The following is a 139,444-nucleotide window of genomic DNA, read 5'->3' as shown; positions in this document are numbered from 1 at the left end:
GGCGGCGGTAGACCTGCACCACCTTGCCCTCTCGGCCCTTGTAGGTGCCGCGCACCACCTGCACCTCGTCGTCCTTGCGGATCGGGACGGAGCGCACGTTGTACTTGTGGCGGAGCTCCGTCGAGAGCGCCGCGGACATGAGCACGCGGCGGACGGAGGAGGGAGCCGTGAAGTGCGCCTTGCGGCACTTCCGGCGGGAGCTCGTGACGCGGGGGTTGCGCTTCATGGCGGCGGCGGCGGGGGAGGACGCTCCTGCTTACCTGAGATGCCGCGGCGGCGGCGGCTAGGGTTTTGGTGGGTGGGGGGAGCTGGTGGAGGCGGCGGGAGGGCAGTGGTGGGATGGATTATATAGGTGGTGTGGTGCTAGGGTTTGTGGGCGCGCCGTTGCGTGGCGGCGTGGTGGCGTCCGATTTCTAGTGGACGGCATAGATCTCTTTGACGGAATGGATTAGTTGGACTGGGCTACTGGGCCAAAGCCTTTTTTTCTTGTAGCTGGGCTAGTTTGTGGCCTCTACGGCTGGGCTACTGGGCCGAGGCTCTTTTTTGTCAAGTAATTGTACTTCTGTGGGCTATAAGGCAAAGGTAACCGCGCCCATAAATCGGTCCATTTCGCCTTCTCCGTTCTCCTACACTCGCTCGTTCCAGCGAAGCGAAGGCGAAGCAACGTTGATGGCGTCCATGAAAACAGCAGTTTGGACTTCAGAGATTAGCTCGGATGGAAACCAAAAGTTGGCGGCAAGAGGCAAGAGCACACTACGAAGGGACAACACTGCGAGCTTTGTAGCCTGCACTCAGTCGTTCACAGGCCAACCGGCCAAGCATCAAGCAAGACATGATACAGCTTAGCTATCTAGTATCTGCGATGCGAGCTAATGATTCCATTGTCCATTGTTGGTCAGTAAACACATTGTCAGATTTTCTTTATACAGAAACGAATACTCCATGCACTATTAATCCCCACCTCACAACGCTACAATCTGTCCCAGTTCTGGGGAATCCTGATGGCTTTTACATGATTCACTTTTGTCCACATGCCTAATCTAAACTATCAGGAGGCTCTTCCAGCAGAGAGTTAGCATCCACAAAAAGAATTGCTGAGCTACAAAAGCTACAATGACGGGCTCATATTACACATGCACATATGTTACATTTCGATTTTCGAATAGCCAAACAGTGAGTGTAATGTAACTGCCATGGAGGCAGCTGACGGAGGCTGTAAGGACGCCACGATGGTGACACATGCAAAACTGATTCAGAACCGAGATCCCTGCTTCACGCCAGCAACCGCCATGAGTGTTTCCTCATTAAATACGGCGATCGGTGAGTGAGACCATTTCCAGCGCATGTCATTCAGCGTGGGCTCCCGCCGTTTGTGTAGAAACCATCCGGACTATGTGCCTCCATCTCAGCAAGCATCACCGACTTTGCCCTCTGGTACCTATTCCTTTTCGCTGAGATTGCCGATATCGCTGCACTCAAAAAATAGTAAATTTCAGAAACTGCCTCCAAGTGATTGTTTAGTGCAGAAACATAAAAAAAAATCCACAAGAGCTCTACGGACCAACCTAGACTAAAATGATTTGTTTCCTTACAGCGCGAGAAGTTGCTATAAAGCAAATACTTCCTCCGTTTCAAATTATAGGTCGTTTTAGCTTTTCTAGATGCATGATTTTTGCTATGCACCTAGATATATATTATGCTTAGATACATAGCACAATATATGTATCTAGAAAAGACAAAACGACCAACAATTTGAAACAGAGGGAGTAGGAAGCAAGATAAAGATTAGCAACAGCAAGTTTATGGAAGGCCAGATTCTTTGAACAGCACTGCCTTATTGTGGCACAAGATGGAATTTAAGCAAGTTAAGTCACATATGATGCTTCTCGGATATACAGATGGAGAGAAGTTAATTAAAAGTGTATACTTACAAGTCAAATCTTGAGGGAACTCAAAGTCATAATCATATGGCCCCCTTCTGATGCACAGAATGTAGACCACTATAAGTATGACAAGAAGAACAAATCCGAACGATGCTCCAAGTGCAATTTTGCCAGTTTTGTTCAGCCCTCCTTTCTCCCAGAATACTGCACAAGCAGGTAACGTAGGCACACCACAGAGGCCTTTATTACCAGAGAGACTGCCAGAAGAATGCACATTTGTGAGAGGCCAAAAGGATATGCAAACAAACATACCACGACTCATCTATCTTGCATCCAGTAGCATGGTACATTATCTATCTAATCACTGCTCACCCTTTGCACTCAAACTGATCTAGTTTGGAAACAACAGGTAGACAATAATAAAGGGATAAATTCAGATCAAAGTAGCACACAGTGTGGTTTGTCACTAGATCCCACATAACTAATCAGAGCTCCTGCATCTTCTTCCCAGCAATAGCTTATTTTCATTAGCCAATCCGTTTTTTTTTATCAGGATTGCAGAGATCAGAGACCTCTGTCTTCTAGACCACATAATTTTGAAAATCTGGTCTAGTTACCTCTGATATTTATATTCAACATAATACAACCTAAACCCTGAAGTCTTGGAACTCATTCAGGAGCCTGGAACTAAATAGAGACTATCAGACTAATCATGGTTCAGAGCATGAGCATAGTAACTCTTCTGAAGATAACCACTGGATATATCTGGCATTACAGGTGCAAAGTTGAAGTTTCATTCCCAGCATAGTAAAAGATATCTTACTCTATAATGCCTCCATGCACACCAATCGAGTAAAGTCTTTCTGGAACTTGCCCATCGAGTTGATTGTTGTTTAGTAAACTGCATAAGAAGTACTAACAAGTAAGTCTTTATACACATACATATACATAGGTTGCTACAGGCTGCAGCAACAGGTCATAAATAACTGCAAATTGTAGTTTAAAAGTATACTTACGCGGTCTGTAACTTTGATGAACCTATGGTGCCAGGAATGCTTCCAGTAAACTCATTTGATGACAGATCCCTAAGAACCCAACAAAACACGCATAATGAGAACACTCATATAAACCAAGCTTATGATTTATAAGAGAACCAAGTCTTGTAGAACAACAGATTCACAGGATTTCTGGATAATTATTGTTTAGGGATTGCAAATGTGAACTGAAATAGTAAACAAAAAATGACTAATCAGATGAAAAAGAAAAATACATGCAATTTAAGCAAATTTACTTAATTCAATATTGTTTTTGTGCTATGTAGGTCAATTGTACCAAATTATGATCTTATAAATCTTAGGTTGAAAAGACAATGTTAGGTTGTCTCAGCATCATGTATGCTATTATCTACCATCAACATGTTGCAGAAGAATGATAGCTGCAATGACAGCACACCATGTTTTCATCTTTTCAGCATCCAGTATTACTATTTTGGATCTCATGAACAAGAAGAAACCATGAACTTACAGTGACACAAGTGAAGGTTGGCCTAAACCAGGTGGTAAGCTTCCTGTCAGTGAATTATAGCTCAAGTTCCTGACCAAGCAGAAGATATAACATTAGCTACCAAGGTTGGATCACATACTGTTAACTGTAGAAATAACCCAAAAAGGCATTTACATAAGCTAGAAGAAAGAATTCTCAGGAAAGGTACAAGCACATATAAAAAACTTGGCAATGGTAAACAATATAAACTTCTTAATTCAGACAATGATTGGTCTAAAACATAACCAATTATTAAGCAGGTCCGGACAAGCAAGAAGGTAATTAAGACGAATTCTCAAAACAACTTATATTTGCCATCCTTTAGTATTTGTGCTCATCATTTGTATAGATGAATATATATCATTCCAAAGCAAAGAATGTAAAAAAAACATGTGTATATATGATTTGGAAACCATTTCGACCATTCATAGAGCAATTAATAGTACTAGTAGATGCAGTTTACCCAAACAGAGAAAATTAACAAGTCAATCAATTGATTCTCAGGTATTATTTGAATGAACTTTATCAATTTATATGTGATTAATCAAGTGAGAGGGACAAGGATCTGAGTCCAATGGAAACTTTTAGAGGTGGAGAGAAAATATGAACCTACACCCATATGTACCAACAGTAATCAATAACAGGATAATATAAGCTTCTAAGGTATTCAATTTTGTACCCAAGGCCTACTGCCAGACATTCACCTGCCTCAACAATGAGCAGGCTTTAGATCCAATAACATCACTCTATACATTTCCTTTTGCTATTGCTGGCTCCCTTCTTGTTGGTGGCTCAACTTGGGTTTCAGCTCTAGCCTACCCCATAAAAAGGCTTTGCTCCTGGTGCTACCCTACTGCCAGACATTCCTGGTACCTATGAAATAGCCTGCTGTTTCTGTTCCAAAACCTCTTCATTTTTGGCATAGTGGCAGCCTAGCACAGATGCAAGGCTATAAAACCATAATTAAGCTCACGCCAGGTACACTATCATGTATCATGCCTGTTCATGTCAAATATTGCTATTCATTGTGCCTGAGTAAAGACTACAACTTCTTGATATCCTTTCATGTTGTATCCATGTGCACCTGGTCATATCTAACTTAATTTGTCAAATTTCTTTCATTTCCAGGTGATCCTCTGCACTGCTATTCTTGCTCAGCATTGTCATGACAAGCATTTTTCTTTACTACTGATCAACAAAATGTTATACTGATAGGACAGTTTATTTATATGAGTTTCTCTTATTCTAAAAATATTCCAAACAGAGCTCAGCTAGGCTACATACACTTTCAATCTGCATGTTGTTGTGTTATGTGATCCTGGTAAGATAAGTTGTCAACAGAAAGACAAAAATACACATATGCAAACTAATCTAGATTTAAAATGAGGCTCTGGATCAAATTGGTTTCAACTGGTGTGCGAAAAGATACTTACAAGCTTACCAAGTCTTTGAGATGACTTATTTCATCAGTGATGAAACCTTTTAGTCCTTGACTTGCCAAATCCCTGTAGAGGGCAATAGTAACAACATACAAATTATAACAACAAACATGTCAATCTTTCACCCAGATTTAGTAGTTAAACTCTTTTAGGAGAATAGTCCACTGACTTCCATCGAAAATCATTATTCAACCTCTGATGTACATAATTACTATGTTACAGGACAAGCAGGGGCGGACCCAGGAATCAGTTTGGACCCGGGCTGAACCACACTGAACCCTCTACTATCTGTCTATCCTACGCAAAAAAATTGAGGAACAAAGTAGCCAATAGCAGCATTGATATTTTCCTTGCGCAGGTCTCTTGTAGATGTGGACGCTCTCTGCTGGACCCTTTTTTTCCTAAGCTAACCATACATATGGAGACATGGGGTACTAGGAGCTACATGGGCTGGACCCGGACTGCAGCCCCCCAGCCCAGGTCCTAGATCCGCCGCTAAGGACAAGACCTTGGTAACTATTAGCGCTCAAATTAAACAATTGAAAGGTCGGTAACTCAAGCAACCAAACTTGAACTATGCAGTTAGCATTTCTAGTGCAATTCACATTTATTAACTGTTTCAGCTAAAATTTAATTAGACAGGTTTGTTGGTCAATCTACTCGTGTTTAACATCTTTTCACTCCAGTTGATCACAAACACCATAATATTTTCTACGAAAAATGCTCACATCGTCACCGAAGTGCAATTCTGTGATAAGAATGAACGGCCCAGTAACCTCTTGATGGCATGCAGAAATAAACCAATGAAACACATCCAGATAAAAACAGCAGCATTCCTAGAAGATTGGCATATACTTACAGTTGGGTGATCACAAGTCCTTTGTCACCACGATGGCAAGTGACTCCCTCCCATGCATCCCACGCCCTCGGAGCACATGGGTCACCATTCCAGCCCATCCTTGCAGGAATTTTCAGCGACTCCTTCAACGCCTTCATTGCAGCCACTGCCAAAACCAACCCAAGAAGCTTATTAGAGGGCAAGCAGGGGGCAATTTTGCTTGTGTCCTAACATTTCACCAATCCAGCCCAAAATCTTCAAAGGATGATCACCTTGGCTCGGCACCGTCCTCATCTCAAGTGGCACCATCGCATAATTCTCGAGCCCGCACAGAATCGGCCGTCCCACCACCGGCACAAGCTTGACGCTCAACGTGGAGCTCGTCAGATTCTCCACAATGTAGGTCCACTTGAAGGCCGTGAACCCACCGACCTGCTTGAAGATGTCGATCCTCGTGACATTCTCCCCCGCCAGCATTACGTCGAACACCCTCTGGCCAGCTGCCCCAATCCCCGCGTCGATCTCCGCGAAATGCAGCCAGACCATGTACGACAGCCTCGTGTCCACGGGCATGAGGTACTCGATCTCATTGGTGGCGTCGCCACCCGTGGTGACCGCCGACTCGTACAGCTTTGTTGGGAAGTAGTTGGGCGGCTGGTTGCTGCCGAAGATCTTCCTCCCGCCGGCCGTAATGGCGTCGTAGCTGAGGTCGTTGTTCCGGAAATCGACGTCCGCCTGCCAGACCCGCGAGAACGCGTCGGGGTCCCTGGTGAATCCCGGTCCGAAGAGGCTGTTCCCGCAGGTGACGCGCCCGTAGTTGACGAGGACGAGGTCCGCGCCAGTGGTGGCGCCGTCGTAGGCGAGCGGGTGCACCGGCGCGACCTCGATGGACGCGACGACGGGCGCGTCGGTGGAGAGCGAGTAGAAGCAGACGTCGGAGGACGGCTGGGTGGCGGAGGGGAAGATGAGGTCGGAGTACGCCCCGTACCGCGCGGCGGGCTCGGGCCACGGCGAGCGGAAGGAGAGCACGAGCGTGGCGGCGGCGGAGACGTCGTAGGACGGGGTCCGGACCTTGGAGTCGTAGTTGTCGTAGACGGAGAAGATGCGGAGGTAGTAGCGGCCGGGCGGGAGGGGCAGGGAGTAGCAGGAGGACTTGCCGGCGGAGGAAGGCGGGAAGAAGCGGAGCGTCCGCTCCTGCGGCTGCGGGAAGCGGTGCGGCTCCGCGACCATCCCCGCGGCCCCGCCGGGGGAGAAGAACTGGTCGGCCAGCCAGCGGCGGCCGAAGGAGGAGGTGAAGTCCGCCGCGCCGCCGCAGTCGATGTTGTAGCTGTGGTTCGCCGCTGCGCGCGGGGGGAGAGGGGGAGAGACGGAGGAGGAGGAGGCACCGCGTCAGCATTTGAGTAGCTTGCGGGATAATTTGAGGAGGTTGGGGTGCCGAGCGAGAGCTTACCGCCGGAGAGGAAGGGGTCGTCGGAGGCTGCGCGGGCGGCGGCGCCGGCGAGGAGGAGCAGGAGGAGCGGGAGCAGCCGCATTGGGGTGCGGGGGATCCCCTTCCTGCTTGTACTGACGAAGAGGAATTTCAGAGAGGGTTTGGGAGGATTTCTCCTCGCCGCGTCGGAGCTTGGGGGCGCAGCTGGAGGTGGAGGTGGTGGAGGAATAGTGCTGGAGAAGGAAGGGGACAAGGTGAAGCAGTGGAGCAGGGGAAGGGAGGTGCTGGATCTGGTAGCGTACGCCGTACGATGATCCGTGATCGGACGGCCGTGCGTGAGGCGAGGCCCCCCACGGGGCGAAGCCGAAGCGCACGCGGCAGCGGCGAACTCGGCCGCGCCGGGGTGGCAGGGGAAGCCAGCAAGGGAATCAGGGAGGCGATGCCGTTGAGAACGGGGGCGCGAATCTGAGGCGGCTTTTTTGACGAGATAATGAGGCGCTTTCCCTTTCGATCCTCCTCCTGTCGCTGGATCAGGCTAGCTTTTGCATGGCTTGGCACGTGAGTGCAGTAAAAAATGGCAAGCCGACGTAGCGGCCGTGGCACCAAATACCATGCTACCAGCAAACCCGCCCGATGCCATTAGCAGCGCCATGGTTTGATAATTGCGAGGAGGAGCAGAGACCATAGAGTCCGGATCTTGGGGACCTGGCTAACACTAGCGGTGAACGAGCAGATGCGATCAAGTTTGTGGCCCTGGGCGGCGGCAAGAGGGATTACTCCGAAATAATTGAAGCGATGGACCCTCCCTGAAAACGAATGACCCCGCGCAACTGGAGTAGTAGATCTCTCTGTGTCTTGGCAGTGCCACCGCAACCACCACCACCCCAGGCTCCCGGCGGCCGGCGCTAGCTGTGTCAAGGGGTGTTTGGATCTTTAGGACCTCCTAAAATTTATGTCACATCAAATATTCGGAGGCTAATTAGGAGGACTAAATATGAGCTAATTATAAAACTAATTACACAGATGGAGGCTAATTCACGATACGAATCTATTAAGCCTAATTAATCTATCATTAGCGCATGTTTACTGTAGCATCATATTGTCAAATCATGAACTAATTAGGCTTAATAGATTCGTCTCGCAAATTAGTCTTCATCTGTGCAATTGATTTTGTAATTAGTCTATATTTAATACTTCTAATTAGTATCTAAACATTCGATGTGATAGAAATTTTAGGAGGGACTAAAGAAACAAACACCCCCTCAGTCTCATTGCTCCGCGCGTGGTTGCCAGCCAGAAACCACCAGCTGACCAGCAGCTGAGCAGTGAGCGCGTCCAAAGTAAACAGCCCGCGGTGCGGCCAGGCCGCCGCGACGTGCGCGGTGATGCGTGCCATGTCCGTGCAGACCGCCAGACCCGGCCCCGTCAACCAACTAGCCAACTACCAACCCCACCGGCAGCGGTCTTTCTCCCAGGTTTGACTTCGCCCCTTCTTCTCCGGGGGTACAGTATGTACGAGCTCGGGGGGGGGGGGGGGGGGGGGGGGGGGGGGGGGAAGAGGGGAACAGCCTTCCCACGTCGTTCACCCGGAGCGACGAGCGTGAATCGGATACAGCGCAACTGCATGCGGACTTTGCACGATCGCTAGCGAGTCCTACGTCGTACCGGGCATCTGCTAGATTCGGGAAGGCCACTCCTAATCTCATATTCCTCTACGTTACTACGTACATACAGGTGTACGTGGCACCGTACCGATCAGCAGCCAAGGACTTCCAGCTCGGAATTCTGGATCCAGCTGATTCCTGAATGCAGGATATACAGTGCCTGGTGCTTGCCCTAATAATCACGCACTGCGCGGTCGTGTGGATGAGCACGCAACGTAACCAGCAGCACCAGTCAGGCTTCGTGAATAGAAATAGGGATGGAGCGGAGAATGTAAAGATGACAGCGGAGCGATGCAGACATGGACAAGGATTTTGCAACCACACGTCCACACCCTACATATACTTCTTTGGATTCGTTTGTCCTACGTGCCATCGCCTTTGGATTCAGAAAATTCAGACTAGCCGCGGCAAGACCAAGACCCATGCATTCCTCACGGAATATAGAAAACGAATCTCATGTCATGACCTAAAATAGAGGACGGGTGATCTACTCTAGCTAGCAAGGATCGGCACGCCGTACAGTCACGGGCGCGCGCACCGGTTGCCGGTAATTAAGCGGCGGCGGGGAAGACGCCAAAAGTGGTTGCCGCCTCGCCATGACCTGCGGGGCACGTAGTGCTCTTGCTCGTGTACAGTGACTCCGCCATTATCTTTAGCGTTTAGCTGGACAGTTTGCTGCGTGCGGAGATGAGATGAGCAGCAACACTGCACGCTGTCCTTCGATCTTGTGCTTGCCCTTTCAGTTTCATGGCAGGCTGCGCGTTGAGCAGGGGGCGGATGCCATGTGGTGTTGTACCCTGCTCGGCTAGTGGGTCCTCTTTCTTGGGTGTTTCGGAGGAGGGGGCTCAACTTTAATCCTGTTACATCGGATGTTCGGATACTCATTAGGAGGACTAAACATAAGCTAATTACAAAACTAATTGCAGAACCCCTAGGCTAAATCGCGAGACGAATCTATTAAGCTTAATTAATCCATCATTAGTGAATGGTTACTGTAGCATCACATTGTCAAATCATGGACTAATTAGGCTTAATAGATTCATCTCGCGATTTAGCCTAGGGGTTGTGTAATTAGTTTTATAATTAGTATAGGTTTAATACTCTTAGTGTCAAACATTCGATGTGACGGGAGCTAAAATTTAACCCCCTCCTTCCAAACATCCCCGTACCGTGCTATTCTCTTCATGTCCATCTCAGGACGTAGGCTGCCAGTTTGACACGACCAGGACGGCCTTCTTCACACGTGTGCAACTGTAACTTCCGAAATCTTTTGAGCGCAGTTGTTCGAGCTGAAAAGGAGGTGCCTAAATCGAAGGAAAAGGTAACCGAACTAAATTCTTCAGCACGATTGATTTGGTCGCACGCGAGCCATTAGCCCACTGCGACGGCCTGGGAATATGGGCCTCCTCTTCGGGCATGTCCGTTCTCGGCCCGCTAATTGCCTCCCCACCGTCGTCGAGCCCAGCAAAAGTAAAAGCCCATAAAGTGCTGTGACTTCTGGCAGGCTGGCCCATCTTCGCGACAACAACATCAGCACAACATGGAATTGCTGGCCCGACAACACATGGGCCAGAAAGCCTAGTCCGGTGGGGCCTGCCTAACCAAAGCCCTCAAGCAAGCCTGGAGATTCGTTCGAGAAGCGCCCAGCCAGCTCCTCCCACCCAGCAGGATCAGTCAGCAAGGAGGGTGAGACCAGGCGACCTCTTTTCTTCGCCGCGCCGCGCCTCCGGCCGGGACTTGGGGGCCTCGGGGTTCGTGCCGGCTTCCCTGGGCAGTGGTCTCACAGCCTCGAAGAACAGGGTAGAGAAAGGTGAAAGGAGAGGGCAGGAAAAGGAGGAGCAAAGCTAGCCCCGTTCCCGGCGGACGGCGGGGCTCCAGGGCACGTGGTGGGGTAGAACGGACCTTCGATTCGGATCGGGGAGGAGACCGGGCCGGTGGGGTGGTGGGGACGCATGCTCACGCACACATCCTCAACCTCAAGGTCGGGACGATGCATGCGGCACCGAGACCAGCACACTCCGCAGTCCGCACACAGCCACACAGGTGATGTGTACTCGTTAGCAACGACGTCAGCGTCACCGTAGCCATTCTGCACGTCGTCGTATCTCTCCTGCACCCCGGTTTAGCTGCACAAGCTGGCGCTACTTAATTCGAATGCCGGTGGTTGCATTTGGTTAATATTACTGAAACCCTTTTATGTTCAGAGTAACCGCATGCGTGTCCCAACTAGCGACCCCGACCTACTTCCCATCCAAACAAAAAAAGGGTGGGAAGCGTCGCAACAGCAGGTGCCCGAGACGAGGCCAAGGATAGATTTTTTAAAAAAGAGTTGGATTTTACTGATACAAGGCTACCGGAGCACCCACTACACGTCGTCACTGCCGACCATCGTTGCCGCAGTCCGGTCCTCCTCCACCTCCCACAATGAAGAAGGAAACCTCTCGCAATGAAGAAGGAAAAGTATAATGAAGTTCACAATCGATACCAATTCAACCAAGAAACTTCAAATTTCAAGCCCATGAGTCACATTGGGAGCGTGCTTCTTGTCCGTCGAACATCCCGAACATCCCGAGTAATCCCAGTGTACACCGGAATCTGACACCGGTCGCTTCACCGACCAACTCCAGTCAACAAGCAGCAAATCCGCAAGGGAACAAAAAACCACCAGCCCGTACACATGAGCAGACGGTAAGCTAACCTCACAAGGCAGCCGCAGACTACGGAACCACCTTGGAGGGACTTAGCAATCCTACAGCCTACAGCGACCATGGGCTTGTTCGCTTGAGCTGGCTATTGCTGCAGCTTATGAGCCAGCCATTCAGCTGCTACAGTTGCTGCAGCCAGTTATTCAATTGCTACAGTAGCTGATCAGCGATGCCGGGGAGCCACTGGCACCAGTGGATCCAGGCGCGAGTTCCAGTCCTTGCGCCGGCAGCAACGTGGGTGGGCGGGCGACGACAGCGGGGCGGAGGGCGGCATCCGCAGGCTGGCTGGCGGCGGGGGAGGGGCCGGCCGGAGGCGGGGTGGGCAGTGGCGGATCGGGTGAACGATGACGGCGGAGCTGGGTGGGGCGGAGGGCGGCGACGGCGGGCTGGCTGGCAGCGGGGGAGGGGCCGGGCGAAGGCGCGGTGGGCGGCGGCGGATCCGTGGGCGGGCGATGCCGGTGGGGCGGATGGCGGCAGATCCGTGGCAGGCGATGTCGGCGGGGGAAGGCCGGGCGAAGGCGGGATGGGCGGCGGCGGATCCGTGGGTGGGCGACGACGGCGGAGTTGAGTGGGACGGCGACGGCGGCGGAGCTGGTGGCGGCGGCGGGCGAGGGGCCGGGCGGAGGCGAGGTGGGCGGCGGTGCCAAGCGGAGTCCGGGGCGTCGGTGGGAGGCGACGGGAGACGCGGTGCGAGTGCGGCCTGAGAAAAATAAGCACAGCGGTTCGACGGGCTGCTGGGCTATTGCTGTTTGGGCTGCAGCCAAACGGCTGGGCTGTACAGCAACAGCGAACAGACCCCATGTCTTTCGTAGCGAAGAACCTCGTTCCAATCTGAAGAAAAAAAAGATACTGACGGAAGCTTCATGCGAAGTTTGCGGCCTGGAGGAAACCTGCGATCATATCATCTTCCACTGCCCCTTCGTGGCCAACACCTGGAGCTCCCTGGGGGTGGACACTAGCGCCTCCTCTGTCGCCAGCCTATGGACAGTACCCCATCCGACAATAGCGCCCGGAGAACACTCCTCCACTTTTCTTATTCTCCTTTGCTGGAGCCTGTGGAAACACCGAAATGATGTGGTCTTCCAGCGAGCTCCTGCCTCGTCACAACGATTCTGGACAACCTGCTGCGAAGAAGCCCGGCTATGGAGGGAGCGCTTCAAGCCCAGCGACCAAGTGATAGCTGATGCATGGTGCTCTGTCTTTAGATCAATGTAATACACCCTGTAATGTTTTTACTGCCACTCCCCCCCCATAGTTTTTATGCTGAACCTCACATGTATGATGTTTGGCCTCCAAATGGCCGGAAATTAATGAATTCAGGTGGGGCACTCCCCCCCGTTGATCGTCAAAAAAAAAAAACAGAAAAAACCTCGTTGATGTTGAATCCTTCGCATAAAACGTCGGCCTCATGCTCCGCACACCTCTCGAGCACCACCAGGCTCCGTTTACCGCCGATATCACCGCCACCCAAAGAGCTTTGGAGGAAATAAAAAGCTCCCGACAAAACACTCACTAGAAGGGAATCCAACCCTAAACCTAACCTATTAGTAGAGGATATAGAGAACCTCCACCGGATCCACGCCTCCCCAGCTCACCATCGACATAGAGGCTGGTAGAGGCTGAGGAAAGACGATGGATCCAGCAGGGGAAGGAAGGTCACCTGAAAATCGCCCGCTCGCTACTATTGGGAAGAGTCGAGAGAGAGCGAGAGAGTCACACACCGAGGCCAAGGATAGATGAAAAACAGAACCCAATGCAAGTGGGGCGACCCTACCAGGCCCCCAAATTTTATGGGCCTCCAACGCTGGGCTTCAACGTTGTATATCGCGACGTTGTATATCGCGAATAGCTTCAACTGCTGTGATCGCCGATCGGCCGAATTCGATCAGTCGTCCACTCGTCCGCCCGCGTTCTGAATACGATCCGGTTCTCCTAGTCTAGTCCTTTGTCGGCCTGACACCATGCCGCCAAGGACACCCGATGCCGCAACGGCAACGCCGAAGGGCCCCGGCGCTCAGCAGAAGCACGCAACAGCGCACTAGTGTAGGACTGCAGCAGGTACGTGGCTATGGTTGAGTGTCTCCCTGTCGTTGATTTATTTACACTTTGTCAAATCGTCAATGTCTTTGATTGATTTTGCATAACCTGAATGGCTCATGGCTGAAACATCTTCTGTGGTATCTGTGCTACGCGTTTGTCTTGTGGGCTGCTGATCAGAGGGTTAGGACTGGAAATCTAGACTAAGGGGGTGTTTGGATACGAGCTACTCAACTTTAGGAGGTTATATCGGATGTTCGGAAGCTAATTAGGAGGACTAAATATGAGGTAATTATAAAACTAACTGCAGAACCCCTATACTAATTCATGAGACGAATCTATTAAGCCTAATTAATTCATCATTAGCAAATATTTACTGTAGCACCACATTATCAAATCATGGACTAATTAGACTTAATAGATTCGTCTCGTGAATTAGACTCCACCTGTGCAATTAGTTTTGTAATTAGACTATATTTAATACTCCTAATTAGTATTCAAACATCTAATGTGATAGGTACTAAAGTTTAGGAGTGTGTTCCCAAACACCCTTGTTTGGGTTTCAATTCTAATTCTAGTAACTCCGCATAATCGCATCATGATTTTATCACTGTTAATTTTTTAGTCACCGATATCATTCTAATTTAGTTTGTCACTTTTAATTTGGTGAAACATGGGGGTCTCTTTATATCTCGTGTTCTACGATTAGAAAATATAATTCCAGTAATAAAAAGAACAAGAAGAAAAAAAGACTTAAACTGTTCGCTCAAAGTCAGAAGAGCGCTCTTGATAGATTTGTTGTTAAATAATATCAAACTAGCACACAAGAAGATCAGACTCCTTAGGTAGATAATTGAAGCGTCCCCACATAAGTAGAGACTAAATGTGATCCAAATTATCAGTCCCAGGAGGCTGATAACACATTTATTCAACAGATAGTTCAGAAACCGTACAGCTCCCGAAGGAGCGGGCGGGCAAGCCACACCCAAAGCAAGACTAAAGCGATAACAACACAAATCCAAGTTGCAGTCCAGTCGGACTCCGGGCTGCAATCGGAGCTAAGCGTCAGCGGAAGCATCCTGCAAAAGGGCCAACACCACAGGCAGCGTTGGGTGCAGACGCAACCTCCTACTCGAAGTCCTCGGCGACGAAGTCCGGATCCTCCTCTGGAGTAACAACACAAGGGTGAGTACAAAGGTACTCAGCAAGTCCAACCCCATCCACGGAGGGGGATACAACAGAGTATGCACAAGAATAAACAAGGAATAGGCTATGGTTTATTTGCAGTAAAGCTAAATTTTAGACACATGCAGGGTTCCATTTCAAAGAAGTTTGATGAAAACATTTTAATAAACAATATATCAAGTGGGGTTGATCCTACACAAAGGATCCAAGTTTTATCGCTACCGGACTCCCCGTCCGCCGTAGCGCACGGCACATCTGCCGGACACTTCCAAAATTCCACGCACCCACACACGCAGTACAAAACCAGTCATCCTCAAAAGCTAGTTGTGTGACCGAGCCGTAACTCGTCCAATGCCGTGGACACGGCTACCCGGATAGGTTTTAACTCTGCAGAGGTTGTACACTTTTCCCACAAGTAGGGTACCGTATCGCGATCACCTTAGTGTCGGTACGGATCCTAACAAAGCCATTACCCACCTTAGCCAACACTAACTAGTCCGCACAAGAGCGCTCAAGGGGTTAGCAACCCATCCACGGGGCCGTAACCGGGATCCAAGTCACCAAGAGCTTAGTCCTTTTCCAAGGCCTCTCGTTGCTCGCCAGCACACCTGAAGCCTAGCAGTTTAGCTAGTGGGGTTTATGCTAAGCCGTTGCCCATACAACGGTCGAGTGGTTGTACGATGAGGGAATTAGGCAGGATGACACATCAACTCGGTCCTTAGTCATGACAAGATGGATATCTCCCACACTGCTCAACCACTGAGGTACGAGCCTGTCAATCCGGAGTTCCACACAAGAAACACCCATCCATCTCATCCACCACCTCTCTTAACACCCAAAAACCCAACTCCTCGGTTAAACATACTCACACATTTATTTCCGAGTAAACAGGTGTAGTCATGTTTGAATTTGGATAATGAGTTCCTAAGCATTCTAGCAGTATTTACCATCTAAACAGAGCAACTCATATTTAGAGATAAGTATGGGACAACAAGGAATAGTCATGACAATCAAGGGGTGGCTATCCAACCATGTCTTGCGATAAAACAACATGCATTTTATAAAACAGGCCAATAGGTTGTGTCTGAAAAATTGGGTATTAAATATGCATCAAAGGGTGAGATTGGACTTGCCGTTCTCAAAGCCTTCCGGGAGCTCCTGCTCGCGGTACTGGTCCTCGGGCTCGGGCTCGCGGTCGAACTCCTCCTCGCGCTCCTCCTCGGGTACTCCGCGATCTACGGCACACACAAACGAGCACACGATAAATAAAAAGGAAAAAGGGTTTTACCCGATGAGCTCCGAACAGGAAACATGAACGGAAAATAGGTAGGAAGGGTATTTTCGTGGGATTTCGATATGACTCGGCGGAAATATATGAGAGGAGGCCGTGGTCGAGTTTGGGGTTAATCGGAGGAGGTTTGGCGCATGAAATGACGGGTTAAAGGAGTATTAGAGGCTTTAAAACAAGGTTTAGGACTGAACCGCGAGAGTAGGGGCCTATCTGTAATTATTTTTGGAATGGTGGAAGGACTGGTTCGCGAATCAGGGAAATTTGTGGGTTGGGTCGCGAGGAGAGGGATTTACCCCTTCTTCTTCCTGGAGACAATCAGGAGCTTGAGAGGAAAATGGTCGTCGGCGTTCTGGTGGTGGGAGTGGAGGAAGGCAAGGTGCTCGTGGTGAGGGTGTGGAGGTGAAGGCTCGGCTCCCTCCTTTTATAGGCGGCGCGCGGGCGGGCGAGGGCCGAGGTAATGATGGCGGCCGGACTTTTGACCGGTGGCGTGCCGGAGTGGAGGAGCTCGTGGATGGCGTGGCGGCGTGGTCGACGAGGCCACAGGGCGGCGACTGGTGACCGGCGACGCGACGCGACGCACCGAGCCAAGCGCTAGATGCCAAGGCGCGGCGGGCGACGCAGCGGCGCGGCGCGGGCGGCAGCGGCGCGGCGCGGCGCGCGGCCCGACGCGGCGCGCGGCCTGGCGCCTCGGCGCCCGTGCTAGGCAGGGTGGGGGGGGCCGGTGCAAGTGGGTGGGGTGCCAGGAGGTAAAAGAAGAGAGAGAAGAAAGGAAAAAGAAAGGGGAGGAAGAAGGAGAAGGAAAAAGGAGAAGGAAAAGAAGGAGGAAGAAAAAGAAAGAAGGAAGAGAAAGAGAGGGAAGGGAGGGGAAAAAGATGGCGAAATTTTCGGGATTCGTCTGCGCGCGGTGACGGATTGACGGGCACGCGGCGAAAATTACGGGGAGTGGAAAAATGGAGAATTGACGGGCCGGGGCCAGGACGGCGGGTCCGACGGAAGGGAAAAGATTTGACGGAGCTCGGCGGTCGGAAAAATTTTGGAAAGTGTTTTTAACGGGTGATTTAACCGGGTGTATTTTACGGGCGTTACAATAATGATGGGAATCATTATGATAACACAAACAACATTGAGGGTCACATTTTAGAAATTTAAATAAGAAATTCATTAATATAAGCCTCATTTTAAATTTCGCACCAGGGCCTCCCAAATTTAGGTACGGGCCTGCCACTTAGTACTTACCGGAAAAGAGATTAATAAAAAAAGAATCTTGAGCTGTGCCACCGTCTTCTGATCACACCGGTGGACGTCAAGAATTCAAGATGCGCGCATGCATGGACGTTACTCAATTTTGTTTTCTTCTCTACTCTCGGTGTCACTTTCTTTTGCACGGACAGTTGGGATGCGAGTGTGACCGCTAACTGTGCAGCAACAGATTGTTAGTGACGCATCACCTACCCTTGGCACTACAATTTTCTTGTGAGCAATGCGCGGCAATATAATAACACAAGCGTGTCGATTCTCGTGTGTTCGAGATCAAAATTAGCGTCATAAGAGTATAAGAGTTTGCTGTCGAATCTGGCAAATCAGTCTACAAACCGATCCGACCGGTTTTATAAACATTGTCAAATTTCTGATTGGACTTCATCATTGCTAGATCTCGTCGAGGCGATCGAAATGTATATGTAAAAAGTCCAATATGGAGTACGGATGAGAGAGTTATTGCGCTGACAAGATTCAGCTCTGTGCAGACCGGTCAGACCGGTTTGGATGGTCGGTCTGACCGGTTTGACCAGCCTAATCCGAGTTAGAACTTATATTTTGACACGGTATAACCTTCGACTCCTACTGGAGCAATACCTTCCCACCCTATAAATATAAAGGGCTACGATCGATTAAGGGCATCCCAATCGAATCAATCGCTATGCATTTACCTTTTATCTTCTAAACTCCTTTTCCAACCTCCATGATGTTCGTCTACTGATCTCCACGACCAGGGATGGTGTCCTAGGCTTGCTGGTCGACCTAGGGCACGCCGGCGACAGCCACGCCCTGACAGGGTCCCTCCCAGGCGAGAGCATCGACGACCTTTGCTAGATTGCTTGTAAACTAGTCGTTCTTTGCTATGTAAGTATGCTGATTATCCCTTACTGGTTTGCTCGTAAACCTAGCTGTCTTCCATCACGTAAACGTAAGTGTGATTATCCCCTCGAACGATCGATCTAGGCAAAATTCTAGGAAATCAGTCCAACCGTGTTGATAGACCGGTCTAATCGGTCTGAGCAGTATCACTGCCGTTCGGTCTGTTTGTGACCCGCACGATCCGGTGCTTTCGTAGGTTGGATCCGAATTTGCGCCAACAATGTGTTCTCCCCCTTTCTTTTCCAGTCTCAGGTACAATTTGATTAGAGAAATGGACCGGCTGTGCCTTCTTTGTTTGCACACGAGTGCAATTATACTTTTTAATTCGGTGAAATCGCAGTTGATTCGTGATTAGTAGTCTCGACCGATTTGTGTTGTGAACGGGGCAGGCTTGCATACACACGGTGCTTTTCGTTAAAAAGAAAACGCAATGTGCCCGAATCTACTGACTAGTGTCAACAAACCAGGCGATTTTGGCCAACGTCGGCACGTCCCCCTTTTCCATGCGTCGTGCGCCATCCCTATCCAAAGGCGCGTGACGGCGTGAGCTTGACTGATCGCCGTGTGGCGGCGGGGGCCGGAGGCCACCCCATCTGTCCTTGAGGAGCCTTGAGGTTGAAGGCAAATGCATGGCCTGACGGCCACGGGATGGCACGGTGGGGACGACGGCTCTCTGGAGCAATTGCATCTCGGGAGCAATTGCATTTGCATCAGGGACGCCGAGGGGGCTCACCTCACAAGAAGCAGGTGCATTGAAGATGGTCTGGCCCCAACAGTAACGGTCACCAACCGCCTTCAATGAGAGAGGAAACAGAGGGCCTCTGGCTCAGGGCGGGACACCGGACGCTGCGCTGCCGCAGGCTCTCTTCCCCCACCCTCACCGGCTCACCGCTTTGATCTCATCCGCTTTCTCCCCGCTCCCACCCCGTAGTCCCCACACATTCACTGCCATGATAACTGGTCCCACCCACAAACAAACCTCTTCCATACGGGAGCAAGTATGTAACCGATTTTCTTTCGTTAAAGCCGTTGTGATTTTTTACACCAAGAGGAATCAGTCGCAGTCGCAAGTACTTATCTTGTTAGTTCAATGGGTTAACATCCCAGCAAGTAGTAACAAAAGCATGTGCATTAGGGCGAAGTTACGTCGCATAAAGCCGCGCCAAACAGCAGCATGATCTTTACGTCCTCCAGCAAGATAGAGAGGGTTAAGCAAACGCAGCGTGACGCATGTGACCCGATCGCGGCCGGTCGCCACCAGGCACCAAAGTTGATCAGGGGCCCATGACACCAAATATCATCGACAACGCCCTGCTACCATCAAGATCAACCAACCTCTCACAAAAACCAGCTGAGCACACCCGCACAATCAAACATTTGGAGATTAAAGTCACTTGTAAGTGTGTTTCCGAGGGATGGAAACTTCCATTTTTCTGGACATGAAATGAAATTTAAATAGACACAGGAGCACCCCATGGCATGAGGTAGTTGGTCATGCCACGGCTCCACGCACGCACATCCATGCACACCCACCCCACCCCCAGCCCCGACGACACGCGAGCACGTACCCCATCCATACTCAAAGACCGAGAAAAAAACACAGGACCCCACCGCACAGGCTGGCGCGGCATCAGCTGTCCTCGCCTTCGCCTTTCGCGTCTCCCCAGACCGGCAGCTGCTGCAGGGCCAGGGTAGACCCCAGGTGGGTCCTCCTCCTCCCGACCCCACAACCGACCCGCTTAACCTTAATTACCTCCTCTAATTACTCGCCTCCCTGCTAATTAACAACTCTTCCACTAGTCATTAACAACAACGCCGGCGATTAGCCGGATAATTAAGCCCGCCCTGCCATCAGTGCCAGGCTAGCACTTGTTGGGGGTGAAGCCGACGGCGCCCTTGGCGGTGTCGAAGCTGACGCGGGTGCCCTGCTGCTGCACGTTCCCGATGATGGACACGGCGGCGTTCGTCGGCGCGAACGCCAGGCAGTAGGTGCCCGCGCCGTCCACTGGGATCAGGTAGTTCTTCGCCGGCAGCCGCAGCGACCCGCCGCCCTCGAACCGCAGCGACACCGCGGGCACCTCCACGCTCGTCCGGCCCGACAGGTCGTAGCACGTGTCGAACAGCGACACCCCGGAGGACCTGGGCAGCGACGGCGTGCCCCGGACGAAGGCGTCGCGGAGCGCCGCGTAGGCCGCGGACTGGAGCCGGGTGACGGCGGTGCCGGAGTCGACGATGACGCCGCCGGACCCCGAGGTGGCGTCCATGGCGAAGGCGGAGGTCGGGATGGAGAGCGCCTGCCCGCCCACGGAGATCCCCGTCATGGCGACGTAGTAGAAGGTGCTCGTGCGCGGGCTGCGGAGGAGCGGGGCCGTGACGGTGTCGGCCTCGGCGGCGCCGTCACCGAACTGGAGCGTGGACGCGGCGGGGGAGTCGCGGTCCACGAGGCAGTAGGAGAAGGTGGTGGCGGAGATCTGGGAGGGGAACGAGAGTGGCCCGCCGCCGAGGGCGAGCAGGCCCGCGGCGCCGACGAAGAGGCCCTCGTTGTCGTGGCCGCACCCGATGGCGACGTTGCTGACGGGCTGGGAGTCGCCAAGCGTCAGCGTCTCGGTGGCGAAGTCGCCGACGGTGTAGGAGCCGTCGCCGTAGGCCACCTCGTAGAGGCACGCGCCCGTGGCGTTGCGGCAGGCGGCGGTGTCGAGGTCCCGGCAGCGCGGAGAGTCGCAGGAGACGGCGGCGTAGGAGGCGGAGAGGGAAGGGTCGAAGACGGGGTCCGACTGCTGGTAGCAGTCGGCGCAGGGCTGGCACTGCACCCAGGTGACGTCGCTGCCGGTGTCGAGCACCATGTAGAGCTGCCGCGCGGGGCTCCCGATCCCGACGCGGGAGAAGTACTCGCCGCTGCCCTGCCCCACGCCGGACACCACGGGGCCCTGGATCGCCGCCGCGGAGGCCGCGAACACCGCCGACGCGTTGGCGGGGCGCAGGTCGAGCCGGGTCACGCCGTCCGCCGCCAGCGCCGCGCGGGCCGACACCGCCGCGGCGCGGGACGAGTCGCGGCGGAGGCGGGAGAGCACCAGGGAGCGGTAGCTCTCGTGACGGCCCTGCTCACCCGGGAGGAAGTCCCGGGAGTGGAGCCGCAGCGTCAGGGAGGACCAGGAGGCGCCGGCGCCCTTCTGCGACCGCGGGGAGCGCTTCGGCTTCGGCTTGGCGGCGGCGGCGGACTGGTGCAGCGAGGCGGCGGCGGCGGCGTCGGTGGAGAGCGCGGCGCGGGCGCGGGAGAGGGAGGCGGAGACGTCGAGCGTCTCCGTGACCGCGGGGCGGTGGTGGCGGGAGGCGGCGGGCGTCGGGGTGGCGGCGAGGAGGAGGAGGAGGAGGAGGGAGGCGGCGACGAGCGGGAGGAGGGTGGTAGGCGGCTGCATTGTGCCGGCGCAACCGTACCGGTCGGTGGCGCGTTGGAGTAGACTGTGGAGTGGGGACTGGGGAGTGTCGGGCGGAGGAATGAGTGATGCAGGGAGGGAGAGGAAGGTGGTGGGATTTTTCAAGGCCGGCAGCGGCAGGTGCAGTGATGAGGGTGGACGGAATGGAACGGGGGGATCACGTCATTTCGGTGCTGGATTAATCCGCTTCGCCCCGCGGCGGCGAGCGGAGCCGAGGAGAGGTTTGGTGACGCCGTGACGGTGGTGGTGGGGGACAGAGGGGGCACGCTCTTGGCCGGGTGAGGCGGGGCGAGTAATCATTTCGTTCGTATAGGATTTAGGAAGGGCGCCACAAAATAATCGTCCACAAATCTCCGTGCAGGATCACTGTCGTGTGCTACGGCCGTGGCTGTAAACTCCCACCGCAGTCTGCACGGCAGCGTCCATAAGCGTAGCATGTGAAATGTGCCGGTATCCATCGTCCCCGTGACATGATTAGTGCCGGCACCGTAAGTCCGTAACGCGGGGTGATCCTATCAGCGATTTTATTCAGGGCTGTTTTTTTTTAAAGAGGGGATTAAGGCTGAGATCGCAGGTAACTTTGCGTCAGTGTGAGGATGTGAATTGTGATCATCCTGCATTTGAATATTTGTTGGCGCCATGTGTGCTCCCAAACTAACGAAAGGATCGGACCTTCGCCTCTCTGTGGCGGAGAGCATTTGTTAGCTACTAGGAAAAGACAAATGCCACCTACGTCTGTGGCAGTATCGATTCAAGGATCGCACTGTCGTCTTGCGCCCTACCTGCGCCGTTTACCTACCTGTCTTTGCAATCCTGCAGACCAGGCCAACCACACCATCATCCGCGATGGGCACATATATGACTAGGAAAAGGCGAAAAGCAAAGCAAAACGGGGGAGCGATTGGTTTTGTAAAGAACAAAGGGACGCGGCCAAATCTGAATCTGGAGGTGGTGCTCCGGTCAAGCTGCTCCTGGCGGTGGCTGTCTCACACTCACCCGGGCTGCCGTATCCGTGGAGCCTGCAGTTTCTCTCTACGCACATTCCTTGGATCACGTCACGTTCTCCCTCCGACGGCTCTGCCAAATCTGCGTGATCCACTGATCCAGCGAGCCCATGCATGACCCAAACAACGTGATGTGTATGGGAACGTTTGGATGGGTGCCCCTACCAGCCAAGCCAAATATTGGCCGTCAACGGCTGAACGGATGGTTGTTTGAACACTAGCCCCGATTTGGCAGGCCCCAATTTCTACAGTTTATTTTTGCGCATGTGGCCGGCCAAACCAGGGCGGACGCATCGTCCGCCAAATTTTGGCCGCGGCCGGCGCTTTGGCAGGGCTGGTGTGGGCAAGAATCCAAGCATGCCCATTCCACTGCGCTGATACAAAATGACGCTCGTTTTATATAGTACTTGGAGACGAACAGAAGCTTATGGCAATGGCGAGCGGTTCATCTTGGAAAAACTTGTGAAGCAGCAGAACTCCATAAAACCATTGCATAAAATCAACTTCTTGTCGCCTCAACGATCACTCCACGTACCAACAGAGTTTAGCACCACACATCCTTAAGGTTTGTTTGGATGGCTTTTTCACACGTCGCCATGCCGTCAGCACGACTAGTTGTGCCAAACTTCCGACGGATGACACATTGGCTACACTTTTTTTACTAGCGCGGCTGCTGCAAACAGGTACAGAGATATATAAGGACCGGTTTGGCCGGGCTTCAAGGGCTCCGGCTCCTCCTACTGACACGGTAATGTAGTGTCAGAGGAGCCGAGCCGGAGCCGGAGGAGCCACAATTTGTGGCTCAACCGGCTCCTTCTTTGGCTGTGAGAGGGAGGGAGAGGAGAGGAGAGAGAAGATCGGCTCCAATAAACAGCGACACTACAGTATTTTGTCAGGAGGAGCCGGAGTCGGCAAAAGCTCTACCAAATTGGCCCTAAGAAATCGCAGCACTCGTCGTAGATGCAGTCACGAAACGAAGCAGCAGTGTAAGCAAGCGCATCGCCGCCTAACTTTACGAGGTAACAAGGGTTTAGTTTCAGTCCGGCGCGACGAGCAAGCACAACGAAGAGCTTTTAAGCACTGACGACGTGGAGCAGGGCGGGCTCTTGCCCCGGATATATGGGGCGATTCTACCAGCCGTAGTAGGCCTGCCACTAGGCATTCATACCCTCTCCCCAAATCCACACCCACTTCAAATGGGGAGGGTATGGGTAGAAAATTATATACCCATTAGAAACAAAGAGGATACAATTAATCAATTGGATATGTATATATATGTAGCACAAAGTTAATTATTCATTGGATATGGGTGGGATTGGGGAGGGTAAGGAGTGGATAATAATTATTTAGATTTAGGTGTGAACAAGAGTGCGTTTGCCCGTACCCTCCCTAGTTGCAGGCCCGTTGGATTTGGAGCGCGCCTTTATCATTCGCAAAATCTTCGTGCAGGATCACTGCAGACCGTAGGATTTGGAGTGCGCCTTCACCGTTCGCAAAAACTTCGTGCAGGAGCACTGTCGCGTGCTACGGCCGTCGTGGTCATAATAGCCCACGTCGTACCCTGCCAAGACCGTGGCATGTGTTGCATCCTGCCCTGGCACGTTCGGTGTTGGCGTCCCAACGTAGCGACCTCCTAGTCATGAGTTTGGACCTGTTTGGAATGGAGGAATGGAAAACACAGGAAAGGAAAAAAATATAGGAATAGGAATGAGATGTAGTGGTAAAATAGAGGAATGGAAAGCGTAGGAATTTCAAAGGAACCAGTGTTTGGAACGCAGGAATGAAGGGTAGGAAAATTTGGAATTGAGTAATTACCTAATTTTCTTAGAACCTATGTGATTTTAAAAAAAATTCAAGTCATAACTAATGAGTAGACTCACTTAATTCTTTTTGAGGAGACGACTTACAACTAGCTACTCCATACTCTACTTATTTTATCACTTTCACATTGCATGTTATCTTTCCACCCTCAGGCAATCTTATCTTTTCCGCGAGCTCTGTCCATACCCCCAGGCTCTAGCTTTATAGCCTCTCGCTCATCTCACGCGCGTGAAGCGTAGCCCTTGCATCTGACTCCCAAGCACCTAGAGCAGGCCCTCAAGGCCTCAACGTTTTCCCATCAGGAAGCTCGACGCCCGCTCTTGAGCAGGCACTTGGTTGGTGCAGAGGTGAGAAGAAGGGAGCTCGACGGTGAGCTGTAGCTCTGCAGATCGATTCGGCACCGTCGGCGGCCGGCCAGTGAGATCCAATCACTTCTGGTCTTTCTTGCCTCCATTTTTCCGCGCACTCTTTTTCACTTGCACACGTGTGCATCTCGAGCATCCGCGAAAACTTTGAGTTTGAGTGGATGTTCCGGTTCCTACGTTTTGCGAAGAAAGGTGAGTCTTTCCGGAGGAACGGCGATGTCCATTGATCCATTCCAAACAGCATGTGATGTCAGCGAATTGCATTCCTTTAGAATTTCTTTGAAATTCCTTCGATCCAGACGGGACCTTATAGAGGGGACTCGGGGCTCTGTTTAGTAATGTGTTGGCGCCTTGCTCGCTCCCAAAATAACGAACGGGATGGATCAACTGACACTGCTACCACAATGGCAGTGCACATTGGTAGCGAAACGACAAAGGCCACCTACATTTGTAGCGCTATTGATCCGAGTTGTTGCCAGCAAAATTCAAGGACCGCGTCCTGTCGGCTTGCGCCCTGCTCATACACCGTTCACCCTTCCGTCTTGCACCCTGCAGGATCGCAGATCAGGCCAGCCAAAACCATGGTCCCACGAAATGCATGCACAAATAGATTCTCCGAATGAATTTCACGAGATGGGTTGTTGTCAATTCCATTCCATTCCGTCGTTGTTTCAGGCGTAGCACCAGCAGAGATCGACCCGCGATCTACAAAAAGAGCATTTCGCGTCCGATTTACCCCCTTGTCTCTCTGCACGGGAAAATGTCGCCACTCGACAGCGAACACATGGCTGTTCACTGCTCTGCTCGACAACGGGAAAAGAAGGAAAAAGGATGGAGGGCGGCGCGGCGGAACCTGAGCCTGCATTTGCCTCTGTATCCACAGAAAATGATGGCGAGATCAAAACTCAAACACTAGATCTGGAGATGGAGGTCGACAGGTAGGGGGTAGTGCACCGGTCAACGCGGGGCGAACTCCTCCGGTCCTGGCGGTGGCTCTCTCTGTGCACATTCCTAGATCACGTCATGTTCTCTCCACCACGGCCGTTGTTTGCAGGTTTCGCGCACCCATGTGGTGTGGTGCTCGCTTGGTCGTTGCTGCTGGTGGTGTATACTAAGCAAAAGAATTATCTGAAGCCGAGCAGAAGAAAGCGTTTACAGAATTGCAGGTCCCTGTCCGGCAGTCCCATTGCTGATCACCGATCGCCCCTGTCAAGCTGCAATCAGAACCTCCATGTAACCAACTCCTCGCTTTACTACTACTACGAAAATAAGAGCCCCGCGCAGTGTATACTGCTTCAGTGCCGCCGGTGTACTCCACTACGGCCTACGGTGTAGTGTAGCTGGAGTAGTATCAGAGCACCACAGATACAGTACGGTAATGGTAGGCCCCCATCGCGGTACAGTAGGTCAATGCAGGACACAGAAATAATTGCCGAAAAAAAATGCACGACAGAAAATTTACTGCGAGCATTTGGTTCGAAGTAAGTGCCGAGTAGATCGACCTTTGGGACAGCAATCAATAAATCGGAGCTGCTCCGGTCAGGTCGTCCTCGCCGCGGATCGTATTCATGGTCTCTCACGGATGGATGGAGCCCGTGCTCGCTTGAGTTTTTTTTCTCTTCCTGATTAAAAATCGCTGGTTGCCTGTTTATACACAAAGAGCCAGAGGGCGTAATTGCGGCGTAAGAGCAGCAGCGGGCGCGCAGAAGAGAGTGGAGGGGAGGACCATCGCGCGCTGTCCAGACCAATGCAGCAGGAGCACATGAATGGGGCACCTGCTCCGGCGAGGTGCCGGCCGGCCTTGTCCTGCGTGTGTGTTACTCCGTATGCGCGTGTATGCATTTGGCAGAGTTCTCAGAGTTGATTCTCTGCTGATTCCAGCAGAAGCTTTGCCAAATACTTTTTAGAAGTGATTCTCTGTTGATTTTATGAAGTGATTATCTGAAATGAATTAAGAGGCTGTGAGCTGAAAAAAATAACTTCTGTGAAGTGATTTTTCATCCTGATTTTAAGAGTTTATGTTAGAGAATCAATGAGAATTAATTTCAGTCACAGAATCACTTTTGTCAGAGAATCAGCTCCTATGGAGAATCAGAATCCAACACAAAACCCTAATTCAGGCGAGGCCGAGTGCGGTGGTGCCCTGTTACTGTGGGTGCGCTTGCGTCACACTGACGGTGAAGGTTCTTTTCCCTACGCCGCCGCCGGTTGCCGTGCTGCTGCCCGGGCCGGCCCGGCCTTTGTTCGACACCGGCCATATATAGCTGGCTTTTTTCTTTAGTACTTGTAAGGCCCGTTTGTAAGGCTCTGTTTGGTTTCCGTTACTTATTTTTTTAGCACCTGTCACATCGGATGTTTAGATACTAATTAGGAATATTAAATAAAAACTATGTACAAAACTCATTACACGATGGAGGCTAAACGGCGAGACGAATCTATCAAGCCTAATTAGTCTATGATTTGACAATGTGCTGCTACAGTAAACATTTGCTAACGATGGATTAATTAGGATTAATAGATTCGTCTCGCCATTTAGACTCCATTTGTGCAATTAGTTTTATAATTAACTCATATTTAGTCCTCCTAATTAGCCTCCGAATATTCGATGTGACACGGACTAAACTTTAGCTCGAGGAACCAAACATCCCCTAAATAACGTCATTACAAACTAGGACTCAGACGTGATCGGGGACACTAACAGATGGAATCGACCTAATAAGAGCTAAATGCACGAGTTTGTTTTGTGTTCTCCCGAGTCCCGACCTGACACTCCTAATCATGCAGCTCTTTCCTTTCCTCCAGCGCTTCACGGATGATCCGCCAACGACGACGAGCTCTTTCTTTCGCTTGAGCAATGTGAACCGGGGATTAGGATTTCGTTTCCAAATTTCGTGAATCCACGCCACCTCTAATCGGTATGTATCCATGAGCATATCATGCAGACACAAAAAACTAGATACGGCAATGTATAAGGTTCCCCACTGGGCCTCTGATCTCTTTACGGACTTGGTGTGATTTTAATCAGATATCCTGATCAAAGTCGGTTTTAATTATATTTGTGTACGTACTACTCAATCTAGCAGCACGACCTCTCGGTGGTTATCCCAGCACTAGCATCTCACTGCAATCATATACACATACTCAAACTAGTTGCCAGTCACTGTCGATTCCATGTTTTCAAATGCTTTTTCTAACAAAGGGTATTACTTTGTGCGTATCATTCCTAATAAAAGCATAAAAACATCATGCTTATGTTTATTTTCGTATCTCCTGCAGAGCTTCCTTTTGGTAATATTAAAAGATATTCTTTGGGACAGTACCCGCCTGAGGATATCAATTCTGAAAACGACTATGTAAAGAGCATATCAATAACCAATACAAGAAACCATCCTCTGTTCCTTTTCTCTGGAATCTGAATATTACTGTTTTTTAAAAAATCTACCTGAAGTACTTCCTCCAATTCTACCCCCACTGAATATGCAAAAAAGGAATTTTCTATCCCAAATGTTCCCAACGGTTCGTTGGTGATCTTTCCATGAGATCTCGTTAAATCCATGATGCTATTCCAGATTTCCAGCACTAAGACCTGCCATAGTTAACGCAAAAGAGAATAGGATTAACTAATTCAATAATCACGTACTATCTTTTTTAGCAGTATTGCAAACCTTTCTCTCAGTTTGCAAGCCTGCGCAACCTGTACGCGGCTTAAAGCTCCACAAACGCAGCTCGCACAGGATCTTCGGGAAGAATTCTCAACGTATTCTGACAGTTCCAACGGTTCAAGCTCCACAATTTGTTGAAGGAGTCATACACCGGATGAACACTAATCAGTGGTGACAAGGACTGATGAAAGAGCATCCAGAACAGTTAAAACTTTCGGCGGATAATCACCTCCACGGATCGGGCAGGGGTCCCATTTCGGTGCGCATCCTTCCTCGCTGGCCCTCGTGGATTCGTCCCCTATCCAAGTGTTCGTGTTCATCCTTTCTGGCTCCAGGAATGTACTCTGCTTTTAGCTTAGTGTCTTCTTGCTTAAGCATGTCTGCTGGCTTGTGCAGGAATAAAGCCACCAGGCAGCAACATTTGCCAATGGCCATGCTCCTGGTGATTACCCATTTGCTATTGTTTCTCCTTTTTTTTTCTGGCGTGGATACAAACATTTGGATACGCCCTCGTGCCAAACAGTGCGATCTGCTTGTTTTTTCCTGCCTGGTGGACGAATCGATCTGTAATTTTGGCGTCATTTGTGTTACTGTTTTTGGCGTTTGATGACGCCGTGTTTGTTTTTTTTTTAAATTTTAATCCTGGCTATGGTTGGACAGGGATTTCGGAATGGAAGAGGGAAAGGTAAAAGCTGAATAGCGCTAGGCACTACAGACACACGAATCTGTGCTACTGTAGACATTATTTTTTTCTTTGCGAAGTAGACATTATTATTGGATAGCGGGCATTATTATTGGATAGCAGGACGGTCAAACGGTCCAGGTGTAGGCGTTTGACAATTTCTGTCTGACGATGACTCCGGTTGGGAAAAGGTACGGGAACATATTCTCTCCCTCCGTGAGACACGAGCGGAGATGAATTTGTGGCTGGAACGTTCTCTGCCGATCAGTATCTCGGCGGTGCATATGCTAGTGTGATGGATTAAGAAGCTGATGAGCCTCGGAATCTGCCGTCCGAAAGACCGAGGCCGCAGCAAATCCACCTGGGGAATGCGACCCAAGGAGAGGAGACGCGGACGTGACAGCGGCACAGCACCACCGGCCGGCCGCCCGCCGAGAACCCTCCATGGCATCACGCAACGTCGCCGGCCGGCTTGCCGCGCGCGACGAACCCGTCACGCTACCGCAGCGACTCCGCACCGCCCCCGGCGAAGGCTGACCACCGGGGTACCAGATCCGAGAGGCGAGAGACGCCACACCTGCCTTTTGCCACCCTGCCTCATCATCAGAGACCGCAGTTTCACCGTTCACGTTATCACTTGTTCACGTTCAAGCTGCTTGCGCATCGGCACCGGCAGCAGCGGGGCTCCTCTGTGTATATGTATATATATAAACACCAGGAGTCCAGGACACCACGCCACTCTCGAGTCGGGGCACCCACACACACCTCAAGCAGTCAGCAAGCATGTGCTTCAGGTTCGCCTCATGCATCGGCGTGCACGTCCGCGATGACGACGACCTCTACGGCCCCACGCCGCCGCGCCGCGCCGCCGACGCCACCAAGACGCCGGCGCCGGCGCCCCGCTACGACGACAGCAACGCCGACGAGGCCGGCCGCAGGACACGGCCATCACCGGCGTCCCCTACCCCTGCTCCTGCTGTCGCGGCGCTGGCAGGCGGCCACGGCTACGCTGCCGGCGCGCGGGAGCAGCAGGTGCACGCGTGCACGGTAAGCGCGGACGAGGTGTTGAAGCCCCCTGCGGCTGCGAGGAACAACAAGGTCGCCGCCCATGGAGCTGGCGATGGTGCTCGTCAGTACCGCTGCTACGAGCACGAGCAACCTGCCCGCGAAGAGGGCAACAAGGATTGCTACACAACCGCCACGGCTGCTAGTGATCACGAAAGGTGCTAGGATTTAGGACCAGTCATCATCATCCATGCTCGACTGCACACAAATAGGCAGTTCGGCTCCGGTCAGCCATGATAACACAGTTCACCGTAAGCGGTGACGAAGGAGGTGACCAGAGATCTTTTGTTATCTGAGGCTTTCAATCATCAGTTTGGTTGTGTAGTCGTGTCCCTGTACCGCTTCTTTTCTCGAAACTTCTATCGTACCCGCGCCTCCTATACTTGAAGCAAGTGAAATCTGGCGCCATGTGTGCGAACAAGTGTCAAGAGGAAGTCATCGGTGATCTCCGACGGTCAACGGTGAAATTGGAGGACAGAGTTAGGGGAAAAGGGTTTCGCGGTTTTCTGAAGACCTCTGACCTCGGAGGAAGGGCCCGGGAGACGGCAAAGAAGGCAGTGAACAATAGCCAGCACTAAAATGGGCGGGGTTTGTGGTGGGAACCAGGCCGCGAGGATGGCAAGAAGTAGGGGAGCAGATAGGCATGGAGAAAAAGAACACAATTCGGTCGGGGGAAGAAGAAAGTGGCAAGGCCGTTGAAGCCCAGATGGACAGCTGAGAATATCACCTAATGAATACCTAAACATAAGACGCCTGCAGGGTTCAAAATTTACCAAAATTTTACAAAGTTTGCTGTTCGGGGAACAAAATCATACAAACCGAAATCGGTTGTCACCTTAATCTTTTTTCCTTTGTTGTAAATATGCTATTTTCGTTGTAGTGGGTCTTGTAACTTCTTATATATTCATTGCATGATATGTATAGGAAAAATCTAACAAAGGACCTGTCGCGCGTGAGCCATATCGTGCGACCCACGTGGACCCAGCTACGACCTGTGCTACGTGTTCTGGGTTGGCCCAATTTCGTAAGAAAGCACGTGGGCGGCAATGCAGTGCATGATCTGAGTATTGTATGCATGTAGAACAGTGTGTTTACTTTATCTACCAATCAGTTCATGCACTTACATTTTTATTAGGAACATATTTTAAACTAATAAGAAGAGGATTAAATTATCATAACTCCTATATACGATATCCATTTTTAATTCTGTTAGCACCACCACGTTTCTTGGATGACATATATAAAATGAGACCCATGATCTATATGTTTTAGAAGAGGTTTTATGTACTAGCAACTTATATTTAATGAGAAGTAGCTATTTATAAATTACTTGTAAAGCAATTTATGTGTAAGTCTACCAACAAATCATTTGTATAAATCGCTACAATAATATTTGTTAACTGATATGAAGTATCTACATAGGTTGCCACATTGTCTCTACACAAATTGTTACCACACATATTATGAACTATATAAATTGCTATACTGCATGTGCACAAGTTGGTACACGATCTTTTATATAAGTTGATACATTTGTATTCTCTATATAAATTTGCTAGAAACATATAATGTAAGTTGCTACACCAAAGGTTAACACATTTTCTCTTTATAAAGTTATTACATTATGCCTAAAGAAGTGTGTTCATATGTATTGATACATAATTTGTTATATACTTATATATAACTTACTACTATACATGCAACATAAATTGCTAGTTATATAAAATGGCTTCAAAACATATGCAATATGGGTCTTGTTTTGTAGATCTTGTCACAAGGATTACAATAGTGCAATCGGATTTGAAAATGGATGATTTATGAGAGAGTAATGACCGATTAAAGAAAATAGGCTCATTTTTCTCAATGATGTCAGCAATTGCATCATCGTGAAAGCGATGTCTCTATCTAATTTATGGTAACAACAGTTTCTACCCCACCTCTATAGGCCATGCGATGAGTGTGATGTCTGCAATAATTATGCCACCATAGGATAGTGAGGGAGTCGCGTGGCATTGTGTTAGCACGGGATAGGGGTCGCGCGATCTGTGTCTGTGCGACTGGTCACGCGATAACACGGTCCATATGCATAGCCATGTTAACCGCTTATCAAGAGTCAAAATACTCAAAAGTTAGTACATCGTAGACACCTCTATTTAAATTTTACTGAAATTATTTGAATTTCGGTGTTTTTACCTATAACCTGAAATAAAACCTCTATCAGAATATTAAACCTTGGGTAGCGTCTGCTTTTCCTTTTCTTTTTCGCGCGTCCTAATTCTAACGTGACTGTAATGTTGTTTGATCTCACCTGATGGAGGCAAGAACTGTGGCTGTGGCGAGCTTGTGTTCACAACACTTACTAATAAATATTCCACTTCATTCTTAAATAAATGACATTCAGGACAAACTGATTAGTTGTGTAGTGTTAAACGCCATATATTTAAGAACACAGGTAATCTCTTATTATCATATATTCGCTTTGAGGGATAAGGGTACTCACGGGTCCTCATTGACCAGGAAATTGATTAGTCTTGACAGGTGGGCTCGCCCCGACCATGCCGTACAAGCTAAGGCATGAAGATACGTGGAGCACAAGTCCGAAGGTCGGGCGACTGGATTCTACCTGGATATCACGGGATACTTGTTGTAAACTGACTCAGATTACTTTCCATGTAATAACCGACTAGAATTAGATCCTATCCAATTGTAACCCTAAATCGTCAGCCTATATAAGGCGTCCAGGGACACCCTCGGGGACATCAGCACGTTAACTCTTCGCACCTGCAATCAGCAATACAATCCACCAGAACATAGGACGTAGGGTATTACTTTCCGGAGGCCCAAACCTGTCTAAACCTTGAGCCCATATATTACCATTCGCGCTCTTGGTCTTGCGATCTTCCCCGCCTACAAATCTACTACCTGGGTAACCTCCTGGTGGATTGCTGGTCACTAAATCCGACAGTTGGCACGCCAGGTAGGGGCGATCGTGAGATCCTCCCGAGAGCTCGATGGCATCTCATCCCGACGTCATCTTCCTCGAGAGCATGAAGGACTTCCTCGCCAATCCAATCCAACTCCGCTTCGAGAGCATGTCGGTAGACTCCAACTCCACCACCTCCGTCGCCGACTCGACGCCCACCGCCAGCTCGGCATCCGTCGGATCTGCATCGACGGCGCAAGGTCTCCACCTGAGAATCATCACGTCGCTCGCCCAGCAGGTCCAGTTCCTTAACTATGCCCTCTGCGGCTGGTTGATATTGCTCGGCCAGCTCTGGGAGGTTACCAGCATCAAAGTCCTCAGGAACGCCCGTTCCGACGCACTCCACGGCCAGCCGGGGGAAGTGCGTCTTCAGAAGCGCCATGACATTCTTAGCGCACTCCACGGCGGTCTCCTTCATCAAGGTCTTCAGCCGACTTGGCGCATTCTTTGACTTGGCCACGAACCAAGCTAAGTCATATATTCAATTAAATATTTTATGGCTTTCGTATATCTCCACACGCCTATGTCTTCATGACTTTCACCAATCACCCTGGTCACACCTCCTACTGCTTATATAGTTTGGTCCATCCACTACACGGGCAGTTGGGGGTTGCGCCCTATGAGTGCCCAGTGCATGCTCTTTGCTTTTCCACACAGATCCGACTGCTTTGCAGCTTGTCCGTCTCTCTCAATGGTTGCTAAAGTACTTAGGTAGCACATGCCTTAATCCGTGAAGCCTGGCCCTCATGTCTTGCTTCCTGCTAAGCACGCTCGAGCCCGCTCCCAGCAACACCTCGGCAGGATCAGGTGTTTAAACGTAACATGCTAACTAGTTAGGGAATTACATGACCTACAAGAGAGGATGCGCATGAATTTACTTCTACGCCTAATAAAACTCCAAGTTATTCAATTATTAAATGATCTACATCATGCTACATAATCTTTGTATTGTCCTTTTACAGCTCCGAAACTACTCAGCATGCATCCCGCTACTCGGCCGACCTAGGCTGGGCAGGGGGTGACTTGGCGTGCTCCCAGGCTCGGGGGCTAGGCACTATAGACGATTTGGCATGCCTCCCACTGTTCAGCTGACTTAGGTTGGGCGGGGAGCGACTCAGCGTGCTTCCGTGGCTTGGCCGGCTCCCATGCTTAGGGGCCGAGCGCCACGAATGACTCGGCGTGCCACCCGTTGCCCGGCCAACCTCTCTGGCTCGGGGTGGGAGGCGACTCAACGTGCTTCCGTGGCTCGGCCGGCTCCCAGGCTTAGGGGTTGGGTGCCACAGATGACTCGGCGTGCCACCCGTTGCCGGCCGACCTCTCTCGCTTGGGGCGAGAGGCGACTCGGCGTGCTTCCGCAGCTCGTCCGGCTCCTAGGTTCAGGGGCTAAGCGCCATAGACAACTAGGCGTGCCTCCTATCACCTGGCGGAACTCCCAGGCTGGGGGGCTAGGTGCGGGAAGTGACTTGGTGTGCTTCCGCGGCTCGTCCGGCTCCCATGCTCGGGGGCTGGGCACCGTATTTCAGAATGGCGTGCCTCCGTGGCTCCGCGGCTCCACCAGTCCTCATGCTCAGGGGCTGGGCGCCCTCCGGTTGCGCGCCTATTTTAGGTCGGTGTGCTTCTGCGGCTCCGCCAGTCCTCGTGCTCGGGGCTGGGCACCTACTTCAGGTCGGCGTGCCTCTGCGGCTCCGCCAGTCCTCGCGCTCAGGGGCTGAGCGCTATATTTGGATCCTTTTACGACGGAAACAATACATCGGATTCTTGACCATTGGACCGATTACTTTAATCACTTCAATGCTCGGGGGCTACTCCATATGGAGTGCGTCTTGCGACGCCCTCCATGTGCTTCCCTTCAATCCACAAGATGCCAGACATCCCAGATCTCGGCAGTCGCATAGTCGTGCGCATTTGGTCATACGCCTGTGGAAGCTTCAATTTTTCTTCCTTTTTTGAGCATTGCGCAGCCTCTCCATCACTATGACGATACCACAACTTTAGCCGAGTGCATTACAAGCTTTGTTGCGCATCCGTTAGGCTATTGTTTGACTACACATTGCTCGGGGCTTGAGGGATAAGGGTACCCACAGGTCCCCACCAACCAGTATATTGGTTGTCCTGACAGGTGGGCCCGCCCGACCACGTCATGCGGCCAAGGTATGAAGATACATGGAGCATAAGTCAAGAGGTCGGGCGAACAGATTCTGCTCGGATATCTCGGGATACTTGTTGTAAACCAACTGAGATTACTTTTCATGTAACAACCAACCAGGATTAGATCCTTGTAACCCTAGGTCATCAGCCTATATAAGGCGGCCGAGGACGCCCCCCGGGGGCATCGGCACGTTAACTCTTCACACTTGTGATCAGCAATACAATCCACCAGAACACAGGACGTAGGGTATTTCTCTTCGGAGGCCTGAACTTGTCTAAACCTAGAGCCCCTGTGTTACCATTCGAGTTCTTGATCTTGCGATCTCCCCTGCCTACAAATCCACCACTTGGGTAACCCTCTGGTGGACTGCCGATCACTAAATCCGACACCCTTCGTCCCAAATTACTATTCATTTTAACTTTTCTAAATACATAGCTTTTGCTACGTATCTAGACATACATATATCTAGATCCGTAATAAAAACTATGTATCTAAAAAATCCAAAATGAATAGTAATTTAGGACGGAGTGAGTACATACACTGGTGATTGTCCCTGCCCAAATGGTAAATCCATGTGTTCAAAGTTTTTCTTTTAAAAAGGAGTACAATTTTGTGCGTATCATTCCTAAAAAGAAAACCACCATGCTTTTAGTGACTGTCGTATCAAACAATTATTCTTTTATTGCGGCATAGGAAGAGATTCTTTCAGAGTATTCCAGCGTGCTATTAAGAGTTATGAAAACGACTCTACGTAGAACTCATTATCGATAAATAATGAAAGAAACCATCCTCTGTACTTTTCTTCACAATATGATTATTACATTCTTTTTCTTAATCTGACCCATGAGATTTATTCATCTCTATGCCAAGTTTCATCCAATCTAATTCGCACTGAATATGCACAAGAAAAAAGAAAGATTTTTTTTATCCAAATGATCCTAGTGGTTAGTTGGTGATCTTTCTATGAGGATCTTGTTTAACCCAATATGATAATAATAGTTTTGTGTCATGGTTAACTCAAAAGAGATTTAACAGTCTCCTTTCTTCGTTTGATCCCACGCAATCTTCACGCTGTTTAAATTATTAAGCTCCACCAACGTGGCTTGCACTACGTTGATCAAGTCGTTTCTAGTCCTCGTATTGTTAGCACTCATTATTGTTGCAGGATGCACCTGTGGTTGTGATCACAGCATGAAAACAATCATATGCTCACACTTAAATCCATGCCAAACTAATGATTCCAGGTTAACGTGGCGCATATCAATATATCATCCCTATAACAAAAAGAAAAAAAACAATACATATGTTCTTGGTGATCTTCGCATCCGGTATAGACCTTTATTGCAGTACTGAAGTGCTACTCCTACGTTCTTTCAGAGAGCACCAACCGGGTATAATTAAGACTACAGGAAAAACAACTCTAGGAATAAAGGAATAATAACATTGATAAACAGACATCATATGCACTTCTTATTTGGATCATGAATATTACAGCTTTTTCTTAATCTGGCCCCAGGAATTCTCTGTTCATCTCTACACGAAGTCCCGTCCAATCTCCACCACTCCCATTGAATATGCAAGAAAGAAAGAATTTTCCTTTGCAGATGATCCCGGTGGTTCGCTGGTGATCGATCTTTCTATGAGACCTTGTTAAACCAAGATGCTATCCTAACAAACAATCTCAAACTCTTTCCTAGTTACTAAAACTCAAAAGAGGTGCAGGAGTATAAACTATTCCAACAAGAACGGCGCTCACTTCCCCGGAATATTACAGCCCTTTTTCACATTCTTAATCCCGCGCAATCTACACGCTAACACACGGTGTAAATAATTAACATTAAAAGTTCCACCAACGCGGCTCGCACTAAACCTGCAAATAAAGGGAAGGAACTCTTCTAATCCCCAGTCCCAACCCTCCAGCTCATCTGATTTCCATAGCATTAAGTACGGTGCCATGTAGGTAAAAAGATGAGGTGCAAGAGAGTTAATAAGGAGAGATGTAAAAATATGGAGAAACCGGATCTCATGCGAGACATGGTGTTGACACAATTTCTAACGAAGAATAAGAGAGGGGAGAGAGGAGAGAAAATTTATTACGTCAAGAAATTATGGGTTGGAGGTGTAATTTCTAGAGCTGATATCTTAATGATTTGGCAAGCATTCGTGGATTGTGACCGGCCTAACAATTACAGGGGCTCAAACTAACCTTCTCATCATCACTAAGCAGTGAGACAACGAATGCTAACGGGAGGAGCATCTACAATAATGCGACCTTTCGGTGGACAATCACCTCCATGGATCCGGCCTGGGATCCCCCCGTCCGCGCCGGCAAAGCTTCGACACGTCCGCGCGCAATCATCCGAGCGTTCTTCTTTCTTTCTTTCGTCCCGTCCGGCGTCATGGACAAACTCCAATCTCTTCTTGCTGAAGCGCATCGTATATGCGCCCGCCCCCGATTTTCGTATACGACCAACGGACCAAGCGAGGAGCAGATTATTCTTCCCCCTGCCCGCTGGCTTGTTGAGGAATAAAGGCAGCAACGGATGCCATGCTCCTGGTGATTATCCGTTTGTTTTTGCTCTGGGTTAGGCCCTCGTGCCAAATTATGCTCTCTCTCTTTTTTTTAACTGCCCAGTGGCTCTAGCCTCTGGCTAGGACAATTTCGGCGTCATTTGTGTCATTGTTTTTGGAGGCCGATGACGTCATTTTTCCCTGAGCAAGTTTGGGGCCCGGATGAAAGCTGGAACTCAATTAAACACAGAGGGTGGTAGACGCGTTCCAGACCGAAGCTGGCTGGAAGAACTGATAATTCAACGGTCAGACGGTCCAAGTCTGTTCCGGTCTTATGACTACTTGTTGTGAATATCATGAGGCTACAGTGGGGAAGGGAACATATTCTGCCGTGATGCACGAAGATGAACGTTGCTGAATTCCTGAATTGGTGCGGGAGCTCATGGCACGGAACGGAAGCAATCCTCGCGGCGCTAAGGTCATGTTTAGTTACCTCCCAACTCCCAACTTTGACACTATGTAAAAAGAAGATTCCCCATCACATCAAAGTTACGGTACATGCATAAAGTACTAGATGTAGACGAAATTAAAAACTAATTGTACAGTTTTGTTGTACTTTGCGAGACGAATCTTTTGAGCCTAATTAGTCAATATTTGGACAATAATTCACAAATACAAACGAAATGCTACAGTGTGCTACAGTGCTGGTACAGTAATTTTGCATCTCCCAATTTGACCAACTAAACAAAGGTGTAAGCCTGATTGAACTGACTCTCGCGAACCGGAACCGGCAGCAGGGCCCGTGTGTTGTTGGCTTGCCGCCATCCGAAGCGCAGCAAGCGATTTTGGGGATCGGATTACGACAGGGGACGACGACGCGGACGGGACGGAGAGTGGGCGGCAACCCCCACCGCCCGGCCTCCCGGGTATCGCCGCGCAGGACCTTCCCGGCATCTCGCCACGCCGCTGGCCGGCTGCCTCGAACCAGCCGGCCCGGCACGCGCGACGGGGACGCGCACCACCCGTCACAGTCGCAGAGCTCTCCACTGCGCGCGGCGAACCCTGCGGTGATCAGACTGCTAGGGGTGTGAACGGAGGCTCGAACACCCGAAGCAGAGACCTGACCGGGAAGTCTGGGTCTGGGGCTCTGGGCAGTGAGTGGAGTCACCGGGTCTTGCTGCCTAACTGCCTACTTGGCCCCATAGTATACACACGGCTTTCGACTTGGCTTGGCCCCTCCTTCACGGCTTCGCGTACACGTTGCGCCCCGCGGCCCCGGGCTCTCCTCTCGGCTCTCACAGTATATATGCCCCCAGTGCGCCACGCCACTGTCGTATCAGGCCACCAAGAACCACCTGGTTGTCACCAAGCAAGCAGCTCTGCTCTGATCAACACACCTCTCCCCTCTCTCCTGCTCGACAACCAGTAAGCGAGCAAGCGACGAGAAGCGAGGCCCCCGCCAGGAAGAGGCCAAACCAGCTGATCGCCAGCCACCGTCGCCCCCAACCCCCAAAGCAAGAATGTGCCTCTGGTTCGCCTGCTTCGGCCTGCACAAGCACGACGACGACTGCTACGCCCCGCCGAGCACCGGCGGCCCGACGAAGCCGCCTCACGACCGGCCGCCGCAGGCACCGCACAGCAACGGCTACAACCACGGCCACCAGGGCGCCCACTACGGAAACGGCGTCTACAGGGCCTCCCCGAACCAGACGACGGCCGCCGCCGCCGCCGCCGCCGAGGCGGGCCACAAGGCGTCCAACGACGCGAGGAGAGGCCCCACCGCCGCCGGGGCGTTGAAGCAGCAGCCGGCGTGGAACGGCAAGGCCGACCACTACTACTACTACGAGCGTGAGCCCGTCCACAGGGAGGCCGCCGCAATGGATCACCGCTACTCCACCGCTACCGCCACCGCCGATCACGAGAGGTATTGAGCGCAGATAAGCGAGCGAGTGTTTTTGACAAAGCATGGCAGCCCATCAATCCCCTCCTCCGCAGTGCCTTTGCTTGTTTTCCTTGTACTAGTGTTTCGTTGCGTCTCCTTTTTGGTCAAGTCCGTTAATCTGATGAGGCAGGAAGGCATCTGGAGTGTGTGAAGGGTAGATTGTGATCAGAGCCACCGTGCCGTTCTGTCGATGGCCGCGTAGAAGAGCTAAGGTCCAGGGCTCAACTCTTTAGTTAGCAGAGGCTCTTGTCAGTTGGCTTGTGTAGTCGTTTTGTACTTGTGATCCTGTCACATAAATAATGCAAGTGGGTCTTCGAAGTTAGAATTTCACTTCTGGTTCTGGTGGTTGTTTTCTGCGCCATGGATGTTGTTTCTGCGTGTTCCTCTGCAGTCTCACTGTCCGGACCGGAACAATTTCACAAGTTCTAGATGCGAATGCAGTCAGCTCAGGCCTCAGGGTAAGTTTCAAAGCCGATGGAGCACTGGTGCACCAGATACTTGAAGGCATCCTGAATTCTAAAACCTGGTCTAAAACTCTAAATGCGAATGCAGACAACATTCTGGGTTCTGCTCCAACTAAAATGCATCCTGAAATCCTTTTGGATCTTCCACACCAAACACAGTAAAATCTTCCCTCACTGAAAGAGCGAAGGGGACTGTTTGCCCTGGCAAGCTTAAATGTCAGGATGAACAAGTTCATAAAAAAATGACTGGATGAACACAAGCATTTACCTCAGCCAACATATTCACCAAACATATAACACTGCTAGGGAAAGAGCCTTCAGTACCGGTTTCTAACCTCCTTTAGTACCGGTTGTGCAATTGGTATTGCTACTTCGGTACTAAGGGGGATTTTTAGTACCGAGTCAAATAACCGGTACTAAAGTGAGAGCCTCAATTGGTTGCCACATCGCGCGTGGCCGCCAATTTAGTACCAGTTGGTAGGTCTTTTTTATTTTTTGTTTCTTTTCTTATTTTCTTTTCTATTTCTTTATTCTATATTAGTAGTTTTCATGGTGAAAAAAAATTAATAGCTCTTTGCATGCCATCCTGTTATGCACCCAACAAGCACTTATACGAATACAAACAAAACAAACAAAATAGATGACCTCTTGCACACGCAATTAGATCGATCATGCATTTCATACATATAGCAGTCAATACTTAAAATTGGTAGCAGCAAGACTCAAACTAGACTCAAACCGGTAGCACGACTCAAACTGATAGCAGACCGTCTAGATAACAAAGTAGTAGTAGGTCTCAAACTGGTAGTCTTTCACGACAGTAATTCATCAAAATAAAAGAACAATAAGTAATAGAAAATAGGGCCAATGTCATGCACTCCAAAGCTTTGGATCTCTTAGCCTTTGCTTCTTCACTAAGATCACTTGTGGGAGCACACAGTAAATCTCTATAATGGTCTAGCATTTTACTACTAGTGTCGATTTCACATGTATCCTAAAAGTACAACACTGCAAGTCCACTTGAATGTTTCAGACATACTTCTACCATCAAATAATCTAACAAGCAAGCCAAATAAATTACATCCCTCGACCCCGCATCCCGCCAGCCGCGTCCGGCTGCCCCTCCCCCGCGACCCGCCAGCCACCCCTTCTTCCCGGCCAGCCGCCTCTCCTACTCGCCGGATCTCCGGCCGGTCGGGAAGAACGGTGGCTGGCAGGTCGCGGGGGAGCGGGGGAGGGGTGGCTGGGCGCAGCGGCGGGATGCGACCGGGAGAGGGGCAGGTCCAGCAAGGGGAGAGAGAGGGGGAAGCGCACCGGATCTCGTCGTCGCCGCCACCGGATCCCGCCGCCACCGCTCCATCCGCGCTGCTATATCCTATCATGCCAAGCCCGCTAGCTGTCGTCGCTCCGTGCCCCGGTGGCCGCCGCCGCTGCGCCTCGCCCCGCCGCCGCTCCTTGCCTTATGCACAAGGTGAGGAGCGAGTGGATTGTATAGGAGAGGGAGGCCAGGGAGGGAGGGAGGGAGAGGGTCGGTGATGGTGGAGGGAGGGAGGGGGTCGGCAGCGGAGGGAGTGAGGGGGCTAGAGCGGAGGGAGTGAGGAGAGAAGTGGGACTAGGGGAGAGAAAGGGAGAAGTGGCGAAGGGAGAGAGAGGGAGCGCGAATGTCAAGCGCACTTAACTAGATTTGAGAAAGATTTCGGATCCGATCAGCCCATTAGCATCGGGTGGAGCCTCCACCCGGTACTATTGACCCTCAGGCACACTCCACCCGGTACTAATGGTGACCTTTAGTACCAGTTGGAGCTTTCAACCGGTACTAAGGGAGTCAGGGGAGCTTCTGGGAACTAGCCGTTAGACCCGGTACTTAGACCCGGTACTAATACTACCGGGTCAAAAACCAACCAGTACTGAGAGCTAGGATCGATGCTCAGTTCTCCAGTTAAGCATGCATCAGTTTCCATCTCAAGTTGTAAAACAAAGTTATACAGACAGATTTCTTTCTTTCTCTCTCTCTCTTTCTTTTGCCAGGAAAGATAAAAAGCTGGCAGGACGCTCACTGTACAATGTGTAACATGTAACTAGATGCTTCAAAAGAAAATGGACACACACCTTCCGCACCTTGTTTCCATTCTCTAGTTTGCTATATTATAAGAGTTCTCATCCTGCAGACAAGTGCAAATTTGTCCGTTGATTTCGTAAACCATTTTCGCTGCATAGTTGCCCGATGCATATACTCACGCCGTAAGTTCTGAAAGGCGGCCATCTTTTCAACTTATTCTTCAATTAAATTCTGAAGACTTGGTCATCCTTTTCCTTCTTAAGTCATTCGGCAATTATGCTCATGCGTCGTGTTTAACCTTTACTGCAGAGGTTTATGCGTCGTGTTTAACCTTTACTGCAGATAAACCTCTGTGTGCCATGATTTATCTTGCTCGTACCCATCAGCCTGGGGAAAAATGCAAAACAGAAAAAGAAAAGGTCTCACTTTCCTGCTTTCTTTCGAGTTTGTGGAAACGTGAACTGAAACAGGTGGCTTTCATATCTTTGTTTCTTTTACTAGAGCTATACATGTTAAGAATGATAAATTAAGTGGCAATAATGCTTTGTGGCTAAACACGTCAAATGGAAAATCATGTATGATTCCGCCGAAAAGGCAGACTTCGACGACTAAAATGATACACCAAGACGCAAAACAATTTTTGTGCGCAGGGTAAAGAGTATAAAAATTCTTCCACCGATAACATACTAACATATCAAAGACTGAGGAGCAGCTATCACCGTGTAAAGAAGAGAATTCAGTGCTAGTGCTTTTGGCTCGAACTTGACAACTAAGATCTCAATCCGTGTTGATCTGTTCTGCCCAGCTCTGAATAAGACCGAATCCATTTGGTCATCCAAAGAGGGAGACAAAACAAATGTATCTGCACCTTGGTCTACGAACTGATGGAACCTTGGAATACTACACCGTTGGACGGTGCAACCTCGTCGAGAATGTTTAGGGACTATGTGCATGTCATTTTCAACTCTACTTTCTGTTTATTTTGTATCATTGGAATAAGTTCCTAATCAGTGCTTCCACTAGCAATTCATACAGCTAATTTGGCCACAGGTAGGCCTGGAACATGTAGGTTAGGCCTTACTAGCTTGTGATTTCACACAAGATTAACCACCTTAACATGCATGAGGTGAAAAACTAAGATCCCTAGTTCGAGATTCCAATACATCTACTACATGCATAGAAGGTTTAGTTGTGCTTACTGTACAACATGGCTGCTGCTTCGGTTAAGTGCAGGAGGCAGGCTACACACTTCCAGATTCCAAATCGTTTATTGACTTCCTGTCATGTTCCTGCCTGGATAGGGCAATGTGTTGCCCACCTGTAGCTGCAGATTGTTGGTTTTGTGCATTGCTTGAATGGGCAGCTTGAAGTTCCTCCAACATTTGGAAGTATGCATATGGTCCCCAACCTAAAGGTGAAAAGGGAAAGACCATCATATTCACACAGGGAGAATCAAAATTTATTTTCCAAGAAGAGCATATCAGCGCAAATCCTTAAGCCACTACACTGAAAGGAATTGGTCTAGTGAGAAAGATTAACAACCTTGATCATGATACGGAGGAGGAAAGAAATGCAAGTAACACAGCACTGCCATAATAGATCCTGTAATTAATATATCAATTCAGATCGGTTGCTGATGGCATCAAAGCTTTTCATACATTTGGAAGTGAGAGAGAGAGAGAAAGAGGTCAAGTACAAACCAATAAGGCCACCAACAAACACGTCCTCCCAGTGGTGTCGGTAGTCATCTACTCTGGAAATCCCAACAAGTGAAGCAAGAAGAAGAGGAAGGATCACAATGCAAAGTTTGGCCACATGTCCTTGGCGATCAAAAGCCTTAATTTTGCCAGACAAGTAAAGTGACAAAAATCCAAGACCAGCAAAAGACCCTGGCAGTGTAAAATACTGTGAGGGATACTGACCAATCATGCAGAAACACTGTGGCTATACAAGTTGTTACACCATTCAGAGTTTTCTGTGCTAGTGACAATCACTTGGTATGAACTCGGGATAAGAAAAATCATGCAAGATAAATGATAAAGAACAAACTATGAGGATAAAAACTATTTGGTCAAGGTTGAAGCATACAGGCATACAGCACTACCAAGTCTACAAAGCAATAAACTACTTAAATCTGCACTGCTACTGCTAACGAATCAGCATTTGTTGACCGTGTACAGTAACTAATTGCTACCTCAACCTAGTGGCTTTACACATGGAAGAACAATCTTATCTATCTAAATGCTAGTGTCGATGTGCACTCATGGGTGCGAGCTTACACGAAGTGTGGCCACTAGGAAAGCTCTTGCGCCCATCAGTTAAGAAGCTTTTCTCACCATGGCAAATCACATCACCAGTCACCTGATCATATAACTGCGTTCAAACAGACCACAGTAGTGCCATGTCAATTTCAGCTAAATATATGCATCTGTAACACAGAACCATCTACACGCAAGGGTGTAAGAAAATGTACCTGCTTTCCATCAGGAAAGCATCGCCAAAAGAAGTCTGGCCTAGGTCTCCCTACTGCAACCTTGATCACATCAGTGAAAACCGCAGTTATGAGCACGGCGAAGAGAAGACCTGCAGAATTCATATGCGAACAGTTATCCAGCAAACTCTACAACTCAGCGTGCTGAAGAATTTTAACGACTGATAACAGGGACATCTTAAATCACCTAGTGTTGCATGATGCAGATCATAAACGTCTCTCCTGGCAAAGTATATGCATATGAAGATGACCCAAGGACACAGCATAGATATTATCTGGAAACAGGTCCGATGCCCCCACATCAGAGTTGAATGGAGTTTGTTCTTGCATCAGAGAACAGAATTGCATGCAAAATGTTCAGAAACATACTGGAACAGCCCATCCTGGCACAGTGCTTGGTTTCACTGGGTACCTAATACCAGTCATCATATCCTCCCCAACGAATCGCTTGAACGGGGGAGCATAATGCAGCCCAATCACAAGTGCAGCTAGAAGAATCAGAACCACCCAGTCGTGTGTGTGCTTTCTGACCAATCTCACTCCATGAGTCTGAATCGTGTGGGAGCCTAGCTGAGTGTGAGCCCCCTGCATCCTGTCCTGTTTGCAAATAAACTGAATATCATCAGTTATGAAGAATCTCAACATACAGAAAACCGCCCGCATCAATGGGCTCGCAACGCATCAGCCTGATGTAAATTGCACCAGGAACTAGATTCATCTGAAATTCTGAACAGGTTGTTAAGGTTTCCTAGGCTTACTTCAATTCTTGGAGCAGACCTCTCATATCATAATTTCAAGTGGGGGACATATTGCAGCAGAAAAAAAAACCATGACCTTTTCTAAGAAATGAACTAAATAAGCCAAGAATTTTTTTAAAAAAAAACACGCGGAGGCGCCGCGACATTCTTGCTGAAAACCCCATATTCCCCACCGCCGCCGGCACTAAACCATCGCGAGAAGTGAAACCGCCGGCACTAAACGAGGAGGGCCGAACAACAGCACTCGAACTCGCATTGCCTACGCTGAAGGAAAGCAGAAAATCACCGATACTTTAAAAAAAAACAATGGGGAAAATACATCGCACCTGACGGAAGTGACTTCGGATACCCTGAACAGGAGAGGAGACCAGGGGTCTCCGAGATTCCGACTTCTTTACCGCTTCTTTTGCAGTGAACGAACGGGGGAGGAGCAGAGCAGAGCAGACAGAAGTGACGTGAACGCAAGGGAAGCCGGGGAAGAGAAGGAAACCTCGGAAGCCCTAATTTTAACTATGTATTTCCTCCGTCCGTGATCCGTCGGCCGCCGGGAGCGGCGAGGCTGGTCGAGTTGCTTTGCTCCCCCACGCCGGCCGCCTCCGGCAGTTGCGTGCGTGCACGTGCCTCGCGTGTCTGCGGTTGTCCACGGACCACGGCTCGGCGGTGGACGCGTGCGGCGAGATAGATAGGTAGGCGCCAGGCTGCCAGCCACGCAGACGCAGAGCGGGCCCCTCGTGCTGTACGATCGAACCAAGGCCCAAAGGCCAAGGCCGGAAACCTTCCGTGCTCAGTTGGGCCGGAAAGCTAGTTTCGGTACAGTAAAAGAGCCACTAGGTGGGTGACAATTCACCCAACAAATCTAGCCATTTGGGCCTCCCCAGTTCTAGAACGTGCAATTTTCCCTTCCGGTTTCCTTTTCTTGAACGGTATTTTACCCGCGCTTCGCTTTTCAAGAAAAATAAAAATAACTTAGTTTCAAATCGCCTAAAACGCCTTGCAACCCAACGAGATTTAAGGGAAGGATGGGAGTTCACTAAAGTGTACAACTACGGCAAAAGAATTCAATTCCTGCTCTCTCATGCAATGCACGTACGGATTGGGGCGGATTTGGGCCTAGGGACGGCCCTACGCGTGGCCCTATACCCCCTTGAATTTCCATGGCCCAATCTGGCCTGGTATGGAGTGGCCCTAGTTAGTTGTCGTTGGCCCAGCAGGCAGCAGCAAAGGAATCTCTCTCCGTGCACGGCGAGCGGCAGCACACAGCAGGGAACGACGAATGCTCATGCCATTGACATTGGTGGAACAGAGGGCCAAAATCGTTTTGTTGTCATTGTCGGTTTCGTGAGCTAATTTTTTCTTCTTTTTCATATCCCTTGAGTTTTTTTATTTCCCCTTTCCTGGTCAGGGAGGAGCAAATCGGCACTAGTTGGTAATTATTTTGTACAGCTTCATTTTTTTTTAAATCAAATTTGTTGTACAATTAGGTTTGAATTGCGATAAATACTTTAATCACGCACTCAAAATGGAGTTGTATACTTCCTCCGTTCCAAATTGTAGGTCGTTTTGATCTTTTAGGTTCATAGTTATTATTATGCATCTGGATATATAGAGTATGTCTAGATGTATAATAATATCTATGAACCTAGAAGAGTTAAAACGATCTACAATTTGGAATGGAGGGAGTACTTCAGTACTGTTAGCTGTCATTATGCGGCTTGATTTGGATGGTTGAAGTGCTTAGATTAGAAGTAGCCCTAGGCGTGAGCGTACTGACGTGCACGCTGGCCTCAAACTGTACGAGAAGTCCTGGCTGCCCCCCGAACAGTGCTACACGTACGCCCTGACGTGGCGCGCTGCCTTATTCCGCGACCGAACCAAAGACCACGACCACATCACACGTCAACCATCATGTTGGTGTTGTGTGCTTCCGATCCCCAAGCAAGAGCTCCGGTGCTGAAAAGAAAAGCTTGTAAAGACGACGAGATTAGATTAGATTTAGGTACAGGTACAGGCACATCATCGCTAGGAAAAGAAAAGAATAAGAGCCGTGGCGTGGCTAATTGCATGACAGTGGGGAGGAGATTCGAGCTGCCTGGTGACAGGTGGGGCCGGGGGGATATGCCTCCTGGTAGGATCCACCTCAGCTTTGTCGGGCCGTTTGCTGCGCAAAAGTGAGCCATGGCCAAGAAAACATGCCTAGCTATTCATTTAATTTTTCCACTGGCAATCTGAGGGGAAAAAAACTCTATCCAGAATAACTAAGCCATGATTTTATTTATTTATTTGGAGATTAGGTTACTCTATTAGAATATATGAACGAATTGACAAGATAACTAATGCTTTAGTGTCCCTCCAATCTATCATCATCCAAGGCTCCAAATAGTAGCCATGTCACTGTCAACATCATAGACTATTAGAGCCCCTATACCATACCATACCATTCCATACCATACCATACCATACGCTTCTAGATTAGCACCGTTTGGCAAGGCTTATTTCATGTTTGGCTTCACCTGCTTACTTGTTTTGCGTAAAATGAGAAACTGTAGCATAAAGTTATTTTGTAAGCCGATGCTAAAATGAACTAGAAGTCAGGTGAAATCACTATTTTTGACTTCACCAACTTTGACTTCACTAGTAAAGTCGTTTTGGAAGAAACCCTTCCAAACACCCTTAAGTAATGATCTAGACACCAATCTACAACAAAAAAAATTCCAGAGGGTTTGTGCTGCAACTGCAATGATGGGAGGAAATAGGAGTTGCTGCACACTTACCTCCACTACCACTGGCGCTCCGTACTGTTCACCACCAGAGTGGGGGGAGCCGTTGGTGGGGGGAGAACATATGCGCGTACACATCTGGCTTTCGTCTGATCTGACGATTAAGAAACTAATCCGGTCCGTGTCAATGACATAGTTTATACTACTTTATAATGTCTGTGAATAAACAAGAGAGAGAGAAGTCAACGGCTACAGCATCGTGCGTCCTGGCCTAATGGCTCTAACGAGTCTTATCATCCCATCGCCAAAAAAGAATCTCGATGCAACGGCTCATGTGGTCTTGTGGCAGTTTCAGATGACAGGTTAACAGCTCTTACTCTTTTAATTTTTTTTAAAAAAACAGCTCTTGCTGTGCGTCTGCTATTTCTTCTTTTGTCTCGTCCCTTTACGGCTTTACCCTATGAGATGGTTTAATTTTACCGCAAGTCAAATTCCTCTGACTTCAATAATTTTTTTGAAGCGAACCGGCAGGGAGGTCCTACCCTTTTTAATATATAAAAAGAGATATATGTACAAATTAAATGGATTTTATTAAATCCATCATAAAATATGTAACATTTATTTAGTACTAGAGGTTTAAATGTATTTTTATATAAATTTGATTAAATGAAATAGGTTTGATTTAGGATAAAATAAAAAAATACTGGATCAAGAAAGTCAAACAAACGACCAGCTTTTAAATTAGGCATACGAAAAGCAAAAGTTTGCATTTGTATTAAAGCCAAAACCAAATTCGAAGATGTTTCATGTGGCTTCTGCGAAATGATGTTTTGAGGGGTACTACATGTATTGCATACTTTATTAATTTAAAAACCAATTGACAAAGAACATTTTTCAACTTTTAAAAAAAAGTAGTTTTTTTTTCTGGCGACCCAAAATTCCCGCTTTCAGAAATCAAAATAAAAACCCAAATAAGCCGTCATTCAGCTGTTTTTTATTTTTCACCGAAGTGGTGTGCGTAAGAACGTGGTGGATATACTGCATTCTGTTTCGTACTTGCAAAGTAAATATCAGTATCCGTGGCCATTAAGCCTCCACTTGCCAAAATACGGTTTTGGTACACCAAACCGGTCATATATGAAGCACCAATTATTCTCCTCCCGGTCCCCCATGGTTCCATGTTCACGCTCAGGCAAGAATGCAAGATTCCCATTACATACGTGCCCTTCCACGGTTCCACCACCCTTACCATCGACGCTCAACTCCCACTGCGTACGTGCTATGCCACAACCACAAACAAAAACCAAGCCAGCACTCCCCCATTCTTGCTCTTGTTCAAAGGGAGGTATCTTTTTTTTTTTTGCCCCCATCTTTTTTTGCCCCCAAGCGAGAGGGGTCAACACCCAAAATGGCAGTTGTAAATGGGCCCCTCTTATCCGGATACGTGCAGGTACGTACATGTATGATCCATAGCTCATTAGCTCGACCATACCAGTATATGAGAGATGTGTGAGAGTGCCTCTCCTCTCGGCAGTCGGCACCTTGGCTCCTTGTCGCTTTGCACCTAGGATTTTCTTTCGCCGGAGCCGGGGAGGGAGCGACGGCCCCCAACAGGCACACCGCTCACAAGCAATCCTGATCGATAGCGCTCGCTGATGGCGCGATGGATGGATGGGTCGCCCGATCCGATTGTCCCCATGCATGTCGGATGAAGCGCCGGGCCCCACGCCCGCCTCATCTCATCTCCGATTGGATATACCCAAATCCACGAGCCTAGCTCACTAGCTGTAGCAGTACCAATGTACCATGTTGCTAGCGGTTTGAAGTTGAAAACGCTGAGGGCAGCCTAAAACTTGAGAATTTGGGAGGGGTGCGAAGAAACGTTCGAGCAAGCTGCCTTGCATACGTTAAGATGGAAATAAGCTTCCGGATCATTGGGGATGGGAGCTAGCCGTAATTTTTTTTTGAAGGAATATCTAACCATAATTTTCATCAGCTGATGAGAAGAGGGATGAGGCACGTGGGAGGTTGTCGTCAGTCTCCGGCCACGTCCGGGTACGTCTCCCTATCATAGGACGACGACCAACCACCGCGGCTACTTGCTCGCTGCTGCCGGCCCCCAATTATGGACCCATCCATCCAATCCAGCTCCAGCAGCAACTTTTGACCGCGGCACTCCCAGCGGCCCTCGCGGTTCCGATGGCGATCCATCGCCCGGCCGGCACGGCCTCTAGTCGTAGGTATCAGTATCAGATGCTGCGACTCTGCAAAACGGAATACAGTACACGCACTACTACGTAGTACTAATCGCCTCTCGATTTGCGATGATCCTAATCATTTCAGGAGGTGATCCTAATCATTTCAGGAGGTGTTCGGTTCATGAAAATATAACGTAATCGGTGTAATCGGTTTATAGACGTTAAGCGATACCGTTACATACGTTTTCAACCTCCTCCGTAATTTGATTACCCGTAATCAGATACCGGCCCAATTACAGTCCCATTACGCTGCTCCCTCCCCGGTATTGCATCGCGATACCGCTCCCCGACGCCACCCCTCTCTTTTCCCCCGACGCCGCTCCTCCGCCCGTGCGCTGCCCTTGCCACTCCTCCGCGCGAGCAGCTTCACTGGTGACCACACGCCACCACGGTGAGCCCATGCTCCTTCCCCCTCTCACTCCCTCTCTTCCGCGGAGCAGTTTCTCTCCTAACCCTAACCCTAGCCTCGGTTCTTTTTCAGAGGCTGTAGAAAGATCCGAGGGAAAAGGAAGCGTAGGGGACGGGAGGAGGAGGAGCTCGGCCGCCATCCATTTTACTCACGGGAAGATCAACATGCACCATCAATACTCCTCCCTTGGTGAGTCCTGCCTATCTTCCTCCACATGTGAGATATCTTCCCCTTTCTTCGATGTCTCTGAATTCCCCTTGTTTGATCTAGTTCTTTGTCGATCGATTTCTTGAATCAAGGTATTGTTGATGATGTGGTTGATAACTCGAGATGGATCTGTGGATTGTATGTTCTTTACAATTAATTCTTTTTTTTCATCCGTTCCTAATATAGTGTGCAGTTAATCACTTCTTGTCCTTGCCTTGAATCAGATTCCTAATTTTGCATCACTGCTCCAATTATGCATGTTAATTTGTGGTCCAGTACAACTGAACTCGTATACTTATGTGTCAAGATACTTCATAAAAAATGAACAGATCTTTGCTGGTAAATTAGATGTTAGGTTGTTTTTTTTTCTTTTTCCTGACATGGTTAAACTAAACATGCTCGATATGGTCAGCTGAGAGCCACTGGTGGTACCATAATAAGCTTTGTTTTCATATTGTGAGTGAAATTGGGATAACAGCAGCTCCCCGTTGGTTATGTAAGGATAGCTTATGCATCTTTGTTTGACTGAAATTAAAGCAAGTTACATTTTGTGTCAGGACTCGGTATTTCAATCATAAAGATAACATTGCAGACACATGTTTCCTGTAGTATTACTCGTAACATTTTTTCCTAACCCTCGCTAGATAGGCATGAGACATGATTAGCGATGTCAGCAAAACAGTTTGCCATGGTGAGATTCTGTTTAACTTATTGAGGGTCGATGGTGTTACTCGGTTCGGCGCAAAGATAATCGCTATTTTCCAAAAAAAAAAACCCTTAAGCCTAGACAAATATTCAGTGCATGCTTTGCATTCAAGAGCTGATCCTATAGCAATGTCATTCACAATTTTTTAGCTGATGCTTCTCAGAGAAGCAGTAAAGAACTATGGTATTTGTTCCTGTGACCAGTTGCTTAGTGGTATGTGACACTTTGCTATCTTATTTCAGATGTTTATTTACTGCTATAATTCAGATGCTTGTTCTTTCACAAGAATTCAGCTAAGTTTACAGTTATATCATGTCTAGTATATGTAGCTGTATGCAATTTAAGGATGCTGATCTTGAGCAAAAATATTCAACCAACTAATGATAATAGAAGTACATCTTGTTGAACATTGTTGATGAATCGATATACCATTATTTTCAGAAATATAACACCTCATATCTTAACTTGTCACCATTTTTGTAGAGGAGAGAAGAAGATAGAAGGTGGAACTAGATCGGCAACCAAGCGGCAACGAATCTAAAGATTAAAAGGGTGCTGATCATGCTTGTTGTCTTCCGTTTGAAGTGTTTCATTTTACCTATGTCTCCTTGACTAGCTTTGAGTCTATGTTCATTTTTTTGCATCATGAGGCTGCAAATTTTGTATTAGTTAAACCTCCTTGTATTATATGCTACAGCGTATAAAGATATGCTAGTTGCTATGTCTGATCCATAAATAATTGTTAAATTTGTACCTGAGTTCAAATAGTGTCATCCAGAACGGCAGGTGCACGTCCGGCTGGCCGATCTACATCCCCTGCACAACAGCAAACGAATCCAGCTCGATCGGAACGTGCTGCCAAGTCACCGACTGACTGTTTGCGCTGCCCAGAAATTTCTCCTCGAATTGCAACATCGCTATGCCTGTTCAACGATGACAGTTGACGGTTGACTCGGCGCGCGCGTCCTCCACTACGCAGATGCCACGCAACTCCAAGCTTCCCCCCTGCGGCCCTGCCCAGTTGCCACCGTGGAAAAATTCGCGCGTCAGATAGGCAAGTTCATTAATTGATACTGAGACTGAAGCGGCTATTGGCTGGCACTTTCCTAGCTCGGGGAGATATTTGTCGTGTTACCTACGGATGTTGGCGTATCCGTTTGGAGGGTGTTTGGATACTAGTTGCTAAATTTTAGCAGTGTCATATCGGATTTTCGAATGCTAATTAGGACTAAACATGAGCTAATTATAAAATTAATTGCAGAACCATATGCTAATTTGCGAGATGAATCTATTAAGCCTAATTAATCCATCATTAGCAAATGGTTACTGTACTACCATATTGTCAAATCATGGACTAATTAGGCTTAATAGATTCGTCTCGCGAATTAGACTCCATCTGTGCAATTAGTTTTGTAATTAGCCTATATTTAATACTCCTAATTAGCATCCAAATATCCAATGTGACAGGTGCTAAACTTTAGCATGGGGTATCCAGATACCCCCTAACAAAGTCTGGATAACCCTAAAATATTTTTTATTCAGTTTATCCCTAAACTAGGCCAATGCCATTTATGTTATCTAGTTCAATTCATCTCTTAACACAATTTGTCTTTTTATTTCTCAATGCACAAGTGAAGTCTTAGTTCAAATTTTGCAAGATGACAGAAGACATCATAAGGCATGTTAGAAAAATATATCATGAATTTTTTATCATTATTTTGATAGGGTAGGATATTTAATAATAAAATTATCATTGATATACAAAATTATATAAAAAATAATGATAAAAAATTCATAAAATATTTTTAAATATAGACTGTGATGTCCCCTACCACCCTGCAAAGTCTCAAATTAAAATTCAACTTGTGTATGGAGAAAAAAAAGACAAATTGTATTATGGATTAAGTTGAACCAAATAGCATAGTTTATGAGATAAATTGAACTAAAATATAGTTTAGGCAGTTATTTGAACTTTTGCTATACTTGAAGGGAGTAATTTGAACTTTTTCCTACGTAGAATGATACGAGGTTGGCTATGCATGGTAGTCGGTAGCCCATGAGTCAGCTGTTTTTTTTTCGACAAGCTTCTATAGTTAAGCTAGTATTTGTGCAGTTTATCGCGACCCAATCGAACACCGTATCTAGCACTAGCTCTGCACCTGTCACCTGATTTAGGGGCTGTTTGGTAACACCCCATGAAAATTTAGCATCTACCATATTGGATGTCTGGATACTAATTAGAAGTACTAAACATAGACTAATTATAAAACTAATTGCATAGATGAAGTCTAATTCGCGAGACGAATCTATTAAGCCTAATTAGTCCATGATTTGACAATGTGGTGCTACAGTAACCATTTGCTAATGATGGATTAATTAGGCTTAATAGATTCATCTCGTGAATTAGCATAGGAGTTCTGCAATTAGTTTTATAATTAGCTCATATTTAGTCCTCTTAATTAGCATCCGAACATCTGATGTGACACTGCTAAAATTTAGCACCTAGTATCAAACACCTCCTTAGATACCCACAAAGAGAGTACTTGAAGGATGTATGCAGAAACCAAATGATTTCGGATTTTTGCTCTAGTTAGTTTGTACACATGCAGATGTATTCGAGACATTTGCTCGCAGCGAACAGGCCTGCGACCAATTGGTGGGAAAGCCAGTTGCACCGGCCTCCCCTAGAGGTTGCAGGTTCGATCCCAAGTGGTGAGGAATTTTCTAAAATTTTTCTACAATTTATTCCTGAACTGTGGTGACCTTCACACATACTGGAAATTGGTGTTCAAGACCATCTTTTTAAAGCGAGCATGTGAGCGTGAGTATATTAAAGCGAGCATGTGAGCGTGAGTATAGGATGTAGATATTAGCTTGCGAAAAAGCGAGCATGTGAGCGTGAGTATAGGATGTAGATATTAGCTTGCGCATAGGGAGGAGCATGCGTGAGGAGTGAGTGTGCTATAACTTGTACTTTGAAGACAAGGCCGCCTTCTAAAAAAACATTTGCTCGCATACGTACATGTCCTGATATCATCCTTGTTTTGTTGCGCGGTTGCTTTCCGTGTCTTCCTTTCGCTCAATTGACGACTTGACGCACGAGTTGCGTGGGCAATGGGCATTCTTGCATGCAGCCGGGAACATTCAAAGCGGGCTGCTGCGTGCAGGCTGCAGATTTGCTTCTGCGTGCCCCAAAGGTCACGGCCGGATTAAGCTTTGAACAAGTAGCCATCGTCAGGTTCTCAAACCTTCAGTCCTTTGGCTCTCTAAAAAACGCCATAAAGGATTGATACTCTCGGAACGTCATGCAGTATCATGGATGCATACACAGGCGGCCCGTACAACTACTCTCTCGGCAGCACCAATCAACGCCATCACATTGCGTAATGCGTTCTTTAAGAAAGATCTGGGCTTCATAATCCTTCATCTCATCGTCATCAATCATCATGCATGTTTCATCCTCCAACCGCGATGTACTGTGCTTAATTGAACTACAAACAAACGGTGCAGAGAGCGAAAAGGCCGGCCGACAGGTATCCCGACCTACCGTCCAGTTTCGTCCCCGTCCCGTTCCGTTCAACCACCGTATCATCGACCGTCGTGTGATTTCTTTGATTTTTTTTTAATTTTAACATTTTTTAAATAATAATTTTAAAAAATCCTCGGGACAAATATTTCCATCTCGTGACCCCACGTTGTCACGCCAGTGCACGTGGCATGACAAGTCTGCCACGCTGGCACGGCCAAATGACATGAACTTCTCTTGTCACACCACTGCATGTGGTGCGACAACGTGATTCTAAATCATGCCACTTTGCATGGCATGATAAGAGCTAATCTAGTTTAATTTACTCACTCTGTACCATCTAAATAAAATAGTATTAAACTTTAAATGTTGAGAAACTTGGCGTGCACGATATATAAGGTGTGAACATTTCATTTTAGTAACATGTACAAGGTCAAGTGCTACATATTTTGCAAATTTTTAATTTCAAAGTAGGGTATGTATTATCCCTGTATCCCACTTAGGGCTCTCGTTAAATGGTTACTTGTATCTCAATAAAATAGCATTTAAACTTTGAATGTCATGAAACTTAGCATGCTCACTGTGGAAGTTGTAAAGGTCCCATTTTACTAATCCGTAGAAAGCCAAGTGCTATATATTTTGAAATATATAATTTCAAAGTAAGCTATCTCTCTATCTCTCTTAGGACAGTAGTAAGTGTTAAATAAATTCACTTTGACGTTTTCTTTCCTTCAATTTAATAACTTAATGAACCCTAAATATTTTAAAACTCTAATAAGACTAAATCATACGATATATTTATTTTATTTTAACCATATTCATTCCATCAATCATTATACAATTGACCATATTCAATTTTGAAGTAGCCTGTGGATATGACTAAGATGTGACATTCCTGCTAACAAAGATGATGTGATCATATTTTTAGATTTATTCAATTTCTATATATGCTACCTGGCACTATGAGTACTCCCTCCGTCCCGTTTTAATTGTCGCTCGGGAACCGGGATTGTGAGGGGAACGTGGTTCTAGAGCGACACTAAGAGGGGATAGAGGGAGTACACCGATCTACCATCTCACTACGGATCATACACCCGCACCTTAACTAATGAATTTAGTTTGGGAATTTCAGTACATATCTTGTAGCTATTGAAACTTAAATGCCATAAGAGAAAGTGAGATTAATATCTGGTTGTATTGATTGATTTAATGAACATTGTTATACATAGGAAAGAGTGTTCCTATAAAACATTGTCACCTAAACATGCATGCTTGTTCATAGATGTGTCTATCCACTAACTTGTGTCTCTCTATTAAGGGATACAAACTAATTGATCACTAATATAAACTTAGTTTTAACATCCATCCATTTCTGCATGCACACTATAGTATATTACGATGTACTTCAAAGAACACATGGTTTCTAACTCATTCATGTTTAATTCACTCGCATATTATGTACTTCATGTTCTTGTAATATATATCAGGTTGGATAGCAAAGTAGATGGTGTATTGTGTGATCGAGAAGTTTCTCACAAACTATGTTGCATGGATGTTTCTAGCTATTATTAGACTAATCCCAATTTATAGTATCATGTCATGGTTTCTAATTTCAAAGAGATAATGATACAGCAATCTACAATGTAGTGTTATAGTGTTATTTCTTAGACATCATAAATTACGGATTTCTAACACTTGTATTTACAACTTAGTCATATCCATTGGCCTAATTCAAAATTGAATAAGGTCAATTGTTTATTGATTGATGGAAGCTCATGCGCTCTCGTGGTTTCTACTCCTAGCTAGAAAACATGAGGTTTGTCTTGGTTTTACCAACAAAACAAAGAATAGTAAGAGTGTGAATATAGTTAAAATGAAATAAATATATCTTATGATATAGTATTATTAGAGTTTTAAAATATTTAGACTTCATTAAGTTATTAAACTGAAGGAAAGAAAAAGTTGAAGTGAATTTATTTAACACTTGTCCTATGAGAGATAGAGGGATAGTACGTAGCTTACTTTGAAATTATATATTTTAAAATATGTAGCACTTGACCTTCTACATGTAAGTAAAATTGGACTTTTATCTACAGTGCGCATGTTAAGTTTCGTGACATTCAAAGTTTAAATGCTATTTTATCGAGATGCTCCCAAGTAGGAAAATCATTTAACGAGAGCCCTAAGTGGGATATAGGTATAATGCATAACCTACTTTGAAATTAAAATTTTTAAAATATGTAGCACATGGCATTGCACATGTTACTAAAATAGAATGTTCACACCTTATATGTCGTACATGCTAAGTTTCGTATCATTTAAAGTTCAAATATTATTCTATTTAGATGATCCAAAATGAATAAATTAAATTAGAGTAGCGTCAAGCTATGCAAAGTGGCGTGACGAGGAGTCCTCATCTCACCGTGCTCTCTGTATATGGCGTGACAACGTTATTTTATTGCGCCACGTGGGCCAGCGTGGCAAAAAGTCACAAGATGGATATATTTATCCGGAGGGTTGTTTTTAAAATATTATTTAAAAAGGGTTAAAATTTTAAAAAAAATCGATTTCTTCGCTCTGCCTCTGCGTGTCTTGTTGTCGGAACCGGAACCGGCCAGCATGGGACGAACTGAGCATGATTATGATCGGACGTGGCAAGACTGACAATTACCCGGCCTTTCTCACCGTCACCTCGCACTAGGAGGGGCGAGCTGATTAGACGCCCGATCTGTACGAGCTGGGAGAAACGACGCAAACCGGCTATTCTCTCCGTCTTTTCACTCGATCCCGATGGATGGATCGGAATGCTCGTAAATGAAATGAGATCTTGGATACGAGGTGTTAAACTTTAACAGTATCACATCGAATGTTCGGATGCTAATTAGGAGAACTAAATATAAGCTAATTATAAAACTAATTGTACAACCCTATGCTAATTCGCGAGACGATTCTATTAAGCCTAATTAATCCATCATTAGTAAATGGTTACTGTAGCACCACATTATCAAATCATGTACTAATTAGGCTTAATAGATTCGTCTCGCGAATTACACTCCATCTGTGCAATTAGTTTTATAATTAGCCTATGTTTAATACTCCTAATTAGTATTCAAACATCCGATGTGACGGGTGTTAAACTTTAACACTGGTGAGGCAAACAGGACCAGAGCCCGTGAATTTAAACGCCTGCTGACTGCTGTGGTGAGTGAGAATACAACCTGCGAGCGAGCCGTGTCACGTGTCACGTGATCGCTGCGGCAGCTCCGACGATCGAAGCGATCTGGACAGCAAGAAGCCACCCCACCGCCACCGCCCACACCGGGCCGGGGGGCTCGATGCATCGGCCGGCCATCATCGCCACCGCGCGGGGGGCGGGGCCCGATCGACCTCCATTGCTCATTGGCACCAGCGACAACGACCTCGGTTAATCCCGACGACCGCAACACGATCGCGCAGGTAGGGACCCCATGGTGATGGCGATCTGGGATAATGGTCAGCACTCGAACGGCAGGTGTGTGTGTGTGTTTTCTATCGTGCGTGCAGCGACGGGTTGCGGCGGCCGACGATGATGCCTCCATCGACTGATCGATTCCATTGATCCAGGCGTTTGCTTGAAGCAAAAGGCGCCCATCGGCGATGGATCATCGATCGTGCTGCGCCTGTAACGGAAAAGAGACGCAGCGGTCGATACGAACGTACGTTCGTGCGAGGGAGGGAGCGGATTGATGGCCCGATGCAACGACGTGCCGCGGATCGTGCAACGCCCGGACGCGACCTCACCTGCTCGGCTGCCCGGTCGGCCGTTCGTTCACGGCGCGCGGATGCTTCTCCCCCGCTGGCAGTTGCGTTTCCCTTTTTTTTTCCATGTGCTTGTCTTTCACCATCGGTAATTCCGATTCGTTCGTTGCCCTGACGAAAAATGCTTCTTTGGAGTACTACAAAAAGATTGAGCTGAAAGCCATTTGTTAGTGCATGCGTGCAAGCATTCGTTCCTCGATGGATCGATCGGAAGGCGACACCAGCTGACAGACGAAAACCCAACAGAAAATGAACGAGGAGTTGTCTGGTCGATCCGCTGCATTCTCTATCCCTTCTGTAGCATGAGCCAAAAGTTTTTATTTTCTCAATTCAGTTCCTCTCAAGCCTGCTGTATCATCATCTGGGGACACCTCGGCTAATGATATTGTTGTTTTTCCCGGCTTCCCCTGTCAGGTACGTGCATCACCCAAAGTTGACCAATCAATTAGCGTCAGCTTTGTTTAGCAACGTTTAGTTTAGCACAAGCAGAAACACACACCCATGCATCGTGACGTGTGATCAAAACGTGTGTTGATGAGTGATGGCCTATCCAGCCTCCTGTTCCTAGCCGTGTATTCAGACCTAACAAAGAAAAGCACGACGGAACGAGGAGGCTGGAGGCGCACAACCCGAACGAACGAAGGCAATGCCGTCCGGGGTGCTCGATCGAATACGATCACATTTTGGCTCGGCGTCTCGTACGCTTTTTTGCTGACACGCAGGAGCGACGGCTTGGCCGCCTTTTCGAACCATCTCTCCAGCTGGTCGGTCACTAACTTAAATCATATCACAACATTATTCTGTACGCGATACCTAACTTATGCCCCGTCACGTTGTATCACCAGACTATAATACTGTTGCTCAGCGCTGGCCTGCACTCCACGGCGGCGGTTGCATTGCCCTAATCGTCAGCTGTTCATCAGCTGGAAAGAAAGACCCGGTTCCCCTTCACTTCAAGCCTTCCCCTAACCCCCCCGCTTCACTCCACTCCACTCCGTGGTCACCGCAACCGGCAAGTTGCGGCGGCGGCGGCAGGTGACCGGAGATGAGGTCGGTCTGATTTGATTACTCAGGGTCTCAGGCAGCACAGCGCAGCAGACTCAATTCCCGAGGCGGCGAGACGCGTCCAATCGCAGGCCTTGGATCTTGCGCTTGTATCTTCTAGCATTTCTTTCTTTGTTTTTGTTTTTTTTTGAAATTGAACTTCTTCTGCCATTTCTGTGGGCGGGTATATCCATCCATCCATTGCCTGAGGCCCATTGGCCCGTTGATGGCAGGAGGAAAGAAGAGAGCGAAAAAGCGTGGCACAGTACGATTCCCGTCGTGTTTAGGGGCTGTTTGGGAGATAGGAACTAAACTTTAGTCCTGTCACATCGGATGTTCGGATGCTAATTAGGATGATTAAATATGAGCTAATTACAAAACTAATAGCAGAATCCCTAGGCTAAATCGTGAGACGAATCTATTAAGCCTAATTAATCCATCATTAGCGAATGGTTACTGTAGCACCACATTGTCAAATCATGGACTAATTAGGCTTAATAGATTCGTCTCGCGATTTAGCCTAGGGGTTGTGCAATTAGTTTTGTAATTAACCAATGTTTAATACTCCTAATTAGTGTCAAACATCCGATGTGACAGGAGCTAAATTTTAGCCGCTGTGTGCCAAACACCCTAGTGTCAAACGCAGTGTACCTTGGTACGGTAAAGGATAACTAATTTAATCTGGCAAATTTAAAGATCGGTTCAATGAGAGTCAGATCATAATATTATATAATTTTAAATTAAAAAATAGTGCTGGATTGTGAAAATTTAAAGATCGGTTCAATGAGAGTCAGATCATAATATTATATAATTTTAAATTAAAAAATAGTGCTGGATTGTGAAGAAGGCACGAGGGTCAACCATTACCACCCTTAAGTGCACCCCTCTGCTGGATTTGATGTTTCGAGCTGGCGCGGACGGACCAGGCGAGCCGGCGACGGTGAGCCTGAAAAATTAGGAAATGCCGAAACGGTGTCGAGGTTTTGCTTGCTTGTACTCCAGTTGTTCCCTTTCTCTTTTTTTTCTTTATTTTTCTTTCTTTCTTTATTTTTCTTTTTTGGCTCGTAGGAAGGATGCTGGTTCGGAATGTGAGCAAGCTTCTGTTGGACAGGCTAACGGAAAGCCGACGTTATCGAACAAGGAGCGGTGTGCGGTGCTGGTACTTTTTAATTTGTAACGTTGCAAACATTCATCAGGAAGCTCATGCGACAAACTCGTTTCTCTTCGTGAGGTCCACTGACCATGAGGAGTCGAGGAATGAGCTGCCAACACACCTTCAGCCAACTTGCGAAACTGAGCTGCTTTCCTCTGCGAGCTTCTCCAAACCACTTTTGTGCAATAGCCCTGTTGCTTCAACAATTTAACGAGTCAGGCGTGCAATTCTGTTCATGTTCTTGTGTTCTTCACTCTTACCACTTTTTTCCCTTGTATTTTAATCGGTTGAAAATGCTAGAATCCTCGATTGATTGCAGCTAGTGAGGGGGGAGATTAGAGGGGAGTCGTAGGACCGTAGGGTACCTGGACCAGTGGTGTCCTTTCGGAGCATTGGATCATGGTCTTATAATGTTGAGGTGTGAGAATTCGATTAATTTTTGTTAAACGCAAGCAATTGATTCATACCGTTACCGTAACCATCGAAGACACTGAAATGCGATTCATGAATATTCTTTTTTTCCCTTTTATGAGTTATATATAAGAGAAATTTTAGAGCGTTTGGAAAAAATAAGAACCGTCCATTCGGCGAAATGGAAAGGTGGAAACAAAGGATATACCACGAAGTATAAAAAGATAAATATCAAGAAGCACTAATTTAGTGGGATCAAGTATCAAAAATAATAAGAAATTACTATGATGCTCTTTAAGTATGTGTAAATTTATTTAATTTCTTTTTTTGAGAATAACGAGAAAGGAAAAGTACCTGCACAATGGATACGGTCGAATGACGACGTGTTACTCGGCCACTCGAGCGTTTACATGGAACTTCCGCTGGTCGAGGGTCAATTTCTGGATGATTAGTCTAAAAGGCTATCAAGCAGTCCTCACTTAGGAATAATAAACAGTAGACGCCACTTGACGATCAAAGGAAAACAACTCAGCAGGATGGCGCTCGCCATGGCGTAACAGAAAAAGCGGGGGCAGAAGAAGAAAGGGGCAAAAAAAAAAAAAAAAAACCCGAGCGAGCGAGAAGGCAGGCGCAGCCGCCGCCGCCGGGGGTAAGGCAGGAACCGGGCCTAGATCGCAGGCCGCAAAACAGCTTCCCGTAACCAGCGATATTTCCTGGCGCGGGGCCCACCACCCTTCCCTCCCCTCCTCCTCCTTCTCCTTCCTCGCTTCCCCCTCTGCTTTCCTCTCATCTCATATATTCCCCTTTCCCCCAAAATCTAATAAAATCCCCCACCCAAAACCCACGCAGGAGACAGCGCAGCCAGAGCAGCAAACCACCCTCCCCTCCTCGCCCGCCGCCCGCCGCTTTGCGCCCTCATGGAGCCGGTGCCGCCGGCGACGGCCGCCGGCGTGGGGGGCTCCGGCCCCGGCCCTGGGCCCGGGTACCCCGAGTCCACGGAGTCCTCCCCGCGCAGCCGCGGCGGGGACTCGTGGGACGAGCCCTTCCCGTCCTCCGCGGCCGCCGCCGCCGCGGCGGCCGGCGGCGGGGGCCGGCTCCGCCTGATGTGCAGCTTCGGGGGCCGGATCGTCCCGCGGCCGACGGACAAGTCCCTCTGCTACCTCGGCGGGGAGACCCGGATCGTGGCCGTGGACCGGCACGCGTCGCTCGCCGACGTCCACGCGCGCCTCTCCCGCTCGCTCCTCGGGGGCCGCCCCTTCACGCTCAAATACCAGCTCCCCAACGAGGACCTCGACTCGCTCATCTCCGTCTCCACCGACGAGGACCTCGACAACCTCGTCGACGAGTACGACCGCATCGCCGCCTCATCCTCCGGCGGCGGATCCTCGCGGACCTCGCGGATCCGGCTCTTCCTCTTCCCCGCCAAGCCCGAGTCCTCGTCCTCGCTCGGCTCGCTCCTCGACGACTCCTCCAAGTCCGAGAACTGGTTCGTCGACGCCCTCAACAGCGCCATCTCCGGCTCCCTCGACGGCATCCCCAGGGGGATCTCCACCGACTCCGCCTCCGTCAATTGCCTCCTCGGCCTGGAGGACGACTCATCCGTCCACTCCCGCAGCGGGGTCCCAAACTCAGCTCCCTCCGAGGAACAGCGCGGAAGCCAGCATCAGAAGCTCCCGGCCACCGCCGCCGCCGCCGGCGGCAGACACCCGCACGACGTCCAGTCCGTGCCGGATTCGCCGATGCTGGATAAGAATTCCTCGTTCGGCTCGACCTCCTCGGCGCCGTCGCTATCGAATCTGCCGCCTATACGCGTGCGGCCGGAGGACCGCCCGCCGGACGCCCGTGTCATGCCACCTACCACCGTGGAGGACCACTTCGCGCAGATGGGGATCTCCGAGCAGCAGCTGCCGCCTGCTGCCTACATGCAACCGCCACCGCAGGTGCCGATCCCTGCCATGGCCGTTCCAGTTGCGAGCCCCTCTGAGGCGTCCAGCCGAGTGTTCTCGGACGATGATAAGTCCGATCATGGTGGCGGAAGCAGGAAGCCACAGCCTCCAAAGCAGGAGGTTCCACCCGTTGCTGATCCCACCAATAGGTAGGTTGGTTGGAACCTAACCAATTTTTACATGCATATTACTATGCTTAGATTATTTTCTTTCAGAGAATGATTGTTTTGAGTAGGAATTACGACGAAACCTTATGCGGTCCATGGGTCTTGTCAATTGTTTCAGAGCCGTCTACTACAACGATAGGTCTCCTCCAGCCGATCTGAAGCGAGATATGCCAGTGGGAACTGAAGCTGCCAGCTACCGCCTCCCAGTATCGGCTCCTGATGCTGCTGCTGCCGCTGCGGCTGCCGCAGTGACACAGCCCCCACCTGGATATGTCTTTGCCCAGATGCATGCGCCGCCTCCGCCACAGCAGCAACCGCCACCGCCGCAGCCACCACTACAACCGCAACAGCCAGCTCCACAGCAGATTGTTACTGCTGGAAATCAGCATTTCATCCACAACCCAGCCACCGGCACCTTCATTCCAATCCAATCATATTATCACCATCCTGTCCCTCAACAGGCACCCCATCCTGTCCCTCAACAGGCACCCCAGCCTGTGCCTCGGCCGCAACAAGCGCATGCATTCGACCCGAATACCGGGATGTATTACATTCCTATGCAGCAGAATGCACCTCAGCCTTATAGCATGCCTCCTGGTGCACAAGTCAGTTTGCCACCGCCTGCCCTTGTTGACACAACGCCAAAGCCAACCGTGCCTATTCCTCAGATGGCAGTGAAGCCTGAATTGCAGCAACCTGGTGTTTACCGAACAACAGCTGCTCCCACCCCTGCACAAGCACCCAATGCCGCACCTGGATATGCTGGAGTGGGATACCACCATGTTATTCAATCCCACCACCACCCTGCTCAGCAGCCCGTTGCGAACATGGCAGGCAACTATGGGTATGAGTATGCTGATCCGAATCGCCCACAAGTCTACTACTCGCAGGCAGCAGCGCCTCCGACAATGCCACCTCAGTATCAGCCCATTGTCTCTCCTGATGCCGGTCAGGCTGAAAAACATTAAGCAGCACTCCATAGCTTGAGGATGAGAATTGGTGAATTTCGGGTATGTTGCAAACTCTAGAGGCATAGTTTCCTGCTGTTATCATTATTGTTGCTACTGCATGTTACGTGAGTCTGTGGCAAGGTGTTGCTACCATGAAGCTGTGCATTGGGGATCAAATCAAGTATGCATCCAAGCATGGATTGAAAATAAGATCATAACGGGATGGTTCTTGTGTTGGTGAGACTGATAGAAGGGTGACAATGCTGGATTAGATTGGGGAAAGCCAAGCGTTGGATCCCAGTTCCAATTGCTGTCTTATTTTTTTCTTCTTCTTGTTTTGAATAAATATATAGTGTCCAAAAGAACCTTGGTAAAAACGAAGAAGTCATCATTTGTGTAGCCCCTCTGTATATTTGAACTCTCGGAAGTCATTCAGGTTGAGGTGCAGATAAGTGTCATTAGTTTGCTTGTAGAAACTTCAATTCGAGTTAAAATATCCATATGTGTACATCGGTCCGGTTTTGTACTTTGATATTGATGTTGATATGTTTCTTATCGTTTAATACATTGACCTTGATTCTCTTGCAACTTGGGGTTGCCCTGGTTCCGTGTATCTCTCATTTTGCTTCATAGCATTCGAACGATCTTGCTTTGAAGTGTAGCAGTGCTCTTTCCACTCGACGATATGCTGTATGTCGTTTTCGTGGGGTGTCTAGTTGCAGACCAAATCAGCAAGGTCATAGTCTTGTGTTCAAACTGTATTTTCTGTGCTTGATCGCTCCTGTAGAAGACAAGTAGAGGATTTCAAACCCGCATATTGATTTATCCTCTTCGGATGGTCCTGTTGCGCCCATTATTTCTGGTATTCTGATTTAGCAAATTATCTTATCTGATCTGAAGTTAAATGGATATCCTGTAGAGTATACTACTATTAGTTATGAGATATTTGCCGTGTGGATTGACGCACGGAATCAGATGGTCCCTATATCTGGATCTCATTTGAAGGGGGCTAGGAATAATGTTCGTGAGATCTGGAGGGGGGTCATTTTGTTGATATGACGGATCAACCAATTCAATCAGGGTATGCCTGTTTTTGAGGGGCAGATCTTTCCTAATGAAACCGCAACCACATCCAGATACAGTTTCAGATTTCCATGAAACCACCCGTCTTGTTTATATAGTGTTTAAATCTGCAAATTGCTTCTACTTTAAATGTAAACCGGTACTCCCTCTGTTTTAAATTGTGGGTCATTTTAACTTTTTCAAGTACATACTTCTATACTTCTATAGAACTCAAAACGAAAAAAAAATTGAAATGGAGGGAGTATTTATCCGCCGATCGACCGAGGCGGGGAGTCCTGATGCGGATAATCTCCGGTGAGGAAGCGAGGCCAACCCCGGGTAGGTGCGGTGCGGTGGTCCTCGCCTCCGGATCCTCGGTTATGCGGTGCTAATGATGTGATCTGCCACTGGCTGGGATCTCATTCCTCGCCGGGCGAGAGAGATCCAGCACGATCTTCCGAGCGACGGACATGTCCCCTGGACGATCGCTTCGGCCAAAGGAAGAAGCGGGCGCTTCCTTTTGGCATGGCGCCAACGCCAAGCTAGCCGATCCGTCTCACGATCCTCCTCGGCCGCCGTCGCTTTACGGCTGTGCGTGCTTGATGCTTCCATCGCCGCGTATCTATATATATATAGAGAGAGAATAATAAGTCTAGTTGGGGTATAAACAACACGGAGTTGCTTGCTACGATAACATTGCAATTTGATCCTCATGCACACCGGTTAACACTTTCTGGTTTGTGGTTTTCTTTGTACTGCTATAGTAGTATGTACTATTTAAAGGGTGATGAGAGCCTGGCAAGCACGTTCAGGAGCACTAATCAGTAATCGGCCAGCTCGCCTTTCCTTTCTTGCTCCTCCTTTTGTGGCTCCATGATTTCTTCATTTGGGTGCATGGCGTGGCCGAGGCCGACGCTCTAGGTGTGACCTGAGTCATCTCATCTCATGGGGTAAAATAAAATCAGATCAGGGGGTGTTGGGTTGTTGGAAGCTGAAGCCGTTGCTAACATAACATGCCGTTATTGGACCGTGTACACGGGGGGAGAGTAACGCGGCTGCTAACACGGAGGAGATCCGGTATGGGATCCGGCGTAGGAAGGGCAGGCGTTGCTGAGGTGCCGGCGCCTGCCCACCTGAATTCTGATGACCCGATGAGCTAGCAGGTCGTCGCGCGTCTCGGGATACGCGTCCGACGGCGTCGCGAGATAGCACGCCGCTGGCACGAGGGCTGGCCGGCCCGGGTCGTCCTGTAGCTCTACGCGGTCCGAGCTGGGCGGCCGCGCCCCCCCGAGGGGTGGCAGCCCCCAGCGCGCCACGCTCGCAGCGCACGTGGGGCTGTGGCGTGGCGAGCACAGGCTGCCGCGTGGGGTCCTGCCGGCCCTGGCCTGATCAGGTGTGTGTTGGCCTGTTGGGGGATTCGCTGCCGCACCACCACCCCACTCCCGTGGCACATGCCCGCTGCCCACGGCCCGTTCGCCCATGTCGCCGCGCCGTCCAGCCAGAGCCAGCCGCTGGGGGAGCGAACGTGGGGGCGCGTGACCGTGACTCGGCAGCGTCGGCCCGTCCGAGCGCGTCGGGACACGCCCCGCACGAGGGATACCTGCGGTGACTGACGAGAGCGCAGCAGAGATCTCTCTCTCGCTGTGTTGGAAGTTGGCGAGGCGTTCGCCAATTGCCATTCCCAGCGGGATGGTGCTCCCGGCAGCTGCGATAGCAATCGGAGCCCTTGATCTGCATCGTTTCTCGTGTGCTGATGTCTGTTAGGTGTTTAATTTCCGACCACACTTCGTAGTACCAAGTTTGACAACAAGTTTGACAAGTTAAATATTTGGTTGGACAACTAATCTTTGGCAAGATTTTTTTCTTCACTAGAGACAAAAGGTGTGGCGAGATTCCTTATACCATGACAAAGTGTAGCTTCAAAGTTCTTTGCCACACTTTCTGTGGCTTGCCACACTTGCTAAAGGTTAGGTGTAGCAAATGGTAGCTAGCAACCAAACATACCTTTAGTCTACTCCCTCCATCCCATAAAAAGTGCAATCCTTAACTTTTGAGAAAAATCTCATGCAAAAATGCAATCCTAGAAAAATAGATCTAACCACCTGATCAGATCTGATTTGTATACCAAAACTTACTGTATGTGGCCAACAGATAAGGATATTGGACTCTTCTCACGCTACCCCTCGTAGAATTGCACTCTTCGTGACGGAGGGAATATGTATTTCCTTCGTATTTCATTTTTTCTTCAAAAATGCTTGTACCAGCGTCAGAACGAGGGAACATAAAGCTACTGACACAAGGACACAAGGCTGCACTCAAGTTCATGATTGCAGACGCCTTTTTTTCATTTCCTCCGCCACCGAACCGGCCCCCTGGCCACGTTCACTACAGGCTTTGGGACTTCTAACCGTTTGTTTATGTTTTTTTAACCTCCCAACTGTCGCTGGTACATTACCATAGCACAAAATGTAAATTTTGCACAGCCTATGTACCGTGGTTCATCAAGGTATATCACAAATTCACCGTGCACAGCTATGCACATCCTATGTATCGTTTAGCAAAATTAAATTTTACACTATACAAGGCACCCTAATTTGAAGGAAAAAGCCTGTACAACACAAATTTGGAATGATCCAAATCGTGCACATCATATAAAAGCCTGCTAAATATTCAAATCGCATGGCTATTCATCGCATAAAAATCCATCAGTTCATCAATACATGTTCTTTACCAAAAAAATCCCCACATCGAAACTTGTTCATCACGTGCACAAAGTTGCAAGCCCTTTAGAGTTTAGAGTTTAGCTCCAGAGAGTTACGGACGAACAAGTTCAATCGAATTAACAGTCGGATCAACCACGAATTTCACTGCGCAACCACAGCCACGGGGATCTAATGAATTAAAACATAAGACAAAAGCAAGCGGCACACCAGGATCCAATGAATTAAAGATAAGAAAAAAAAATACTCCTCCAGTGCTCGCGTGCTCCCCCATCACGAATAAATCTGTACAAAACACAAGAAAAAGGCTAAGCACATGAGAAAACAAAAGATAGAGCAAAAAAATAGAAAAAGGAAGAAACAAGAGAAAGCATCGGAGAAAGGAAGGAGGAGGAAAAACAAAATCCTGCCGAGCGCTATCGTCCGCCGCTCGACACATAGTCAAGCCACACGCCGCCACTCCTCCACCCGGGCGCTCCTAGCTCTGGCGGTCGCGTCGGCCACGAGCCTTGTGGCCGTCGACCGCAACCAGGGCGCGGGCCACTGCAGCCGTGGGGCTGCCAGACTAGGCGTGGTGGCAAGGAGTTGCTCTGCTCCGCAGCACGGAGCGAGGCATGGCGAATGGTTGACCCGGTCGGCCTACTTGCCGGGCGCCGTACCGAAGGCCCACGACCCGTGCTAAGCGGCGGCGAGTATCAGCCGACCTCACCGCAGCACCGCTTCGCCGGCCATGGTCGGGCATGCAACGTGTCGTTTGCCCCGGCCGCGTAGGCCCCGCGCCCTCTCCTCGCGACGTGGCTTAGCGCTTGTCGGGGATAGACCCCCAGTACCCGCAAGGAAGGAAGAAGACGAACTCCTACTAGGATTCCTCTACAATGCTACTAGGACTTATATCATGTAATTTTACTAGGACTCCTACCTTCTAACTAGTAATCTCGCCCCCTGAGTATATAAAGGAGGGCAGGGATCCCTAAATTGATAGGCCAAGACCTCATAGAACTACAACAAAGGATCAAATCCTCAATACCAAACAACACACAAGCGCAGGACGCAATATACAACACCCCAAACAGGACGTAGGGTATTACGCTACTCTGGCGGCCCGAACCTGTATAAATCCGTGTCTGGTGTCCTCGCTTTCACCATCAAGTTACAGGTCCAGCGATCCCCACCGACCAATTTACTACCTTGGGATACCCCTCGGTAGGTTGCCGGCTATAAAACACCGGCAACGCTGCCCGAGCTCCTCCAGCCCGCGCGGAGCCACCCGAGCTCTCGGAGCCCCGACCACTAGGCCTGGTCAACCTTGCATCGCGCCAGATTCGATGGTCGGCGGTCGCGCGCAGGCATGGTCGACGCCATATCTAGCCTCCAAGGGCCGCACCACCGCTACCTCAGACCGGCCCGCGCCATGGCTGTCGGCATTAGGGGCTCGGAGATCGGGCTATAGGGCGAAGAGACGGGTCGCATGCCGCCGCAGCCGCTTGTCGCGCGGCTCCTTGACGTTGGCTAGGGGCTGCTGCATCTCATTGCCCTGGTTCCCGGGCCACCGGTACTCCTCGTCGCAGGGACGCTGGCGAGGGCGTGACCCACCGTCGCCTGCGGGGTCGCGTCGCTTGCTCCTGTCGCCATGGGTGATGGGGGGTGCTGCTCCTAGCCGTGGGAAGGTCACCTGGGGTGCGTCGTGCTGAGCCTGCCCCACACATCGCCATCCAGGCCAAATCTGGCCGCGGCCCAGATCTGCTTTGCCGGTGTCGAAACCGCCGTGCCGCCATCGCAGGGGTTCGTAGTTGAGAGAACCGGTGCCGACTGCGATAGGTATGCCCCCGACGTAGCTGCATCTGGCCGGAGTGCCGTGGGATCTGGCTGGAGCATCGTCGGATCTGGGTTGCTTGAGGGGAGAGAGAAAGAGCTGTGGTGGGAAGAGATTGAGAGAGTGGGAGGCTGGCTGTACGGTAGGAGAGAGAGTGACCGGCGTTCAAATCATTTTGAAAACAGGAAGGAGAACGAAGTGCTCTTTTATTGTGTACATGAACCGGTATCTGTATGTAGGTCATCATACAAAATACAGTACATGATAAGATGTAATTCTGTCACACTGACACATGACTCAAATCTCGATACATCCACAGTACAAAAATGAAGGTACATGATACCTTCCATCATAGCTGCACGGAGTATTAAATCTTAGTTCCCCGGCGATGATCCTGAGGGCAACCGCAATGGTTATAGAGAGCAACTCTCTATAACTCGGTACATGTCACCTATAGAGAGCAGTAAAGATGAGGCATCCAATGGATCAGCTTTCACACCTACTTTTCCAAAGTTCTGTAGTCCCCACGATTCAAGATTTTTTAATCACTTCTCTCCCTACGCTCTATGTCTGTGGCCCGCACGAACGGGCGCCTCCACTGGTCCCAGCTCCCGGCCGGCGAGGCCTGGACGCCGGCCAACCGCAGCCCTACAACCACGCACCAGCTCCGCGCTACCCCCTCCATGATGTCCCCTTTGCCAGGTGCCTAGGCCCCATCGTGGCCTGCCTCCTCGCCCATGCACCGTCCTCACCGGCCATGGCTGCCTCCCCGCACCGCAGTGCCGGCTCGCTTCCCCGCAATGGCGGTCGTGGCCGCGGCCATGCCGAGACTCGCGACAAGGGCCTGGAGCCCACCTCCGCACGAACTGGGACTCGTCTGCGATGCCGTCCTTGCGCTCACAGCTCGTAGGAGCAGATGCCGGCGGCGTAGGCCGTGAGGCTCGGTAGCCTACGGCGGGGCATGTGGGTCTCGTGGTGCTAGGCCTGGCGATGTGGCAAGGATCCCGAGCTTGACGATGTTGCAGCTGACCTGCGCGCCGTGGCGTCTGAGCGCCCGCGCCTCCGTCGAGCCACGACCGCCAGCAGAGCCCGCGAGGCTCCACGGGTCACCGTCGCCTGACCGCCCTAGCTCCCGTGTAGTCCGTCCGCAGCGAGCTCACCCCGCCCCTCCGCCGTGTCCGCTGCCTGCGACCCCCGTCCGGCTACACTGACGGTCCTTCCCACCCCTCCGGCCGCGTCCGCACCCCGCCCGCCGGCCGCCGCCTGCGACGTCACCTGCGCTGGCATCCCCTCCCGCGCCAATCCCCGCGCCCCGCCCGTGCCCACGGCGCCGTGGTCGAGATGCCTCCCGCCGGATCTCGTGAAGGCCATGCCCCTCCCTGGTCCCTACGGCGAGCCAAGCGAGCTGCGCTCGCCGGCCGCTCCAACCCCATGCTCTCTGGCCGCGCTAGCCTCGCCGGCCGCTCCACCGTGGAGCTCTCCGACAGCGAGGCAGAGGATGCGAAGAAAAAAGAAAAGATAAGCATGTGGTAGGGTCCGCTCGGTGCAGGGGAGAGCCTATCTACACCTACTACGGGTGCCGTGAGTTCCTGATGAAGTGCCGCTGGCTGCCGAAAAGTCGAGGACGCCAGCTGCACGTAGGCCGGAGCGAGAGCAGAGGGGGACATCGGGCTCCGAGGCCGGGATTTCGTATGCGGCTCGGAGTCATAAAGCGGGCGTGGTGACTAGGTTGGTTTGTCCCGGCCCGTCCCCTGGACTCCGGAGGATAGGATGCGGCCGCCACACCCCAACCCCGGGTCCGGGTGGTCCGATCTGTGACTCCAACCCATGTCTTAGACGAGCGGCGTGTGTGTTCCCACCATGGTTGCCATGCCCCGATGCTCGTCGAACAGCGTCGCGGCACCTCCGGCATCAGCGTGGCAACCACGGAATCAGTTCTCGGAACGGGGACGAACCACAGCAGGAAGCCAGCTTCCTGTCGTCCACCACAAGTTCAGAACGCGACGTGCCGCATCAAGAGCCCTCACCGGCGGCCGGCAGTGAGCCGAGCGTGCGCCTCCGGAAAGCGCCGATACGTCGGCGGTTTTCCTCTCCTCCGGCCCCAATTCCTCCACTTCCAGTCTTCCACGCCCCCCTCGCACGCCTTTTGCGAGCGAGCGGGCGGGCGCGCATGATGCTGCGGCGGACCACCCCACCACGCAGCACGCAGCCGCCGTGCAGTGCATTGCTGCTCCCATCGTTCCCTTCTTTTGACCGCTCGGCGGCCTCGGCTGCCTGCCTGCCCGCACGCCAAAGCCAGCCGAAAAGGCCCAAAAGGCTGGCCGGGGGTCCCTGCCCTGCCCTGGACGACGCGACGCCGCACAACAGCGGGGCCGTGCGTGCTCCCCTCGCGGCAGGCGTGCGCAATCCTGTGTGCTCCCCCCCTCGCCCAGTCGCCCGGTCCCGAAACCCACCGGCACACCCACCGGCACCCCCGTGCCAGCAAACAGTGCCATCTGCTGGTGCTGTCACGGCACGGTACTCTGGATTGATAGATGGACGCTTATTAGCGTATCTTTTGACTGGCCAATGATTAGTGGCCGGCCTTGTTTAGGACAGCATAAACTGAAGATGGTTGCCTTAAACTTGTATCAGTCGTGGTCTCATGGAAGGAAGGGGCTCACCCACTCCGTGTCGCTGTCCTTTTATCGTCCTGTACAATGACCAAGATAAGTTTTAAGTTGGATGGGATGGGAACAACAAAGCTCTTAAACAAGCTCTCCCTGACGTGACAAGCAAATGCGTAGGTCTCAAGTTCGCCCGAACTGCCATCCATATTTTGTGCTGCGCCGCACCCAAATCAATCCTTAGACGGTGTTCGGTTCCACGATAGTCACTGTCACATCGAATATTTAGATACTAATTAGGAAGACTAAATATGAACTAATTATAAAATCAATTGCACGGATTGAGGCTAATTCACGAGACGAATCTATTAAGCCTAATCAATGATGATTTGACAATGTGATGCTATAGTAAATATATGCTAACCATGAATTAATTAGACTTAATAGATGTGTTTCGCGAATTAACCTCCATCTATGGAATTGATTTTATAATTAGTCTATATTTAATACTTCAAATTAATATCTAAATATTTGATGTAACTATAACTAAACTTTCCTCCGTGGAAGCAGCACCCCCCTTCGATCGCGTCAAGATGAATCATGCAGCCGTGCAAGTACAAGGACTGGCAGCAGAGGCAACGGTGAGCAGCTGACGAGATGCACAGAGCACACAGTAGTGCAGGCTGTAGCGGTAGACAGTAGTCCAGCACTCCAGCAGCAGCGGTGAGCCGGTGAACCTTTAAAAAGAAGCAAAGACGGGCGCCTGTGGCCGATGTCACGGTGGATGACGTGTCGCCTTGCGAGGACAGACAACGACTGGGAGGCAGGTCAGGTCGCGTGACGAGTCCTCCAATGAGATACCACCTCCAACCCAGATGAGAAGATCACCCCAAGCCAGGGCAACCAGGCGACTGACTGGGTGATGAGGCAGGAAAACAAAAGAGCGCAGCGAATGAAAGGCAACCCCCTGCGTCTGCCTGCCGTCTGCGTGCGTGCTGGTTACCTCAGGCGCACGGAACGCGCCATCTTTATCCGAACCGGCGTGCGTCGCTGTCCATGTCCTCCGGTTCGCCACTAAGCTCGCTCGTGGACCCCGTCATGTGTTCCGCTGCCGGCAACCACGACCATGATCCCCGACCCCGGTCGGAGGTCCTCCTGTCGTCTGTCTCCATGGCGAATTGGCGATCGATGGCAAAGCGAAAGGTAAGAGCAGCGGCCTAAGCGGGGATGGCATTAACTTTCAGCTCATGTTCTCGACTCTTTGTGCATCTCGATTACATTGAGCACAGACGAGTTGTGCTTATTAGTGACCCTATTAGCAAGCACCCGTTCTTCAGGGTCTAGAGGATCAGTGTGATATCTGTTCTTAATTCAGTTTCAGTTATTGGATCGTCTACACATCAGAGACGGCGCCGTGTATCCAGTCCAGTCGTGGCCTTCCCTGGTCGATTCATCACTTGGCCGCAGCTCCTGCCCCTCTCGGGATCTTCCTGAGGACACCTGAATCCATGTCCGCGAAGTGGGTCCGCAGGTCGTGCACGCCTCGCGCCACCAGGTGGTCCACCTCGTCGTGGTATCGCTCGTACAGCGCCGGCAGCGTCATCGTGCCCAACACCACTGCGGACGCAACATCATCATCATTAGCAGGTTTCTTTGCTGAATAACGTTGTTGGTTTTCTTTCTGAAACTTGTACTGAAAATGACCCGGATAGCGGGGTTACGTACCGAGGTAGAGGAGCGTCAGGGAGCTGAAGCAGTCGGCGATCACCGACGCGATGTACAGGGAGAACACCGTCTGTTGTTCAACGCATAGGCACATTGATCAAACGTACAGATCGATCAGAACTCAGAAGCATATCTTTTGTAGTTTCTGGTAGCAAACTGAATGGGAGGACTGGCGGCGCACCAGGATGAACATTTTGATGTCCTTGCCGCAAGCGATGTAGTAGAGCGTCTCGACCAGCCTGGATAGCCTTCTGTGCCCGTCTTGGATCGCTTGCCTGGTCGCTCTCTCCGACAGGAGAGTCTCAGGGATTCGAGGAACCGGCCTGCAGGTAATAGAATCGCAATGTTCTTCTTTTAAAAGAATCGCAATGTTCAAAAATATTTTCCTTCATTTCTTTCTTGGGTTTGGAATCGGCAAAGAATTCCACGGGCCCGTTTGAGATTTCTGACCAAAGGCCTGTATCAATAGGCCTGTATGAAATACAGTAGGCCTTTTCTACGGGCCTTACATTTCATGGGCTTCAATGGACATGCATGGCAGCAATTGGGCTATGAAGAAAGAGACTTTTTGGGAGGGCTTACAGGTTGAAGAACGAGGACGCGTTGGTCCATATGAAGAAGACGAGCATGCCGATCATGGCCGCGTAGCAGACCAGCGTCAGGAAATGGAACTCCGCCACCTCGAACAGTCCCCACGCCGCCGTCGCGGCGGCAAGGATGGCCGCCGACTCCTTCTTGTCCCTCCAGAGGATGATGTCCGCCGCTGCAACCAACAATCCAATAGGTTGGAACAACAGGTTCAGAGTTTCACAGTTCAGCAGGTGATGCGTCTCGGCAGTTCGGCACCTCTGCGACCACCCAGGGCCGCGTGGAGCGTTCTCTCCCTGCCGAAGAGCCTGGGCGCGCTGTGTCCATGCATTGTCGTTGCCATTCTGGTTGATTTTGTGTGATCACCAATGCAACTCAGGACGCCAAGTTCTTATAGCCAGCATAGAGCTCCGGCTTGGGTGATCTACACGGCGTCCGGTGCCTGGGAAAGCAAAGCATAGCTTTGCCTCATGGCCTTTTCTTTAAGATACTTTGTTGTGCTAGTGGTCGTTTGGAACTGGGATCTGATCCAATTCTTGTGATCCCAGATTCAGCCTCGGCAGCTTAGACGTTTATTCAGTTTTTCGTTTCATGCAGGATGAAGCATGCCTTACTTGCGCTGAAAGATGTCTCTTTTCTGCAGGTAGGATATATAACGCAAGTCTTCTCCTTTCTTTGCTGGAGAGTTATTAAGTAATTTTAGGAGCTAATCTACCATGCAAAGCTTGAAAGTTACATCTTTCACTTAGGTACGTACTATCTGGAGGTTGTTTATAATATGACCAATTCAAAAACTCGATTCCTCTGTGAAGGGGAAAAAAAAAATGATTCCTTCAAATCTAGTTTGTACATGTGAGAAAGATTCCACACAATAAACATCTTAAACAAGTACAGGAAAGGGAGCGCCGGAAGAAGGAACGAATCAACTTCAGTAAGTGCTCTTTGAGCAAAACAAGTTCGAAAGGGCGGATCATGGTTGTGGACTTGTGGTTGCGCGCAATTCAGGCTGCTTGAATAGTATTGCAGGTAAGTTCATAGGCTCGGGTAGATTTTTCTTTAGGTTGTATGTTTCATGTAATCACAACATCCGTGTAAACCGTGCCGGAAAAAACTAAACAGCTCCTCAAACAAGCGTCGTGTAAATTGTCTTCTACCTATTTAATATAACGATGCGCAGTTCTCTTGCGTATTCGAGAAAGAAAAGGTTGAGGAGAAATAAAAGTTTGAGAAGATTCAGTGATATGTCAGAAAATAATTTTTTTTGTTAAATTCACCGTGCCTGCAAGAATGGCACCCAGCGTCCGAGTGCATCACACTTTCGACCCCTTTTCAGATCGACTGAAAAAGAAACCGTGATCCGTCTGTAATCCGGAACGTTTTCTAAGTTTGTTTAAAAATAAAGGATGGTGCTCTAATCATAAACAGCGAACAAAAGTGTCCAGTTTCCAGATCTGCGAATCGATCGCAGGCAACAAAAGGTGCTGCAACTGCAAGTCTGCATCCCATTGCACGGCCCCTTTGTCCAATGTGCTAATAATATATGCGAGTATTCTTTTCTCTGTCTCTTTCACGCAGAGCCACAAGCTTGAAAGAGATGAGATCGAGAACGATCACCCAAGTTTGTGAGTTGTGGGCCAGGCTAATACGCCATTAGATCTTTTTTCCTGAAAGGTAATATGCCATTAGCAGTAGTTTAGTACAATTGGCCTGTTGATCTAATTATGTTTTAATCACCATGATGGCGACACAAAGCTTTGCTGGTTAGAAAACCACGCAAACGACAAGGTGAGATCGGCATGGTGAATTAGTGATGGCAAGTGCTGACCACATGGATGACGGCTGGTGAGTGGTGGCAGGCTAAACCGCTTCAAATATCCGCATCTCCCAGCTCCTAATCTTCAGATGCCCAATCAGCAGCCAGTGCTTAGCTCGAGCCTGTCAATTCGGCTAGACAATGCGCAGCCGAGACAAGGCTACGCAACCTAATTCCGGCCACAAATTATATTAATAAGTATAATCAACTAGTGTCCTCGTCCGTGGAATTGCAATGCATGCAATTCATGCATTCAGAGCTCACAAAAGATGTAGGAGGAGTAGTTGTCGCCGCACTGCAGATGAAATCCGATGAAAGGAAATGAGATGGTGCCTTGCGATCTTAATCATGCGGGGTTAGTTGCCTGTTGCCCCCATGGGTGAATTATATTCTCTTCTGGCTTCGGGTAGGCGCGCCCCATGCGTGTTTCCAAGGGGCGGATCGCTGTGCAGTGCCGGCCCTAGCTATTGACGAGCAGTGCATCCTGTCGGGCGGCATCCAAAGTGACCCAAATCCATCGCAGCTAAAACTAATCAGTTGATAGAGACAGCTATACAATCACGGCCGGGGAAAGCGCCTTTGGTAACTTGTACAACCCGTACTGCGATCTTTAGTACCGGATCAAATAATCAGTACTAAAGAGGTATTAAAAAATAAAAAGAAGAAGAAATCCGGCAGGACGTCCGGCCACGCATCCCGTCGGCCGTGCCCGGCTGCCTTGCCACGCCGCTGCCGCCGACATCGGTAGCCCCGTCGGATCCAGCCGGCCGCACCCAGCTGCCGCCGCCACCACGCTGCCTTGCCAGATCCGGCCGCCGCCGGAGCCTGGGCGCGGTAGGAGGAAAGGGAGGGTAGGGGAGGTGCGAGAGAAGGTGAGGGAGGGGGGAGGGAGAGGGAGGGAGAGACAATACTTGTGCCCTGGGCGTCGCCGTGTTCGGCCCGCAGCCGCCCCCTGCGCCCCGCCGCCTCCGGCTGGACGTCGCTCCCCCACGCGCCCACGCACTGTCTTGCACCTCACCCCGCTGCCGCTCCTCACTGCCAGTGAGGGGTGAGCAGAGGGGGAAGGGGAGGGGTAGTAGAGGGGGAGGGCTCGGGAGAGGGAGGGGGAGGGGTGGGAGAGGCAGGGGGAGGAGGCGGTGGTAGGAGAGGGAGAGGGGACGACATGAGAGGATAAGGAGGGATGGCGCGTGAGGGAGGGGGGGAGCAGATAAGGAGGCGCGCTGGGGTGGGTGGGAATGAGGGTTAGTACCGAGTAGAGACTCCACTCGGTACTAAAGGCCCTCAGGCACATTTCCACCCGGTACTAATGGGTGACCTTTAGTACCGATTGGAGCCCCTAACTGGTACTAAAGGGGGTCATGGGGGCTCCTGGGGAACTAGGCATTAGACTCGGTACTAATGTGAATGCTTACATTAGTACCGGGTCAAAAACCAACAGGTACTAAGGATTAGGACCAATGCTCAGTTTTCTAGCAGTGAATGCACCAATAATCCAAATCCCAATACATCCATGGACTGAGAGTCCTAGCGATCTCGAAGGTGATCCCAACCTCGATCTGATCTGGCCACCGTCGGCGAGATTGGATCCACACCGCCGTGGGTCTCCCTGACCACGGCGTCCACGCCATCATCAGGAACACTCCAGTTGCCGCCGACCACCTGTAAACCATCGGTTAGCTTTGTGTCTGTGCTGGTGTCCACAGATTCCCTAGCTCCTGCTAGGGTAGCGCGCCGCTAGGTTTTTAGTTGGGACCTACAGGTTGATCTCGAGTTCCTACTCAGCCCTGTCCTCTTTCGCAGCAAGCTTTTCTGCCGGCAATCAGTTTTCCACCTAGGGTCGGCCGAGGTCCCTAGGGTTGGATTTTGCCTTCCGAACGCGAGTTTGGATGTTTGTTTCTCCCTGTTGCTACTCCGTTAGGAGGAGACGATGACCGTTGGATTATCATCGAGTGGGAGCTGAGAGGAGGTCTCTGATCTCCTCAGGCATCTCCACCTGACGACAGAAGAAAAAGATGTCATTGTGGACAGCAATGACGAGGTGAGGGAAACTACCCCGTCGGAGTGGTTGGTGATTGGGAAAGCGTTGTCCCCAAAGCCCATCCACATCTTGACCATCTTTCGTGCCATGAAGCCTGCATGGGGAACCCTAAGGGGATGGCGGTGCGATTGGTGGGGGAGAAGAAAGATAACCTGTTCATCACGGACTTTGAGGGATGGGTGGAGAGAGATCGGGCTCTGGAAGGTTCACCATGGATGATTGGCAAGTATGCAGTTATTTTGTAGAATTATAATGCTAGTCTCAGGCCTTCTAACGTATGCTTTGATCGGATGAGTATTTGGGTTCGTGTTCTTAACCTTCCCTTTGGCTGGATGAATGCTAAGAAGTGTGAAAAAGCAGCCAGGTCTATTGGTGTGGTGGAGAAGATTGACACAAATAAAAAAGGAAAAGCTAGCAGCTCTTTTCTCCGAGCTAGGGTGGCGATGGAGATCAACAAGCCGCTATGAAGGGGTTTGTACTTGCGGGATGAAATGCAGAAATCCAATGTTTGGTATGGCATTCACTACAAGAATCTACCTTTCTACTGTAAATCATGTGACCTTATAGGCCACTCTGAGCTTGATTGCCCAACGCCGGCGCTGCGGGATGTGGAGGGAAAACTACCGTATGACGGGGCCCTGAGAGCTCCTGATGACAAGAAGAAGAAGCTGGCGAGTTTTGGAGAGGCGGCGTCGGAGTTGTATGGCAGCGGTTCCTCTTTCAACTCAAGGGGCAGTGGGCGGTCGGTCTCCCGGAGTAGGACGTCAAGGAACTCGACCTCACATGATGACGTGGGGGATGAGAAGTCTCCCCCTCCTCATCCCAAAGGAAAAAATGTTGTTTCGGGAAAAACAGGAGAGGATGGAGGAGGTAGCAGTGTTGCGAAGGAACCGATCATGGAGGCCAAGAACAGTCCTTCTAAGCGGAAGAGGAAGCCCACATCCAACGTTGAATCACCGGAGGCAAGAACGCCCAACCTTAACATGCCACTGGAAGGAGGTAACGCTCTTATCCCTGCTTGTCTTGTCAATTCTATGGTGAACCAGTTCAAGGGCTTGAGTGAGTTCTATTGAGGGTTGGGTTAAGGTGAACACCGATGCTACTTTTGACACCGAGAAGTACACAGGGAGCAGTGGTGTGGTAGTAAGAGACCACTCTGGTGGGGTGGTAGTAGTGGCGGTACGCTAGTTTGATCATATACCGATGCCCTAACTGCGGAAGCAATGGCAGTGAAAGAAGGCTTGGAGCTCGCTATAGAGTTGAGCCAGGAGAATATTGTGCTTGAAGTGGACTGCCGTAGTTTGAAAATTTCTTTGGAGTCTATAGATGATTCTCGTTCCTCGATAGGTGGCCTTTGGCATGGTATCATGGAGCTTGGTAGGAGTTTTTCTTCTTTTAAACGTGTATGAGTCGGTAGCGAAGCTAACGCGGTGACGCACTCCTGCGCAAGTGTGCGAGTGTGGTGTCATCCACCGAAAGTTCATGCTTCTAGCTAGACGCTATTCCAGACTGGGTTATAGGTTTAGCGGCCCGTGATTATACTCCTACTCCAGATTAATGAAAGCTCCATGATGCTAAAAAAAATATCAGTCGATAGAGACCACACCCAAGAGTAAATGAGTAATACTAAGCTGCTTCTTTTTTCCTCTGCTGAGGCGATCCGCCCTCCCCATCTCAGCATCTCCCCGCCTCGTCTCGGCCTCCTCGACGGCATCGCCCACACGAGCCACCACCGTTGACCGGCATGCAGTACAGATGCTCATGAGCATTTCCGTGCCCACTGGCCACTTGGTCACCACTCACCAGTCACCAGTACTAGCTTTTGTCTCGTCCCGTCCCGCTGACAGCGCGGGCCCCATATCTCCGTCCAGCGCCGGACACCAACCGCTGCCTGTACTATAAACGAGCGCTCCAGTCAGTCGCTCGCCCGTCCTCGCCTCCCTTCGCCGCTTCCCCGGGAATTTCGCCGGCCCGGCTTCCGGTCTCCGCTTCTCCACTCTCCAGTACTAGCGGCCATGGACCCCTCCATCTCCTCCGCGTCCTCGCCTCTCCTCAGGCTCCACGGCACCCCGGGCGCCGCGAACGCCAGCCCGCGGCCCAGCCTCGTGGCGGCCGCCCGCCAGCCGGCCTCCTCCGCGACGCCCCTCCGCGCCGTCTCGCCGTCCCCGTCGCCGTCCCGCCCTGCCCCCGCGTCCCCCGCCGCGGAGCCGTTCGGCTTCGACGCGCTCAAGGAGACCTTCTCCGTGGACGTGGCGGCGGCCGAGGCGCGCCCGCTCGCCGTGCCCCTCGCGGCCCCCTTCACCATCGCGTCCTCGCGCCTCGACGCCGTCTCCAACGTCGCCGTCCGCGTCGAGCTCCGCAGCGGCGCCGTCGGGTGGGGGGAGGCGCCCGTGCTGCCGTCCGTCACCGCCGAGGACCAGCCGGCCGCGCTCGCCGCCGCGGGGCGGGCGTGCGGCGCGCTCGAGGCCGCGCCCGCGGCGCCGCTCGGCGCGCTGCTGCAGGACGTCGCGGGTGTCCTCCCCGGACACGACTTCGCATCGGTGAGGAATCCGCACCTTCCCTCGTTCGAGTAATGACGGAGTAGTAAAATTTGCCTTCTGCTAGAGTGTGGGTTGACAGGTGCTTGATCTTCGTGAGATAAAGAACGTGTAATTCGCGTTGAAAGGTCTACTATATCGTGGAAATCTTAAATTGTCGAACGTGCTGATCCCGATGTTGATGGGGTCACTGCACTTTGATTGAAGTATAGGCTTCGATGTAGATGGGAATTGCCTTTCAGGCGCTGAATTACGGAGTCACCATTTTCTGCGGCCAGTAAGCCTTTTCAGCCAGTACCCATGTTTCTTTCAGAGGACAATCTAATTTGTTGCCATCCTTACTGAGGTGAGTGGCATGAATTTTGCCATCATGTGAGAGGGATGAATGTCAGAAGGCCTTCAGAGGAAGCGTAACCGAAAACCAAGTTTGGTTATATCCGCTAATATTTGGTCTGGATGGTAACTGGCCTGGTGATCGTCCTTGACAACCCATTTAACCTGAAAAAAAATGTTTGGTTAGTTATATGCTTAGAGCAGTTCGTTCAGAATACAAGCCACTAAACCAACCAGTTTTGTATCCCAAAAACAAAAACCCTACATAAGCATAAAGGTCCTTTCCGTGTGAAAAATCGATTATTTTGTTTAGCTCATGTAGAAATGTTCCGTTTATAAAAAAGACCGTTGAGGAATAAATGGAAAGACAGGCATGTATTATTGTTTGTTTAAGATATTCATACGTGTACTCAAGTGTTCGGTTGCTGTTTATACTTCAAATACAAGATTTACCATTCCAGGTTTATTTGATTGTAACTGTTTTCCAATTAAGGCTAGAGCAGGAGTGGAGATGGCACTGATTGATGCGGTCGCTAACAGCATTCGCATCCCTCTGTGGAGGTTATTTGGAGGGGCATCAGATACTGTGACCACAGACATAACGGTATATGGTTATCTCATCATACTCTGCACTTTATCCAGAAAGTTTATAAATACCTTCACCAAAGTTGACATTCTATATTTCCCAACCTAGATTCCAATCGTGGCCCCAAATGAAGCTGCTCAATTGGCTGCAAAATATCGAGGGCAAGGGTTTCAAACACTGAAGCTCAAGGTTGGGAAAAACTTGAACTCAGATATAGAAGTTCTGAAGGCTATACGGCTCGTCCATCCAGACTGCTCATTTATCTTGGATGCGAATGAGGGATACACAGCTGATCAAGCAATTGAAGTTCTTGATAGACTAAACGGTTTGTACTCCTGCGAACTCTGTGCTACTATATGCACCTTCTAATCTTGCCTCAATATATTGAATTTATTAGCTTTTCATCATCTGGATATTCCAATCTTCTCCCAGTAGTTCTTCTGATTTATTTTGTTTCTATTCTGCCACTGGTTTCAGAAATGGGTGTGACTCCTGTACTCTTTGAGCAACCAGTTCACAGAGATGATTGGGAAGGTCTCCGAGATGTTAGTATTGTTGCCATGGAGAAATACAAAGTCGCTGTTGCTGCTGATGAAAGTTGTCGGAGTTTGCTTGATGCTCAGAAAATAATAAATGGGAATCTGGCCCATGTTATTAACATCAAGCTAGCAAAATTAGGGGTTCTTGGAGCCCTTGAAATAATTGACGCTGCAAGAAAAGCCAATGTCGCTTTGATGATTGGCGGTATGGTCGAGACTAGAATCGCTATGGGCTTTGCTGGTCACCTAGCTGCTGGGCTTGGTTGTTTCAGGTGTGTTTGTTGTGAAAGTATGAAATCATTTTTTACATTGTGCTTAGGTTGCTCCAGCCAGCAAATTGAAAGAAATATTACTTTGTTCAAGACCTTATATATGTTGAATGAGCTGCTAAAATTGTTCTTGAAACTTATGGATGCAGTTTTGTTGATCTGGACACACCCCTTTTACTGTCGGAAGATCCAGTGTATGGCGGCTATGAAGGTAGTCTTACTCTCTGCACAAAACTCTTTATATGTCTGCAGTTCCTTTTTAAAGACAGTAGCTATTGCCGACTACATTCATGTCTACTTTTATAAAAAATGGGAAACTACAGTTGTAGGTCCAGTAATGGTTTCAGGCCCACAAAGATTCAGTAATGCTTTCGTTTCTGTATGATGTGTCATATGTGTTTTTTTCCTGGACTCAGCTTGCTGAACCCAAACCCTTATGTATCTCAATTTTTTTCATTTGAGGAAACTACTTATGTCGTGAAAAATATGTAGTGTTATGTTATTCTGAGCTATCATCTCTTCTGCCATTATGCTCCTTATATACTCGGATTATTTCATCTATTGTAATATTTATTTCTTGATGCCGCTATCTTTGTTGAGGAATTGCTCCTTTCAAGCTGCTGACCTTCATAAAAAAAACCCCTCAAACTGTGCCTCTAGTTTATAGTTCATATGACTCATACAAATTCTCTCGCCAGCCTTTGGACCTCTGTACAAGTTTACAAACGCCCGTGGCCATGGTGGTTTCCTTCACTTGGACAACGATGGGTCGGTATGTCACAGTTATCCTTGTTGCTTAGTTACACTCTGTCTTCTTGTAAAAGTATTGTGTTATTCCCCTTGTTTCATGTGGAAGCAATGTTTTTTTTTTGCCTGAACTGGCAATGTAGCCAGCTGCAAACATTGTTTGGAGCTGCAGTAAATTCAAAACTCCTTTGTCATATACAGTTACAAATGTAAATGTAAAGCTCTAATAGTAGCATTTCTTAATTTATCTAGTTTTCTGTTTTTTCCTGAGCGAATAAAAAGTTTTAGTAGAACTCATCAATCTATATGAAATTTTTGCAGAAATGAAGATGGTTAACAACGGATTTGTCAGTCCTGGAGCTTCATCGAAGCATTGCAGCTCATGGCATAACTGCATTGTTCCATTGGATGACCATCGTTGTAATTGAAATCAAAGGAGCAGTAGCAAAGCATGTAGCCTTCAGTTTGCTGCTGTTGCAAGTCCGGTCAGGGCTATAAGCCTGTAACATTTGATCAGGATGTAGATAGTATATTTATAAGGCTGTTTCAGCTGGCATTGTTGTTATCAAAATATTCCAGTAACTGCTATGCAATAAATATACCTGGTTGTAAATATTACATGCAGCCCTGTTAAGCTTTTGTTGTTCTATAGCTTTTCAGCTTGAGTAAGGTGTGGTTTTTCAAAAGGAAAAAAAAGGTTTGTCTTGATTGTGCTGAACGTATGGAAGAGTTGCAGCCTGCCCTGAATCCCTGATGCTTGCTGCCTTGCACTTAGGATTGCCTTGCAGAAAGATTTGTGTCAGTGTTCGGACTATTCAGTAGCATTCCTTTCTTGGTGGCGGCTGAGGTGGCTTGGTTTGGACATGTGCCGCGGCAGCGCATCTACCTGTGAACCTGTCCGCCATGCCTGCCGGGTTCATCCTACCAACTTGAACCTCCCACAGTTCTAGCCGGAGCTAAACACTCCCCCCAACTGGCCTACAAGTCAACAGCTTTTTAGTGTGTGCATGCCAGTATACCCGTGAGGTGATTTACTCCTTGTCTTTTGATCATTGCATCTGCCTTCAGTTTGTGCGTCGCTGTCCGGTACCGATTGCAATAAAATCCCCTCCAAATTCACTGTGCAGTTGCGAGGAGAAAACGTTTTCTTGACCTGCATCACCATTGTTTGTGTGTACGAGCACTGCTTGCCGTAAAAGTTCAGTCCATGGGGTGGCTTCAAATATTACTGAATTTGTACTGAATTTAGAAAAGCAAGCAACTGTATAGTACTGCTTGCCGTATGAGAGAAGGTTTAGAAGCAAGCAACTGTACAATACTGAATTTGTGCCTGCATAACAAGTCAACCATCCGAGATTTTGACAGGGCTAGCTGCCATGGCAAACTTGAACTGCAGTGTACGAGTACTACCTGGCTCGAATTCTCGATGGCTAGACGTAGACAAGATGAAAATACGGTATCAGACGCTCTTCCGAAGTTCTAATTTGGTTACTCCGGATGAGAATGACAACTCTTATTACTGACAACGGCCAAACATGCCTTCAGTTCGTCATCTCGCCTGTTCGTCAACCGTCACCGCTCTCTCAGTTTCAGGAGATGATGAGCTCAAGTCTCGGAGCTGCGTTCCAGCCGGTGCATTGCGTACAGACGTCAAGTCAAACAAGCAGGAACCCAGAGGAGAAACCGCAACACTTCTCGAACATCATGGCGTTAACATTAACCACCAAAAAAACACTTGCCTTTGACGCTCGATTTTTTCATGCTAATACTAATAACATCAGGACGCAAATTAAACAAGCTCCCGAGCTGACACGGAGGACACGCTCCCGATGGAGTTTTCACTCACGCAGCTGCAACGCCTGCAGCTTCCTGTCGAGCACCTCGGAGCAGATCCTTCCCATGGTCTGATAGAAGGAGGCGAGGTCCGAGAGCTGGTCCACCGTCATCTCCGCCATGAGCGCCCGCGCCGCCGCCTCCCGCCCGTTGTTCACCTTCAGGCTGTTGAGGTACCCCGACGCGTTCCGCACCGTCGCGCCCATCTGCTTCAGCCGCTTCTCCTGCTGCACGCTCAGCGACGCCGTGTTCGACTGCAAATCCACGCACAAAGTTAGCTCGGACTTGGCTTCGTTCGCTCGTTGTCGCGAACGTGATCGACGAAACGACCGACGTGCTCGGCTGAAAGGTTGGCTTACCTCGAGGAACTCGGCGCCGGCGTCGAGGTCGCGCGGCTCCGCCGGCTTCGTGCGGCCGCCGGAGAGGTACATGTCCTTGGCGAGGGAGAAGCTCCGGAAGATGACCCTGCGCCGCCTCTCCATCTCCTTGTTCAGCTTCGGCGACGTCGGGACGGCGCTCCGGGGCACGTGCGCGGCGGCGAGCTGCTTCTCCTGGTACGCGACGACGGCGCGGACGAACTCTTGGTAGGGCCTGGCGCAGCCCGGGTAGTCGAACTCGTCGGAGCCGGGCTTACGCATGCGCTCCGGATGGAACTGAAGGCCCATGATGAACTTGCCCTCCGCCGGGTTGTACGCGTTCGGGTCGTAGAACCCCTCGATCAGGCCGTCCGGCGCGAACGCCATGGGCACGAACCGCTGCGCCAGCCGCCGCACGCCCTGGTGGTGATAGCTGTTCACCATCAGCTGCTTGCCGCCGTCTTCGCCGTCGGCGAGGTCGTCCGCGAACCACTCGTGCAGCGGCGTGCCCGGGAGGACGCGGACCGGGTGGCGGTGCCCATCGTAGTCGCCGTAGTTTATGTGCTGGACGGCTTCGCCTCCCAGCTCGTGCTCGACGTCCTGGTAGAGCGAGCCGCCGCAGGCGACGTTGAGCACCTGCGAGCCGCGGCAGATGCCGAGGTAGGGGATGTTGCGCTCGAGGCAGCGGCGCGCGAGGCGGAGCTCGATCGAGTCCTTCTCGTGGTCGATGGCGGCGTCGCTCGGGTGCAGGCGCCGCACGGCCTCGAGCTGATCCGGCGAGAGCGCGCTGCCGTCGCCGTCGCCGGCGTCGGAGGACTCGTAGAGGGAGGGGTCGATGTCCTCGCCCTCGCAGAGGAGCACGCCGTGGATGGGCTCGAACGAGTCTAGCAGCGTGTGCACGCCGGCCACGCGCGGCACGATCACCGGCACCGCGCCGTACCCCACGATGAGGTCCAGGTGGTACTCACCTGAGAGGACACAAACCACACACATATGCGGCCATGCAGGCGTCAGCCACTACCGTCCAAGTCGAGCCATCCATGAATTTCTACTAACGAATCAATCAGAGAAGGCTAAAAATAAACTCACCGACGAAGTCGACGAACTTGTTCTTGCGGACGGTGCGGCGGGAGACGATGAGCACGCGGGGGAGGACGCGGGCGAGGTCGGGGGAGGAAGACATGGCCGCCGCCTGCAGTCCGAAAGCTACCGAGATCGTGCTAGCTTGCCCAGCGATTAGCTGCGGGCTGCTGCCACCCTTTGTGGAGAGTTCTTGGTTTCTTGGATTTGATGAGACGGGGAGGAAGAAGGGTGGTGGGTATTTATAGAAGGCGATCGGGAGTGTGTAGCTGTACGGGATCGGTCTTATCACGAAATCGAGTCTGAGCCCAGCGTTTCTATCCATGGCGACGTGCGTAATCCCAGCTCCGTCTGGGCGCCGCGTTACAGCAGGTCAACTCTGTCCAAGGTCAAAGGGGGCAAGTGCGATATTGCTAGCTACACACCCAAAAATAAAAGTCTGCATGTTGTCAAATCCAATGGCGTTGGATGCCAATCCAGCAGAGGCGTAGTAGATGGTAATGGATATAGGCCTTATCGATCTACACATATATCATATATGGTACTATTCAATTACTACTACCTTCACAATCTTTTGTCTAACGAGGAAAGTTAAGGATGTACTTAGTGTAATCTTTTCATGCCATTCTGTTCGTCGCCAGGAATTGCCATTCATTGTCGATGCTACTAATTGACGCCAATAGACGGTAAATCTTGATATGGTAACAAATGAAGAGGTTGCAAATCCTAAACTTCCACTATACTCTTCCCTAACTTCAATTATATGCCAAATAAACTTAAAAAATGCTAGGTTAGCGGAATAGAAACTTGTGGAGATTAGCAAGCATAATTTTAGGGAATCGTGTTTGGTGGTATAACTTTGGTACATTTGACATACTAAATAGGTTTAGCTGTAAGGGTAAAACAAAGAATAGGATAAGAATGGTAATGCAACTCGTGAATGCAATGCATAGGGAAAACGTGGGATTTCAAAGCATACTTTCGTGCCAGAAATAGTGGGGAGAGGTTAATTGCAAACACCCACTTTGTTAGTAGATGGCATAACATTAGCACAGCTAAGCAGCCTGTGGATGGGGCTGCTCTATCAGCTGCACACACTCGTCCAATTCACTAATCTTATCGGCACACTATTTCAATGCCATGGAGGTGACGATGGTGTTTTGTTTAAAATTCCCGTGTGTAGCCGAACTGAGCAAGTCAATGGATTGGAGGTCGGAGGGTCAAAGGCCAAGAAGCATATGCTTGGGAAGAAGCATGTGCTAACTTTGGTTCCACTTGATTTTGACAAATTATCCTTTGTTGTTTAAGTGAATTTTGACAAACTTGTGCGCACTCAAGATCCCTAAAATAGGGACTAAACTCCACCAGCGTACTGATATTATTGGAGATGTGCAAAGGAAAAAAAATAAGCATGTGCCAGAAAGAAGCATGTGCAAGCTTGGTTCCACTTGATTAATTCTGACAAATCATCTTTATTTTTAAGTGAAATTTGACAAACTTGTCTGTACTACTTCAGACCTCTAAGAGATGGGGACTAAACCCATCAGTCTACTAGTTAATGGAAATGCAACGGGCATAAATCGTATGGTAGTGAAGAAGCATGTGGTTCGTACTTGCACTTAATTTTGCACTTGATTTTGACAAACTAGTCCATCAACCCGTGCTCCTGTACGGGTTAATATTTTTAAAAGTTATTAAATCTGATAATTATTTATAAATTAAACTCCTAGCTAATAATTAAAATTATTTACCTATTACTCTCTCATTTTTTTCAATACTTCAACATAATACTTATGTACTTATCTTTATCTGGTTATGATTGATTTTCAATTAATAATTACTCTGTAAGCTTTTTGATCCACATTCACACTTTTTTCATTTTGTATCGCACCTCCATAATTGTGTTTAGCATAAAAATCTATATTTTTCATCAATTCCTCACATACATGTATAAATGGTCTAAATGGTGACACTCATCATATGTATATACTTTAACTTAACTTAGTATCTCTATATTAATAATGACATAAATAGGTAATTTAGAATCATGTATTAGTTTACTTTTGGACATTTCTATATGATGCACATGAAGATAATTAGATTAAGATTTAGGTATTTACTTTATTATGTTATTTTTAATAACGGCGTACGTGGGTAACTTAGATACAAGTTTAGAATGACATTTTAAATTATGCTTTATAATGATATGTATGAGTAAACTGGATGAAGCTTATTAGATTACTTTAGATTATTTTTTATATTTGCTAACCTTAGTAATTTAAATATAGGATTAGAGTTTATTTTGAATATTTTTGTAATGATAGTGGTGGGCAACTTTTTAGAAAATATAATAGATCAATGACTATGATTATTAGAGTTTACAGGATTGATGTTATATGTTTTTGATTTTTTTGAGAATTTTTATGGTTTGTCTTTTTTTTCTAGCGTGTCTCGTGGGAACTTGTGTAGTCTCCAATGAAAAAAAATAAGATCACATTGCTACGAAAGTGTTACCATGAACTACATTTCATTTGTTAAATATTCGAACACAGTATTTATATAGATATATACTTATTATCTTCATATCCATTTGTGATATATTTTAGTTAGTATTACTCTATAATATATTCATCAACATTTATAATCTTTAACTTTTCACTTTGCATCGTAAGTACGCTCTATATCTTTAAAATGGTGACACACATCATGCGTATATACCTTAGTTATTATATCATATATCAATAGTGTAGGAAATAGACAATTTAGACTCATATATTGCTGTATATTTTTAATTAAGATGATTGGATTCAAATGTAGGGTTACCTCATTTTATTTTTAATAATGGCACATGTGGGTATAGATGCAATTTTAAGGGGTTACTTCAAGTTTTTTTTAAGTATTATTGGTGGGAAATTTAGTTACAAATTTAGGAGTTATTTTAAATATTGTTTATAATGGCATGAGTGGGTAATTTTGATGAAGATTAGGGGTTACTTTAGTTAATTTTATATAATAGCAGAGATGGGTAATTTAGATATAGATTTAGGGGTTACTTTAGGCTACTTTTGTAATGACATTGGTGGGTAATTTTTTAGAAAACATAATAGATGTAATGGCTATGATGATTTGATTCTACCGATTGATGATGATTTGATTCTACCGATTGATGGCTAGATGTTTTGCTTTTTTATGAGAAATTTCTAGAATTTCTCTCCTTTTTTAGAATGTCCACCTAGAAATCCTAGGTGGCTTCACCTGGAGGCTTCAAAAGAAACCTTCAATTAGTAATAGTAAAATTATCCTCGCTGTTCAAATAAATTTTGATAAACTTGGCACTTGAGATGTAGATAGGAACCAGACTCATCAGCAGTTCAGCACACACTAGTTAGCGGAGGTTGAAGCAGTTGAGCACACACTAGTTAGCGGAGGTTGAAAGGACAATGATTACGCATGCTTAGCAAGAAGCATGTGTTATTTGCTCGTAATAGTGACAAATTAGCCTCGTTGTTTAAGTGAATTTAATTTCGACTAATCTAGCTAGAGTGGTTGGGGTCTTGGGGACCTCTAGCTAGCAGATGGGGACATGACTACGCGGATGGAGCCGACGTGTGTGTTGGGTGGCCGGGTGGTTATCCAGGGGAGGCTGATACGGCCATTGACTTGCTGCTGATGTGTCCAGGCGCGCATGCGTGAAGGCTTAGCCCATCTCGTCTTGCCTTGCGCTTACTCCATTAATCGCCTTGTCACCAACAATCCATGCAGATTTGCCCTATAAGGATTCGTCCTTCTGGATGAAGGTGAACCATGTTCGGTCACGCGGACCGTGCGCGTCATATATTATTACTATATAATCTGCGTATATGTACAGTGAAAAAAAGTAGTTAAGAGTCTGGCCATTTAGTAGCTAGGGTGCAAATACTTAAAGTTGGAGAATATAAGCTAGCTGATTAGCTTTTGTCCTTAATCAGGCCGCATGAAAGTGTGTCATCATCACAATACACCATTTCCATTGCCCTGATATAAGAAATGCACATCACAATTCACGAGAAAGGCTTGTTTGTAAAAACTATCGTGCCACGCGCGTATGTATGCGTGTAACACGGTGGACACAGACTAATGTGATTGGAACGAATGTGTTCCGTGGGAAGCAGTCAAGACTCCGGTCATTTGTTATATGTTAGGGCCTAAACGCATGTAGTTGGCGAATATTGTTGATCGATTATCTTTTTTAGTTGTCCTTTAGGTCGTTTGAAAGGGCGTCAGGATGCACCATTTCCCTGAAATAACAAAGAAGCATCTATCACGATGAGTAAGGTTAGTTCGTAAAAAGTATTTTGGCAACGCGCATAAGCATGTGTAAGAGCATGGGACACGAATACACGATGGGCACACTGTGATTAGAACGAGACCTCCGAGCTAGTAGTAATTAGCACCAATAATCACGAGTCGACCTTTGATCGACCCAGACATGCATGATTCATACGTAAAACGCTAGAAATGGCGCGTAATCAACGTCGGCGTCCTGCTTGACCTTGACGCATGCTCAGGGAGAGCCGCATGTGTTCCCCTGCCGATCGAGTTCAGGGAGAGCCAGCGCCAGGCAGCTGGGTCCGCGTGCATGGCCGACGCATGCCCGGAGGGGAGCCACGGCACCTCACCTGTGGCCGTTGTTGACTTGTTGGCGCGCGCGGCGAGAGGCCAGTGCGGTGTTTGGTGATGGGCATTCAGGCAGGAGGCCCCGACAGGGGGTCGGCCCCGCGATCCAACTCCAAGAAAGCGGTGGACTCGCTGGAGCACTCTGCACGTAGCCCTTGTCGGGGAGGAGGTGGTATTTGGACTGCATCTGGAGCGAGCTTCATCGTTTGCCGCATGGCCCGGTTGCCATCTAGGGGAGGTCCTCCTAGGACGCTTCAAACGGGGGATCATACTCCACTACTCAGCTTCTACTACTCATCAATTGCTTGTCTTTTTTGACAAATATATAATAAAAAACTAGAGAATATACAGGAAAGGAGGAGCTTTTTTAAACGATCCTTGGAGATTCCAAGAGGTACCATGAAATAGGAGTATGATTTGGGTGGCGCATGAGGTGGCAATCTGAAGTAATGATTTTGCTACCGCTACCTTTAATGGCAAGTTGTGATGTACATCCGCTTAATTCTTCATAGTGGTTTTGCAAAAAAAAAAAGCTATATGATAAAAAAAACTAGCACATATGCAAGGAAAAAAATGACAGCTTTTTAAAATGATCCGTAGAGATTCGAGAGGTACTGTTCGGGATAGATCCCCAGTACTCACAAGGAAGATAGAAGACGGACTCCTACTAGAATTTCTCTGTAATTCTACTGGGACTCATACAATTTAATCCTACTAGGACTCCTTGTAACCGACTAGTAATCCCACCCCCTAAAGTATATAAAGGAGGACATTGGTTCCTAGATCGGTAGGCGAAGACCTCATAGAACTATAACAGAGGACCAAATCCTCAATACCAAACGACACCTAAGCGTAGGTCACAATATACAACACCCCAAACAGGACATATAGTATTACGTTACTCTAGTGGCCCGAACCTGTATAAATCTGTATCCTGTATCCTCGCTTTTACCTTCAGGTCCGACGATCCTCCACCAACCAATCTACTACCTCGGGATACCCCTCGGTAGGCTGCCAGGTATAAAACACCGACATCTGGCGCGCTAGGTAGGGGTGATCGTCGAGATCATCGGGCGAGCTTGAGGGACCTCATCATCAAGATCAATCTACTCGACAAGAAGCAAGTCGCCGAGTTAGAGTTTCGAGCATACAAATCTACACCGAGACAGAATCGATGTGCTCCGCGTTCTAGTCGAAGACTGAGTCGGTTTCCGTCGCAGGCTGCTGTATGCAGCTCGTCGATCAAAGCAGAGGCAAATCTGATTCGAGTTGGGAGATCAGGCAAACCAAGGGATCCATGCCATAATTCCCAAAATGACAAAAATATGTTACAGTCGTGTGGGGGATTGAGGCAAATAATCAGCTCCGACTACAATTTTGAGGGATTTGTGCTACACGCACATGGAAGGCTACCACAAGACCTCAAAATCAAATCATAGCCTAACGTACATAGAAGATATACATGAGCATTGCTACCCGACATCCGGCTGCATAAGTCGCCGACGACTATTTCGACTACTTGTTTTGACTAGAAAACTACTCGAGGACGGTCTACTTCAACTACTCATCTCGACTAGAAAACTAGTGGAGGACGGGCCTCATACCGTCGACAACTAATCAGAATGGACTTCGACTAGTCGGCTTCATCAACGACCGTCGCGGATTCACGACGACCGTCACAACTTCGTTGATAATTGTCCACGAATCAAGCTAAGTCACCTTTTTAATTATTTTATATAATTTTTCTAGCTTGTTTTCCACATGCAGGGCAACGCGTCGAGTACTTTTATGTGTATGCCTCTCGACAAAAATTACCCTCTAGATCTACGCTTCACTAATTATTCCTGGGGCATGTTAACCGACAGCTATGGGCTTGGTACACCGAATTATGGAGGCTATAGCTACGGGTTTTCTGCACTGAGTTCCGGAAGGTCCACCACAGGCTTGGTACACCGAGTTAGGAGGCTCTGTCACGAAATTTGGTGCACTGAGTGCTGCAGGCTCACAGCGGCTACACTCTAGTGAGGCAAAAATTCTATGCGCGGCAACACGTGCTCTTTTCGCCAAAAGGCAGAAAAAGTCTCAACGACTACTTTAAGCGCAATCACACTCTCTTTTTATTGTCGCAATGCTGAGTACTTATTTTCAATGTCTCCTCTTAGTGGTCCCTAATCTCCTCGAGCAGAACACGCCTCAATCCGTGAAAGTCTCGGATCTTCTATCATGACTAAACGAATGTGTACACGAGATAATGATCTCATACGCGTAGCAGCAGTACCAGTACACATACATGAGACAAAGATCTCACACGCAGTAACAATAGCTAGAAGGGGACTGAGAGCCTAAACGTAACAGGCTAACTACTCGGGAGAAATATGATCGAAACAAGAGTATGACATACAACATTTACATTACATTCATCACTGAATAAATTTTAGTAATTTCAATATTCTACAATATGCTACATAATGTATGCATCTTTTTTTTAGGTCAAACTTTGACGACGACTCTCCAGGACGCTCAACATACGTTCAATGGCTCCGCTAGCTCCCAGGCTCGAGGGCTAAGCGCCAATTACTACTTGGAACATCTCCAATGACTCAGCTAGCTTCCAAGCTCGGGGGCTAAGCGCCAAATAACTACTCAACGTGGCTTCTACGGCTCACCTGGCGTATAAGCTCGGGAGCTGGATGCCAAATGACTACTCGAAAGACAACTTGCGTGAGGACTAAAAATCCTCGGATTGATTATTTAATTATTCCAAAGCTCGGGGCCTGATAAGCTATACCCAACAGTTAATTTTTCCAAGACAAAGAAATAAGATTTAAGATTTTATTGACCCTCAGCCTAATTCTTCGATTCAACCTAAGACTCGGGGACTACTCCATATGGAGTGTGACTTCCGCCACCCTCCATCACATTTCAAAGATGAAGATTAGAAAATCAAGAGGATCAAGAGCTTGAGCACACCATAGCCTCATGACAGCTTTGAAAAACTTTGAAGATTCAGCCAGACAGAGTACTCAAGAAGCACAAAAACTACTCGGCGAGGATCTGAAAAGTACTCGAAGACTGCTACATTCGACTATGAAGCGCTTGGGGGCTTGTCGAGGATAGATCCCCAGTACCTGTAAGGAAGGAAGAAGACAGACTCTTACTAGGATTTCTCTGTAATCCTACCAGGACTCATACCATGTAATCCTGCTAGGACTCCTCCTTGTAACCGATTAGTAATCCCGCCCCCTCAAGTATATAAAGGAGGGCAGATGTCCCTATATCGGTAGGCGAAGACCTCATAGAACCACAACAGAGGACCAAATCCTCAATACCAATCAACATCCAAGCGCAGGGCGCAATATACACCACCCTAAACAGGATGTAGGGTATTACGCTACTCTGGCAGCCCGAACTTGTATAAATTTGTGTCTTGTGTCCTCACTTTTATCTTCGAGTTCCAGATCCGACGATCCCCCACCAACTAATTTACTATCTCAGGATACCCCTCGGTAGGTTGCCGAGTATAAAACATCGGCAGGTACCATGAAATATAATTTAGGTGGCGCGTCAAGTACCGATTTCAAGTTATCATCTTCAATAGCTAGCAAGTTGTATGTACGTCCGCCTAACACTTCATGGATGGTTTCGCAAAAGAAGAAAGCATAATAAAATAAACTATATAATAAAAACTAGGACATATGCATGGAAAAGAGATATTTCTTTAAACGATCCTTAGAGATTGAAGAGGAATAATTTAGGTGGCGCGTCAAGTACCGATCTCAAATTATGATTTTACTACTCTTGTCTTTTAATAACAAGTTGTAATGTGTACGTTTGCCTAATTCTTCATGGATGGTTTTGCAAAAAGAAGAAAACATAATAAAAAAAACTATATAATAAAAACTATGACATATACATGACAGAAGAGCCTTTTTTAAACGATCCTTAAGAGATCGAAGAGGTACCATGTATGAAATATGATTTAGATGGCTTGTCAAGTACCGATCTCAAGTTATGGTTTCACTACTCCTACTTTTAATAGCAAGTTGGATGTCCTTCGGCCTACCTCTTCATAGATCGTACCGGAGGAGGGAAAAAGAAAAGAAAAATCTTTATTGTTGGTGAAAATGCTCAAGAGAAATGGATTTCTCTTCAACATCAAAATTTCTCTCTGTTCGCTTGTGCTTATTTTTTTCTTACCACGAGTGCCTGGCTAATTAGGTTATGTTTTTAAGATGGAAAAGAAATGGAACTTAATTGTACGAGAATCTGGTTTTGTTTTCTGAAGAGAAGACCAGCAGGTTTATTATCAAACTAAAGCTCTCTTCAGCAATGTATTCCTGTATGTTACTATTGCAAGACAAAGGTTTGAATGAACGAAAAGGAAGTTCCGGAACAAAGGTTCAATTCTTCCGGACGCCCCAAAGTTCTAGCAGAAGCACAGAACTCATGATCGATGCGTCACCCTGGCCAAAGTCTGGCTGCCCGAGAGGTTGAAAGGCCAATTTGCAGGTGTAGGGCGTCGTCACCGGTGACGCCATTGCTCAACGGACAGGGAGAGCCTGCACCTACACTCATGACACCGCGCGGCAGCTACTGCGTCCGTAACTGTCATGCAACTAAACGCAGGCTCACGGGCACGGGCCGCACGTGCACACACGAGACGACTCCCCGCGCCTACTCGTCACTCTGCTCACCTCAGCACCAGTACACACAAAGTCGTCGCTGCGTTTCCTCACTTTCTTTCAACAAGGACTAGTCACGTACTCACTTTTTTCATGTAAACACCGTACCAACTGACATGACATTCTATACGTTTTCTGCTACATTTTGTCCTGAAAATTTCACTGGAACGAAAAAACATTGAAAAAACGACTGGATGAACACTTTGAGATCTCGGTTTGTCTCACTGAACGCTACCTTCAGAATTAGTAAGATAAAAGAAGAAGAAGAAGCACATATTACATTTATGTGTTCTTGGTTGCAGTGTACTAACAAATCGTGCATGTGACTGAACAGCTGAGCTTTCACTGAACCAATCACCATCTCCTGCTGGGCACGCGCCGGGCGGCGAAGAACCGGTGGTCCGGGTGGTCGGCGCGCAGGAGCCTGAGCCATGCATCGGCGGCCTGCGCGAGGGACGCCGCGAGCTGCCGGTCGCGCCAGCCCGGCGTCCACGCCGCGCCCTTCAGCTTGTACGACGCCATCGCGAACGTCGGGAGCCACTTCGCCGTCACGGGCGTCCTCGCACACGCGGTGGCGGTCGCCGTCGTCGGTTTGAGGCCGTGGCTGCTATCGCCTGAAAACGATGGCCAAAACAAGGGCAACCAGATGATTATTCCTGAATGCTGAATCGATCACGTTTTGCATGCAAAGCTGGAAGGTTTCATCATCAGCCATCAGGGTCTGCACTCAATGCAGATCGATCGGTGGTGCGATGTCAGTGATGATTTCTGATCGAAAGGGTCGCGGGCGCACCTGCGAACTGCGTGGAGAGGGAATGGTAGGTGAGGAAGCACGCGTCCAGGTCGCGCAGCGTTGGCCCCGTCGGGATCCGGTATATCGGGTACCTGAAATCATGAGCAGCACGATAAGCTTCTCTCAGCAAAACGATTTCTGAGCAACCGTGCGACGGAGATCCTCCAGCTCAGGGTGTAGAGTGTTCTGCTACTGCCATACCATGCGACGGAGATCCAGCTCGCAGGCGACAGGTCGCAGCTCCTGAGGGTCTGCAGCTCTGGAAACCGCTTCGCGAGGCTGCAAATCTGCACCGGCCATGAACAAGTGTGCGGTGTCAGACATTATTCAGAGTTTCAGACAAGCAAGACTGAACTTGATGTATGATGGCTGATGAGTGTCTGTGTCAGACATGCCTTGTCGGCCAGCGGTTCGCGTTGGTAGGGTGACTCAGACTCGAAGAACTCGAAGAGGAGCTGCTCGTGGCAGCTTCCGGATTCGCCGTCGTCGCTCGAAGCTTCGCTGCCGCTGGAGCTCTCGCTGGTTTCCTGGGCTGAGGACGCGTTCGTGCTGGAGCTTGTCTCATGCTCCAGGTCGCTGTCGCTCTCCTCTGCACCCGTCCTGCGTTGGACATCAATTTCAGCAGCATCAGTTGGGTTAGTTGGCTGCCATGAATCCGTGACCACAAAAGGCACATCATCCTTGTTTCCTGGCCGTTCTTTGCATACGCATACGCTTGCACCTATCAGTATTCTAGGTACCGTAGGTTGTACTACCGAAAAGAGTATCGAGATGTCCCAAAGAAGTTTCCTGAATATGCTGACGCATTCAGAAAACAAAACGTCTACATTTGAGCATCCCAAATTGTTTCTGAAGACAGTTCATCTTTACTGCTAAAATGAGGAACCACAACAAAGTTTTGATAAATTAGCTAATGCTATTTGCTCACAAAATTCAGGTCAATGTTCAGAAATCACTACTTTACTCAGTAGGCCTTCAAGTTCAAGAATCAAGACTGCCTTGTCTTTGTGTTCCCTTTACTTGAAACATTGGTCACTTAAGCGGATAAACTACTGCACTTCTTGTTCCCTTTTTGGAGGAACAACATGTGCTCTGAAGCAACGTGCTGTCAAATGTACTTATACAGCACTTGACGTGTTGGTCATGGGCGAGTTTTCAGTAAACTTAATCTACATTCGCTGAACTTAATGTAAGAACAATGCTACCATTGCTTCAGCTTGCAGCTAGCAAGCGTTCTGAAGAAGCAATTGGTAGCATTTGTTCTTCAGAACACTTGTACTATGCATCAGGTAATGCGATGTTCATCATGAAGGAGCATGGTGACTTCATAAGGATAATCGTGTATTACCTGGAAGGGCCGGTTTGCCTCCTGTATCCGCCGTAAAGCTGGACTGCAGATAAGTAAGGGACGTAGTACTGAACAACGCCATCGCTGCAACCATTTAGAACAAGAGGTACAGCAGTGCCGTATGCGCTGCACTCCCTGAATGCGTCCCAGAGGTCTCCCAGAGTGAAGAACGGCAATGAATCATCTGCATCTGATTGACTCCAACCTTTCACGCCCTCCTGTAAAGACCACCAAACTTCAGAGTTGCGCCTACGGATCATTCTGATTTCTGAATGTGATGTATAGAACAGAAGCAGGTGACGAACATCTGAAATGCTACAATACAGACTGAACATCTTCTCTATCAATATGTGCCGGACAGCAAAGCTGTTGGCGGGTTAGAAAAAAAAAATACAGACTGAACCGCATCTTCTCTGTATTGAGAGGGCCATTCTAGCTGCAACCAAACTCTGAACTTGGAAGGCAGTTTTGTTCAGGCACTGTTTATCAGAAATTGAACGAACAAATCAACATAATCACCGCTAGAAAAATAATCTTAACATAAAAAGGTTCTGGACAACTGAAACTTGAGTTAAAATTCCCTGTAAACTGTAATGTGACTAATCGCAAGCTTCTGGACAAATGAATGTTCCCTGTAAATTCTGAATCTAATTTCTTTGTTGAATCAAGAAAAGCCAAACTATAAATTGAAGAGGTGTATGGCCATTACCTTGGAGGAGCAGCTCGGCGTAACCACAGGCGTGGTGGCCTCGAGGAATCTCTCCAGGTTACACCGTCTCGCCGGAGCATCGCCGGCGTCGAACCTTCTGCCGCAACCCGCAGCCATCTCCGATCTCCTCCCCTAGCCTGTGGAATCGAGGTTCGCAAGTGATTTCTTCTTCTCCTCTCCAGGCGACGTTGGATGTTACAGGGTGGTTTCTGAGCAGTTCAATTACGAGCTGAAACAGCTAATCTCTGCTATTAATAAGGCCAGTGGCTTCCAAAAGTGGCGCGCGTGCGCTGGAGCCGGAGGGGGAAAAAAATTTACCCTGCGTAGAGCGCGAGATGGCGACACGTGTTGAGGAGCGTAGAGCAGACGGCGCGGATGGGGTTGGCAGCGCGGGAGGGATTGGACCGGCCTGAATCTGGGCGGTGGAGCAGGCCATGGGCGGCGTGCTCCGGTGAGCCCGTGGGCTTTAGTTTAAGCGCCTGGGTGAAGTGGAAACCGGACGCCGGGCCCACTGGCCAGCGGTCAGCACTTTTGTCACGACCCTCACCTCGATTTCTGATCACAGAAATGGATGGACGGTTGCCCTTGAATATGACTCCACTACTCAATAGATTTTTTTTGTAATTAAAAGTGGAAAGGCACATGGGGGGTGGCCTTCATGCGCCACAAGAACCTAATTCATGTGGCATTGCCAATATGCTAATGCATGATTAGACATTGGATAGTTTATCGTTGTACGAATGATTCGAGGAACTCCTTTGAGAAATTTGGAGCCTCTCTAATAAAATAGGACGAGATTTTTCGTAGAAAAATGGAAGAGGTGGCATGGACTGGGCCACCGGGGTGTGTGTGTGTGGGTGGGGGGGGGGGGGGGGGGTGCCGGGATCTTGTATGGGCTTTATTCGGCTGAGTTTTTGCAGGTTTTGTGCTGTTTGGGCCGAACCATTTTGAATTGGAAAGGCTACAGCTCCTTTAGTTGGGCCTGGTTTTTTTTTTCACGCAACACAGTAAAACGCAGATACTTACATAAAATGCAAACTCAACCCTAAAAATACACGAATACAACCCTACCTCTATGGGCACCTTCGAGAGTTTGAGCACACTCAACCCTAAAAATACACGAATACAACCCTACCTCTATGGGCACCTTTAAGAGGCTGAGCTGGCAGATCCTCGAGATGATGAAGTCACTACTGGTGGCTCACTATCGACGGATTGCTTACCATAAAAATAGCGTTGGTTAAATTTTAAAATAAATTTAGGAAAGTGTGAGGTCTAGTACCGAGTCAAGAACTCAAATAGTAGATTTCACCGCAAGGAAGCTTACGAGCTAAGCTGAGTTAGCTTGCGCCTGTGTCGTTCTCACCCAATGATCACTTTCCTTCTTGTTGCTTGCTTGCTGCAGTAACGAACCTAATGTTGATTATACAGTATCTAAACCTATGTAGATCATTGGACTACACATTATATTGCAGTTAGCCAGTTACATAATGTCCATGCTCGTATTTGCTTATCTACCCAAACTGCACGCAAGAATGTGTCGCCAACCGATCTTTGATTCCTTCCTTCCTTTTCTCCAAGTATTATCTACGTGTCAGAAAAAAAGTATATCTAACAACTAGGCCTCTGCTACTCCAATCCTCTGGTTACGCCGTGCTCTCCGGTGTACGCAATCTTGAACTACTGAAAAATCGGTATAATTTCCGTCAGTGATCATACAGAACAAGCAATCGACATTGCACAAAGTAGATTCTGCAAATAAACGCACCGTAAGGTGAAGTCCGAGGTAGAGGACGGGTAGCTCGACGGGTGCGACGGCGACGGTGAGTTCGACGCGGAAGCGTGGTACGGCCGCGGCGGCATGGCCAGCTCGTCGACGCTCCTCTCCAGCATCTCCAGCACCCTGCTCATCGACGGCCTGCTCGCCGGCACGGTCTGGATGCACCAGAGCCCGATCAGCGCCATCTTCCTCGCGATCTCCTCACCGGCAGCTCCCGACCCCGCTCCGGCGCCGCCGTCCCGCAGCACGCCGCCGTCCTCTAGCAGGTGGTCGTAGACCCAGAGCGGGAAGAAGAGGTCACCGCTCGACTTCTCGGCGTAGGCCTTCACGTTGCTCCTCCCGGCGACCATCTCCAGCAGCAGCATCCCGTAGCTGTACACGTCGGACTTGGCCGAGATCACCCCGAACCCCCGGGAGAAGACCTCCGGCGCGATGAACCCGACGGTGCCCCTCGCGTCCGCCATGGACAGGATGCTCTCCTTGGGGTTGCACAGCTTCGCCATCCCGAAGTCGGCGATCTTGGGCCGGAGCTCCGCGTCCAGGAGCACGTTCTGGGGCTTGATGTCGAAGTGGATGATCCGCGTGTTGCACCCCTCGTGGAGGTACTCGAGCCCCCGCGCGATGCCGCCGGCGATCTCCTGCAGCGCCTCCCACCCCAGCGCCGCCGTCTCCGCCTGGTCGGCGGCGGCGTAGATATACTTGTCCAGCGAGCCGTTGGGCATGTACTCGTAGACCAGCGCGCGCCTGGAGCCCTCGAGGCAGAACCCGAGGAGGGTGACGATGTTGACGTGGGACGTGCGGCCGATGCTGATCACCTCGTTCAGGAACTCCTCGCCGTTAGGCCGGGAGTGGTGCAGCACCTTGACGGCGACCTCGCGGGCGCGGTTGCCGCCGCCGCCGGAGGCGTTCAGGACGCCGCGGAACACCGCGCCGTAGCCGCCCTCGCCGAGCTTGTGCTTGAACGACTCGGTTATTTTCTTGAGCTCCGAGTACTTGTACCTCTTGGGCGCGAGGGCGCCGTACTTTTGCAGAAGTTTTTCGACGTTTGCAGTGTCGTTTCTACCGCTTCTGTCCATGATGCTGGGTAAACTGAAACCGTGAATAATTCGTCGACGGAACTTGAGGATGATGGTGAGGAGTGCCAACAGCAGGCCGAATGTGATCGATAGAGATACTGAAATTGAACGCGAGATGGTATCAGCGAATGGAACTGCAGTTGGTGACGGTACAGTAATCGCGATTTCTAACTTTTTTTTTCCTAGTACTCTCATCATGACGTATTGACGTGTATCCGAAAGACTGAAACACGCAAAGCATATGCATGCACTTTGATATGCATACCTATCAGAATGACCTTCTTGCCGGACTTCTTTGCATCTGCAAGGGCAAAAGTCATTTGAGTTTGGTTTCAGTCAATAAACATGATCGTCAAACAAGCAACTGACCGAAGCATTTCTGTGACTAATTACTGAAGAATCCAAGCGATATCTGACAAAAGACTAGTTAAACATGACAGTGATACAATTGGTGTAAACCGTATGCAATGGGATGAGCTAGCAAATGACAATTGCTACTTGCGTCATTGATTTCGTAATACACAGTTGTTACGACTAATATGCATCTGGACTCTTAATACCCAACTAACACTCCAAACCAGTAATTGTCTGACTAATTACTGAAGAATCCAAGCATGAACTGACAAATGATGGTTAAACATGACACGCATACAGTTTGTGTATACTCATAATAATCCATGGGACGGACAAATGACAATTTTCATCAATGAAGCAACTGATCGAGGCATTTCTCTGACTAATTATCTATTATCTTAATACAAAAATGTTAAAAGAGGCCACCACGGCTAGCCGAGAGGGTCAGAAATTCCCACATTAATCTAAAAAAAGAAAAGAACATCCACCATTGGATTTTATGATGATCTAACGGTGCAAATTATCTATTATCTTAATACAATAGTGTTAAAAGAAGCCACCACCCGAGAGGGCCAAGAAATTCCCACATTAATTAAAAAAGAAAAGAACATCCACCGTTGAATTTTATGATGATCTAACGGTGCAAATTAATCCAAAGATAAAAAAAGTCCATGCAAAATACAATTACTAAATAGCAAAATTTAGAAATATAAGGTTTAGTATCAAGGAAGTATGAATCGGATTAGAACATTGTCAGTAAAAGTCAAATAAGGAAACGGGGATTCCTTGGAGGGTTAAAACAAAAGTGAGCCTACTCGATGTCTTTAGTATTTTAGCATCGTTGTTAGCAACACGCAAGCATCAGCATTGCCTAGAGCACTGTTAGTCTATTAGCATGAAGATAGAAATAAGAAACGTAATATATATAATTAACTGTATGCACGGTCAGACTAGGCCATGAAGCCGCACAGTATAGGCCATAGGATCAAGAAAACTGTTAAATAACACAATAAGAGGTAGGGTGCCAAAGCTCTTACACCGCAATTGAGGATTAAGCGTATTTATAAACAAAAATTGAAGTGGTCATATGTTATATCATAAAATTTAGATGAGATGGGGCAATGAAAGGGTGAAACATTGTCGTTTATGTCAATATTCAGGGTAAGGAACAATACAAGACATAAGCATAAACTGTTAAAAAAGACACCCTCGTCGGAGACTTGGGAACAAAGCGCGTCTCCACATGTCTACATCACCCGCATCTCCGATGAATCTGCCCCTAGATCCTATTGCTCACCCGCGTCTCCTATGTACCTATATTAGAGACGCGCATCAACAAGCCGTGTCTCCAATGAGTGGGTAAGTCATCAGAGACGCAGGTTGTTGTGCGCCTCCAATATGACCCACAAAAGGAGATGCGGGTGATTAAAGCGTGTCTCCAATGATGTCGAGATTATTGAAGACGTGGCTTGACAAGGCGTGTCTCCTGTGATTTGGCACATCCGAGATGCACCTCAATAAGCCGCATCTCCTATCTAGCTGCATGCAGGGAACACATGCTAGCACACCACCACTGCTATCCTCTTTTGCTATCTCGAAAGCCGTGCCGCTGGCTGCTGTCGTCCAGCAGTCGCTGGCAGCGGCACGGTCGTCGTGCCCGCTGTGCCCTCACTATACTACTCATGTGCTCTCTACGGGGCCTCAACCGCGGTCCTCTTTGTGCCGCAGGCCGCGTGCCCTCGCTGTACTCACGCTCTGCACCGCCGGCCGCGCGCCCTCATTGTGCTCACGCGCTCTTCAGGCCGCCGCAGGTGCTAGGGGCCAGATCGTGCTGCGCCCTGCCTGGGTGTTCGCCCGACACAGCTCGGCGCCCACGCTTCTGTATCCGACGTTGCCCTTATGTCTCCATCATCCTTGCTCTCCATCCCTAGCTTGAAGGCTACCTCTTGCTTGCTTGCAAGCTCTTGCTCATGGTAATTGGATCCAAGGTGCCAAGAAGGTGAGGCCGCCCTACAGCTAATGCAATAAGAAGCTCTCGATTTGAAATTCCCACGCTTTAATTAGAAAAAGAAAAGAATATAAACCGTAATGGTTTATATTAATCTAAAGGTTCCATGCAAAATACAATTACTAAATAGTTGAATTTGAAATTTAAAAGAAATACCAATGTGGCAATAGGACTGCGGACTCCTATTGCCATGTCCGTCGGTATTTTTGAGTCCTATTGGGATAACTATAAGGTTCACTATCACGTATCCAACGTGTCAATTGGAGCAAATTCTAATATCTCTATAGATGAAGGGAAATCTAGACTGAAAAAAATCTAAACTATTATAATAGATAGGGAAGAAGATCTTCATCGGCTCAGCTGAGGAATCAAGAAGAAAATCAACGTTTGAACTAGAAATATAAGGATTTTTACTTCTATAGTATATATTGAACGTTATACTAAAATATAAGGATTTTTTTGTAAAATTAGCAAAAACTTACAAACAAAAATGTACATCTCAAATAAAAAAAATCTAAATATATATATATATTCATGTGAAAAATGTATAAATCTTTATGTTGCTTCAGTAAATAGCAAAAATATGTTTATGTCTAAGGTACTACCTTTTCTTTTTAATTCGTGATAGAAAAGATACGCCACGAAATATGAGAATAAAATATATGTTAATATATTGTTCTTTACCATGACACAACTAGATACAATTATTTATGTCTGTTTATTTTGAAATAAAGTATCAAGATATTAGCATAAAAAAGCAGCTACCCGTGCTTATTTGCGCGGGCCAGATCTTGCTAGTTACCGAAGAATCCAAAGGAAACCTGACAGAGACTAGTTAAGCACGACAGTGATGCAGTTGGCGTACACCGTATGCAATGGGATGGACAAATGGCATTTGCTAGTTGCTACCTACGTCGTTGATCTCGTTTCGTAACTAACTACACAGTTGGTGCGACTAACACGCATCTGTACTCCTAATCTTCAACTAACACTCCTATAAAACAGTGACGACGTAACGTATCAACTTGCTGATCGATCGTTCATCAGAGCAACTCAAAGAGGCTGCTAATCTTACCCTAATACTTTTTTTAGGAAAAAAGAGAAAAAACGAACTCCAACAGTCCACTCAAACCTTCCCCAATTTTTTAGCAACGCTAAAAAACAGCCTACCACCGCGTATATTTTGGCGTTGGCATTTCTCCCCCAATCCTGATTCCCACACGCTCGCGCGTCCCTTCCGATGGGCCCAATACAATGACGTGGCCTGTTTTAAAATATTGGAAGCTATTTATTAGCGATCTGCTATGGATTGATATGTTTTTGGAGGAATTTTTTTTGGAAGAACCCCAATACATAGTTTTGGGGAAGAATTTTTGAACACCTATCCATATCCAGAAGCATTGCATCGCATGAACAACGTGTAGATGAACAAGAATTAGGTAGGTCAAAGGCCACGACTGCGGTTGCCTCGTCCAATTCACACGATGTACGCATGCTGAAAATGTCCTTTAATCAAACGAGAAAAGGCCATTTCCGGAGGCACGTTAGTTGCATCTTTGTTCTCACCCTTGTGCTTCGGAAAGTCAAGGATAAGAAGGTGAGCATCCACATTTCGCCGCCAATTCTTTGTGTGGCTTTTATTTTGCTGCTGCGCCGTCGACGTCGGCGGTGGCGAGAGGAGGATCATGGCCGATGCTGATCTTGGGACGGAACAAGTCCATGCGATCGATGAGATCATGCATGAGAGTTGTTGGGTGGGAGTACTAAACAGGTCAATGCTATTGCCTATTGGTAGTCGTTTATGAGAAGAACTATTGGTAGTCATCATAATTACCTCGTCCTAAAAGGTAAAAGTACAGACGTAAATACCGAAAGTGACTGGACATTATTTCTTTTCAGTGGTATAAAGTCACAAGCTAAAATTAGCAGTTTTGTTAGCGTGGAAGCAAGCACACAAAAATTTCAGAATATGTATTCGAAGTTTCGAACTAACAGCCTAGATTTATACTGAAGTAGCATTTTAAGTTTCGGATTGTGCAACCGTTAATCTGAAGAAGAAGAAGCATAACTTTTAGTTCAGTACGAGCGTATATGACACAGGAATATACATACCGCATCTTGCCGGACGTGACGACCCGTCGGAGCAAATGCAGGCGAACGCGTCGGCGTCGGCGTCGTACCCGCACCGTCCGCCGCTGGTATTGCACGCCGCGCAGTCGCCGGTCGACGCCCGCCACTCCAGCATGTACCCGCCCCTCAGCAGCCGCGGGTAGTCCCCCCCGCTCGCGCCGGGGAACCCCACCACCGGCACGACCGAGTATTCGCAGTCCCCGGCGACCACCCTGGCGTCGGAGGTGTTGTACCTTGGGTCGAGCCGCACCACGGCCGGCTCGCCCGGGCACGTCACGTTGGCGAACCCGGGCAGCGGCGGCGCGGTGCAGTTGAAGAGGAAGACGAGCTGGGCGTTGGCGGCGCTGGCCGTGAAGGGCGCGAGGCTTAGGCTGGCGGAGACGTCGATGCGCGGCACGGGGCAGCCGGCGGCGTCGGTCTGGATGTTGTCGTTGGCGACCACGACGGTGCGGTTCTCGTAGGAGACGCGGAGGATCTTGTACGCGCCGCGGAACGAGCGCGCCAGCGAGGCCACGCCGCCGCGGCAGTCGACCTGGAACGCCGCCGGGCCGCACGGCGCCGGCGGGGAGGAGCTCGAGCTCGAGGGCTGGCCAGAAAGGTTTCTGGTAGTGTGGTCCGGGAGCCAAAACGGGTAGGCGATGGTCAGGTTGCCGCACGCCCTTGGCGCGCAGCTCGTCGCGGCTGCCGCAGCCGTCGCCGCGTGCAGTAATACTAGGAATGTTATTACTAGGGCGGAGACGAGCAGCAGCCGGGCGTGCACGGCCATGGCGGCGATCTACTAGCAATGGAGGTTGGTGGCCGCGGCGAGGACGGGAGGAAGGGCGTGTGTGTGTGCGTGCTTTGTACAAGAACAGGGGCCGTTTGACTTGTTTGAGCTTGGGGTTGAAAATAATTTTCTTATTTGATTGCATGGTCTGTCTTGGACTTTTTGACCTTTTCGCTGTACGTGTGAACTGATTAATGGCTTTCGGTCGGTTATATTGGCAAGGTGCCTAGTGCGATTGGTGCATAGAGCGCAGACCGACGCGATGCTTGCTTCAGCAGCTAATTTTACCCGTACCTATTGGATTAACGAGTACCCACGGGTCGTCACAATAATATATGTGCATGCAATATTGATGTAAACCAACATAAATATAGTAAGATAAGATATAAGAGTTATCAAATCATAACACCACATGTCAACAAAAGCACTTCACATCAGTAACATAAATGCATATTATAGATTTTAAACTATTAAAGTTTAGTGTTTAACAATTTAATTTATCGCAAGAAGTAGCACATGCATATCAGCATATATGAGTTGGGCTTTGGTCATCAAAATTGAGGTGTGGGCTAAGAATATGGGCTTATTTGGTGATATATGGTCGGTTTAAAAAAGTCTGTGGGTTCACAGGTTCAGATTTTATGTTCCAAACTTGTTCACGATGGGTCTCACCTTTTGCCTATTAATAAATTTACGCGTAGAAAAATCAACCCAGATCCGTGTCCTAATAGAGTAAAAATCCATCGTTTTTGGGCACCCGTTGCCAACGTAGGTGAGCGCGCACTGAACTTTCTTCTTCGTGGCTCTCCGTGAAAGCGTCAACTGTTTAAAAGGAATAGAAAATGCAACGCCGGATGTGCTTGGGCCGCCATAGGCAGTTTTTTTGTACGGGCCGTGCGCACGATATTTTTTCGGTGGTAGATGATTCCTGGGCCTCAGGCCCGCACGAGGTCACCCTCTCACACAGGCCAGATGTGCGGGCCACTCTGTAGAACTCGATGGTAGTCGCGGGCGTGCGCATTTTCTGCTTTTCCTAATGGGCCAGACCACTTCCCCCTTTAGGCTCAATATGGATGGGCTTGAAAGCCCGTAAGTGGGGCGTTCCGCTTCTTCCCTGCGCCGACGGCGGGTGATCGGCGTCTACTGCCGGTCTCGCCGCCGTCAGCCGGGGCACTCCCGCAGCAACACCGGCAGCGAGATAGCGACTAGTACCGTCCGGAAATCGTGGATCAAACGCAAATCAGGATCCTCCCCGGCGGCCCCGTCGACTTGGAGCCGGTGGTCAGGGCGGCAGATGGGATGGATGGGGAGGGCGGGTGGCGCAACCCTTTGGGCGCGCCCGCGGGCCACGGCCATCCTGCTAGCTGCTGCTTTCTTCGTCGCTGGTTCATCGGCTTCAGCGGAGGCCGCCAAGGAACCAAGTAGGTATCGTGCTCTTTGATTGTACCATAGATTTACCCAACTTCGATGCCAGCACAAATTTGCACAATACTATTTGGATGACGGGCTGCCCCTGCGCGGACAGTGCGGCCCCCTTGGTGATGAAAAAGTGAAAAGCTGTTAATCAGACAACAATGCACGATAGGACCATGTGAAACTAGGATTAAACCCACACACTGATTTGCTGCTTTTCCGAATATGTATTCTTCTTCAAAGGGCATAGCCATAATTCAAAGGTGCTACAAGAATATATTTTCATTATTTTGCTTTTGACTGACATTATGAAGCGTGAATAAAACGAGTTGTCCAAATAGGATACGTCTTGGTTAAGATGAGAAATGTGACTGTGCTTGGGTGGAAAAGCAGGAAATGAATGGCTTGGGTGGAATTTCTAATTCGTTGATGTTCTTCTCCAACATTTCTGTGACTGTACTCATGGAAGGACGACTTCCTGGGGCCATCTGTATGCACCATAAACCAACTAGAGCAATCTGCTTTGCAGTCTCCTCCATCTCGCATGAGATTTCCTGGCTTTGCAAATCCTTCACTAAGCAGTCATAAATCCAGTTGGTAAAATAGGCTTCTCCAGAATTCTCAGTATTTTCTTTAGTATCTGTCCTTCCTCTTACCATTTGTAGCATCATCATTCCGTAACTGTAAACGTCTGACTTTGTTGACACAACTCCGAATCCTCTACAAAACACTTCAGGAGCAATGAAACCAATGGTGCCTCTTGCATCAGCCATCGAGAGAGCACTATCCTTGAGGTGACACAGTTTTGCCAATCCAAAATCAGCAATTTTTGGACAGAAGTCTTCATCAAGAAGGATGTTGTGGGGCTTAATATCAAAATGGATGATGTGGGTGCTGCAGCCCTGATGCAAATACGCCAGACCTTGAGCAATGCCAACAGCTATTTTCCTTAAACTTTCCCATCCAAGTGCTGACTTTAAACTCTCTGAATAAATATACTTCTGTAAAGAACCATTGGCCATGTACTCATATACAAGGGCTCTCTTAGATCCCTGTAAACAAAAACCAAGTAAACTGATAATATTAACATGAGAAGTCCTACCGATACTAGTGACTTCATTTAGGAATTCCTCTCCATTGCCTTTGGATCCTTTTAGGAGTTTCACAGCAACCATACGGCCATCTGGTAAACTACCCTTGAATACTGTACCGTAACCTCCCTCTCCTAATTTTTCCTTGAAACATCTTGTTATTTTCTTCAGATCAGAGTAATTGTACCTCTTTGGGGTCAATGCTTCATATCTCCTTAGTATCTCTTCTGTGTTTGATTTACTCTGAGCATGCTTTTGGAGCACAAACAGATTGAGCATTGGTTTCTGACGGTATATGATCCAAGCAAGACACGTGAAAAATACACCAGCTGTAGCCGACAAGGAACCTATAATTTTCAAATGAAAGAGTAAAAAACCTTCAATGGACATGCACCCGTGACGTATGGAATTCCCATTGATAACTATAACTTTTTTGTGTGAACATTATAATGCCATATTATTAGTTGGTCTTCTTCCTAGAGTGTTTCTGAAATATCAGATATAGATTTCTGCAAACTGAAATAAAAGTAAGTAGATCATATTCTGTTTTCACATGAGAGCATGAGGCTAACCTGCCAGTGCCACTTGACACTTTGGATACTACATGCTTGCATAGCTCAATGGGCAATAACAAAACATACCTATTAGAATTAGTTTGATGTAGCGCCTCTCATCTGCAATAAATAATGATTGGCTTAACAAAATCTCAATCACAACGGTAAAAATGAAAATATCCAAGAATGACAATCATAATGTTATTGGAGAAAAGTAGAAAACAGATGTGATGTTACCAGTGATGGCGGATTAAGACTGACCTACCCTGTTTCACTGGGACATTAGTCTAGTTTTCTCAATGTTTTCTTTTTTGATGGGTGACATTTACTTTCTGAAATTATTCTTTCCATTTTTCTCCAAAAAATTATATTCAAGTTTTCTTTACCAATACAGCGGGTTACCTGCTGATCTTTCCATGAACATTAATTACACAAATGCCATAACCAAACCTGCTACTGAGGTATCCATACTGTCCACTGGTAATTTTAAGAATGTTCATGGTTAGTTGAAAACACTTTGAAATATTTTCTGCTCTGTTTTCAACTAGAGAGTCTGATATAAAACTGTGCTGGCTATAGGCCCTTGACTGACTCCAGTTGGCGTATGAACTCTCAATCTTGCAAACTCATAAAAATTCATTGTAATTGATTTTATTTTTTATTAGTTCGTCCTTCATTTTGAACAGTTTCCAGTCCACATAAATCAATTTTTTGGTAGTTTCCATTTGGAAGAGATAACAAAAGAGCTCAACATCGTCAGAGTCTACATTGCCACTGACTTAAATTGATTGCTTGTGTGAATGTACCTACACAAACTTCTATTCTCCAAATACGTCTTATGGAATTCAGGAGTCAAGTTTTGCATAACAACACCTTTTCTTTCGGGTATTATAAGTTAGCTAACATAAGCTGATAGAACATATAAGTATAATTCTACTCTGTTGTAAGTTGCTTAACATTAGTAAGTAGGCGAGCATAACTTAATATGTCATAATAGTCTACTGGCATGAAAGCAAATTTTTATATTCCAAATGGAGTATAATAATCTGAACTTTTGTACATCAAAGTTCTGCTTCTTTTGCCATCAATTGATTTGATTTTAATAATCTTACAAATGAACTTACTAGATGGAAGCTGCCATGTCAAGAGGAAGCCGTCACTGATGAGCTGCTCATAATTGCTGGCGTTCACCTTGCCGAATTCCCCCATCACTGGCACAAGAGTAGTGCTGCAGCCTTCCACTGAGTACTGTGTGTAGTTGCTCGAGTCATTGTAATGCCCTCCAACTCCAACACGAACAAACAAGCCGCTGCTGCATTTCGTCTCCACAAGCCCCCTTTCCGCCTCTGGTATCTTGTTGCAGTTGTAGAAGATGAGGTTCAGATTGACAGGGCTGACCGAGAATGGAAGGCCAACTTTGGAAGAGGTGTTAGCAGTCAGAACATGGCATCCCTTGGAGTCGGATCCGCTGAAGTCCCCAAGCTTGTGGATGTCAGCAACAATCAAGGAGCTATTGTCGTAGAAGATTTCGAGGATTCGAAACCTGTACTTGCGACGGTAGTACCCAAGGTATGGAATGCTGTTGTTGCAATGGACCTCAAAGCCCAGCCGACCACATTTCGTGTCGGTTGCCTGCTGTGGAACAAATCCGAATGGGTCCAAAATACTCAGGTTGCCGCATGTCTTGGGTGAGCAGTTAGCCCCTTGATCAACTGGTTCGATGGCTGCTATCTGGGAAAGACTTATGCACATCAAGAGCAAGCTGAAGGAGGACATCGGAGCAGAGGTGATGATTTTCATGGAGGCAGAGTTCAGAGACAAATACAAGGAGGTAGGAATGGGGCGTATATGAAGGATTTGTTGGGCTGACCGATCATTGGGCAGTGGAGTGCCCGAAGGGCAAGTCTTGACCACAGAGTTGATACGGCTGAAGTCTGAGCCACCGCAATGTGACTGATCGAGTATGATTTCTTATCACAACGGCATGGTCGTATTGGCTAGCTTAGTCCAGTCACTGTCATGAGCTTCTAGTCCTTTGTACCATCCACGTAAGTTAGCTTTTGTTCGCTGCACCTGTTTACGCTGACTCCAGGTCTGTACAGCCGGAATCAATTCCAGGAAGATGTTGACGGCCGGTCAGTGCATTACTTATGAACATCTCGACTGTTAGTCGCAGAAGAAGATGCTGACGGCTGGTCAATGCATTACTTACTAGCATTCTTGACCGTTAGTCACAGACTTGTGATGGGAGGGAACGAGGGAGGCTCACAGTCAGCTGCCGTGGACGTCCTGGCAGGTGCTTGAGAATTCCAACGTGGGAGCGCTGACCGATGTTAAGTCTCACACAATACTTTTATGGTATGAGGCTATGAGCCTTCTGCAGTTGACCTGATTCTGAAATAACTGGAGTAGTAGTATATGGCATACTGCATGCATATGTGGAAGTTTGGCACAATCTTTCTTTAGTTTACAGGATAATTTTTCATAATCCTAAATGACCTAATGGGGATGACTTTATATAGGAAGGTCTGCAGATCTATCTTTAAAACTCTATGTCCTGACAGTAAGTTTAAAAGGTACCTTATCTATCATCTAAAGTTGTCTATGCTTTACTGGTCCATGTTAGATAGAGTGACCTCGATGATCACCTTCATATCCAACTTGATAAGCTCTACTGGTATATAATCCTTAACCGAGGAGCATTACATCTGACTAACTTGAGGTAGTGGTGCATGAGAGAAGTAAAAGCACCAATAGAATAGTTGGGGGTTTGTTTGCACGGTGTCAAGGTTACTTTTGCTAATCGGACAACTTTTGACAAAAATATGTCATTTAGTAGATTCATTCATCCACCGTTCCGATAAAGGGAAATTGATACATGAGAATTTATGAAGAATGAAACACATCTTAGCCCTTGTTTACTTTGCGAATTTGGGAGGTGCCAAATTACTGTAGCAACACTGTAGCGTTTCGTTTGTATTTGTGAATTATTGTCCAAATATTGACTAATTAGGCTCAAAAGATTCGTCTCGCAAAGTACAATAAAACTGTGCAATTAGTTTTTGATTTCGTCTACATTTAGTACTCCATGCATGTACCGCAAGTTTGATGTGATGGGGAATCTTCTTTTCGCATAGTGCCAAAGTTGGGAGTTTTGTAGGAAGTGAACAAGGGTTATTGGGACTTGGGACTACATGTTTGGTCTTTTAATAAAGCAAAAATAGGTGGTCAAATTTGCATCAAAAGCATTTTGAACTTGGTGTGTAGCCTAGCTGTATATCCACGCCTCTTATCATTGCTCAGTTAAATGAAGATGTCATGAGTGTCGTACATACGTCTATAGGCCTATTAGAAAGTTTGGACAGTCCTAAATACAGGGCTGGATACCGGGATATGTCTAACATGGAGACTACGGTGCAGGACGGCGTGATCTATGTGGCAGGATAGGAACTACTCGAGGATTAGGAAAACTACTCGTAGCAATTAGAGTAGGATTCACCTAGTCGAATTCGACTAGTATTCTTGTAAATCAACTGACCTGTAACCCTGCTCCTGGCAATATAAGGCGAGGCAAGGATACTCTCCAAAGCAATTCAATCCAACCAACACACAGGATGTAGAGTATTACGCAATCTAGCAGCCCGAACCTGTCTAAATCGTGTGTCTGTGTTCACCTTCGAGTTCCAGGACTTTGGGAGAAGACACCCTAGCGATGTCAAATCCCTTAAGATCATGGTGCATGCGTGGGCAGATGAAGAAGACATGGAGATCAAGAGGTTCGAGTCCAACCGTAACAAGAGCCAGAACAACAATAATCAGAAAAATGGCCAACGCAACGACAAGAAATGCAACGATCACCCTAATATTGACAACCGAAATAACTACTCGGGAGGTCAGAATCGCAAGAGGAAGCCAGACAATACTGTCGCGGTAATGTCACAGTCATCCAAGAAAGGTGGCGGCAGGAATCAAGATAGGACCCTGTTCAGCGAGCTCCTGAAGAAGCAGTGCCCATGGCACCCGTACCATAAGCACTCTACGATGGATTGTTACAGTCTTCGCAGAGTCATGAAAGACTTGCCGGAACCATCTGATACTAAAGACAAAGGCAAGGCCAAGGAAGATAAAGACGATGGTGACAATGGCAAATCCAAGAACCCTTCCAACACCATCAACGTCATCTTTGGCGGCGCACCGGGTACTGCTCCTAAGTGGTCCAGAAGCTCGCTCTTTGAAAGATCATGTCCACTGAACTAGCAATACCAACGTTGCTCAGATGATCCGAGGAGCCAATTACCTTCTCCAGGAAGGACCAATGGACTAGTTTCTCAGACCCAGGATGGTATCCTCTCGTCCTGGATCCAAAAGTCGCTGGCTCCAGACTCACCAAAGTACTCATCAATGGCGGTAGCAGTCTCAATGTACTCTTCGCCAAGACACTGAAGAAGATGGGCCTTGACATCACTGACATGCTCACCCCAACAAACTCTCCGTTCTACAGGATTGTCCCAGGCAACGCGGTCGTACCCCTTGGACAGGTGGTTTTACCAGTTACCTTTGGGACCAAAGAACACTAAGCATATTTATTTTTCATCATAAAACAACTACTTATTTCTATCTAATTACGGCTTGCAAAAGCAAGTTTGTAGAGCTGTTCAGCTCCTTGGGCAATATCGCCCAATTCACAGGTTGTAATAACAAGTCTATACAAAGCTATTCAGCTTCTAGGGCACAATTGCCTACATGAGGCTTGTAATAACAAGCCCACAAAGAATTTTTCAAGTTATTCAACTCATTGGATAAAATTGTCCAAAAGCAGCTTGCAAAGACAAGTCCGCAGTTAAATTTGTAAGTTATTTAACTCATTGGATAAGTCTGTCCCTCGGCAGCTCCCAGAAAAGAAGTCGTTAGCAACTCAAGACTTAACTAAACTACCTGAGTTACTTCCTACTAGAGAAGTCTGTCTAGTCGCGGCTTGTAATAATAAGTTTGCAGTTCCAGGTTTTCGAGAGCACAACATCAGAACAACCTAGAGAGGTTGTGAAAGATAGGCTCCAGCTAAAGAAATCCTGAAGAGTCTACTCACCTAAGAGGTCTGACTACCCAGATACCTTGAGTACTCGTACTCCGCAGAAAGGAGTCGCATCCTAAAGTACTCTACATTGTGTATCTAAAGAGGCTCATCAAAGTAGCCTTGTGCGCAGACACTTACATCTACTATACGAGCAATCATCAGGGTAGTTCGTAAGATGCACTAAAACAACAAGTCGAAAGCAATAAAAATTGCAAACAAGACTTAGAAATATTTACATTTCATTCATATAATATTTACATTGCAAAGAACTAATGTTCACTTCTTACAGAGACTACTCAAGGTCCAAGTGATTCGCGACTTCCTCCACGATAGGGTCCACCTCCTGTAGGTACTGCTGGAAGAGCTCATCAGAGCAGTCTCTCCACTATTCCCTCCGTGATAGGAGCTAGGTCAGCTTGCAGGTAGAAGGACTTCACGAAGCCTAGCAGCTACTTGGAGACTGACTTCGCTATCTTCTAGACGTAGCCGATGAACTTTGCTGGCACTTCCTTGAGTATCTCAAACAAAGGGTGGGGCTCCACACCCTTAGCTGGGGGCTCCACCATATCCGCAATAGGTTGAGCTGCCTCGGATAGTTCCTTCAGAGCAATCTTCGCAGCCTCAAACTCGGTCTCACGCTCCTGGAGGGTCTTCATGGCGTTGACCAAGTTGACCTCCCCGTCCTTGCGCATCTTCTTCTCCTTTTGCAGGAATAATTCAAAGGAAATTAAGCATAACAAAGTGAAGTCAGTACTCAAAGACAAATTACCTCTCAGTGGCTGCTTCAGAGACTTGTTGTGCTTCCTGAGACGGTCCTTCTCCTCCTTGAACTGCTGGACACTGTTTCGGCACTCGGCGGCTTGTCCGTCGTACTTCATCAGCAACCAGGAGGAGTACTCCCTCTTGTTCACAAGCTCCTAGGCATGTACCTCAGCACGTATTACTGTGTCCCCATAGCCCTGAAGCATCTGAGATTTTCTTTGGGAATGCTTGATTACATCCTGCACAACAGAACAAGTACTCGTGTCATGATACGGGTACTGATTTCAAGTCATAGGATCAATGGGATCAGAAGCATACCGCTGCATATGCACCTACATGGCGGTACATTTCCATCATCCTGACCTCCATCTCTATGTCAAGTAGAGTCATCGATCAGTTGGATGTCTTCAATATTAATCTCGCCAGCTGCCAATGGCTCCTCATGTGCTTTAGCATCTACTGCATTGAGCAGAACCATGGCCCGACTGTTCGACGGGCTTGGCTCGGAAGGTGGGATGGCCGCCACAACTTCCAGCACTTCAACAGCTTTGGTTTCTACCTCCAGCTTGAGGGCTACAAGAGTAGCCACGGCCCCAGAGGTAGTCACCACTGTGGCCTCGAGCACTGGTTGCTCAGGGGTCGGCACTACAACGTTAGTCAAGCAACTTATTACATCATGCATCAACGTAGCTACAAGAGATATTACACCTGAGTTGCTCACCGGTGTAGGATCTTCTTCTAGTGGTGGACTTGTTGGCGTTGGGGCAACATCGTGAACCGAGTGGCTACTGCCATCGGTCACAGTCTTCACGCTTGCCCCTCCCAGTTCTAAGCTAGAGGATTTCCTACCAAAGACAAGTTGTCAGAGAAATACTACAAGTCGATAACAAACTACAATTAGTAGTAAAATGGAGTACCAATACTTACTTTGAGGATAGCCTCAACTTCAGAAAGGGCTCCCCTGATAAGCGCAGTGGCTTGATGGTTGGAGACGACTTCTTTGGCGCAGCTTGTTGGGTTGCAGTCCGATCCTCGCCAGCCTTCATTGCCACCTCTGTCTCTCGAGTAGTCCTTGTGATAGCAGGGTCCGCCCTAGCAACGAGGGGTTCTGGATCATCTTCAATCTCGATGACCTCCTCAATTGCTGGCAGCTACTGTTGTACAACTTCAATAGTCGTCCTCTTCACCTCCGCCACCTTTCCGACTACTTGCAAACCACCATGGCTATATTGAGTAGACATGGTGGTGTTAGATTTACTTAGTAGTACTTGATCCTCAGGATCTTGCCCTTTCAAAGGTTATTACTGGTGGAGGTACGTCTTCGGTAGTCAGAGGCTTCCTCACGGCACGCTTCCCAGTGATGGTCCGTTTCTTCCTTGGCGGCGGAGCTAGAGCAACCTCCAGATCATTTTCAACTACGCGCTTTGATGATTCGAAGGATGACCTAGCCTTGTCAGATGGCTGGGCCTTGATCACAAAGTCCTTCGTAGTTTCAGAATTAGAGCTGCTGATGGACTCGATTTCTTATTCTTCCTTCTCCTCGGCTTCACTCCTCACGCTCGCTACCATATGGATGCAAGGAGCAGCTTCAATGTCTTCTGATTCAGGAGGAGGAGGAGCAGAGCAATACAAGTGTACGTCTTCTTACACAGACATACAAGTTAGTACATCAAAATTTGCCAAAAATGAGTACTCGGGGGCTGCGGCCATGGGTACTTACAGTTCTTGGTAGGTTGGTGGCGCAGAACTCTCACACAATCGTTGGGATTTTGCCCGCATTCTTGAAGAGGCGCCTCAATCGCGCTATGACCTCATCCACACTGAGTTCTTCTGGAGACATCCTGGACGAGTCATTGACACCTGAGTAGTCATAGCCCTAGGTGCACCGCAGTTGCAAGGGTTGAACTCATCACTTCATGAAACTAAAGGCTACCCCAACTCCTGTTAGCCCTTCTTGCTTGAGTTTGGCTATCCTGTCCAGGAGCTCGGGTAGTTGCAGGCAGTCTCCGTGGCTTGGCTCGTCCAGCCACCAGTTGTTCCAAGTTGGGCGATGGCCTGTCACCTTAGAGAGTTTGGGATCGTGGTTGCCGATGTATAACCATTTCTCTTTCCACCCAGAATGTGAGTCTACGAGCTCATAATCCAAGTACATGCCCTTGAGCTTCTCTCTCATCTGAATTCCAACCCTGCCGACTACTTCAGTGTGCTGCATCTTGGGCTGTGGCTTGACACGGAAAAACTTGCGAAAGAGCTGGAAGTAGGGCTGGATCCCCAAGAAAGCCTCGCACAAATGTACAAAGATTGCGACGTGCAAAATGCCATTGGGGTTGAGGTGTACAAGCTCCAACTTGTAGTAATCAAGCAAACCTCGAAGAAGTCGGAAACAGGCAAAGCCAGGCCACGTTCTATGAAATGCGAGAAGATTACCGTCTCTTTCGGGTACTCTTCCATTAGCTAGGGGTTGCTAAAGGCAGGCCTCTAGTTGATGACGTCTTTTCCTTAGAGAAGGTTGACTGCCACCAGCGCCTTAATATCTTCCTCCTTCAGCAACGATTACTTCCAGGTGCATGCCGGAGTTGGCGGCGTAGTTTGGTCCGTCCTTCCATACTTGGGGGCTGGCAGTTGGATCTCTTTCTTTTTGTCCGCTTTCTTCTTCTCGCCTTCCACCGCCTTGGTTGTAGCTGATTTTTTCCCATCCTTGTTCCCACGAGAGTCTTTCTTCGCATACGCTCGGGGGCTAAGTGGCGGCGCTAGCGCTCGAGGATGGGGCAACGACGGCGCTAGGGCTACAATGCGGAAGTTGAAAGAGCAGATAGCAAAGGTAGAATGGAAGGGATGTTTTTCTCCATTATTTATAACCGCAATGCAGTAATAGTGGTGGGAATAAAAGGAATATTCAGGTTTTAATGGACCCGAAGATTTCGCACTAGATTGACAGTTACTAGTAATTTCGGAAGAAATAAGGTTACTATTACGTTGACCAAAGGTTGACCCTTATACCCACCAAACTAGTCGTGTAACGGCTTGGGGGCTGTGTGCCACGTACCCATCGGCTAAAAAGATTTTTTTCTAGGTTTTAAGGGAAAAGAGATGCAAATTACAGATTTTCCCTCAACTTGATTCCTCGATTCAATCTAAGACTTGGGGGATACTCCATATGGAGTATGACTTTTGTTGCACTTCCATATAAAAATTCAAGATTGATGATTTAAGACTAAGTTAAATGAAGTTTGAGCACATTCTAGCCGCATGGCAGTCTCGAGTACGTTTTGAAGACTCAAAACCGATGGAGTATTCGAAGAGCAACAAAACTAGTCGGAGAAGCCTACAAAAGTACTCGGAACTGCTGCATTTGACTAAAAAGTACTTGGAAGTGGGCCTACCAGAATGTTTGGACAGTCCTAGATACCGGGATGGACACCGGAACATGTCTAACATGGAGACTACGATGAAGGACGGCGTGGTCTATGTGGCAGGACAGGAACTAGTCGAGGATTAGGAAAACTACTTATAGCAATTAGAGTAGGATCCACCTAGTTGAATCCAACTAGTATTCTTGTAAATCAACCGACCTGTAATCCTGCCCCCGGCAATATAAGGTGAGGTAGGGACCTCCTCCAAAGCAATTCAATCCAACCAACACACAGGACGTAGGGTATTACGCGATCTAGCGGTCTGCACCTATCTAAATCATGTGTCTGTATTCACCTTCGAGTTCCTGATCTCAGCGAGCCCCACTAACCAAACACTACCTCGAACACCCCCCTTGTTGCCGGGTCCAAACACCGACAATGAGTTAGGATACAACAATGCCAAATTGCTTCTGGCGTTGCTTAAATATAGACTTGGTGAGATAAGGGACCCCTGCAAAGGCAGAAAGAATTGTCATTTTGATCACACACTGCTCTAGCCTGTAAATACCCTCTGACGCCGTTGTTTCTATTTTTCTTAGTAACGGACTAGGCTGTCTTTCAAAACGAAACACTTCACCAGGCAGCAGGCAGTCAGGCACCCGTGCGTTCCTAGGGTTGGTAGCACTTGCACTTTCTGCACTCAAATCGTGAGCTGAATCTTCGCTGCAAAGGGAGAAATAAGTGAAGACGAGTACCCTTTTTTTGTTGCTCGAACTTTACAAAAGAAAAGGACATAAATGTGCATCGAAGTGTCTTAAATTATTTGACAGAATTTTTTGCTTCGGTGGCATCCTGTCGAACATATCCAAAACTTTGGTTATTTTAGGGACATGCAAGGATAATATTTGCATGCACCATAGAGCAATTAGGGTCACCCTTTTTGCCATTTCCTCAAACTCAAGTTGTGACATCAAAGGACTGGTAATCTATCATCTTGTGCAATGGTCATAAATCTAATCTGGAAAATATTTTTCACTGGGCTTTTGAACCATTGATTTCACATTTTTTCTATCCTCCGAGCAATAACATCATTCATTAACAAAAAATATCTGATTTTGTTGAGACAGCTCCAAAAAGGTTCGAGAGAGAACTTCAAATGCAATGAGCCAATGAAGGCCTTTCTTTCTACGTACTGCGAGGGGCTAATGGCGGGCCAACCCACGTTTCATTTGGCTCATTAACCTGTGAGCATTTCTGTTGTAGCGAACATGGTCCAATTAAGCTATAATTTGTGATTTTTATGATTGAGTGCCAATATAATTATTGGGACTAATGGTTTGTCAAGCATGTGCCTTGTAGGTTTCTAGGTCCCAAGTATGTAAACCAAATGATGGCAAGGTCCAAATCATGGTATTTAAGTATCCAAGCTATGGTATTCTTGATGTCCAAATCATGGTATTCAAGTATCCAAGCTATGGTATTCAAGTGACCAAGTCATGGTATTTAGGATTATTCTATGGTATTCAAGCATCCAAATGACAAAGAAAATCTAGAGATATTCTTTGATGTGCAAGTGGTGGTATTTAACACAGAAAAATCAGCACCATCGAATATTCCGATGGTTCACCGGAGCAAGCATCGAAGAAATTAGTACAACGGGGAAATTAACTTGAGTTCCAGGAAACACCGGATGATCCAACGGTGGGAATTTTAGTAGCGTCAGAGCAATTCTTAGAGAAGGTAGAAATTGACCTATAGCACCGGATGTTCCGATGCCCAGGTGACCGTCGGATGAAGCATATTTACTTTGCAAAGTTCCAAAGAGGTTTTGGGCAAAAACCCTAGAGCACCGGATGCCGACAGTACCATCGGATAATTTTTGGATGAGTCAGTGAAGAACTTGGGCGTGGGGAGGCAAACGGCTAGTTGCACCGGATGTTCCGATGCATGCCTAAATAGACCATCAAAACATCCGATGGTATAATTTAACTAGCCGTTGGAGCAACGGCTCTTTGATGCCTTGGGCTATTTATACTCTTCCACTCGCCCATTTGAAGTTGCTAGAGTGTGCAAAAGTTCATTGGAGATCAAAACTCATCAAGAGCACATCCAAGCCACCAAAAGTGCATAAGTGATTAATCAATAGCTTAGCACAAGCTTAGGAGAGTGATTAGTGTTAGGATAGGCCTAGAGAGAAAGAGGGTGCAAGGTGTGCCTAACTTGTGATCGGTGAACCACAAGTGTACAAGGTGTGACGGCGCCTTGGAGCCTTGGCGGCTTGCCGGCAAGTCGTCGACCCTCCGGCTTGGTGTGGAGCGGCGTCGACAACCATGTGCGGGGACGTGGAGACCCTATTCCTTCGTGGAGAAGCTCCTTAGTGAAGACGGTATCAAGGTGACTGGGGAACTTAGCGTGAGCCTTAGTGGCCGAGCCTTTGTGGCAAGTCAAGAGGTGTCCCGGAAGAGACTTGGTGATCGGGAAGCAATACTCTTGTGTGAGTGCTTCAACAACGTGGACTAGTGGTGGCTTAGTACCTACCGACACCACGGGATAAATCCTTATATCAAGAGTTTGCTTCCTCTTCTTCACCTCTTACGTTTTCGTGTTTCATACTTAAACTTGTGTGCCTTTACTTTCCTAGTGTAGTATCTTGCTAGGATTAGCTCTAAGTTGCAAAACCTATTTTGGATGAGGAATTCACACTAGATCAACTATCGTTGCACATCTTGATAGCATGATATAGTTTAAATTTGATGCAAAAGTAGTGGAAGTCATAGATTAAGATTTTAAGTTACCTAATTTACCCCCTCCTCTTTTGAGTTACGAGCACCGATTCCCTATCCTTTCTCCCCCGTTCCCGTCCCGTACCGTAACGTACCGGACCGTTGCTTACGAGCGTAACCAGATTATTCAGAGATTGGAGTATGTTACAGCTCCAAATAACGACCAATGTTGCTGATTCTGACTTGTCAAAATTCACAGTCCCCATCTAAAGTAGTACACTAGTACGTCGTAGTAGGCGTAGCAAGCAAGATTGGTTCGACGGCGCCGGCAAGCCGGCGACGGTGCTTGTGTGAGCGGTTCTAGGACATGGCATCTACCTTCCGTGCAACGCATGCCAATGCGCCCAGAGGGATCGAGAGGGTGCATACTGCTGGAAGCTAGTCATGCCGTGCGTGTAGCAGGTGGTGCTTCCGGCTGGCAACGGCACTGATGGATTTCAGGTCTCAGGAAAAATGCTATACACACTGATAACTTTCCAATCTCGAGGGAACCATGTACGCCTAATTTGTTCAATATATTACAGAAACATCGATCAACCCTGGTCACCCAGTCACCCTTACGACACCTCCAAAAGGGTGGCTAAGAATCTGAAACACGCATGAGCAGCAATTCAAAATGTACTACTCCCTCCGTCCCAAATTACTATTCGTTTTGACTTTTCTAGATAATTTTTGCTACGTATCTAGACATAATATATATCTAGGTGCATAGTAAAAGCTATGTATCTAAAAAATTCAAAACGAATAGTAATTTGGGACGGATGGAGTATATTGACCTCTTCTCCTCAGTGTTTGTCAAAATGTACTATATTAGTGTCTTCTCCTGTGGAAAGGTTTCTAGTAATACTTGGGCGAAGGAAATAAATTAACAACATGAATTTTATGCTCACATTTTGTGAATGTATTAATGTAATGTGACACATTGATTCACAGTTTTCGATAAAGGCTGGTAAGTTCGAAGGTAAAGAGTTTACTTCAGTAATTTGCTTTTGGATTGCAGAAACGCACTTAAAAGGGATGCTTCTCCCGAGTCCCGACAGGAAATTCTAATTTAAGATGAAAAATATGACGGCTCCGAGGGACATGAAGCAATGGCTTTGGGGGCATTTCCAATTCATTTACGTTCTTCTCCAGCATTTTTATGACCCTTGTTATTGTGGGGACATGTTTGAACCACATTACTATAAACAATAGGTACATACACAATGTTATTGTGGGGACATGTTTTCAGTTTCTATGAAATGCCTAATGATGTTTTTACTTCTAGAATAGGTGAGTAGGTGACCATCTCACAGAGTTTGGGTAACACTGTTGTAGGATTTTTGAACTCGCAAGGCCTCCTTCAACCTTGATCTTTAGCATGTCAGTAATCACTATAAGCTTGTGTTTTCGTAGGACTGCTGGAACTTGTACTTTCTACATCCAAATTATAATCTGCACCTTGGCTGAAAAAAAAGAGAAAAGTAGTTGTGTGCATTAACTTCATGAAAATTGGCATTGGACAAGTGCAAAAATGAGTAGAGAAAATAACTTACAATACTTGACTGAAGTTTTGTTTTGATGGCATCTCCAATTCGTCTAAGCCTCTTTCAAACATTTCTAAAACTTTGGTTATTGTAGGGCGATGCATAGGTAATATTTGTATGCACCACAAGCCAATCAAACTCATCTTTTTTGCGATTTCCTCAACTTCCGGTGTAACTTCACAGTGATTTCACATTTTTCCTGCCTCCAACCATCTCTAGCAACAACATTCCATAACTATAAACATCCGATTTTATCGAAACCACTCCAAATGTTCGTGAGTGCACTTCAGGAGCTATGAATCCAATTGTTCCTCTAGCACCGGTCACCGAAAGCTTACTATCCTTGGTGCAACACAATTTAGCTAAACCAAAATCAGCAATCTTGGGGCAAAAGTTGTCATCAAGAAGGATATTTTGAGGCTTGATGTCGAAATGGACAATGCGCGTATTACAACTGTGGTGCAAATATTCTAATCCATGAGCAATCCCAACTGCTATTGCATAGAGCCTTTCCCATCCTAAAATTTGTTTGGGATTCTTTGAGTAAATGTACTTATCTAAAGAACCATTGGACATGTACTCGTATATAAGAGCTCGTTTTGATCCCTCCAAACAAAACCCATATAAGCTAACAATATTAACATGTGAGGTCCTGCCAATGCTCATAACCTCGTTCACAAATTCGTCCCCTTTTGCTTTGGAGTCATGCAAGAATTTCACAGCTACTAGACGACCATCATGTAGCCTTCCTTTGAAAACAACACCATAACCACCTTCTCCAAGCTTATTATTCATCGAAGATGTTATCTTTGTTGCTTCTGAGTACTTGTACCTTTTTGGAGCTAGTGATCCATGCGATACTAGTAGGGCCTCAATGTTCCTTTCGTTGTTGCTCATACTCGTTTTGCAAAAGAGAGAACATAGTTTTTGCCCCTTTCTATGCCATATCAGCACATACATACATGGAAGGAGCAAGCTTGCAGCTACTGTCATCAACACTGAGATTAAATGATGTGTCAATTTTGTCATAGAAAAAAGGAAGTTATATTATGGACATGCAGCACTCGGTAAACAACGATACTTAGTGTTATATCAGTTTCGATACAATGTATCAACAGTCTAATAAGCAAGATAAAACTCTCAAATTTTTCTCCAAATTTACCACTATTTTATCCAAAGGCATAAATGTTGCTTGTTCTGAATTTTAAATATTAACTTTAAAATGGTGAATATATGATCCTGCGGAAATTGAATTCAAAAATAATTTCTAATGTATAAAAAATAACCATTTGTCACTATTGAAATAGATGGTTATTAGATATGAGGAAATGGCTAAATATAATTAATTACCTATCAGTATTATCTTTCTGCCAGTCCGCTTGCTACCTGGAAAATGTAACATCAGTTAAGAAAAGGCAATATTTGTAGTACTATATATCGATGTTTCCAAATGGAGGGAATGCGTATGATATTTGAAGTCTCCATATTTTTGCAGATGGACTGTGCAAGAGGGAAAGGAAAATACATCATTATATTAGATGGTGAAGGGCATGCATCCTACTTTCTTTGCATGGAGGTGTGTTGCTTGAATTTAATCTTGATACAATGATATGGTGCTGTTCGGCTGCTGCCGCTGCCTGCTGGTGCGTGCTGCTGCAGCTGCTTGCTCTCCGCCGAGCAGCAGCAGCCAGCTGCAAAGCAGCCAGCCGAACAGAGTCACCGAAACCATAAGTTCAGTATGGTAGCCAGAAGGTACCATGTTAATGGTTATTTTTAGTGAACTGCATATACACTGATTATCATGAACAGTGGTGGTGTTGACAATATGTAGTGAATGAATGGTCTTATTATTAAAAAAGGGGGATCTTCTAGGAGGAACTAGGTGATTTTGTATTCATAAGAAAGGCACTACATAAATAATCACTATTAATAGGCTGCAAACTTGTATCTGGGGATGCATGAGTTCACCAGTTGTAAGTTTATTACAGCAATTGGTCTCTTTTCGGTCTGCATACCAAGCAGAGCCGTGCATTCTAATATAGGCCTTGGAGTTTTGAGTTTCATGATAATATAATGCTCTACTTGAGAAACAAAGTGTATGGAAATAATGAAACTAAGTGGGGAAAAAGAAAAGAGAAATCTGAAAAGTCTAGACCAGTAGATGCCTTTGATTGTACACGCAAACTATAGTCAACATCTATAGCCTTCTGATAGCTGATAGACCTGATCGATGCTTCTACACGAAACTGCTCTAAGGAATATAATGCTCTTTATATAAGAGATTTCCCTCTGTGGCTCTGCCTTTGTTGAAAACATATATTGTTTTACATTCAAGTTATGGAATCGCCATTAATTTGGTTCTTCCTACAATCACCAAAATAGCGTCAACCGACCTAGAGTGTAAAGGTCCAATGTAACATGTACTCACCGCAGTTCATGGGGTAGTGGATGCCGTCAGGGCAATTGCAGGAGAAACCCAAGCCGTTGTCAGGGTACATGCACTCCCCGCCGCTTGCAGTGCATTTGGAGCAATCCCCTGACACCACCGTCCACTCCAGGAGAAATCCTTTCCTCATGTTCGCGACGTAGTCGTGCCTATGATCTGGAGCCGGAACTGGAAGAGTGGGCACAACGGAGACGAGGCAGCCCTGAGGTATTTCCCTAAGAACGCTGCTGCTGCCATACCGCCTTCCGAACCCGACGAACGAGTAGTTGTCGCAAGGCAGGCGCCGAAATCCAGGCAGAACCTCCGGTACAGTCTCGTCACATCGGGAGAGGAACCGTAGCTCGCTGTTCGCTTTGCTGATGGCGAACGCGCCCAGCCCCATTGCGAGCGAGATGTTGAAGCACGGCGCCGGGCAGCCGGTGGCGAGGGGGAGGTTCTCGTCGACGACGTGGAAGGAGTTGTTCTGGGTGAAGATGCGGACCACACGGTAGGCCTGGAACATGGAGTGGGTCAGGAACGCGCCGCTGCCGTTGCACTTGAGCTGGAAGGGCGGCGACCCGCACGGCGGCCGGCCGGGCTCCTCCAGCCAGAACGGGTAGGAGATGTTCAGGTCCCCGCATGCCTTGGGCGAGCAGCCTTGTTGCTCGGGTTCTGATGTTTGGGACGTTGCTACTGATAGCTGTAGCAAGAAGGCCACAGCCTGGAGAAGAAGTGATGGCAAGAGCACCACGGTCATGTCTCGCTTGTTGCAGATGTTGGGAGAACGAAGTGTTGAAGAGATCATATGTGAAAATGCGGTCACTGGGCTGTTTCATGTATAGGCCTGGAGCACCGTAGTTTTCAAGTCTTGCCGTTGCCGTGGAGGACCGTCCGCTGAGGTGACCAGCTGACAAGTCTTTGCTTAGTAGTCTCCGGTACTTGTCAGCAGTGGTCAGTCCAATTTGATCCTTTTTTCCACATGAATGAATTCAATACAATGGTCGACCCATCATACAAGAAAAAGAAATGTAGCTACTTAATCTCGCAAATGCTACGCGATGGTGCACCACTAAATATTAATGTAGTGGCCAATCCACTAGCTTACTTACCGTTGCTGCCAGAACCGACGGAGTGCTGCCACCGGGTTAGAGATTTGGGTTTCTAGGGGAGTTTTATCTCTCCTCCGAACCTTAAATCCCCAACCTCTTGGAAGGAAAGCCCGTTGGTGTTTGGGAGCTGCGTGCGGAACGGTGAGGTGTGCCACTAGCCGTCAGTGGATCCAGATCAGGAGCGAGGCGTCGTGGTGATGTGGTTAGTGGCGTCACCAGCCGCTGGATGAGGAAGGAGGTGAGATCGTGCAGCGAGTAATGAATACGTCGACGCAACTGCAGATGGATGGAACCATACGGGGCAGAGGTAGCGGTCATGCGGGACCAAAGATGGAGGTAGAAGACGATCCAGTCAACCACCGCACCGAATCCCGACTCGAGCTACCAGAGTGTGCCCAGTAGTCTTGAATTGGACACATTATTGATTGGGATTTGGGAAGGACGACAAGCGCGACGGATCAAAAAGTCCTGAAATTGAATCCACGTGCTAATAGTTTAGTTCATCAGCGTTCACACAAGCTGACTATTGTGGTCATCAGTGGGCGCACCACGATCTTGTCAAGTCGTCGATGTCACCACCAATTGGGCATGAGTACACGCGAGACAACCACAATCCAGGCTGCCACGCGCCAGGATCATGGGAAAGCCATCGAGAGCTACCCACAATGCAAGTGGGAGCAGTAAACGTACACCGAAATCTCCATGAGAGTATGAGACCGAAGGATTAAAAAGGGCAGAAGCACTAATTAAAGCGACCACAATGCGCCACGGAGGCGTCGCGATCCACATGATGCAGTTGATCTTACAAAGTCTTCTTGCATGCAGCTAAAAAGCCTAAAACCTTATCTGCCAATTTCTGCCGTCGTCCTCGCAGACTAGCTACTGTAGCAGCGGAACGTACGCGATAGCGATGCGTGGGCAAGTCCGCAATTGGGAGCTACCGAGCTAGGGACTCACCGGCGCATGTCCACCTTGCCCGCAGCCTGCCATCGGGAGCTCGGGGGGCAGAGGCATACGCCGTTGTGTCGCTGAGGCTGGGCGGTGGGCGCATGTTAACCGGAGAGGATTCGGAAATTAATTGGCCGGGAGTGGCAGCAGGGCTGACAACACTCAAACGTCAAGAGTAGCAGTACCGCGATTCCTTCCTAGCAAGATCAATATAGCAGCGGAAAAAAGACCACTACTCACGCAAAATTACCAAGGAATGACTCACACAACCACATCAGTAAGGCAGAGATAGATTCTAGTCTTCTTAAATGATATGGCAGTGCTCTTGCCGAGTTAAGTTTTTTTTTAAAAAAAGCAGAGATAAATTCGGCTTACAAAATACTAGGCCCCCACATAACTGAGCTGATACACAGCTCAAGCTCAACACTATCATCTTTATATTTGATAAATGAACAATCAAAAGATATGTAACAGTGCATTCTCTAGTAAGAATGAACACATGACTTCTAATATAGCAATATTATGTAGCAGCTAACTGAATTTGCACTCCGCTCAAGTAAATTGACCAGCAAAAGAACATACCAATCAAAGTTAACTTGACGTTCTGTTTCTTCCTTGTATCTGCTAAAACAAAATTATAATTTTGTACCAGATCATCGGACAAAATAACAAGATGTCAAAGTAGTTTTTTTCTCTTTTTACGAACAAAATCAGCCAGGGTATTTATTTTTTCCATTTAAGGAAACCAAACGTACAAAATAGTTGCTATAGTGATAACATAAAAAACAATATATTTATTTTTTCAAGGTAAGCTGCTATCGGAGATAATACCTTGCTTTTCCTCTTTTCTTCCTCAGTTTTATAGATTCAGTTACAACTTTGGTTCTTTATATCTCACTGACAGTAACTATAATCCTAAAATTAAACTGTCCACAAAAAATTACACATTTATCTTTCCTCAGTTGATTTCCCTGATTAATGATATAAATTTAAATTTATTTGTTTTTGAATCATGTATACTGTTTTTTACAAAGAGGGACCCCAAAACATCGATGAGAACTTGACTGGTTGCAGAAAGCATTTTTTTTTTGGAAGAGTCTGCTTCTGAGTACTATAGACTACAAGGAAATTTTTTCTGACCTTGATAAGTGTTCTTCAAGTTTCCTCAAGTCAGACAAGAAAAGCACAAAACCTGGTGGGTTTGTTGAGCAGAGCGACTCGTCGGAGCAGATGCACTGGAATGCACGCGCAACGAATCTGCACTCCCCGCCACGCCGCGTGCACACTTTTTTTTTTTTGAAACGAGCTGGCAGGAGAGCTGCCGCTATATTAATAAAGGGGAATGCCCGAGGGCGAAACAGATTTACATGCCGCGCACTGCAAGCTTAGCTCGCGGGCAAAAAGATAAACTGAAAAGACACCCTTATATACACTCAACTGCGCCTTGCGGCATCTAGAAACTGCTCCAGGTGCACAGCACCTGCCGACACCCACGTGGTTACCTTGTCCCTTATTCGAGCCACTAAATGGGGGATGGATTGTTCCTGTTGATGGAAAACTCGCGCATTACGTTCTTTCCAAACTTCCCACAAAACTAAGATGATGAGAGATCTCAAGCCTTTTTTGTCAGCGACCTGCGCGCCTGCTAAAGCCGTCCACCAGTCATGCAGAGTGTCATGTGAAGTCCAGCATTCTGGTTCAATGGCCGGGCACCTCGTCCACGCGCTTAGTTGAGCCCAGACATTCCTTGTGTAATTGCATGCGGTGAACATGTGTAGCCCCGTCTCCTGAGTTGCTTCACAGAGAGCACAATTTGGGTTGCACGGCCAACCCCGTTGTTGCAACCGGTCCGCTGTCCAGATTCTGTCCTGAAACGCCAGCCAGCTGAAGAACTTACACTTTGGTGGCGCCCACGGCTTCCAGATGATGGCTTCGAAGTTGGTGTTTGTGGACCCGAAGAACTGCGCTCGGTATGCTGAATTCGTGCTATAGTGACCGTCGGCCGTCAATTTCCATCGAATGGTGTCCGGGACCCCTAGTCGAAGTTGCAGACGGCTCGCCGCATTCCAGATTCTCTGCAGCTCCATGAAGTGTGTGACCGAGAAGCTCTGGTGCTGGAGGTCGATATCTGTGACCCAAGCATTGTTTGTGATGGCTTCGCGCAGCGATCTGTTCTTCCTTTTTGAAATGCTGTAGAGGTTGGGCGCCATGTCCCGGGGCCTTTGGCCATCGATCCAGCCACTGTCCCAAAATGAAATTCTGTTGCCATCACCGATTGTTATAGTGGTGGCTGCCGCGAATAACTTACGGTCAGCCTGTGTGCAGGGGACATCACAATCATCCCATAAGGCGTTCTCATTCATCCATTGTTGCCACAGCCAACGCAGACGTAACGCTCTGGAGAATTTGCCCAGGTGTAGAATCCCAAGACCACCCCCTTTCTTGTGTCTGGCAGACCGCGTCCAATTCACCTTACATTTCCCACCAGTGACATTCTCATTTCCGGCCCAAATAAACTGCTTTCTTTTGGTATCGCTGGTCTTCAAGATTTGCTTTGGAGCCTGTAAAGCTGTGAGTAAATATACCGGTTGGGCTATCAGCACCGATTTGACAAGTGTCAAACGCCCAGCTACAGTCATGTTTCGTGCATTCCAACTGTTAAGTTTCCCTATTGCCTTGTCGACCAGAGGCTGGAAGTCTACCGTTTTAAGCCGTGATGTAGATAGCGGAAGGCCAAGGTATTTGGTTGGGAAAATTCCGAGCTTGGCTGGCATGTTCTGTAGTGTATCTGTTAATGCTATCCCTTGACAACGAATAGGTAGAGCTGTTGACTTTTGAAAATTTGCTTTGAGCCCAGTCGCCTCGCCGAACATATTCAGTATGTTCACTAGCGCATCTATCTCCACTTTTCTTGGCGCAATGAATAGAGCCGCATCATCCGCATACATTGAGATCCGACATGAAGGCCCGCGGCCTCGTAGTTTAGAAAATATACCCATTTCCGTTGCTATGTGTAGTAGCCTTTGTAACGGGTCAATTGCTATGACGAAGAGGAGCGGTGAGAGGGGGTCACCTTGACGTAACCCCCTCCTGTGTTTTAGAGGTGGATTTGGGACCCCATTCAGTATGACCCTAGAAGAAGATGTGGACAATATCGCCGCTATCCAATCCCTCCAGCGTGTCAGAAAACCAAGTCGTTGCATTAGTGTAAGCAGATAATCCCACCTAACGGAGTCAAAAGCCTTTGCAATGTCCAGTTTAAGGAAGATGGCCTGCACGCCGTTGCGATGGAGACGTCTCACTGTATTGCGTACCGACATAAAGTTGTCATGTATACTCCTCTTCTTGATAAAAGCGCTCTGACATGTAGAAACAATGGCGTTCATGTGTGGTTGGAGCCTTAGCGCCAGCGTTTTGGTGATTATTTTAATGAAGGAGTGTATCAAGCTAATTGGTCTGAAATCCTGGACGGAGTCAGCCTCCTCTCTCTTTGGTAGTAGTATGATATTCGCCGAATTAATGAGGCCAAGACTGTTACATCGAAGTGAGTAGAAGGCGTTGATGGCCGCCATTACATCTTGTTTGATAATATCCCAGCATGATTTGAGGAAGAGTCCCGTGAAACCATCCGGTCCCGGAGCTTTGTTTGCCGGCAATTTGTCAACAGCCCTCTTGATTTCATCCTCAGAGAATGTTGCATCAAGTGAGGAAAGGTCGTGATTGTTGATCCCCAGGATGTCCCAATTTAAGTCTGCCCGTCGTGGTTGTGGCTGTTGCATGGTTCGTGTAAAGAAGTTTTGTATCTCTACTGCTTTTTATGCATGGGTACATGCCCAGCCGATGTCCTTCTTTAACTTGTGGATGAAATTTCTGCGACGCCTAGCATTTACCCGTCGATGGAAAAAACGCGTGTTTGCGTCACCCAGCTTCATATTTTTTGTTCTACTGGCCTGATTCCTACGTGCTCGTTCAATAACGGCCAGCCCCATGGCTCGAGATTTTAGTCGGCTACGCAGCAGTCGTTCACCGTCGGATAGGGGGCGATGTTCCTGAGCTATGTCCAATCTCAATATGACCTCAAGGGCCATGTAAAACTGCATTTTCACGTCAGGTATCAGATGGTTAGACCATTCCCGTAGTGCGACGGCCGTGTGATGAAGCTTATAATATAGGCGGTGGAAAGGCTCGACGTGTGCTGTCGGAGCGGCCCAAGCTCGTGTGACCGTGTCTCTGAAACCTGGCAACTTCGTCCAGTAATTCTCGAATCTGAACGATTTTGGTCGTCTAGGACCACCGTGATTGGAAAGTAGCAGCGGACAATGGTCGGAAAGTGAAGTTGACAACGCTTGAAGTGCATGGTTACTGAAAGCCTCTTCCCATTGTACATTTGCGAAGACTCTGTCAAGCCGAACCAGAGTGGGATTTCTCCTCTCATTACTCCATGTAAATTTTCTGTTGTTAAGGCGGATCTCACGGAGGTCACATGCATCCAAAGCTTCTCTAAACATGTTCATATGTCGCCGATTTATTCTGTTATTGTTTTTGTCGCTCGCTTTGTAAATGAGGTTGAAGTCGCCAAGGACAAGCCATTGAGAATTATTTTGCGGTTTTGTAGATTGCAACTCGGCGAGAAATTCGGCTTTCCTGCTAGCGCTGGTCGGACCATACACTACCGTCAAGACAAAGGTGTTTAGAGATTCTAACATGGTGACTGTCGCCGTAATGTGGTGTTGCCCTATGAGCACATTTGATAGCTTGACGAAATTAGCATTCCATAAAAGGAGAATGCCTCCTCGCGTGCCTGAAATGCCCCCCGCCGGCTTGTAACAGTAGTTGTCGAGCCTATGGCCTCCCAAGAAAGCCGCTGTGAATTGATCAATGTCAGCAAGCTTGGTTTCTTGAAGACATGCAATATGGCATAAGGTACCCGTAATCGTTTCTCGGACTATGTCTCTTCGTGCTCTTCTATTTAGTCCCCTCACATTCCAACATAGGATCTCAATATTCATTTGCACCATATTGGAACAGACGTAGAACGCGTTCGGTTAAGGCTATGGTTAAGGCTATGGCGTACGTGCGTTGGCTCCGTGGTGAGCGCCGGCCGATCAATTTGAGGGGTGAGCGTTGCCTCGTCCCTGTTAGCTCGCACAAGTGTGGCCGAAAGAGCCACTGTATCATCGCGGCCGCTTGGGAATAAGGTGCTGCACTTGACTGAAGTAGCAGACTCGCACGTAAATGAAGTAACATAGAAGCTAAATGAATCAACAACAGTTCAGAAGATGAAGCCCAACCGTGACGTAGCTGTGGCTTTAAGATTACAACCCGGGCGGAGCATAGTCTGTGAAGTTAACAAAAGAAGTGCAGCAGCAACACACGCTGCCCATACGAACTGAACTTGCAACTGACATAATGAAATAGACGGCACTAATTGATACAAGGCGGGGCTGTTAAGCTGCCACCTGAGGACCTTCGACTTGCAGGGCATCTACAGCTTCTTGAATATCCTGTATTGCTTCTCCGGCCACCATTGCCATGGCTGCATCAAGGGCTTCAGCTTGCTCATCTTCCAGGTTAAACGCCGCCGTAAGCGCCGCAATGACTTCTGGTGGAAGGGGGCCCTGGAACATGGCGAGGTATTCCTGTAGCGCGGCCTCCACAGGCTGCATATCATCGTTCAGAAGACCAAGCTTGCGGCATAAGTTGTGCTGTGCACGTTGCATAACTGGCATCGGGCGTCTAGTAGAAAGACGCGCGCTACGACGTACCGTTGACATATCGAAGACACGGCGAGGGCGGCGACGCTTTGTTGACTCCGGTTGTGCCTGCGGGGCTGGTTCTTGCCGCGGCATCGGCGCGCTATGGAGGGGCGGTTCCGGCCTGGTGAAGAGAGCCCCGAAGGAGGATGCATCTTGATGCTCTGGTACAGGGAGGACAGATTCCTCGTCGAGGATGTGGCCATTGTCTTGAATCCCTGGTGACTGCTGACCTGCTTCACCTCCCACCACCGGTGCATGAGCAGCACGGCCAGGTTCAGCCCCAGACAGGGCGCCGACTGCCTGTCCAGGAATGCCTTGGCTGGCCACCTCCAGGCGCACAGACATCCTGCGGAGTTCCTCATCCACCTCCTGGATGGATGGGTTATAGGGGGGAGGCAGCGCAGAAGTAATTCTGTGGAAGACTTGCTGAAGAGGCACGACAGGCTGGATGTTATGCACTGGTACCTTTGAATGGTTGTTGATGTTGTCGCTGTAGTCGAACCAGGCTTCTTCCCCAGTGGCGTCGACGATGCTTGACGTCTTTCGGAAGATGTCCATAATCGGTCGTGGCGTCGCTGCCGGAGAATGGCGTCGCTACAGGTTGAACATCTTCTGCGCCGCCTCCGCCATGGACCCAACTTGCAGGTCGTACAGCAGCTTGAAGTCCGTCGCCTTGCGGGTGTCCGCGGCCAGAGGGGCTTCACCGTCCAGGTTCCTCCGCCTGCCCCCTTGGTTGCCGTGACCGGCGTGTCGACGTCGCGGTGAGCGGGAGCGCTCTCGGCGCTGCCCGCCATGCGCCGCCCCTCTGGGGGGCCTGGGATCACCGTGTCCACGCCTCTCGCCGTGCCAGTCGTCGTAGTCCTCATCGTCGTCGTCCCGCCGACCGTGCCAGTCGTGGAAGTCGGGGTGGTCGTCAGGCCGCTCCCGCCGGCCACCGCCCCGGCGGTCATGGCCCCTGCGCTCGTCGCGTCGTGGAGGAGGGGGGTGCTGGAATTGGGGGAAGGCCGGCGTCGGTTCCTGGTCACCGTCGCGGACCCCCCAGTACCAGGGCAGGCGCCGCTTCTCCGGCTCTCCCACCGCCACGTCGGGATCATGCGGGTCAGTGGTGACGGCGGAGTAGTCGTGGATTTCCCACAAATGCACCAGGACCCGATGCTTGATCCCTCGTTGCCAGCGTTCAGGAGGGACCTCGTTGATCTGCACGGATGAGGACGAGCCATCCATAGAACGTGTGGTGAAGACAAGCCACGTTACCTTTGCAATCCTGCTCGGGTCAGACGTCCATGCCCAGAGCTCGATGCTGCGCGTGTCTGACGGATGGAGCAAGTTGGTGTCGATGCATTGGAGCGCGCAGTGCCGGCCGACGAGACGCTCGACGATGTCCGGCAGCCAGGCGTGCCTCGGTACCCCGTCGAGACAGATGCGGACGCGGTAGAAGAGCGCCGCGCCAAGAGCACCAGTGAGGCTCCGCCATGGCCTGACACATACTTCATTGCCACGGAAGTTGATGTTACCTTTGGCGTTGACTTCTTCGCAGTGCCGGCGGTGTTGGAAGCGCAACAGGAACGCCTCCGGGCGATGCCTTGTGACCGAGACCTCGCCAGGGCGCAGCCGGAACTCCTCCAGGATGGCGTCTTCAATGTTTCTTGCAGTGGTGCTTGGCGGAACACGCATGGCCCAGGTGACCAGCGCGTTCCCCTCCCAGTCCCGCAGCTCGTGGTCGATCTCGAAGGAGGTGGGGATGTGGAGCGTGTCGTCGCTCGGCCTCAGGGCCGGGTCGCCGACCCGTGCAGCCGCCATCTTGAGGCAGGTCGATGGTGGGCGCAGCTCCGGTCGGCGTGGCTGGTGTCGCAATGGGGGAGCAGCCTGTGGGCGCAGGACCGCTCGGCAGGAACGTTGCTTGTGTCCCGAGCGGAAGCAGCGCAGACACCGGATGGGGTCTCTGCACGCGGAAGCCTTGTGGTCACGGCCAAGCACCTGAAGCAGCGTCCTTTTGTCTTCTGAAGGAAAGCAGAGTTCGCAGCAGTGGAGGATTGGTGGTTGGCAATGGGTGAAGAGAGCTTTGAATGTCTGGCAGCACGGCCGCGGCTGGGGGGCGCAGGAAGAAATTGCTGCTCGCGCTCTCTCCGGTTGCGCCGGCTGACGCGGGTCCATCCAGGCTCAGAGCCAGAGTGGATGTCGCGTCGGAGATGCTGGTGCTCTAGGCTCGAGGACGGGGGCCGGCGGGGGGGGGGGGGGGAGGCCATTACTCCTCTGGTTGGCTGACCGACGAGGTGTGACGCCAGAGGGAGATCCCTGGCGGATCCTGTAGGAGTGAGGCCGCTGCTCGGGCCGCGTAGCGGCATGGTGACGCAGGCGGCCATAACTGCTCGGGTTGACGGCCGGAGAACGACGGGGTTGGCGAGGGTAGTAACTGCTCCTTGGCGGGATGGAGATGGTGGATTTGAGCTGGCGCGGCCCTGGTGGTTGTGGGGTAGGCGGCGAGATGAAGGCGGTCGCCCCCCGCCGTACCGCTTCCGTGTAGGTTGGGGCCAGATCTGGCGTGTCCGGGACGACGAGATCCTCCCAAGATCCGGCTCGGCAGGTGCGCGGCGGCGGGGGGGAGGGGTTTCCCTCCAGTAGAGCGGCGAGCGAGGGAGGGGCGGAGGGGATCGGGCATCAGGAGCAGCAGGAGGAAGATCCAGATCTGGACCAGAAGAGCGCGATTGGGAGAGGGGGGGGGGGGGCTGGACGCGAGGGGCAGCGGGGGTGGAGTGGCGTTTGGGGTCTGCCCGAGGACGCGTACTGGCTGGCGACGGAGGAGCTTGGGCGGCGGCGCCGGGGCTGGCGACGCCGGCGAGGGGTGGCGGAGCGGCGCGCTGGGGGGCGGGGGCGGGTCATAGCGGGCTTCGTAAAGAAAAATTGTAATCTACTGCATCAGTCCACCAAGCCACCAATAGCATGTGGCATCTGAGGTCGCAGTCCCGCGTGCACACTTCGCACTCTCCCAGCGTCGGCCACTCCAAGAGGAACCCGTCGCTGATCATTCTCCCATAGTCACGAGTTGGGCCCATCCCTTCGAAGCCGCGCACCGGCACGCTCACAGAGCTGCAGCTCTTCGGACCCACCCATGGCTCGACGGCGTTGGAGATGGAAGCTCCCATGGTGAGGTTAGCACATGGCCGTGGCAGCCGTACGCTTGGAGGAACCTCGCAATTGTAGACGAAGGCGAGGTTCTTGTTTCTGCCGCTGATGTTGAGCGGAAAGAGGAAGAGGCCGGACGACACGTTGAAGTCCGGTATGTTGCATGTCTCGTCGTCGCCGGAGAAGGTTGTCTCGACGGCCACCGCCAGCGAGTTGCTGTCGTACGATATGTCTAGGATGTGATACAGGCGCTTCTTGAACGTCCTGCTGAGGTAGGCGCAGCCACCGTAGCACGTCAGCTCGAAGAAGGTCGGGAAGCCACAGTACACCGGCTGCACGCCGCTGAGCGTGAACGGGTACGTGATGTTCACGTGCCCGCACCTCGCCGGAGCGCAGCTTGTGTTGCTGGCCGAGTTGGTGATGGCAGCAGATGATAATTGTAGCAAGGAAACTAATGTGACTGACAAGAGTTCCAGAGTCATCGATGGATGCAAAAGGAGTTCCCAACACCTTCAGGTGTTTGGTTCTTTGTTCTGTGAATCTCGAGTAGTTCAGCGATGAAAAGGGAAACGAAGGGACTGGGTCCCGTCAGATATTTTACCATGTAAAACCAAGCTCGTAACTGTTTGACTGGTTCTCATTTTTATGATCTGTGCGTAAGCTTCTCCCGTTAAAAGCATGGGAAGTCGCGGCGTCTTGGCAGTATTATTGATTGAACCACACATCCAGGCAATACGTTATGTACTCTGAAAACAACATCTTTGCTAGGAGTGTGCGGCTTGCAGTCTTTCAACGCGATATCAATCTCTAAATCTTTCGTGCGATTCTATGACTGACCGTATGGATCAGGTTCAGACTTCAGAGGAGCCTAGCCTTCTGGGGAGTGTCTTGAGCTCAACTTGACCGTCACATTTGGAAACGTGATGACCGGGCCAGGATGATCAGCTTCAGCTCTGGCTAATGCACCCCCTTGTTGGCCAAGAAGCTTTTGTTTCTCTCACGCACCTTTGCCAACGAAGTAACCATAACTGAAAACTTATTGCCATTTTTGTGTCGTGACAACCTGACACATCTACATCTACATCTATATACCTATTATTAAAGTGAGGAATACTTTTGCCCACGTTTTCTGTTTGATCCAACTTCTATCAACGAGAGATGGGCCTGATGTTTACATTAAAGACTTCTGCTAAAAAAATTTCGTCCGTCCCCTCCCGTCGCGCCCCTCTATCGGCCGCGTCTCCCCCTCCTCCACCCCATCCGGAGGCGGTGGCGCCCGCCACCCGCGCCACCACGTCGTCGTGCCTCGCCCGATCCGACTAGACCCACATCCCCTGCCAGCAAGCTTGCCCGCACCGGCCGCATCTCCCCTCCTTCTCCACCCTGTCCAGCGGTGCCACCACCCGCCACCCGCGCCACCACATCATCGTGCCTCGCCCGATCCGGCGAGACCCGCATCCCCCGCCAGCAAGCTTGCCCGCGCCGGCTGCGTCTCCCCCTCCTTCTCCACCCCGTCCGGCAGTGACGCCACCTGCCACCCGCGCCACCATGTCATCGTGCCTCGCCTGATCCGGCGAGACCCGCGTCCCCCGCCAGCAAGTTTGCCTGCGCCGTCCGCAACCCATGCGACGCTCGCCTGCGGTGGGCTGAACCCCACCCCGGCGAGCAACCCGCCCGCGTCAGCCACCGCTAGCCCCAAGCCACTCCTGTCTCAGCCGCGGTCCACACCCCCAGGCCGCCTCCTGTCTC

At 48.6% G+C, this 139,444-nt stretch overlaps 13 protein-coding genes, 1 long non-coding RNA gene and 1 pseudogene across 16 annotated transcripts in view; 3 read left to right on the top strand and 12 right to left on the bottom strand.

Annotated features, from left to right (window-relative positions):
• The window catches only part of LOC117858738 (large ribosomal subunit protein uL24z), a 791-nt gene extending 459 nt beyond the window's left edge, over positions 1-332 (bottom strand). The window contains exon 1 of the mRNA XM_034741863.2: positions 1-332. This exon is cut by the window's left edge and continues 459 nt beyond it. Coding sequence (XP_034597754.1) covers positions 1-226 — 226 coding nt within the window. The 5' untranslated portion in view covers positions 227-332.
• Positions 333-851: 519 nt separating this feature from the next.
• LOC117858180 (receptor-like protein 4) lies at positions 852-7,762 on the bottom strand. The gene is made up of 9 exons (XM_034741201.2): positions 7,153-7,762; positions 5,975-7,042; positions 5,724-5,868; positions 4,859-4,930; positions 3,408-3,476; positions 2,900-2,968; positions 2,707-2,784; positions 1,932-2,140; positions 852-1,469 (listed from the first exon to the last, which is right to left on the bottom strand). Exons 1-9 carry the CDS (start codon positions 7,232-7,234, stop codon positions 1,351-1,353), a joined length of 1,911 nt encoding a protein of 636 aa, XP_034597092.1. The 5' UTR covers positions 7,235-7,762; the 3' UTR covers positions 852-1,350.
• Positions 7,763-19,533: 11,771 nt separating this feature from the next.
• LOC117859325 (protein ASPARTIC PROTEASE IN GUARD CELL 1) lies at positions 19,534-21,837 on the bottom strand. The gene has a single exon (XM_034742556.2). The coding sequence runs from the start codon at positions 21,563-21,565 to the stop codon at positions 20,012-20,014; it is 1,554 nt and encodes a 517-aa protein (XP_034598447.1). The 5' UTR covers positions 21,566-21,837; the 3' UTR covers positions 19,534-20,011.
• Positions 21,838-42,170: 20,333 nt separating this feature from the next.
• Positions 42,171-46,211, bottom strand: LOC117858957 (putative lipid phosphate phosphatase 3, chloroplastic). 2 transcript variants are annotated; one of them, XM_034742119.2, is made up of 9 exons: positions 45,866-46,211; positions 45,151-45,373; positions 44,969-45,056; positions 44,764-44,873; positions 44,570-44,663; positions 43,991-44,179; positions 43,833-43,892; positions 43,490-43,698; positions 42,171-42,677 (listed from the first exon to the last, which is right to left on the bottom strand). In XM_034742119.2, exons 2-8 carry the CDS (start codon positions 45,370-45,372, stop codon positions 43,532-43,534), a joined length of 930 nt encoding a protein of 309 aa, XP_034598010.1. In that variant the 5' UTR covers position 45,373; positions 45,866-46,211; the 3' UTR covers positions 42,171-42,677; positions 43,490-43,531. The 2 variants fall into 2 exon arrangements, with proteins under 2 accessions (XP_034598010.1, XP_034598009.1); XM_034742118.2 differs by having other exon boundaries at positions 45,151-45,378; positions 45,866-46,210.
• Positions 46,212-62,586: 16,375 nt separating this feature from the next.
• On the top strand, positions 62,587-65,419 carry LOC117857258 (uncharacterized). The gene is made up of 2 exons (XM_034739843.2): positions 62,587-63,863; positions 64,000-65,419. The coding sequence occupies exons 1-2, from the start codon at positions 62,686-62,688 to the stop codon at positions 64,847-64,849; spliced, it is 2,028 nt and encodes a 675-aa protein (XP_034595734.2). The 5' UTR covers positions 62,587-62,685; the 3' UTR covers positions 64,850-65,419.
• An 8,841-nt stretch (positions 65,420-74,260) lies between these two features.
• On the bottom strand, positions 74,261-75,763 carry LOC140222987 (reticulon-like protein B9). The gene is made up of 5 exons (XM_072294252.1): positions 75,604-75,763; positions 75,340-75,520; positions 74,939-75,080; positions 74,758-74,827; positions 74,261-74,649 (listed from the first exon to the last, which is right to left on the bottom strand). The coding sequence occupies exons 1-5, from the start codon at positions 75,686-75,688 to the stop codon at positions 74,486-74,488; spliced, it is 642 nt and encodes a 213-aa protein (XP_072150353.1). The 5' UTR covers positions 75,689-75,763; the 3' UTR covers positions 74,261-74,485.
• Positions 75,516-76,585, top strand: LOC117855394 (uncharacterized). The gene is made up of 2 exons (XR_011898383.1): positions 75,516-76,094; positions 76,240-76,585. It is a non-coding gene; the product is annotated as an uncharacterized lncRNA (long non-coding RNA).
• Positions 76,586-81,119: 4,534 nt separating this feature from the next.
• Positions 81,120-84,825, top strand: LOC117858362 (L-Ala-D/L-amino acid epimerase). The gene is made up of 7 exons (XM_034741418.2): positions 81,120-81,736; positions 82,560-82,670; positions 82,761-82,977; positions 83,130-83,463; positions 83,610-83,671; positions 84,159-84,232; positions 84,529-84,825. Exons 1-7 carry the CDS (start codon positions 81,212-81,214, stop codon positions 84,532-84,534), a joined length of 1,329 nt encoding a protein of 442 aa, XP_034597309.2. The 5' UTR covers positions 81,120-81,211; the 3' UTR covers positions 84,535-84,825.
• A 1,074-nt stretch (positions 84,826-85,899) lies between these two features.
• On the bottom strand, positions 85,900-87,713 carry LOC117858361 (putative glutamine amidotransferase GAT1_2.1). Its single transcript, XM_034741417.2, has 3 exons — positions 87,486-87,713; positions 86,400-87,364; positions 85,900-86,294 (listed from the first exon to the last, which is right to left on the bottom strand). The coding sequence occupies exons 1-3, from the start codon at positions 87,577-87,579 to the stop codon at positions 86,046-86,048; spliced, it is 1,308 nt and encodes a 435-aa protein (XP_034597308.2). The 5' UTR covers positions 87,580-87,713; the 3' UTR covers positions 85,900-86,045.
• A 9,279-nt stretch (positions 87,714-96,992) lies between these two features.
• Positions 96,993-100,120, bottom strand: LOC117855796 (uncharacterized). Of its 2 annotated transcripts, none has more exons than XM_034738180.2 (7): positions 99,983-100,120; positions 99,665-99,893; positions 98,956-99,173; positions 98,003-98,207; positions 97,809-97,894; positions 97,608-97,699; positions 96,993-97,428 (listed from the first exon to the last, which is right to left on the bottom strand). In XM_034738180.2, the coding sequence occupies exons 2-7, from the start codon at positions 99,779-99,781 to the stop codon at positions 97,169-97,171; spliced, it is 978 nt and encodes a 325-aa protein (XP_034594071.1). In that variant the 5' UTR covers positions 99,782-99,893; positions 99,983-100,120; the 3' UTR covers positions 96,993-97,168. The 2 variants fall into 2 exon arrangements, with proteins under 2 accessions (XP_034594071.1, XP_034594073.1); XM_034738182.2 differs by having other exon boundaries at positions 99,665-99,873; positions 99,983-100,107.
• An 823-nt stretch (positions 100,121-100,943) lies between these two features.
• LOC117855521 (LEAF RUST 10 DISEASE-RESISTANCE LOCUS RECEPTOR-LIKE PROTEIN KINASE-like 2.4) lies at positions 100,944-108,031 on the bottom strand. Its single transcript, XM_034737897.2, has 4 exons — positions 106,995-108,031; positions 102,786-102,821; positions 101,433-102,618; positions 100,944-101,347 (listed from the first exon to the last, which is right to left on the bottom strand). The coding sequence occupies exons 1-4, from the start codon at positions 107,776-107,778 to the stop codon at positions 101,311-101,313; spliced, it is 2,043 nt and encodes a 680-aa protein (XP_034593788.1). The 5' UTR covers positions 107,779-108,031; the 3' UTR covers positions 100,944-101,310.
• Positions 108,032-109,144: 1,113 nt separating this feature from the next.
• On the bottom strand, positions 109,145-111,075 carry LOC140222959 (LEAF RUST 10 DISEASE-RESISTANCE LOCUS RECEPTOR-LIKE PROTEIN KINASE-like 2.5). The gene has a single exon (XM_072294176.1). The coding sequence runs from the start codon at positions 110,670-110,672 to the stop codon at positions 109,545-109,547; it is 1,128 nt and encodes a 375-aa protein (XP_072150277.1). The 5' UTR covers positions 110,673-111,075; the 3' UTR covers positions 109,145-109,544.
• Positions 111,076-111,263: 188 nt separating this feature from the next.
• On the bottom strand, positions 111,264-112,612 carry LOC117855522 (uncharacterized). The gene is made up of 2 exons (XM_072293901.1): positions 111,961-112,612; positions 111,264-111,313 (listed from the first exon to the last, which is right to left on the bottom strand). The coding sequence occupies exons 1-2, from the start codon at positions 112,610-112,612 to the stop codon at positions 111,264-111,266; spliced, it is 702 nt and encodes a 233-aa protein (XP_072150002.1).
• Positions 112,613-123,892: 11,280 nt separating this feature from the next.
• On the bottom strand, positions 123,893-127,737 carry LOC117855750 (LEAF RUST 10 DISEASE-RESISTANCE LOCUS RECEPTOR-LIKE PROTEIN KINASE-like 2.1; annotated as a pseudogene).
• A 9,711-nt stretch (positions 127,738-137,448) lies between these two features.
• LOC140222767 (LEAF RUST 10 DISEASE-RESISTANCE LOCUS RECEPTOR-LIKE PROTEIN KINASE-like 1.2) lies at positions 137,449-138,177 on the bottom strand. The gene has a single exon (XM_072293900.1). The coding sequence runs from the start codon at positions 138,175-138,177 to the stop codon at positions 137,449-137,451; it is 729 nt and encodes a 242-aa protein (XP_072150001.1).
• Positions 138,178-139,444: the final 1,267 nt, after the last annotated feature.

Source organism: Setaria viridis, chromosome 5 (assembly GCF_005286985.2).
Source record: "Setaria viridis chromosome 5, Setaria_viridis_v4.0, whole genome shotgun sequence".
Lineage (NCBI taxonomy): Eukaryota > Viridiplantae > Streptophyta > Magnoliopsida > Poales > Poaceae > Setaria > Setaria viridis.
Note: the sequence above shows the minus strand (reverse complement) of the source record. Positions and strands in the feature narration are given on the sequence as shown.

Excerpts from the sequence above, each read along its gene's own strand:
- LOC117859325 (XM_034742556.2), bottom strand. The coding sequence starts at position 21,565 with ATGCAGCCGCCTACCACCCTCCTCCCGCTCGTCGCCGCCTCCCTCCTC.
- LOC117855796 (XM_034738180.2), bottom strand. The coding sequence starts at position 99,781 with ATGGCTGCGGGTTGCGGCAGAAGGTTCGACGCCGGCGATGCTCCGGCG. Across the intron at positions 98,208-98,955 it reads AGGCAAACCGGCCCTTCCAG|GACGGGTGCAGAGGAGAGCG; the intron begins GTAATACACGAT and ends TGTCCAACGCAG. Across the intron at positions 97,429-97,607 it reads CCTCTCCACGCAGTTCGCAG|GCGATAGCAGCCACGGCCTC; the intron begins GTGCGCCCGCGA and ends CATCGTTTTCAG.
- LOC140222767 (XM_072293900.1), bottom strand. The coding sequence starts at position 138,177 with ATGACTCTGGAACTCTTGTCAGTCACATTAGTTTCCTTGCTACAATTA.
- LOC140222987 (XM_072294252.1), bottom strand. The coding sequence starts at position 75,688 with ATGGCAACGACAATGCATGGACACAGCGCGCCCAGGCTCTTCGGCAGG. Across the intron at positions 75,081-75,339 it reads GCGTCCTCGTTCTTCAACCT|GCCGGTTCCTCGAATCCCTG; the intron begins GTAAGCCCTCCC and ends TATTACCTGCAG. Across the intron at positions 74,828-74,938 it reads ACATCAAAATGTTCATCCTG|ACGGTGTTCTCCCTGTACAT; the intron begins GTGCGCCGCCAG and ends GTTGAACAACAG.
- LOC140222959 (XM_072294176.1), bottom strand. The coding sequence starts at position 110,672 with ATGTCCATTGAAGGTTTTTTACTCTTTCATTTGAAAATTATAGGTTCC.
- LOC117857258 (XM_034739843.2), top strand. The coding sequence starts at position 62,686 with ATGGAGCCGGTGCCGCCGGCGACGGCCGCCGGCGTGGGGGGCTCCGGC. Across the intron at positions 63,864-63,999 it reads GTTGCTGATCCCACCAATAG|AGCCGTCTACTACAACGATA; the intron begins GTAGGTTGGTTG and ends CAATTGTTTCAG.
- LOC117858180 (XM_034741201.2), bottom strand. The coding sequence starts at position 7,234 with ATGCGGCTGCTCCCGCTCCTCCTGCTCCTCCTCGCCGGCGCCGCCGCC. Across the intron at positions 2,141-2,706 it reads GTGCATGGAGGCATTATAGA|TCTCTCTGGTAATAAAGGCC; the intron begins GTAAGATATCTT and ends TTCTTCTGGCAG. Across the intron at positions 1,470-1,931 it reads GTTCCCTCAAGATTTGACTT|CGATATCGGCAATCTCAGCG; the intron begins GTAAGTATACAC and ends TTTTGAGTGCAG.
- LOC117858361 (XM_034741417.2), bottom strand. The coding sequence starts at position 87,579 with ATGTCTTCCTCCCCCGACCTCGCCCGCGTCCTCCCCCGCGTGCTCATC. Across the intron at positions 87,365-87,485 it reads CAAGTTCGTCGACTTCGTCG|GTGAGTACCACCTGGACCTC; the intron begins GTGAGTTTATTT and ends GTGTCCTCTCAG. Across the intron at positions 86,295-86,399 it reads CCGGCGCCGAGTTCCTCGAG|TCGAACACGGCGTCGCTGAG; the intron begins GTAAGCCAACCT and ends GTGGATTTGCAG.
- LOC117855521 (XM_034737897.2), bottom strand. The coding sequence starts at position 107,778 with ATGGCCGTGCACGCCCGGCTGCTGCTCGTCTCCGCCCTAGTAATAACA. Across the intron at positions 102,822-106,994 it reads GTCACGTCCGGCAAGATGCG|ATGCAAAGAAGTCCGGCAAG; the intron begins GTATGTATATTC and ends TTGCCCTTGCAG. Across the intron at positions 102,619-102,785 it reads CAAGAAGGTCATTCTGATAG|TATCTCTATCGATCACATTC; the intron begins GTATGCATATCA and ends GTTCAATTTCAG.
- LOC117855522 (XM_072293901.1), bottom strand. The coding sequence starts at position 112,612 with ATGTCCTCCTTCAGCTTGCTCTTGATGTGCATAAGTCTTTCCCAGATA. Across the intron at positions 111,314-111,960 it reads GACATGGCAGCTTCCATCTA|TGGACAGTATGGATACCTCA; the intron begins GTAAGTTCATTT and ends TAAAATTACCAG.
- LOC117858957 (XM_034742119.2), bottom strand. The coding sequence starts at position 45,372 with ATGCAGGGGGCTCACACTCAGCTAGGCTCCCACACGATTCAGACTCAT. Across the intron at positions 45,057-45,150 it reads TGCCAGGATGGGCTGTTCCA|ATAATATCTATGCTGTGTCC; the intron begins GTATGTTTCTGA and ends ACCTGTTTCCAG. Across the intron at positions 43,699-43,832 it reads TCCTCCGTATCATGATCAAG|GTTGGGGACCATATGCATAC; the intron begins GTTGTTAATCTT and ends TTTCACCTTTAG.
- LOC117858362 (XM_034741418.2), top strand. The coding sequence starts at position 81,212 with ATGGACCCCTCCATCTCCTCCGCGTCCTCGCCTCTCCTCAGGCTCCAC. Across the intron at positions 82,671-82,760 it reads CTGTGACCACAGACATAACG|ATTCCAATCGTGGCCCCAAA; the intron begins GTATATGGTTAT and ends TTCCCAACCTAG. Across the intron at positions 83,672-84,158 it reads AGTGTATGGCGGCTATGAAG|CCTTTGGACCTCTGTACAAG; the intron begins GTAGTCTTACTC and ends TTCTCTCGCCAG.